This window comes from Haliotis rufescens, unplaced genomic scaffold (genome assembly GCF_023055435.1).
Source record: "Haliotis rufescens isolate VD_foot unplaced genomic scaffold, xgHalRufe1.0.p SCAF_6, whole genome shotgun sequence".
In the NCBI taxonomy this organism is placed as follows: domain Eukaryota; kingdom Metazoa; phylum Mollusca; class Gastropoda; order Lepetellida; family Haliotidae; genus Haliotis; species Haliotis rufescens.
Genome location: NW_025964334.1, coordinates 28449521 through 28590136, shown reverse-complemented (window position 1 = coordinate 28590136; position 140616 = coordinate 28449521). Strand labels below are relative to the sequence as shown.

At 41.5% G+C, this 140616-nt stretch overlaps 6 protein-coding genes across 6 annotated transcripts; 3 read left to right on the top strand and 3 right to left on the bottom strand.

Annotated features, from left to right (window-relative positions):
- The first annotated feature begins 28023 nt into the window (after positions 1–28023).
- Positions 28024–32804, top strand: LOC124141070 (transcription initiation factor TFIID subunit 8-like). Its single transcript, XM_046508964.2, has 6 exons — positions 28024–28267; positions 29734–29832; positions 30017–30079; positions 30558–30682; positions 30970–31117; positions 31497–32804. The coding sequence occupies exons 1-6, from the start codon at positions 28129–28131 to the stop codon at positions 31769–31771; spliced, it is 849 nt and encodes a 282-aa protein (XP_046364920.1). The 5' UTR covers positions 28024–28128; the 3' UTR covers positions 31772–32804.
- LOC124141069 (ATP-dependent RNA helicase DDX51-like) lies at positions 32397–52662 on the bottom strand. Its single transcript, XM_046508963.2, has 16 exons — positions 52447–52662; positions 46617–47217; positions 46065–46215; positions 45426–45571; positions 44200–44316; positions 43607–43668; positions 42450–42558; positions 41673–41812; positions 40445–40466; positions 39422–39584; positions 39013–39089; positions 36388–36503; positions 35978–36094; positions 35296–35461; positions 34356–34490; positions 32397–33735 (listed from the first exon to the last, which is right to left on the bottom strand). Exons 1-16 carry the CDS (start codon positions 52467–52469, stop codon positions 33703–33705), a joined length of 2178 nt encoding a protein of 725 aa, XP_046364919.2. The 5' UTR covers positions 52470–52662; the 3' UTR covers positions 32397–33702.
- Positions 52663–52878: 216 nt separating this feature from the next.
- LOC124141071 (protein adenylyltransferase FICD-like) lies at positions 52879–58348 on the top strand. The gene is made up of 2 exons (XM_046508965.2): positions 52879–53198; positions 55408–58348. The coding sequence occupies exons 1-2, from the start codon at positions 52910–52912 to the stop codon at positions 56556–56558; spliced, it is 1440 nt and encodes a 479-aa protein (XP_046364921.2). The 5' UTR covers positions 52879–52909; the 3' UTR covers positions 56559–58348.
- Positions 58349–64279: 5931 nt separating this feature from the next.
- LOC124141103 (putative ankyrin repeat protein RF_0381) lies at positions 64280–114907 on the bottom strand. The gene is made up of 20 exons (XM_048386633.1): positions 114713–114907; positions 90483–90644; positions 88940–89029; positions 88311–88406; positions 85893–85991; positions 85404–85466; positions 82812–82904; positions 80745–80843; positions 79388–79480; positions 78230–78349; positions 76560–76673; positions 75296–75403; positions 74135–74203; positions 73671–73757; positions 72409–72471; positions 71856–71942; positions 70698–70799; positions 68374–68487; positions 67178–67273; positions 64280–65507 (listed from the first exon to the last, which is right to left on the bottom strand). The coding sequence occupies exons 2-20, from the start codon at positions 90555–90557 to the stop codon at positions 65442–65444; spliced, it is 1734 nt and encodes a 577-aa protein (XP_048242590.1). The 5' UTR covers positions 90558–90644; positions 114713–114907; the 3' UTR covers positions 64280–65441.
- Positions 114908–120670: 5763 nt separating this feature from the next.
- LOC125374826 (PE-PGRS family protein PE_PGRS16-like) lies at positions 120671–122016 on the top strand. Its single transcript, XM_048386489.1, has 2 exons — positions 120671–120680; positions 121013–122016. The coding sequence occupies exons 1-2, from the start codon at positions 120671–120673 to the stop codon at positions 122014–122016; spliced, it is 1014 nt and encodes a 337-aa protein (XP_048242446.1).
- Positions 122017–125858: 3842 nt separating this feature from the next.
- LOC124141075 (procathepsin L-like) lies at positions 125859–133033 on the bottom strand. The gene is made up of 5 exons (XM_046508968.2): positions 132485–133033; positions 129850–130015; positions 129010–129218; positions 127148–127382; positions 125859–125971 (listed from the first exon to the last, which is right to left on the bottom strand). Exons 1-5 carry the CDS (start codon positions 132722–132724, stop codon positions 125883–125885), a joined length of 939 nt encoding a protein of 312 aa, XP_046364924.1. The 5' UTR covers positions 132725–133033; the 3' UTR covers positions 125859–125882.
- Positions 133034–140616: the final 7583 nt, after the last annotated feature.

Below are 140616 nucleotides of genomic sequence, written 5' to 3'. Positions count from 1 at the left end.
AATTTAACAACTGACAGTTATGTTGAATTTTATGTAGCTCGTTATTAAAATGCCAGGGGGCACGGGTGGCCCAGTCGTCTGAGGCTCCGCGATTCGCTGTGCAGAGTTGCGTCCCTTGGGCATGCCAGAAACCTATGATTGTGGGTTCGAATCCCGGTTCACCCGAATTATGTTTCTAGGTTTGTCAGCACCATACCCGTGCTCGTGGGTTTCACCGAAGTGGTAAACGTCTGAGACTTGCATCACTTCGGGCTTTCCTCCCGCATTAAGCTGACACGCCACGATAAAACTGGAATATTGTTAAAAGCGGCGTTAAACCCAACTCACTATTAAAATGCCAACGATATTTACCGTCTCCAGAGATGGACTCACACACTAACCCTACACTCGAGCTCCGGATATTTCTTAGGTCTTATTTAATGAATATACGACCAAACGTATCCCAACGGGTTGCAATCAAAGATGATGTTATTGTCTATAACGAACTCGGATGTGACGAAGGAGTCCCGTGACACCAGGAGTTGACCTCGAGTAAGATCCACGCTGGACTCGCTTCTGTGGTAGTCCTGCAATCGGGGACACGTTTCCTATCTCTGGTGGATCTTACAGTGGTATGTCCACCCACGTAAAGATATATGTAAAAGTTTTCTTTTGAGTACATAAAGTTATAATTACCAGGTGACCAGGTTAAAATAGTAACGAGGGAAACGGAATGACGTCACGTGTATCTGACGTCATGTGACAGTGGCTGTGTTTTGTAACATTTCAAGTCAATTTGTCATCGTTCAGCTACCCACCATGCATCTGAGTCATGCATATCCCATAATTGTCTATCCCAACTTTCTATATAATATTTAGTTCTTAATTAAACTCCATTATCATATGTGAGTGTTAAGACTGCAGGCGTGGGGACGGGTGGGCCCAGTCGTCTAAGGCAACCCAATACGCAGTAATGCGTCCATTGGGCACCCAGAAACCCATGATCGAATCCCGCTTCCCCCCTGATTTTGTTTCTAGGTTTGTCAGCACCAGACTCGTGCTCATGGGTTTCATCATAGTGGTAAACGTCTGAAACCTGCATCACTTCGAGCGTTCCTCCCACGTTAAGCTGCCATGCCGTGATTCAGCTGGAATACTGTTAAAGGCGGCGTTAAACCAAACTCACTCACTTACCTGTGTATGGATCACCATGACCGACTGCTTCAATGTCATCACTAACGCAGGTCCGCCTTTAAGGGTGAGTTAATAGTAGCGTCGGTCCAATAGCGATCACCTCCTCTGAGTTTTGTCATACCTTTATCGTGTACAAAATATAATGTGTCTATGCTATTCCATATATGTCTACATATAGATGGTACATCTTGCTTACCGACATGAATATGGTCGCATATATATTTGGAAGTGTCATGTACATTTGCAGATACCTGTATATTTGTCTTGAGGTCGCTTCAACGCACAGAATCTTAATAGTAGAACCGAGCAATATGTATCACAAGTACGTCTCACTGTAGTTCACAGGTGTTGTACATACAGACATATTTTACTTTTCTATTGCTATTTTGTAACAGACAGCTGTATATATCTGTCGGTGTTCGTGTTGTTTGCCTTGTGTTATGTAAATAAATATTGATGTCATTGGCATCGATTCAGTTTTGTTGTGATGTAAACATTTCTCTTTATCTGAATGCGAGGTCGGGTACAATATGAAACTTTCTGAAGTATTTAGGGACAAGATACCATTTATAATGTATGGAGAGATGAAATACTGAAAATACTTTATCTGAAAATATTAGATCGATATTTTATTGGGGTGAAATTATATGTGGCTTCGCTTGAGTGATATAACACTGTTTGCCGGAACTACTTTCATTCGTTACATAAAGTTGACATTCTCACTCGTGGCTGCACCGTAAATAATGTTTTTAAATTTTGTCAGAATTTTGACAAGAAAAGTCAAATATCCTATATTTATAACGTACTTAATGCTGAAATACTGTATTCATCCGCAAAAATAAAATCAATATCTCACTGCTGTGAAATAACATAAAAACACGAGTGAAATAACATTTCACTTGTGAGAAATAACACTCTGCCGGAAAAGAAATGCCAGACATACTCTCTGTATATCTGAATTGAAATCCATATTTCCCTCGAGAGGAATGACACTTCCTGACGAAACAACTCTCAGCCTGCCTCATTGACACTATTATTTTCGTCCCCCATGAATATAAAACTTTGTCAGGTCATTCCCGGATGAGAGGTAAACATGTTGAAAAGAAAACGTGAACTATCCTCTGTTTGTTATCCGTGTTTCAAGTCAAGAAAAAATCATTAGACGATTCACCTGATTTCACCATGTCGGGAATCGAACCCAGATCTTGTGCGTGACGAGCGAAAGCTTTAACCACTAGGCTACCCGACAGAACAGATATCCTTTATATCTGATACAGACATCCTATACATACGGTACAAACATGCTATACATCCAGTGCGGACATACTATACATCTGATACAGACATCATATACATCCAGAACAGACATCCTATACATCATATGCAGACATGCTATACGTCCAGTGCAGACATGCTATACATCTAGAACAGTCATCCTATACATCCGGTAAAACCATGCCATAAATCCAGTGCAGAATGCTATACATCTGATACAGACATCCAGAACAGACATCCTATACATCCGGTACAAACATGCTATACATCTGATAAAGACATGTTATACATCCAGAACAGAAATCCTATACATCGGGTACAAACATGTTATACATCCGGTACAGACATCCTATACATCTGATACACACATCCTTTACATCGGGTAAAACAATGCTATACATCCAGAACAGACATCCTATACATCGGGTACAAACATGTTATATATCTGATAGCGACATGTTATATATCCAGAACAGACATCCTATACATCCGGTACAAACATGCTATACATCTGATAGAGACATGTTATACATCCAGAACAGACATCCTATACATCTAATACAGACATCCTATACACCTAGAACAGACATCCTATACATCCACAAACAGACATGCTATACATCTGATACAGACATCCTATACATCTGTTACATACATGCTATGCATCAAGAACAGACATGCTATACATTTGATACAGACAGGTATACATAAAGTTCAGACATCCTATACATCCGGTGCAGACATGCTATACATCCAGTGCAGACATGCTATACATCCAGTGCGGACTTGCTATACATCTGATCCAGACATCCCATACATCTGTTACAGACATGCTATACGTCCAGAACATACAACCTATACACCTGATATAGACACCCTATACATCCAGTTCAGACATCCTATACATCCAGTGCAGACATACTATACACCCGGTACAAACACCCTATACAGACATGCTATCCATCTGATACAGACATTCTATACAGCCGGTACAACCTTCTATACATCAACAAACAGATATCCTATACATCTGATACAGACATGCTATACATCCAGTGCAGACATGCTATACATCCACAAACAGACATCCCTTACATCTGATACAGACATCCCATACATCCGATGCAACATCCTATACATCCAGTGCAGACATGCTATACATCCAGTGCAGACATACTATACTTCCGGTACAAACACTCTATACATCTGATACAGACATGCTATGCATCTCTTACAGACGTCAAATACATCCGGTACAAACATGCTATACATCCAATGAAGACATGTTATACATCTGATACAGACATGCTATTCATCTGTTACAGACGTCCAATACATCCGGTACAAACATGCTATACATCCAGTGCGGACATGCTATACATCCAGCGCGGACATGCTATGCATCCAGTGCAGACATGCTATACATCTGATACAGACCGGTATACAACCAGTTCAGACATCCTATACATCGGGTGCAGACATGCTATACATCCAGTGCAGACATCCTATACATCCAGTGCAGACATCCTATACATCCAGTGCGGACATGCTATGCATCCAGTGCAGACATCCTATACATCTGATACATACCGGTATACGTCCAGTTCAGACATGCTATACATCTGATACATACCGGTATACATCCAGTTCAGAATGCTATACATCCAGTGCAGACATCCTATACATCCAGTGCAGACATGCTATACTCCAGTGCAGATATGCTATACATCTGATACACACTGGTATACATCCAGTTTAGAATGCTATACATCCAGTGCAGACATCCTATACATCTGATATATACATCCTATACAGCCGATACAGACATGCTATACATCCAGTGCAGACATGCTATACATCCACAAACAGACATCCCTAACATCTGCTACAGACATGCTATACATCCAGTTCAGACATGCTATACATCAACAAACGGATATCCTATACATCTGATACATACATCCTATACATCCGATACAGACATGCTATATGTCTGATACAGACATCCTATACATCCGATACAGACATGCTATACATCCAGTGCAGACATCCTATACATCAACAAACAGATATCCTATACATCTGATACATACATCCTCTACATCCGATACAGACATGCTATACATCCAGTGCAGACATGCTATACATCCACAAACAGACATCCTTTACATCTGATACATACATCCTCTACATCCGATACAGACATGCTATACATCCAGTGAAGACATGTTATACATCTGATACAGACATGCTATTCGTTTGTTACAGACGTCAAATACCTCCGGTACAAACACTCTATACATCTGATACAGACATACTATGCATCTGTTACAGACGTCCAATACATCCGGTACAAACATGCTATACATCCAGTGAAGACATGTTATACATCTGATACAGACATGCTATCCATCTGTTACAGACGTCCAATACTTCCGGTACAAACACTCTATACATCTGATACAGACATGCTATGCTATGCATCTGTTACAGAGGTCCAATACATCCGGTACAAACATGCTATACATCCAGTGAAGACATGTTATACATCTGATACAGACATGCTCTCCATCTGTTACAGACGTCCAATACTTCCGGTACAAACACTCTATACATCTGATACAGACATGCTATCCATCTGTTACAGACGTCCAATACATCCGGTACAAACATGCTATACATCCAGTGCGGACATGCTATACATCCAGTGCGGACATGCTATGCATCCAGTGCAGACATGCTATACATCTGATACAGACCGGTATGCATCCAGTTCAGGCATCCTATACATCCGGTGCAGACATGCTATACATCCAGTGCAGACATGCTATACATCCAGTGCAGACATGCTATACATCTGATCCAGACATCCCATACATCTGTTACAGACATGCTATACATCCAGAACATACAACCTATACATCTGATACAGACACCCTATACATCCAGTTCAGATATGCTATACATCCATTGCAGACATACTATACACCCGGTACAAACACCCTATACAGACACCCTATACATCCAGTTCAGACATGCTATACATCCAGTGCAGACATCCTATACATCCAGTGTAGACATGCTATACATCTGATACAGACATCCCATACATCTGTTACAGACATCCTATACATCTGATACAGACATCCTATACATCTTATACACACATCCTATACATCTGATACAGACATCCTATACATCTGATACAGACATCCTATACATCTGATACAGACATGCAATACATCTGATACAGACATGCAATACATCCGGTACAGACATGCTATACATCCAGTGCAGACATGCTATACATCCACAAACAGACATACCTTAGATCTGATACATTCAGTTCAGACATCCTATACATCCAGTGTAGACATACTATACATCCAGTGTAGACATGCTATACATCCTATCCAGACATCCCATACATCTGTTACAGACATGCTATACATCCAGAACATACAACCTATACATCTGATACAGACACCCTATACATCCATTTCAGACATGCTATACATCCATTGCAGACATACTATACACCCGGTACAAACACCCTATACAGACATGCTATCCATCTGATACACACATCCTATACATCCTGTGCAGGCATGCTATACATCCAGTGAAGACATGCTATACATCCAAATACAGACATCCTATACAGCTGATACAGACACCCTATACATCCAGTTCAGACATCCTATACATCCAGTGCAGACATCCTATACATCCAGTGTAGACATGCTATACATCTGATACAGACATCCCATACATCTGTTACAGACATCCTATACATCTGATACAGACACCCTATACATCTTATACAGACACCCTATACATCTGATACAGACATGCAATACATCTGATACAGACATCCTAAACATCCGATACAGACATGCTATTCATCCAGTACAGAAATGCAAAACAATTTCTGGTAAACTACAACAATGCATCCCACATGTCGCAACAATACACCCAGTAAGCTAGAACAATGAACACATGCCACAACACCCCCAGTAAACTACAACAATGTATCCCACACGTCGCAACAATACACCCAGTAAGCTAGAACTGTGAACACATGCAATAACACTCCCCAGTAAACTACAACAATGCACCCCACACGTCGCAACAATACACCCAGTAAGCTAGAACAATGAACACATGCAATAACACTCCCCAGTAAACTACAACAATGCATCCCACACGTCGCAACAATACACCAAGTAAGCTAGAACAATGAACACATGCAATAACACTCCCCAGTAAACTACAACAATGCATCCCACACGTCGCAACAATACACCCAGTAAGCTAGAACCGTGAACAAATGCCATAACACTCCCAAGTAAACTACAACAATGTATCCCACACGTCGCGACAATACACCCAGTAAGCTAGAACAACGAACACATGCCATAACACCCCCAGCAAACTACAACAATGTATCCCACATGTCGCGACAATACACCCAGTAAGCTAGAACAATGAACACATGCCACAACACCCCCAGTAAACTACAACAATGTATCCCAGACGTCGCAACAATACAGCCAGTAAGGTAGAACAACGAACACATGCCATAACACCCCCCAATAAACTACAACAATGTATCCCACATGTTCGCAACAATACACCCAGTAAGCTAGAACAATGAACACATGCCATAACACCCCCAGTAAACTACAACAATGTATCCCACACGTCGCAACAATACACCCAGTAAGCTAGAGCAGTGAACACATGCCATAACACCCCAAGCTAACTACAACAATGCATCCCACACGTCGCAACAATACACCCAGTAAGCTAGAACTGTGAACTCATGCCATAACACTCTCCAGTAAGCTACGACAATGTATCCCACACCTCGCAACAATACACCCAGTAAGCTAGAACTGTGAACACATGCCATAACACTCTCCAGTAAGCTACGACAATGTATCCCACACGTCGCAACAATACACCCAGTAAGCTAGAACAATGAACACATGCCATAACACCCCCAGTAAACTACAACAATGTATCCCACACGTCGCAACAATACACCCAGTAAGCTAGAACAACGAACACATGCCATAACACCCCCAGCTAACTACAACAATGCATCCCACACGTCGCAACAATACACACAGTAAGCTAGAACAGTGAACACATGCTACAACACTCCCCAGTAAACTACAACAATGCATCCCACACCTCGCAACAATACACCCAGTAAGCTAGAACTGTGAACACATGCCATAACACCCTCAGTAAGCTACGACAATGTATCCCACACGTCGCAACAATACACCCAGTAAGCTAGAACAATGAACACATGCCACAACACCCCCAGTAAACTACAACAATGTATCCCACACGTCGCAACAATACACCCAGTAAGCTAGAACAACGAACACATGCCATAACACCCCAAGCTAACTACAACAATGCATCCCACACGTCGCAACAATACACCCTGTAAGCTAGAACAATGAACATATGCTATAACACTCCCCAGTAAACTACAACAATGCATCCCATTCGTCGCAACAATACACCCAGTAAGCTAGAACAATGAACACATGCCATAACACCCCCAGCAAATTACAACAATGCATCCCACACGTCGCAACAATACACCCAGTAAGCTAGAACAATGAACACATGCCATAACACTCCCAGTAAACCACAACAATGTATCCCACACGTCGCAACAATACACCCAGTAAGCTAGAACAATGGACACATGCCATAACACTCCCCAGTAAACTACAACAATGCATCCCACAAGTCGCAACAATACACCCAGTAAGCTAGAACAATGAACACATGCCACAACACCCCCAGTAAACTACAACAATGTATCCCAGACGTCGCAACAATACAGCCAGTAAGCTAGAACAACGAACACATGCCATAACACCCCCCAATAAACTACAACAATGCATCCCACAAGTCGCAACAATACACCCAGTAAGCTAGAACAATGGACACATGCTACGACACTCCCCAGTAAACTACAACAATGTATCCCACACGTCGCAACAATACATCCAGTAAGCTAGAAAAATGAACACATGCCATAACACTCCCCAGTAAACTACAACAATGTATCCCACACGTCGCAACAATACACCCAGTAAGCTAGAACAATGGACACATGCTATAACACTCCCCAGTAAACTACAACAATATATCCCACACGTCGCAACAATACACCCAGTAAGCTAGAACAATGAACACATGCCATAACACTCCCCAGTAAACTACAACAATGCATCCCACACGTCGCAACAATACACACAGTAAGCTAGAACTGTGAACACATGCCATAACACTCCCCAGTAAACTACAACAATGCATCCCACACGTCGCAACAATACACACAGTAAGCTAGAACTGTGAACACATGCTATAACACTCCCCAGTAAACTACAACAATGTATCCCACATGTCGCAACAATACACCCAGTAAGCTAGAACTGTGAACACATGCCACAACACCCCCAGGAAACTACAACAATGCATCCCACACGTCGCAACAATACACCCAGTAAGCTAGAACAACGAACACATGCTACGACACTCCCCAGTAAACTACAACAATGCATCCCACACGTCGCAACAATACACCCAGTAAGCTAGAACAATGAACACATGCAATAACACTCCCCAGTAAACTACAACAATGCATCCCACACGTCGCAACAATACACCCAGTAAGCTAGAACAATAAACATATGCCATAACACCCCCAGGAAACTACAAAAATGCATCCAACACGTCGCAACAATACACCCAGTAAGCTAGAACATTGAACACATGCCATAACACTCCCCAGTAAACTACAACAATGTATCTCACATGTCGCAACAATGCACCCAGTAAGCTAGAACTGTGAACACATGCTATAACACTCCCCAGTAAACTACAACAATGCATCCCACACGTCGCAACAATACACCCAGTAAGCTAGAACAATGAACACATGCCACAACATCCCCAGTAAACTAGAACAATGTATCCCACACGTCGCAACAATACACCCAGTAAGCTAGAACAATGAACACATGCCACAACACCCCCAGTAAACTACAACAATGTATCCCACACGTCGCAACAATACACCCAGTAAGCTAGAACAATGAACACATGCCACAACACCCCCAGTAAACTACAACAATGTATCCCACACGTCGCAACAATACACCCAGTAAGCTAGAACAATGAACACATGCCATAACACTCCCAAGTAAGCTACAACAATGTATCCCACACGTCGCAACAATACACCCAGTAAGCTAGAACAATGGACACATGCCATAACACTCCCAAGTAAGCTACAACAATGCACCCCACACGTCGCAACAATACACCCAGTAAGTCCCACACGCTACAAGAATCACTCCAGTAGGCTACAATAAATCATACAGTGGCCAGGAACACTATATACAGTGAATGAATGTTTCATGACGCCGCTGTCAGAAATATTCAAGCTCTACCACGAGGTCCTGTAAATAATCGAAACAATACATCAACAATCGACACCGTCCTGTCACAATGACACACAATCAACCAAGCAACCTTACCTGTAATCACATCTATTCGGCTGTTTTGAATGAGAGAAGGAGTAAGTTGGGTTTGTCTCCGATTTTAACCGTATTTCATCTCTATGGTAGAAGGGAAGCTCGTTGTAGGTCCTAGACGTTAACCGTTTTGGCGAAACACACGAGCACGGGTAATTAGAACATAATCAAGGCGAATCTGGATTCAAACCCGCGACTATAGATGTCTGGCAGGTCTAAGGGGCACAACTCTGTACAGCGAACTACTTCACCTTTGAGTTGGGTTTAACGCCGCCTTACAGTATTACAGTTATATCCCGTCGTGTCAGTTTAATGTGGGAGGAAATCCCGAAGTGATGCAGGTCTTAGGCGTTTACTACTTCGGTGAAACCCAAAAGCACTGGTATGGTGCTGACAAACCTAGAAACATAATCGGGGCGAACCGGGATTCGAACCCATAATCATAGGTTTCTCGCGTGCCCAAGGGACGCAACTCTGCACAGCGAATCGCGGACGAGGGGGCCACCCGTGCCCCCGCTTCACCTTAGAAGAGTCAACGATGGGGATCTAGATGTTCACTAACCCGGGTCCCCACATGGCTACAACATCATGTCTAATAGTCTGGAACAATACATGTTTCTCAAAGGCCTACCCGCCTGGACTACAGTATCTTCAATGGGCCAGTTCTACCTGGGATTCGATGGGGACTTTTTACAGCATCGACTGATTTCTTCAAAGGCCAGTCGTGTCGTGTTATCTAGGTGGTTTATAACTTGGCTTGTCATAATGTGCGAAAGAAGAGCAACTGCATCGGGAACACAAAGCATAATGTTATTAGTTAACGTGTCTTTAGTTTCCGTAATCGGTGCCATATTAGGTTAGGAGAAAAAATTTGGGCGAGGCGTGAACGCGGTTTCTTTAAAAAATGATGTCTTTGCACTTCACAATTAATGATATTAAAACACAAAACAGTGTCGAGTAACGAGTTTCTGTACCAGAATTTCCTTGTGATTTTGGAAGGTGGGTGTTGGAAAATAAAAAATGCCTGTTACTGACGGTATCCGGTCTCATCGTAGGCCAGAAACAACCGCTTTCACAGAACAAAAACTCGACCCACTTTGATAGCAAAGATTTCCAAGGCTCAGTCTGTAAAGCAATCTTCATAGCTATTTATGTTGTTGGCGTGGGGCGTTCCCACATATCAGTTACACACTGTCTTTCAAGGGAGAGATATTGTGTATCAATAGTGATAAAATAGTCCTAATTCATATGCCGAAAATTCGGATGTCCGAAAGCTAGAATTTAGATAATGGTCATATTGGTGAAGTCAAGCTGGAAATGGTCGTCGGCCAACAAAGAAACAATTGCTTTCCATGTTCCTGAAATGGAACTCCACCGGGAATGTATCTTCTACCATCATGAACCTATCTTCTACCAACTACAATACATCATCTACCACTTACACTATATCTTCTACCAACTACAATAGATTCGCTACCATCTACAATATATCCTGTACCTACAATAATATATGTTCTATCAACAACAATACATCATCTACCCATTACACTATATCTTCTACCAACTACAATAGATCCGCTACCATCTACAATATATCCTCTACCTACAATAATATATGTTCTACCAACTACAATATATCTTCTACCATCTACAATATATCTTCTACCTACAATAATATATGTTCTACCAACTACAATATATCTTCAACCATCTTCAATATATCCTTTACCTTATATAATATATGTTCTACCAACTACAATATATCTTCTACCATCTACAATATATCCTCTACCTACAATAATATATGTTCTACCAACTATTATATGTGTTCTATCATCTACAATATATCCTTTACCTTATATAATATATGTTCTACCAACTATAATATATCTTCTACCATCTCCAATATAGTTTCGTCCATAAACATTATATCTTCTACCACCGACAATATATCATCGACCAAAGACAATTATATCATCGACCAACGACAATATATCCTCTTAATATGAAAAAACTGTCTTGACCATCCGAAAAAGAAGTCCAACTGAGCACAAAAGGTTAAATGGTAGTAACAAATGGCCGTTGTAAGTCAGTGACAACACCAGGTGTTGGCGAGAAAAGGGTAAGCATGTCCTGCTCAACCGGCAGAACCCGCAATCGCCACCCAGCAGTTCGCCTGCCATACGACAATCTAGTGATGGGTCAAACAATCCAATCACACGCGGCGCTTTAGACGACTGGGCCACCCGTGCCCTCTCACCTTACTCCGCAACGTGTTCCTCATAATAAAGAAGTTGACATCCATAAATTCTCTAGAGATTCCTGTCTAGCATCCCCAGAAGCGAACAACACATCCAGGATTCCTATATCCAAGGCTTCACAGTTGACTAGTTAGAGCTTATTATAGACTGAAGATTTTGACTGGGCAAGGAAATTCTATACTTTCCCAAAATGCAAAGTACTTGAGTTGAGGAGTATCTTGACTCAAAATCAATAAAAAGGGTACTTTCTTGACCAAAAGGGTAACTTGAGTCCCAATAGTAAATAGGCACTTGACCTAAACTAGACAATCGCAGGAAAGTTGGTTATCCACGGATTACTAGAAAAACGGACTATGAAATATAAAACCTTCGCCAATACGTCTTAGCTCAATACCAGAGTAAGTCAGCAAAAGAGAGACTGCCCCATAATCACTTACTGATGATACCCTACTTTCGACCTGACCAAACCAGTAGCAAGACGACCCACAAACTGTCTAGCGATACCTGGGGGTGATGAGACAGGTTGTGGTTGATTTAAGTGTTTAAGAGGTCGCCTTTCTGCCTTAGCAGTTTTGGCTGATCTGTCCCTCTTTGTGTGAGAAGGGTAAAGATATCTATTTGAGTTTTAGTATTCTTAAATTTTCTGTTTTTGTATTGATAAGATTTCTATTTTCGCATATTGATATTTCATATTTTATCTTTGGCTGCTCTGTATATATACATTCGAGTAGCTGCCCATCTCTCAGAAAGAGAGTTAGTTTGACTTCGCTATTGAAGATGGGCACGCCTTGTCATAGTACTTTTTGTGACCGAGTCTGAGGAGTGAGATGGGTACTTCAAGTTGCCTTTCATTTCAGTATGTGTGTGGCTTTTGGTGGATCTTACCGATCTTACTTGCCACCTACTGGGTTTGACATTTTTAGGGTATAGAAGCTTTGATTCTGCTTTTTATCTCTTTTTGACTGAAGGGAATAGGCAGTATCTCGGCTTTATCTACAGCTAGCTTCGCCAGTTTGTCTGCTTTTTCATGAATATCTATGTAAAACGGGATCCCACACAGCTTCACCTGTTGCCCTTGGTCTGATAGTTTTGTATATTCGTGAGGAATATTATTGACTGTATTTTGGAGGATTTCGCGAGGTTTTTTTTCATACGGGACACGCTGACGTCAGAGAGAACAACCTCTCTAGGTCAGCTGTGGGAATGCTATATTCTGTCGAGGAGACCAAAGTGTGTTTTCAAATATGGGGAAAACCCGAATAGCACACTAACTACTAAACCAATACGGAAAATATAAGTACCAAAATAAAGCGCGGAACATATGCAACGGTACCACTTAACATTTACAGCCAGATATGTACAATTATTGAGGTGGCAAAAATGACCATAAATACAAGAGAAATATCTGCCAGTACAAGTACTGGTGCTACAGTGAGAAAATCAAAGTAACATGAACATTTTCAATACATGAATAAGTTTCCATACATATACGACAGCTAGAGAATAATATTTACAGGTCACCAATTCACTAACAATGAACGTACAGACACCGAAGTATGGCAACCGCCGGACTTTGCCGAACGGAGCCGACGCCGAGCAATTGCAAGAGAGAGGGAAGCAGTGCGTTCACATGAACTTGACTAGACTGGTTTACGACTCGGTGACAACCATCCATCCTGTAATCCACTGCCAGTTATTCGTAGAACAAACGGAAATGAAAATTCAGACCGTACATTTTGTCAGTTTGCAGTATTTAAGAGCATGAAACTCGAGGCCAGGCTTGAACTAATCATGTCGAGGATCTATGGAAATAGCATTAAGTCACTTCCTGCAAATCATTTTTTATGCTTGATTTGGAGTGGTAATCAAGTAAGATATGTTGCCTGACATTTATACCATATGCCGTATTTAGCCGAAACATCCTCTTGCTGTTTTAGGTCGACTTTCGGAGTCGTTTATTCGTCCACATCTAAAATGAACTGCGTTAAGGGACTGGTCATTTATTCTAGGGTGGGTCGGGGTGGGGGTGGGGAGGGTAAGTGGACGGGGTGGGGTCAGGGGGTTGGTAGAGGTGAGATGAACAGGGGTCATGAAAAAAATCTGAAAGGGGTATTTCTTTTTTTATTAGGGTTGGGGGTGGGGAGCATGACAACATGATACTTAAAATGGGTGGGGTTGGGTGGGGTGGGGCAAAATTTGATACAGTCCTTAGACTAATATCGCTCGGTGAGTATCCATCGAAATTCCCCTCGTTTCTTGAAAATGGTATTTTGCGTGTGCAGGACGGCTCTTCACCCTCAGCATGCCAGAAAAGGCACATCAGAAAAATGAACGAGAATTGTTCCGTTTCGACCTCTACCGATAAGATTACTCAGTGTTTTAGAATATTAAATTTCTTATCTCACGGTATCAAATTAACTGCAAATATTAAATCTGTTTGAAAAACCGACAAAGCTAAGTGTTGTCCGAGATATTGTTATGCGTTCAAAACAGAAAATTTCGCGATTTTTGTATCGCACATTGGTAAAGTACTGTGCGAGAGATTTGTTTTAAAAACATGTTTTAAGAAAACTATCGAAACGATTTGTAGGTTTATGTATAACTTCATACGTTCGGTACGAAAGATAGCTTGTCATGCATATATTAAGAAAATCGATTCTATGACGTCAAAAGACGACAACGATCCAGACAAACGCACGAAGAAAAGGGGGCACAACTCCAACAACTGCTTAGAAGTGGTCCATTGTAACTCGGATCACTTGGTGAGAATTTACTGTGGACAAGGACAATATATTTTCGTATTGTTTTGTTCGCGAGGAACAAGCCATTCCAACACAAACATCGATCTTGACACCGTAAACGTTTTGGTATTTTCAGGAACCATAAGACATGAATCAATCTTACTACATAAAAAGGAAGTAATAGCGAAATGGATGAAAGTAAAGTAGTCCTAAGATTTCCGGAATCACCTTATAGTGTAAGTGTAATTTGACAAGTATTGCATCATTATTAATGGAGTACTAGCCTCATCATCAAATGTAATGAATTACTGAAAATTCGACACCGCTTTGTTTGACGTCATGGCTTGTTTTTAGTATTTGGCGTCGTCGGAGAAAAACGACATTGTTGTATTGATTCATATATTTCTCGCCTAATTATCGTCCATCGTATGAACAATCTCGATTTTGTAAAACAGAATGTTTGGATTTTTAAACACAACATAAAATGAATAGGCTTTTTAGATAGGTTGGTCGCGCACCTGTTTGGTAGCAATTTTACATAAATCAACTACTGAAAAGAATGTTTCAAAAGAAACAAATCTATTTTTAATATTGGACATATATTTGTCCATTAATATAGGGCTGTTTGTCTTAACTTCTCCTCAGATTTATGCAATAAAAGATGCGAGAAAAGGCCCCTCTTGTATGGAATGATCAGAACACTCGTATACATTTCGACCAGCGGGGTACATGTTTTTTAATACAATTATTACCATTCTTGTAGAAATTAAATAATCACTTAAATATCCCGTGGTCACAATATTTATGAAAGGGTAAAGCAATTGATTATATTATACAAAACGAGGGGAGTAATTCCTGGATCGGTTTTGTGACTAAATATGCTCTTGTTTAATGGTAAGTCCTATCAATCAAACTTACAAAAACTATGTTTACAAATTACTCCTACAAATGTGTGTATTTATGTTTATTGGAAATATTATCCATTTTCTTAAAGTAACATATTCATTTTATGTTATGAGAGAAAATGAAATCGCTATTGATTGATCTGTTTCAATATTGAATATTAAATTGCAAAGGAAATACGTACATTTTACATTTCATCTTCTAACACTTGTCTAAAGGTAATAAATATGGTACATATGACAGCAAATTTGTGATATCCTAATGTAAATAATGTTCAAACAAACAGGACCTTATTAAATGTTAATAAATTGCCTAGATATATGTATAATATAGTATTGAATATTAATAAATAACCATAGTGTAATTAATTGCGTGAAAATATTCACAACACCTACATCTTGACGGAAACTGTAAGCAGCAGGATAGTATGATCGTGTGAACGTTTATTCATCCGTTTACGTGTGATATCACTACCGGTGACCGACTCGTACAAAGTGCGTCTTCACTCTCAACACTGCGGGATTTTCAGAGGAGGATTTTCGTTGATTCAGGGATCGTATATACATAAATGTGTCATGTAAGTAACAGTTCAGTTCTGTTCAGTTTTATTTCTCTGAAAAACCACCAACGGTGGTACAAGAGTATATATATATATATATATACATATGATATACAATGCAGATCAAGATGGTAACAAGCCTAAAATAAAAAAAATAAAAAAATAAAAATTAATCAAATATAATAATAATAATAATAATAATAATCATCATCATCATCATCATTATCATCATCATCATCATCATCATCATTATCAAAAGAAATAAAATGAGTTCAAATGTACGATGAATCTGGACAGATGTTTCAAAGTGGATATATTTTTAGGTGATAACGATTTACGCAATTTACACATATTTGGCCAGATATAACAATTCTGTGGGATGTAAAGAAGTCGTTGTTGGAGAAGTGCTTCAGACCTAAAAAGATAGTGAAATTCGTCTCCAACAGCAGATGAGTTGCATAGTGTGCAGACACAGTCTTCTCTCAGTAACCCTCTCCATCGGCCGGTTTCAATGGGCAAATGATGATAAGATGTACGAAATTTTAAAATTGGCAAGTAGATAGTTTTGGGAAGTAATATAATTTTTTTCGAATTTTGGTAATTCTTTTAAATGTTGGTAGTATAAACCTTTTGAACTTGATAAGATACATTCTCGCCACTGTTGAATAAATTGGTCTTTAAGAGTTCTCTCGACCTTTGAAACCAGCCATGAAGTAGAGCAAATAGACGGGTTTAGGAATATTTCTGACAGTCCGTCGTCATTTAGTATTTTTTTTACTGTAGCTATCCACTTAAACGATTTTGCGTTTGCATCATAGTCTTTTATCAAATAGTTATATAAAATGTTAGATAACTTTGTGGGTCCGTTATAATTCGTTTATGCCAGAAGGAAATCATCCGTTTAAATACTTTAATTTTGAGGGGTTCCCTGCCAAGTTCCCCATAAACCATAAAATTGGGTGTTGAATTCCTCAGACCAGTTACTATTCAAAAAAAATTCAATTGCATTTTCTCTATCATTTCTAAATTTTCAAAACCCCATATTTCGGAGCAGTACAGAAGGATTGGCACTACCATCACGACAAACGCCTTCAATAAACAATATAATGGTAGGTTAACATTTCGTGCTCTTTTTATTAGGCAGTACATTGCTTTTGTCGCTTTTGCTCTTAGTGATTTCATACAAAACACAAGTTGTCTATTTCTGTGAAGATTTATACCTAAATATGTGTAATTATCAACAATCTCCAGTATCTTTCCCCCAAAATGAAATGTTGATTTGGTTGATTTGGCTGAACCCCCTCCAAAGATTATTATTTTTGTTTTTGAGACATTTACGTTTAGCTTCCATTGTAAGCAATATTGGTTAAAGGAATCTAACGATTTTTGCAATCCAGATTGGGTATCGCTAAATATGACTGTATCGTCTGCGTAGAATAATACTAAAATATGTAACCAAACTGTGATGTCATTTCTTGATATACAATCAAATGAGATCCCTTGGCATCCTTGTTTTGTAAGATACGATTCAAGATCATTTAAAAATATTGAAAACAGTAGTGGTGATAGATTTTCGCCCTGTCTAACATCTGATTGACAAGAGAAGTACTCTGATTCTGCATTATTTGATTGTACCATTGATTTAATATTACTGTACATATTTTTAACTAAAGTTAGGAATCGGCCCTCAATTCCACTGTTTTGCATTTTAGACCACAATCCTACTCTCCAGACAGTATCAAATGCTTTTGTAAAATCTATGCACGCACAATAAAGGTTTTTTTTGACAGTTTCAAAATATGCATCAACGAATGGATAACGAATATATTATCAGCAGATCGAAATTGTTTCCTAAATCCCGACTGTGCCGGAGTTAGGATATTATTGGCATCTAGAAATTTTGTCAGTCGTTCGTTTAGGATACTGGTGAATAGTTTTCCGAGACAGCTTAATATCGTAATGGGTCTATACAAGTTTGAATCAGAGGGGTCGCCTTTATTTTTGAAGATAGGTTTTATAATTCCCGAGAGCCAAGTTTCAGGGATTACACCGCATGAGAGTACAAGATTAAAAAATTCCGAATATAGTGGGGCAAGTACTCCAATGCTATCTATTATATGATCATTCTCGACAAAATCTATCCCAGAAGCCTTATTTCTTTTAAGTTTCTTTGCAGCCTTTATAATTTCTTCAGTCGTTATATCATCGTTTAAGATTTTACAATCATACACCAGTGTTGCAGTTGCACATCTTTCTAATTCTGAGTCATCAATTTTGTTTTCATTTAAGTTTTTTTTTAAATTATAGAAGGAATTTATATCAGGAGCTTTCGGATTTGTTTCTTTCTTACATCCTGTTAGGATCTGCCAAAATTCTTTAGGCGAATGGTGAAGATTTTGGCGAAAAGTCTTATTTAATTTGTCTTTATATTTACGTATATTCCTATCCATACATTTCTTGTAAGCCTTTGCTTCTTGGTGATATGCCAATTTATTAAATACTGTTTTCGATTTTTTAAGACGCCGTTTTGCTTTTTTAAATTTCTTTCGGGATCGTCTGCATTCTATTCCGAACCAAGGTTTATCTTTTGTAACAATGACAATCTGACAATCTCGTAGAGTGTTTTTACGTTTTCCATTGTAGCGTTCGTGTTTTTCAATATTTTTATACAATCAATAGAAGGACCTCCTTTATATTCACAGAAAAAATATTAAAGTGGAATTACTACCGTGTGGATTTTTAAAACATAAAAAGATTTGCTTAAATGTTTGCTATTTCAGAAAAAAATAAGTACATTTTTGTCTAAACACTTTATGTTTCAACTTTGTACATCACTATCTCACACGATAAACTCAAATAAACTTCATTCTTTGATCCATGGGGCATTTGTCACTAAACGTGGTGAGATCAAGTTTTATCTCTATCTTAAAAGGTTGAGGACAATTTCTCAAAAATGAAAGCAAATGTCAACTTAAAAACCAATACATGAGATGCTGGTCTTCCTCATAGATAATTTCTATGCACATTCTAGAAATATATGAACGGTTCTCTGGATTTAACGTAAACACAGACCAAACTAGAATTCTAAGGATAGGGTCCAAAAAATGTTCAAGAATAGATATTTGTCCGCAATGGAAATTAGACTGGGAACAAGGGCCCTTTTCACTCTTAGGTGTACAATTTAGTTCAGACCTTGGTGAAATAACCGGCAGTTACTATGGTGATTAAACTTAAATCACGTGACAAACTCTGATGAGTATTTGGTCTGCCATTTTAAAATATATTATTTTACCGAAACTAAACCACCTGCTTTCTTCTACACCAGATCATGTCATTGATATTTTTGAAAATAAATGCTTTAAGTTTGTTTGAAGAAACAAGCCCGATAAGATAAAAAGGAAACAAATAATTTGTTGCACAAAAACGGGGGAGTGAGAGTCCCAAAAATCCAAGAAATAATTCCATCTCCCAAGTTGTAAAAAATAAGACGATATTACAAGAAAAGATCATAACGGTGTGCGATGTTTGAGAAAAATATACCATTGTTAAAATCGTTTAATATAATGGAACTAAACTGCAATCATTTGAAACCAAATATTCTCCCAAATATAAGAAGCATATTTTAATATGATCTTTTTTGAGCTTGGTTTGATTTCACTGAATGTATTCTTCCAATCCACAATGAGGACATTCTCGGTCAAATGATTTGGCATAACAACCACATCAGAATTGATAAGGAACGTATATTTGATTAAAGATGGAACATGAAGGGGTCCGGTTCATTAACGATTTAATAGATAAAAATGGCCATTTTCTTACCTTTCCGAAATTCAAAGAGATTTATGATGTCGATACCAATTTTCTCGAATTCTTCGGAATAATAAGTTTAGCATCAACATATTTCCAATCTGTGTCGAAACTTAAGATTGACAGAGGATAGAATTCTCCTCCTCTTCCATCCAATCTACTTCATCTAATAAAAGAAGATAAGGGGTCACGCTATTTTTACACAACATCAACAATGAAACATGTGGCATTTGTAAATTAGAATTAGAAACTATACCACATGTGTTTTGGGAATGTAGAAAAATTCGCCCACTCTGGAATACTTGAAAAGTTGGCTTTTTGAGAAAACAGATTTGAAAATGGTTCTTAACAAGGAAATATACTTCTTGGTTTCCCGGAAATAAATAATGACCCTTTAAACATAATAGTTATATTTGTTAAAAAACTCATTCACGAAAATGAACAGCAAAGAATGCCAACTATAACAAATATTCAACTTAAACTGTCAGAATACTTTAATGTAACAAAATGTGCAGCTGCTATGACCAGCAATATTGATAAATATTACAAGTTTTGGTCAACATGTCATATGCTTTTCATGTAATTATGAAAATGATTTACATGCAATAAAAATGCAAAGGAAAAAAGATAACTTCTATATGGCATGTGCGCGTAGAAGAGACAAGAAGTGGGCACCTATTGTGCATCCTTCCTGATCTGTTTCTTTATGCATATGGATTGGAATTTCTGCTCGTATTGGCAAAATAAAAACATAGGAATTCGGCCAAGAATTTTAACTTAGACTTCATGTTTATCGATGAGAGAGTGAGTGAGTTCGGTTTGAACAATATTGCAGTTATGTCATGGCGTGTCAGCTTGATGTGGGAAAAAAGCCTGAGGTGATACAGGTCACAGACGTTTACCACCTTGATGAAACCCACGAGCACGGGTATAGTGCTGACAAACCTAGAAACATAACCGCCACTTGAAACAGAATCACGAAATATGGTGTTATTTTGCCTACTTATAAGAAGGACGCTCCAATGATCCGGGAAACTATAGACCTATCACATTACTGGAAGTTGCAGGGAAAATATTTGCAAAACTAAACTGCTCTAGATTAACATTATGGGCTGATATTGAGAATAAAATGATAAAGGAACAGGCGGGTTTTCGGAAATGATTTCACACCTCAGATAATATTTTTATTTTGAATACTATAACTCATAAGTGTTTATCTCAGAAACGCGGCCGTTTCTATTGTGCATTTATAGATTTAAAGGCTGCATTTGACTATGAAATTAATTATTGTATAAAATTTGGTTTTCACTTAGGGCTTTCTTCCGAAATCGAGATGTCACGTCATGATCGAACAAACGTACTTTTCACGCATGTAGCTTTTTAAACGGTAAATACAAACTAGTCTGCAATCTCTTCACATTTTACTAATATCACTCACGAACAAATAACTTATCTTTTATGACTATGTGCTGTTACGGGATCTTTCTGTAGCATGTAGAAGCATGAGACGTTTGGCAGGTATCTTAATGATATGAGTGCCGGATAGCCGGTTGACTCGATCTTTTTAAAGGGTATCATTTTTGGTATCTCCGTGTGAATTTACCAGGGTAATATCATAAAAAAGTGTTACCTTTGTTCAAATCAAGTGCAATCCGTTCAAAACAGTGAAGTGACAGTGATTCACCGTTAGGTACAAAGCTGATTATACAACAACCACACCAACCGTACTAAGGGACACAACTCTGTCACAATCGTTGGATTGTCCATCTCTGAGGTGTTCAGACTCCGTGATTATCTCTCCGTATTTGCATTTGAAGTTTTGTCCATTTTGTAAGCCTTGATGTGGGTAGATGACAATGGCCGCGAAGCAGTTGTCTTTACAGATTCAATGGCAGCAACTGAAGCTATAGAGGCTGGTGCAAATGAATCCAGAGATGATATTGTTTCTGAGATTATAAACATAGGGTACGTATATTGCATATATTGCATGTGATATTGTTTGGGTTCCAGCACATGTTGGAATACATGGGAATGAGGACGCAGGTCATTTGGCCGAATCTGGATGACAAACTCTTGTAGTCGATGACTGTTTTCGGCCAAGCCCTAAAGATTTTGAAACTGTTTTATCGAAATCTATTTCAATTAGCTGGCAACTGAGTGGGATGCCGGCACAACCTGCAGACAAAGTTAGACAGTCCGTAAAATCTGGTCAACAACACTACTACTACTACTACTACTACTACTACTACTACTATAAATACTGACCCGTGCAGATCCGGGGTAGAATAGGTCTCCAGCAACCCCATGCTTGCCGTAAAAGGCGACTATGCTTGTTGTAAGAGTCGACTAACGGGATCGGGTGATCAGGCTCGCTGACTTGGTAAATGCATGTCATCGACCCCAATTGCGTGGATCGATGCTCATGATATCAGTCACTGGATTGTCTGGTCCCGACTCGATGATTATTTACAGACCGCCGTCATATAGCGGGAATGTTGCTGAGTGCGGCGTTAAACAACAAACAATCCAACCAACTACTACAACTAATATAAGACGAAATCTCAAGTGAAGTGCTTGAAGTTGATGATACATTTACTTTTGCTATAGTCTTGGGATCCAACATCATGTATGGCTCCGTGCAACGGGCACTGTTAGATTTTATCACTTCATTTGGAAAATACGATGTAAATCAGATAGGCTCTCAAATAGCATAAATCAAATCATAAATACTACCACGATGTCTATATTACCTACTATCACGATGTCTATATCACCCATTACCACGATGTCTATATCACCTACTACCACGATGTCTATATCACCTACTACCACGTTGTCTATATCACCTACTACCACGATGTCTATATCACCTACTACCACGTTGTCTATATCACCTACTACCACGATGTCTATATCACCTACTACCACGTTGTCTATATCACCCACTGCCACGATGTCTATATCACCTACTACCACGTTGTCTATATCACCTACTACCACGATGTCTATATCACCTACTACCACGTTGTCTATATCACCTACTACCACGATGTCTATATCACCTACTACCACGTTGTCTATATCACCCACTGCCACGATGTCTATATCACCCACTACCACGATGTCTATATCACCTACTACCACGATGTCTATATCACCCACTACCACGATGTCTATATCACCTACTACCACGTTGTCTATATCACCCACTGCCACGATGTCTATATCACCTACTACCACGATGTCTATATCACCCACTACAACGTTGTCTATATCACCTACTACCACGATGTCTATATCACCTACTACCACGATGTCTATATCACCCATTACCACGATGTCTATATCACCCACTACCACGATGTCTATATTACCTACTACCACGTTGTCTATATCACCTACTACCACGATGTCTATATCACCTACTACCACGATGTCTATATCACCTACTACCACGTTGTCTATATCACCTACTACCACGTTGTCTATATCACCTACTACCACGATGTCTATATTACCTACTACCACGTTGTCTATATCACCTACTACCACGATGTCTATATCACCTACTACCACGATGTCTATATCACCTACTACCACGTTGTCTATATCACCTACTACCACGTTGTCTATATCACCTACTACCACGATGTCTATATCACCCACTACAACGTTGTCTATATCACCTACTACCACGATGTCTATATCACCCATTACCACGATGTCTATATCACCCACTACCACGATGTCTATATTACCTACTACCACGTTGTCTATATCACCTACTACCACGATGTCTATATCACCTACTACCACGTTGTCTATATCACCAACTACCACGATGTCTATATTACCTACTATCACGATGTCTATATCACCCATTACCACGATGTCTATATCACCTTCTACCACGATGTCTATATCACCTACTACCACGTTGTCTATATCACCTACTACCACGATGTCTATATCACCTACTACCACGTTGTCTATATCACCTACTACCACGATGTCTATATCACCTACTACCACGTTGTCTATATCACCCACTGCCACGATGTCTATATCACCCACTACCACGATGTCTATATCACCTACTACCACGATGTCTATATCACCCACTACCACGATGTCTATATCACCTACTACCACGTTGTCTATATCACCCACTGCCACGATGTCTATATCACCTACTACCACGATGTCTATATCACCCACTACAACGTTGTCTATATCACCTACTACCACGATGTCTATATCACCTACTACCACGATGTCTATATCACCCATTACCACGATGTCTATATCACCCACTACCACGATGTCTATATTACCTACTACCACGTTGTCTATATCACCTACTACCACGATGTCTATATCACCTACTACCACGATGTCTATATCACCTACTACCACGTTGTCTATATCACCTACTACCACGATGTCTATATCACCCACTACAACGTTGTCTATATCACCTACTACCACGATGTCTATATCACCCACTACCACGATGTCTATATCACCCATTACCACGATGTCTATATCACCCACTACCACGATGTCTATATTACCTACTACCACGTTGTCTATATCACCTACTACCACGATGTCTATATCACCTACTACCACGTTGTCTATATCACCCACTACCACGATGTCTATATCACCCATTACCACGATGTCTATATCACCCACTACCACGATGTCTATATTACCTACTACCACGATGTCTATATCCCCTACTACCACGTTGTCTATATCATCTTCTACCACGATGTCTATATCACCTACTACCACGATGTCTATATCACCCATTACCACGATGTCTATATCCCCTACTACCACGATGTCTATATCCCCTACTACCACGATGTCTATATCACCTACTACCACGTTGTCTATATCACCTACTACCACGATGTCTATATCCCCTACTACCACGATGTCTATATTACCTACTACCACGATGTCTATATCCCCTACTACCACGATGTCTATATCCCCTACTACCACGATGTGTATATCACCTACTACCACGTTGTCTATATCACCTACTACCACGATGTCTATATCCCCTACTACCACGATGTCTATATCACCCACTACCACGTTGTCTATATTACCTACTACCACGATGTCTATATCACCTACTACCACGATGTCTATATCACCCACTACCACGATGTCTATATCACCTACTACCACGATGTCTATATCACCCATTACCACGTTGTCTAAATCACCTACTACCACGATGTCTATATCACCTACTACCACGATGTCTATATCACCCACTGCCACGATGTCTATATCACCTACTACCACGATGTCTATATCACCCACTACCACGATGTCTATATCACCCACTACCACGATGTCTATATCACCTACTACCACGATGTCTATATCACCCACTACCACGTTGTCTATATCACCTACTACCACGATGTCTATATCACCTACTACCACGATGTCTATATCACCTACTACCACGATGTCTATATCACCCACTACCACGATGTCTATATCACCTACTACCACGATGTCTATATCACCAACTACCACGATGTCTATATCACCCACTACAACGTTGTCTATATCACCCATTACCACGATGTCTATATCACCCATTACCACGTTGTCTATATTACCTACTACCACGTTGTCTATATCACCTACTACCACGATGTCTATATCACCTACTACCACGATGTCTATATCACCAACTACCACGATGTCTATATCACCCATTACCACGATGTCTATATCACCCACTACCACGATGTCTATATCACCCACTACCACGATGTCTATATCACCAACTACCACGATGTCTATATCACCTACTACCACGATGTCTATATCACCCACTACCACGATGTCTATATCACCTACTACCACGATGTATATATCACCCACTACAACGTTGTCTATATAACCCATTACCACGTTGTCTAAATCACCCATTACCACGATGTCTAAATCACCCATTACCACGATGTCTATATCACCTACTACCACGATGTCTATATCACCCACTACAACGTTGTCTATATCACCCATTACCACGATGTCTATATCACCCATTACCACGTTGTCTATATTACCTACTACCACGATGTCTATATCACCCATTACCACGATGTCTATATCACCTACTACCACGATGTCTATATCACCCATTACCACGATGTCTATATCACCTACTACCACGATGTCTATATCACCCACTACAACGTTGTCTATATCATCTACTACCACGTTGTCTATATCACCCACTACAACGTTGTCTATATCACCAACTACTATATTTTGATATATATATCACATACAGATACATCGTCTATATAAGGTACGGGCAGTGTGTAGGAGCGGGGAGGTCGGGGTCTGGTCTTAGCAAGGTCACCTTCCAAAACACTGACTGAGAAGCACTGGGTTCAAAGAAAACCATCACTATTTGCAAAATAAATGATGTGATACTCAAAATGGAACAGTACAATGTATTTGGTAATGACATGGATTTAGTACATACACATCGTGAATCTGCCGCAACTACAGACTAATCTAGGGATTTCATGTTAAATACTAATCTCAAACATAAATCATTCACACGCTGGCCATATGCTGCTCACTTCACACTATCCCGTATAGCAAGTTGTGTATATAGTAGTACTGTGACGGTGACAACAATTCCTGGGACAAAGTAGACACAGTTTGTGGATAACAACTTCTTTAATATTGTAAAAGGCGACGTTTCGGTATAGATCCTGATACCATTATCAAGAAGTTGTTATCCATAAATTGTGTCTACTTTGTCATCCGTCAACTTCTAAGTAATGACTATCAAACAAAACAAATAATTCCTGGGACATACATACTTCCTTTTAAAAATTGTAAATCTACCGATGTTTTAGTTTTTCCGTCAAATATTTCATTAATGTACATACACACATTAATATATTATTATCTTTAAAGATATTATCAGTTTTCAAGAACTGAAATATTATGTTTATGAATTAAATTACCATGAACTAATATATCTAACTTGGATGTTATTTGTTGTTTTTTAATTCTTTTAATAAAAATGTATGTTCCGGACACTTGTTATGCTCCTAGTTACAAAATCGGTGAAATCACCCATATATGTTGTCTATATCACATACAGCTACTATATCCCGAACTAATGTAAGTAGGTTATATATTTCATACACCGCTGATTGCAAATGTAGATAAGGTCTTCAGTTTCAAGTTATGTTATGTTTTTCTTTCAGTTTGGTATGGAGTTTCCTCGGGTTTCGCGTTGTTAGCAATGTGAGCAATGCGATTCGTGCTTTGGGAGACTTTTCATCAGTTTTCCGGAATCGGCAGAGTGTCGACGGAGAGCTTTGTGCCAAGGTACTGATTTCTGTAGACTGATATAGCACAGTTCTTTTTACACAGTCTGGTGTGCTCGAACCATCACATAGAAATAAGTGCGGAAGAGACGATGTACAGCTCTGTCGTTTCATCGATAAGCTAGATCATGGTAGATCTATGTGAAATTGTTACTGATAATTCAAAGTAAATATGTTTTAAGGATTTTTGTTGTTGTGAAGACAACACACGGGGATTCGAACAAATGTAAGGATGAGGGCCCCAAGCGGAGAGCCGCGATGGGATCTGACAGTCACGGCACTCTTGTGACGAAGCTATGGATTTAGAGTTACCTCCCTCCGAGGTACTGCCTGCAGGTGGCGTTGAGAACTGTAATGGCGGCTTTGGGGTTTGATCTCAGGATTCAACCATCTTAATTTGTCCCTTTCTTTCGTACAACAATTATATTTGTTCATTTCAAGATGGCATTGGAAGTTGACACTCATGCAAGCTCGCGGCGAAAAGCAGTTAAGGTTGCTGTCGCTGCGCTTTCTTACGAAGTTGGATTTGGAGAAGCTGAAGACATGGCTGTAGAAACTCTCCGAGAGATGTTACAGAGTTGTACGTCTTTTTATATACGTCAAAATGACAGTTTACGGGGGGCATCTATATGGCATTATGTGGCGGCCTATGGCTGATTCTTCCCTGACCTCACGTGTCTCTTGAAGTCATCAGAGCCGCTATTAAATATGTTCGCCACTGTTTTCATTCAAGGATCCAATCGCTAAGGATTGAGTTGGGAGTAACCTTCGCTATCCGTAACACAACTCATACTGCACGTGCAAATATTTATTTTTCTATACAAAATCTTGAGATATATCTATTTTTTTTATGATTCTATTGGGTAGCGAACATAATCTCACCAACTCCTATTAACTATCCCGACGGTTAGTTAGGCACCCTTTGCCGAAATAGCCCCCCTTTACCATTGTTTACTATCCTGAGGGTCAGTCACACCAGGACCACTGCATTTAACTTGGCGTACGTTTTTGGTTTTCATTTAGTACATTAAGTAGGATGGAACACGCATATGCCTGGTTGAAGCTAAGCAAACGAGACTACATGCTCGATCAGAAATAGTTCATGCTTGTTTACCAAGTGATCAGCGCCTTTTTGTTTACTTTGATGCACATACTCAGTTGCTATTTCTCAGTGAAACTCAAAACTTGATAAATAATGTACAGATTTTCATCAAATTATATCAGATTAATTTGTACCGAGAGATAGTTAACCCGTACTATAACTCACAACTAACGCAAGGGGTGCCCAACCCTAAAGATTGTGAGGGGGTGTTTGATCAGAGTGTACCAAACCCTAATGATTGTAAAGTAATGCTTGTATGGAGAGGGGATAGAGATGGGCGTTACCTACCTTAGCTCTAATACAACTAACTCTAAGGATTGAAGAGGCAGGTCAATGAAGCAAGAGCCACAGCCGGCATCCTGCGCCATTTAGCGCTATAAGCTACACCCAGTAAACTGCAGTTTTGCCAGCACCCCTTTACTATTCTCTTTGCAGAGTTGCATCGCTTTGGCATGCCTGAAACCTATGGTTATTGGTTCAAATCCTGGTTTGTCTGGTTTCTAGCTTTGTCAATTGTGCTTGTGCCATACCCATACTCGTGGGTTTCACCAAAGGGATAAATGTCTGTGACCTGCATCACTTCGGGATTACCTCCCACATCAAGTTGACATGCCGTGATATTACTGGAGTACTGTTTACCCCCGGCGTTTAACCCAACTCACTAACTTTACTAACGTCAAACAATCACCCCTTTCCAATCCTTGGGGGTAAGTTGTGAATTAAGGTGGATTATTGGCTAAAATAGACCCCCAGCAACCTATGCTAAGAGGTGACTCAATGGATGGGGTGACTTCGGCATTGATTGGAGGACCCTTACCTTATGACCAGTAACTTTCAATAGGGACTGAATGGTGTCTACATTGATTGATTTGCAATGTCAGTGATGTGTGTATTTTCCTGATTATCACGATTATATTAACACATCTATTTTTTTAAAAACAAAGTTTTGACAGAGGTTGGGCGCAGTGCAAGAGCATACACCGAACTGGCTGGGAGAACGGAGTCAATGCTCAGTGATGTTGTCATGGCCCTGGTTGACATGGGTAATTGTCTTTTCTTGGATGGATTGATATGGTTTGTCTGTTAACTGTGAAACTGAGTCTTAAGTATATATATTACCTTGATTTCAATTTATGTACTACTATTATCTATTTGGATATACATGATAGATTATAATGATTTCTGTTTATCATAATCAGATTTAAGATTGCTTTATTCTGTGTTCAGGTGTAAAAGTAGATGCAATTCCTGCCCATGCCAAGAGGTACAACAAATCCATCTTCATTCCACGTAAGTTATTTTCATAATCAAATTCCTATTAGAGTTTCCAGTAGAGGCGCAGGTGGCCCGGTCATCAAAGGCGATGCAAATCATTGTGCAGGGTTTCATCCGTTGGGCGGCTAGAATCATATGCTCATGGATTTATATTCTAGATTCAACAATATTATGATTCATGGTATATTGTTTCCTTACCCTTGATCATGGGTTTCACCAAAGTGGTAATCATCTAAGACCTGCATCACTTAGCGTTATCCTCCTAAATCAAGCAGGACTAGAACTAAACTCAAAAGTTTTACTAGCCCAGGTAAATATAAATTGGCCTTGTAATGTTAAAACAATGGTGAAATTGGGAAATTTGTACTAGCCCACAGGAATTTGCGCTGGCCCTGGGCTAAAGGGCTAGTGTTAATTTCTAACCCTGGAAATACTGGTTAAAGAAGTGTTAAACCAAACAGATTCACCCTTTGTTACTGATTTGTCCTTTCAGCAACACCAAGCACCCCTAGTCCTACACTACCCACTCTGCAGACTGGAGACAAGAAGGCACACCCCTCACACATACCAGACTTTCTGCCGCCCTTTCCGGATCCACATACATACATTAGAACTTTGGTAAAGACTGGAATGTGTTTTATGTCTTGTATTACAGAATATATGTGAAACCTAGGTGTGTATACCATGTATACCGGAACTGGAAATCCATAAAAAAATATGATGCTTTTCTGATTTTTTTCTCCACTTTAAATTTTTTATTTAAGGATCTGCAGAATCAGTAAACTGAATTGTGTGAAATATTTCGTTTTAGTTTCCTATCATTCATGGTTCCTGCAAAGTAAATCTCCTATTTCATATTCGAGAATGACTATAAACAACAAAAAATGCATGTTCTTTTGTTCTAGACACACAAACAGCCAAGCAATGAATACCAGTTGATCCGAGAGAAAGCAGCATCCCAGAAAAGAGATGTGGAGAGAGCGCTCACTCGCTTTATTGCCAAGACAGGAGAGACGCAGAGTTTATTTTCAGATGATATGGCAGCCTACCCATGTAAGTCTCCCATCCAGCCTGCCTGGCGTTAGTATAGGGAGGTCCTTGCCTCTTGATCATGTGGAGAGATTGCTGCTGTCTCAATCAAGAAACACCTTAAATTTGTATCTATTAAGACAAGGGTTATGACAATGACACCTGAACTTTCATGCTTCATTTCCAACACTGCTATTATGTCAGTCTTCAGTTTAGTCTGTTTGTCCGGAAGAGTAAGTCCCTGTTCACTCTGTTCCTTGTTTAATATCCATAGTTGATGTTTTCTAAGTAACCGTATTAAGTTTTGTATTTTGTAGATCTGCCAATAACGACTTATATAAAAGGAATGTTTTAATGATACTAAACAGTTGGGATTAAGACGATTCCTGTGTCTGTATTCTAGTGATTGCAGTGAAACCTTCCCCCCGTGCATATCTTAATGCTCTCCTCCCTAAGGATCAGGATTTGGATGCTCAGGAGCCAGTGGAGACACAACAAGCTGTGTCTAAACGCCAGAGAGAGGCTCGAGATGGTCAGTCTGGGTCTGACGCACAGACAGACACACCTGTAGAATCCACATCCTTCTCTCAGCTACTCTCACAAGATTCGGTTGACTCTGATACCATAGACAATCCATACCTTCGTCCAGTCAAATTTCCAAAGAAGAGGCGACGGTGATCTCAAAGTAGAAAGATCATGCTCAATGTCAAGATGTGAGAATAGAGGCTGGGTCACAGATTCTAGACTTCAGTGACTTCAGTGACTTCAGCAAGGTCAAGGACAGATTGGAGGATGGTTCACAAGATTCTTGATATCTTTTACCCAGATGAAATCATTTTGTTTTGAAGGTCTTGAATGTTAGTGGTTCTGCAACTCTGAGACACTGTTATCAGTTTTCCTGTTTGGCGCAAATGCTACTGTTTAGTGTTACATGTGAAGAAAATGACTCAGGGGGAAAACTTTTGATAAAATATTTGAGGTAAGCTGTGTTTCACTACCAATCAGCTCGACAGGGGCAAGTAACCAAGCACCCCAGACACCTGCTTGTGGTGCACATTATGATGGCTGAAAAAGGCCATCTGGGGCCAACACTTTGTCAGGCATCTGCATTACACTACAGATCAGTCCTTGTGTGTGTGCATTCATCCTGACACCTTGGTCACCTTGGATGATAATCAACATGATCACTGGCTGCTAGGGTGGCACAGGTGGCCCTGTCGTCTTAAGACGATGCAATTTGCTGTGTAGAGTTCATCTCTTTGGCATGCCAGAAACCTATGATTGTCGGTTCTGATTATGTTTCTGTGTCCATGGGTTTCACCAAACTGGTAAAGGTACTTCTCCTAGGTAAGGGTGAGTTATGTCTCATATTGAAAAAACAAATCACAAAATTTAATATGAAACAAAATACTGAAATATTATATATCTAATCAAGTAGGTTTCAAACACAACAAAAACATTATATTGCAAGCTATACCTTTTAATATTTATATGCAAATTGTTATGTACAAACGAAACAAGATATTTACATCAAATGTAGAAAACGATTTCGTACTTTGCATTTGTATAATGAGAGATGAAGGTTTATAATACAAACTCATTGTATTATGTACTACAGATTGAAATGCAGAGATGAAACTATATGAAGCTGCCATTTTAAATACAATCATGACAACCAATGTTTGTATGAACATAAAGACATGTTTTATAAGACTGTTTTTTGTTGAGTGTTTAGACTGACATTTCTGTCTTGGATGTGAACTTCCTTTTGTTTTAAGGGCAGAGATGTCTTCAGTTTTATACAATGGAGAGGAGATACATATCAATCCACCCGTGGTTAATGGTGTGCGCAGCCGACATGATATAAGCTCATCTAAGTCTCTCTGATCAGCAATTCCATTCCACTTACCGTAAGAAAGGTAGACAAATGGGAGGGCAGTGTTAAGTATCAGGACGCCTTAGTGAAACATGTTGAGGCAGTCCAATTAAGGAATTCAGTTTTATTTCCTACACCATTGTTCACTGAACTTTCAACTGCTTACAATTGAGTTGCCTATCCTTCAGGTTCTACTGGTAATCCAGGATAAGTTGAACCACCTCACAAAATGTATTGGAGATAAGTAGGCTGTGCACAGAATTTGGGCAAACATATTTGCTTTGTTGCAGGTAGGGAGGGTCTACGCATGTTGTGCACTTGCAAGTTATGACAGTGACATTGACTATGTTGGTCACAAGACAATTAAGAGGTCAGTGTCACAACTTGTTAGCCAAGACAGCACACTAACATATCCATCGAAATACTTGTTGCGGACCACCTGCTACCCCTTTCTTTACAATGGTATGCGCCAGCCGACATAATACAGTCATACAGGGTTAATTGTCAGATCACAACCCAACTTATCCTGGCATATCAGTAATTAGTAGTAAATATTTTTAAACATATGGTCTATCATGATGATGGTCTGATGTTTTTTGTGAAGACATTTAGTTTAGGTCCACATACTACTGTTAAACTATGTTCATGTCATGTGATTTATGTTATCAGTACATCATACTGTCATGACTGTGGCACAGGAAACTTGTCACCATTGATTTATTCTCAGTCTTGCTCAGCCTTTCTGTTTCTTCTTTCTTTTCTCTTCCTGAAATTAAAAACAAGGATGTTTATAATTGTGACACCACATCAAGTACATCAAATTAAGGATGCAAGTTGTAAAGTCAATACATCATCAACATTGATAAAAATGAGTGATGTTTCCGTGAGTTCACATTTCCCAATCAGTATAATGCATCTATATTATATCGTCTTTTCACTACTGAAGACCATTCTGCAAATATAACCCTTCAGTTATACAATACTTGATGCTCTCTCTTAGGATCATCAACTCTACTTAATGAGTGAGTGAGTGAGTATGGTTTTACGCTGCTTTTAGAACTATTCCAGCAATATCACGGCAGGGGACACCAGAAATGGGCTTCATACATTGTACCCATGTTAGGAATCGAACCCGGGTCTTCGACGTGACGAGCGCTACCTGACCGCCTACTGTCTACTGTCTTAATGAAGTGAGGTCAATGGTGAAATTTGAGTAAAACCATGTCGAACATGAAATGCCAAGAACAAATAAACATAATCCAGTTTACAGTCAAGAAAAGAAGTCCAGATTCTCTTTATGTTTCTCAATGCATCAGACCAACCTAACACTCCACCATTAAATACCTTACCATCAGTGAGAAAGCAGTCATAAAGCATCATTCCTACCATAAGAAGTTGTGGCAGTTGCTTCAACGCCACCTGGAATTGTGGAACCAGGGGTGATAATGCCTCTTTGTCTATCTCCATCTCCTTGATGCTGGTCTTTCCTGCTTCCTGCACCATCTTTTTGAAGTGATACACCTGCAGGCACACATCAGTGAGTGAGTGAGTTAAAATTTAACGTCACATCGGCAATATTTGAGGCATATCGTGACGAGAAGTTACACATTAATAATACATATATTTAGACTTTATAAAAACGAAGGACAGCACAATAACTAGAATAACACAGATTTTATTTAAACCTAGTTGAGGAACATTAAGAAGCAGAAAGAATGAGTTCACAACACAATATATAAATGGGCTAGTGATCGCCAGTAACTAAAGGGAGATCACCATACAGGGACCACAGGGACTTACAGGTTACACATCAGGCTTTTGTCAGACCATACAAAAACATGCAGCCAAAGGTTTCTTATTGCTCATGGCTAGATATACATCTTTTATTGGTTTCCATCATCTCAAAGTATGAAATTTGCTAAAGGGGCTCTAATCTACCCAGCTGTCTAACACTGCCAGCTAGGGTTCACTAGCTGCTGTGTGTCGATTTGCTCGCTAACTCAACTAAGTGTGACAAGGGACTGGGCTACCGTCTGTGAGGACAGCGTAAATAAAAGTTGAGGCAATATCCATGATATCTATACGCATTTCTAAACATTGATTGGGTACCCGTGATCTATGAAGATTTTGATATTACGAGCCTTTTCATTTGTAGGAGTGTATAGGTTACAGTCAATGTGTAAAATGTGATTCACTTATTTTGACAATTTATAAAATGTCTAAATATTTCAGTCATTTTACAAACTGACTGAAAAATCTAAAGACTAAAGCTACCCTTGCATCCTCAGTAGTGGTACATCCCTATTAAGCATCTAAGACCCCTTACCTCCTTATTCTCCAGGAAGGTCAAGGCTGTTCCCACTTTGCCGGCCCGAGCTGTCCGACCAACACGGTGGATGTATGTCTTGATGTGGGTCGTGGTGTCGTATGAGATGACATACTTGACATTCTCTACATCCATACCACGAGCCATCGCATCGGAGCAGATTAGTCTAAATGACACAAACAGTCTCATGTTGGAGATGGTCTTAGCATGTGTACGGTTTAATGCAGCTTCCTAGTGAGATGGACAAGACTGTTTTAGATTTGTTTTAGAACCAATCAGCTTGGGCTGGTACAATACACAAAATCAGGACACAATAAATAAATTGCAAGTGATACTTGATTGGCTAACCAAGCAATTTCTTTTGTGTTTCCATAAACTGAAAAATTTAGGCAATGCCCACTAACATACTTCTGTTTCCTGATTGGCTGATTATAGAATAGTAAAAACAGTTTGAACACTTGATGCACCGAAATTTAGTGCACAGCCACAACTTTGGTAACTTAACAAACCAACAGATATGTAACATATACTTTTGTATTGATAGGTTAACTGACGACAGTTGTATAGAAACTTGATGTACCATGATGCATCAATGGAAAGTTGTTTGAAGTATACTGGTATACAAAGTATACAGTGATCAAGTCCTGTGTATCTACACATCATGGTAGTGATGATGACTTACAGGTCCACCTTGTTGGCGGAGAAGTCATTGATCATCCTGTTCCTCTTGTTGGCAGAGAGACTGGAGGAGTATTCCTGTACCCGCACACCGCCAAACTCCTTCACCAGCAGGTACAACCTGATACACACAGCATAATCATTGCACTACCAGTTTAACCAGTTTTGGGACAAGCATAAGTATTTGGGTCCCTAATAACTTTTGACATTTGAAGTTGGGTATTTTTCTGATCAAATAAAATAGAGAGCAATCGTGCAAAGTAAATTATATTTGTTCTTAGTGTATTTTCTGATTGTGGCTCTTGGCGCCAGTCTTGTCAGTCAAAAACCTTGTTGCCTGATAAATACATTAAACAACTGCAGCCAAATTACTTGAGCTGTAGTTACAGTTGTTGAAGTTCCTATATGGCTTACCTGTGTGTGGCTTCCCGGGAGTTGGTGAAGCAGAGCACATGGCGGAACTTGAGCTGGTGTAGGAAGTGGAGGATGACAAGAGGCTTCTCTGCCCCTGACACACGCAGGTAATACTCCTGTAAACACAAGGTCAAGGTCAGCAGAAACCCAGGACTAACCCATCAACCCCGGATAACCCAGCAACCCAGGACTAACCCATCAACCCAGGATAACCCATCAACCCAGGACTACCCCAACAACCCAGGACTAACCTATGAACCCAGGATTACCCCAACAACCCAGGACTAACCCATGAACCCAGGACTAACCTATGAACCCAGGATTTCCCCAACAACCCAGGACTAACCCATCAACCCCGGATAACCCAGCAACCCAGGACTAACCCATGAACCCAGGATAACCCATGAACCCAGGATAACCCAGCAACCCAGGACTACCCCAACAACCCAGGACTAACCCTTCAACCCAGGACTAGCCCATGAACCCAGGACTTACCCAGGGCTAACCCATCAACCCAGGCTAACCCATCAACCCCGGATAACCCATCAACCCAGGACTAACCCATCAACCCAGGACTAACCTATGAACCCAGGATTACCCCAACAACCCAGGACTAACCCATCAACCCCGCATAACCCAGCAACCCAGGACTAACCCATCAACCCAGGATAACCCAGCAACCCAGGACTACCCCAACAACCCAGGACTAACCCTTCAACCCAGGACTAGCCCATGAACCCAGGACTTACCCAGGGCTAACCCATCAACCCAGGATAACCCATCAACCCAGGATAACCCATCAACCCAGGACTAACCCATCAACCCAGGACTAACTCAACAACCCAGGACTATCCCATCAACCCAGGACTAACCTATGAACCCAGGACTAACTCAACAACCCAGGACTAACCCATCAACCCAGGACTAACTCAACAACCCAGGACTATCCCATCAACCCAGGACTAACCTATCAACCCAGGATTACCCCAACAACCCAGGACTAACCCAACAACCCAGGACTAACCCATCAACCCAGGACTAACCCAACAACCCAACAACCCAGGACTAACCCATCAACCCAGGACTACCCCATCAACCCAGGACTAACCCAGCAACCCAGGACTAACCCAGCAACCCAGGACTAACCAATCAACCCTGGACTAACCCAGCAACCCCGGACTAACCCATCAACCCAGGATAACCCATCAACCCAGGATAACCCATCAACCCAGGACTACCCCAACAACCCAGGACTAACCCTTCAACCCAGGACTAACCCAGCAACCCAGGACTACCCCAACAACCCAGGACTAACCCAACAACCCAGGACTAACCCATCAACCCCGGACTAACCCAACAACCAAGAACTAAACCATCAACCCAGGACTAACCCATGAACCCAGGACTACCCCAACAACCCAGGACTAACCCAACAACCCAGGACTAACCCATCAACCCAGGACTAACCCATCAACCCAGGATAACCCAGCAACCCAGGATAACCCAGCAACCCAGGACTACCCCAACAACCCAGGACTACCCCTTCAACCCAGGACTAACCCATGAACCCAGGACTACCCCAACAACCCAGGACTAACCCAACAACCCAGGGCTAACCCATCAACCCCGGACTGACCCAACAACCAAGAACTAAACCATGAACCCAGGACTAACCCATGAACCCAGGACTACCCCAACAACCCAGGACTACCCTATCAACCCAGGACTAACCAAGCAACCCAGGGCTAACCCATCAACCCCGGATAACCCATCAACCCCAGACTAACCCAACAACCAAGAACTAAACCATCAACCCAGGACTAACCCATGAACCCAGGACTACCCCAACAACCCAGGACTACCCCATCAACCCAGGACTAACCCAGCAACCCCGGATAACCCATCAACCCAGGACTAACCCAGGACTAACCCATCAACCCAGGAGTAACCCAACAACCCAGGAGTAACCCATCAACCCAGGACTAACCCATCAACCCCGGATAACCCATCAACCCCGGATAACCCATCAACCCAGGACTAACCAATCAACCCAGGACTAACCCAGGACTAACCCATCAACCCAGGACTAACCCAACAACCAAGGAGTAACCCAACAACCCAGGAGTAACCCATCAACCCAGGACTAACCCATCAACCCCGGATAACCCATCAACCCCGGATAACCCATCAACCCAGGACTAACCCATCAACCCAGGACTAACCCAGGACTAACCCATCAACCCAGGACTAACCCAACAACCAAGGAGTAACCCAACAACCCAGGAGTAACCCATCAACCGAAGATTAACCCATGAACCCAGGACTAACCCAATAACCCAGGACTAACCCATCAACCAAGGACTAACCCATGAACCCAGGACTAGCCCATCAGCCCAGGACTAACCCATCAGCCCAGGACTATCTTCTGCAACACTGCCTCAAGGTGTGTACATCAACCAGAACAGCCCACCAGCCCAGTACTACTAATGTGGGCTTCACCAATAGATTCAAATGGGTGCTCAGTCCTTTGCATGATGTGAAATGAAATTTTAGTATAAAGATTGTGACAAAGTCCACTTGACTTTAATCCATATGTTCAGACACCAGTGTGTATAACAATCTTACTGTCAATCCCATGGGTGTGGTGAACTTGCCAATAAACTCTCCTCTGGGGGCTGCCATGTCTGAGGTCTCGTTCTCATCTATTGAAACAAAAGTATTGGAGATTCTGTATGTGATGTATTGCATACCAGGGAAAATAAATTGATCCAAAGATGAATTCTCACGAAAGACTATACCTTATCAATGTAACTGGGTTAAGATTTTGAATGTTTCATCACAAAATAATAATAATAATAATAAAAAAAAACTTCAGACAGATCAGAAAATTTCGTTTTAAAAACATGTATGGTCTTCTTATTGATGCACTGCACATACGGTATACATGATATATACCTTGTACAGTATAAGTATAAATTAAAACCTCAGACCAAAGATAGTCATTCCTGACCTGCTATCTGTTACTTACACCTACCTCTATCCTGTTCTCCACCCCCTGTAAGAGCTCGACCAACCCTCTTCTCCTCATCCAGTGTCACCTTGACAACAGAGGTAAACAATCGAGGCTGGAACAGTTTTAAGTGTTGCAGCTTCTCCGGGTTTTGGGACAACGTCGCGGAAAACAACAACTTCTGCAGCTGGAATATCAACAACAGAGGACGTTTAACAAGAGGGACGTGAAAATCCATGGTAGAATAGGTCTTCAGCAACCCATGCTTACCATAAAAAGCGACTATGCTTGTTGTAAAAGGTGGCTAACGGGATTGGGTGGTCAGGTTCGCTGACTTGGTTGATACTTGTCATCCTATCCCAATTGCATTGATTGATGCTTATGATGTCAATCACTGGATTGTCTGGTCCAGACTCGATTATTTTACAGACCGCCGTCATATAGCTGGAATATTGCTGAGTGCGGCGTTAAACAACAAACAAACAAACAAACTTGTCATCTGTGACAAACTGAGTCATTTTAAATTAAGGTTACTGATATCCAGTAATTCATGTAGTTGTATTTGTTATAGTTTGTACCTCATATGGGCCTGCCTTGTTCTGGAGCTTTTAATCAAATTTGCTAGATCAGCTACCGTAATTAGCCTAACCTTTGATCCACTTTAGCTATCTAAAGTTCGTTTGTTTGTTTGTTGTTTTACGCCGCACTCAGCAATATTCCAGCTATATGATGGCGGTCTGTAAATAATCGAGTCTGGACCAGACAATCCAGTGATTGACATCATGAGCATCAATCCGCGCAATTGGGATCAATGACATGTATCAACCAAGTCAGCAGCTATCTAAAGAGCAACCACTGCAGTTTGTAGAATCAGCATGATCATGGAGAACATAACAGGTGCAGTTTTTTCCTGATTGATCAAACTATGATTAAAATGGTTCTGTGCGCACCACAGTAACATATAAGATAAAAATTACGTAGATGAATATAATAAATATAACAGCTTCTGACAAAATGTAGAAACTGGCACTGCTGTCGTGTACTTACAGGAATCTGCAGTCTTGAACAACTGAAAAGAGATCAAAACAAAATAATTAATTCAACTTATTGATACTCCATGGTCAGAGTGAGTGACTGAATAGGGACACCACTGCAGAACTAGAAATTAATCATGTCATTGTTAAAGTCAGGTCACAAGCATATAAAAATGAGGGCCTACTGTGTCCTGGCCCTTGTTCTATGAAGCAATCTAGCTCTAAGGATATCGCAACTCCCATACTTCAACATAGGCTTGCGATCATTGTAACGCTAAGATCGCTTTGTGGAACAGTGCCCTGGACGTTGTTCCCTAAAGTGATCTTACCACTTTAACATAGTGTTTGAAGTTAAAAATATTGTCAGGCTTCCATTAAGACCCGCAGAATTTAATAGCTGCAGACCCTGACTAAACACTTCAGGCCCTCATTTAAAAAAAGGCAGCTTATTGTTACAAAGAAATGGACACATAAACTTCCTGCAGGCCATAAGGAACAATACACAATTCAAATTACAGGCCTGATACAAGATCAACCTGCCACGGGCCTACGAGCAGGCGCATATTTCGAACACTGGTTATAGCACTAATACTGCTGATGAACACAAAGCCAGTCGAATGTGCCATCATGAGTGAATAAGGTGAGGTGAGGTGAGGTGAGGTGAGGTGAGGTGAGGTGAAATGGGGTTTAACGTCGCGTCCAAGATTATTGCACTTAAATAGTGACGTGCATGCACGTGTGTGTGTGTGTGTGGCTGCTTGTACTAGTCCGGACTGATGCCAATTTATAGTGCAAGCTCACTGAGATACCATGCCGCAGTTTAACATGAATACCCCACTCAGACAAAGTATACTGACTCTGAGCCGACCAGTCCTTGTTTTAGCCCCTTAATGCAGAGTGCCAGACAGGGTAACAACAAGTACCATCTTTTAACGTCTTTTTGTATGACACGTTTGGGGATCGAACCCCCGGACCTTCCGGTCTCTGGGCGGACGCTCTACCATTAGACCACGGAGGCGGTCAATATACTGCTGATGAACACAATATTAGTTGAATGTGCCATCATGAGTGAATAAGGAGACACCACCTGTACACTGTGTTTTGTTCAGTGAATTACTACATGAGTTGACTATTTCCTACAAGTGTTTTCAAGATTAACATGAAACTAAACCCGTTACCCACATACTTAATAACATACTACACCATAGTATTAACTTTGATAATCATCTTGAAGTCCTTACTTTGCAACTGTCAGAGGTCCTGGGATTTCCCTGGAGCTAGAGCCTTGTTGACAGCCATCTTGGTGGTAGACAGCACCCTCTAGTATGCTTAACCAGTCCTGCTTTATTTCGTCCATCATTCGGTCAGCCTCATCTATAACCTATAATCAGGATAATACATGTGACAAGTTTTAAAAAGTGACAAAAAAAACCCCATTATTTTTATTACTATTGTTATCTACTAGTATTAATGTTCATTCACAAGCACGATAAAGCCACATCTGTTTTTCTAGCTAACCAAAAGCATGATGATGCTCCACAGTCTGGTGCCATGTTCCAGTCTTCGTCTATATATTGTAATTAGTGACGTGTGAAACTGAGACATTGCGTCTGTGCAGTTGTTACTAGGGTATTGACTGGGATATATCAGCATGGTTGATCAAAATTATGAAACTTGCTTTAACAGATAAAGACAAAGGTGTTTGAGTATCCTGAATCTAATCTTCTATGATTGGCAAATACCAGTAGTTGACCCAAGCCCCCTTTCGGGTAACTTTTAGAGCCTGTTTTGCAACCACTACCGGTAACTCCCCTGATAATGGTCCAAAAGCTCTGGAAATAGTGATAGGTCAAACTGTACCTTACCTAAGACAGGCTTATGTACTTACAAATATTAGGTAGCTATATTTGTCGGAATTGACCTACATTTTGGCTATTCTGCCGTGAAAACAATACTTTTGGGAACACACTTTACAGCCAAGGCTTGTTTGCAACTTAGGATTCATAAGTCCAACCTACCAAAAATCTCAGCTGAGAAAGATCAAAGCCTTCTGTGTTTGTGATGTGGTCCACAAGTCGTCCTGGTGTTGCCACGACGATATCCACTAAGCTTATGTGACCACGCAATCTGCATAGACATTTGGTGGAAAGTTATGAAATTGCAAGACATAGTACACAGAAAGAATATTTATGGAATAATTAACTACCTAATTTCACAACTAGTAAATGGCTAAATTACAATCAAGACGTTGCCTACATAGTTTCCTTTTTTATGTGCAGAAATTCATATCAGAAAAGTCAAGGCAACACCACACTGAACACATATTGAAGTTAATCAATCTGGCAAACATGCCCTGCTTCAAATCATTTTTAAAATTTGGGTTGTGGGAGTGGGTTGAATGTTGTGCCACTTTTGGCATTATTCAAGTCATACCAAGAGGGACACTTCAATGGGCTTCACACATTGTACCCAGGATTGGAATCAAACTTGGGTCTTCAGCATGAGGAGGGGAGCTTTAACTAACAGGCTACCCCACCACCCCATATTACTAAGTGAACTTATCACTGACTACTGGTATAAGTTGCATATCATAGGTGAATTCAGAGGGGACCCACCCCCTTTGAAAACCATATGCAGTATGTTGTAGGAAGTAAAATTATCTGAGAGAGGATATTTTGGACCTGTCCCTTTTAAAAATGCTGGATCCACTCTTGCATATTAGCAAGATTGGTTGGTTGGTTGGTTTTATGCCGCACTCAGCAATATTACAGCTATATGACGGTGGTCTGTAAATAATCAAGTCGGGACCAGACAATCAAGTGATTGATATCGTGAGCATCGATCCACGCAAATGGGATACGACGACATGCATCAACCAAGTCAGCGATCCTGACCACCCGATCCCGTTAGTTGCCTCTTACGACAAACATAGTCGCCTTTTACGGTAAGCATGGGATGCTGAAGACCTATTCTACACCGGATCTTCACGGGTCGCATATCAGCAAGAGGTAAACATGGTAAAATTCTTGAATACACAGAATATGAAGGTTCATACCAGTTGTTCAATTACAAATACAACTTATATTTTACAACTGTGAGCATGTTTGGAGTATGTTATGATGACACTAGAGGAGGGTGCTAACAATGTTAGCATTCACCGGCTCATTGTACTTACTTTTTCATGACAAGAGTCTGTTGTTCACTGACAAGAGTCTTCTGACCAACAGCTAGCCCCACCTGTCACAAACACTAGTGTTGTCATTACAACACTCAATTGGATAGATTCTGAGTGCTCAAAGGCTACATTTGTAGATGGTTCATGGTCATAAGCATATTTGATTGTACTATATAATATATTTGCCAATAAAGATAAAAACAATAGAAGATATATGGTTTGTCATCAATAGTCATGTCTCAAGCCTGTGTATGTGCTAAAAGATCCATTAACACACAGCTACTGTCATTATCAGCATGATCAAGTAATGAAGTATTTGAAACAGTACCGGGGTAATATCTACACTCCATCACTTTCACTGAATGCATTCATGGTAGGAAATGCAAGAACACCATTTTTCAAAATGACTTCATATTTTCATCATCTACTCAATAATATGTTTCATTTAATGACTATCAACAACAAGAATCCTTTAGACTTTTGGGGATATCCCTCTATGTTTTCTGCATTCCATTCCACTCTTGGCCAACACTTGTCCACCAGCACTGAAGTCGCCCCAGTGTAACCACAGCTGACATCTAGGTTCCCCCTACCTTGAGCTCTGTGCCATGGACATAGGCCAGGAACACCTTGTAGACCTGGACAGCCAGATCCTTCACCGGCAGCACCACCACAGCCCGTACTCTGCGGACCACTCTTGGTTTCAGGGCCTTCAATAAAGTTAGGGGTGTCACTGATTGGAACTTTTAGTATTGATATATTGACTCAAAAGTATCAATGATATATCAATTTTTAACAAAATTAGTTGTTCTATCTATAGATATCTATAGATAAAACTTTCCTATCTAGATCTGCCATTAGTGAACTTATTGTTAAATATGACCTAGACTTATCCTTTAAATGTTTAAAATTTAATTTCCTGCCTTTTTATTGTCCATTTTAACCATGGTATTCTTAAAAAATGTAAGTGTTTCTGTGGCAATGAATTATTAATTTAGTATTGATATTCATAAATATGTATCAATAAAGTATCAACATTAAAAACGTATTGAAACTTTGATATACCAGTTCTACTGATTACCAGTAACACTGCAGTTCCAGTTCAATCATACTTGCACACAGTTTTATCAAAATACATATTTATAGATGTGCTGTACAATTATAGTTTGTGTGTTTTGTTCTTTAATGTATGCCTCACTCAACAATATTCCGGCTATATGACAAAGGGAGTCTGGAGGAGACATTATGAGCAATGTCTCATTTCGTCAGGGTACGAACTAAGTCAGCAAAGTTGATCACAACATCCATTTGGTGCCTCTTATGACAGACAGACATAGGGTGTAATAATATATTGTTATACTTTCAGCAACTCTGTGTGAATCCCAATTCAGCATACCTCCCAAGTGACTCATATTTGTCTTGAGACACTATTAAAATGAGGAGGTCACTGAGATCAGGCTGTGTGACTCAGCAGAGATTGTTTGTCATCATACCCTGATGACTTAAGACGTTGATTATGCTATCAATCACTGGTTTCACTTGCCCAGGCAGCTGTAATGTAACTGTAAGAATGCTGGCCACAAGATACATTAAATGAAAAAAAAGTGCTAGCCAGAGGGTATAAAAGACTCAGATAATTGTTGGTCTGGAGAAATATTACTAAAAAAACCCTGCAGCTTATTGTGACAAATAAATCAACAGATAAATTTTCTGCAGGCCGAAAGGACCCATACAAATTTGAAACTGCAGGCCCAACACAGTATCTACCTGCCATGGGCCTATGGGCAAGCGCATTTTGAACTCTGAACAAAACACCTACCTGCACAATGGGGAGTACAAAAGCCAGTGTCTTCCCGCTTCCTGTTGGTGCTGACACACAAATGTCATTAGGTCGATATCCACCTGACCCAACCAGCCAGCCATGCTTGATGACCTTGAGGACTTGAGGAATGACCTGCATCTGCACTGAGTGAACAGAACAACTTTAAGTTTTTTTAGTTTTCTGATGGACTGATGTTGCAAATATTGAGAGATTTTATCAGTGTTCAACATGTGTTCAATACTTTCTTGAGAAATATAGAATGTGGGACACCAGGGTAGGTGGGCCACCTGTGATCCTATCATGCCTATAGAATCTGAATCAGTACATAGTACATGACATACGTCATCCAATTTGGTACTACTGATTATTTAGCAAAAATAAAGTAAACTGGAGAGTTAAAAAAATAAATACAAAAGTCCTGTCAGCCTTGGCTGCCAGATGTTTCACATTTTATGACTGAGGAAAACATGAACATGACAAAAAATCGATTCATGCTGGACCTCGAAATGATTGAAAGACATTTCCATCAGTGCTGCACACTCTCAAATTGTTTAAAAATCAAACTTTAGATTTAAGAATGCATATACATGTATGTGAATACAGAATAATAGAAGTTGTTTTTGTTTTTTTGATTACCTGGGAAGAAATGGGATATTTTGTTCTCAGCAAGCCTCTCCACCAGGAGTGGATCTAAGCCAACCATCTCGTTGATAGGAAGACGTTTGTGTCTCAAGTCTGCACTGATGACATCGGGACTAGCCAGCCAATCAGGCAATACTCGCAGTACCTGCAACCATGGTAACCAATATGTTATGTGTGGTAAAACCTGTGTGATCTGCTTGGAACATTACCTTCAATATCTTACACCATCTGTGTGGCCAAACACGATATATGCTTAGTATTCAATACATGTTTAAGTGAAACAGGAAATAGCAGTCAGTGCTAAAACCTTTGAGTCTGCCAGCCGAAAAGGGTTCTTAGAAGCATTTTCAGTAGATCTTAGTGTTGTTAGATAAAGCTGTATATGCTACTTATTTCTAAGTCAGTTTTATGCTTACTACCAATCTACATAGAAACAAAATATGTGTACAATGCCTAGACCTAGACTAAAAATAGGAAAACAGCCTAGTTCTTCTTTATATCAATGACCTGTGAAATATAAAACAAAAAAAACAAAAATGAACTAACTTGCTCTTTCTCTTTCTTCTTGAAATCTCCAAGTACAGTGAATCCTCCAATTTCCTGCCCTCCTTCCCCCAATGTCACCATGGTAACAGGATCAGCTTCCATCTTGTCTTGCTCCTCATCTTCTCCATCTGTAGCCGCTGCCTCCTCCTCAACTGTAGTCTTATCCTTATTTGTTTCACCCTCTAGATTACTCACTGACACATCAGAATCACTACCCTTCTCTTCCTTACTCGATCTTTTCCTTTTCTTTTTGTGTTTCCTTGTTATGTGTAGCTTGTCATCATTGTCATCATCTGATAATTCTTTACTTTTCTTCTTTTTCTTTTTATGTTTTGATGTTGAGTCTGTTTCATCAAGAATATCATGCTCAGAATGATCCGTATCTTTATCCCTTTTCTTCTTCTTCTTTTTTTTCACCACATCGTCTTCTTGTTGTGTTTCACTATCTCTGTGTTTCCGTTTTCCCTTAGCACTGACATTGTCATCCTCTAATGCTTTATTCCGCTGTCTTGCCTCTGCCTGTGCCTGGAGTCGGGCTAGAATGTCCTGGGCTTTGTCTGTTGTTTCATGTTCTTCTTCATCACCTTCATCTCCCATGAACCTGAAACATTCAGTGACGGTATCAGACAAAAGTTAAATCATAATATTAGCGACAATGTGAAGCCATGATTACATGATTTTGACCTCACGAAAAGTAAACAGGGTGGTATCGGGGTTGGGGGAAAGATTACAGTAGATATCACAATAATTACAGAGAAATGAGACAGGCATGTGTCAGTATGGTATTGTCTGAGATATAAGGTCTTCAATAGCTATTCTTCAAGTGTTTTACTGTGACAGGTGATAACTTGAGTTTTTTTTATTTTCAGGAATTGTCAAGTATTGTCTGATATAATTTCAAAAATGGACATGAATAGTATGTATCATAGATAATCTATGACCTTTTTTATGTCCCAGGAAAGTATTAAAAGGTGTGTGTGTGTGTGTGTGTGTGTGTGTGTGTGTGTGTGTGTGTGTGTGTGTTCTGTTAGTACAATAAATGCAGGTCTCTCATAAGTTCAATTAGATATATTTACAGATAGGGCCGTTAAGCTGAGACAAAAATATATTCAAACTCTTTGCCAAAGTCACCATGTCACGTTTTACCAGTTCCACATGTCTGTCATAAGAGCTGACCAATGTGGATCGAGTTATTTTAATTTGTCACCTGACTGATTATCATGATTATATGTCATCATACCTCATGCTATCTTGTTTGTTTGTTGTTTACCACCACACTCAGCAATATTCCAGCAATATGATGGCGGTCTGTTAAAAATCGTGTCTGGACCAGCTAATCCAGTGACTGATATCATGAGCATCGATCCATGCAATTGGGATATATGATGACATGCATCAACCAAGTCAGCAAGTCTGACAACCCGATCCCGTTAGTTGCCTCTTATGACAAACATGGATTGCTGAAGACAAATCCTAACCCAGATCTTCATTAGGGGTCGGACAATACACCAACTGTGCGATCCGATACGTATCACGATACCTTACTCAGGATTCGATATGTATCACGATACTTGCATGTGCTTTTAGCTGTGGTGTCACTGTGTAAGCCATCTTTTTCAAGTGTGAAGTATGGCACAACAAATGAAAATATGTATGCTTGCACTACTGATAAGTATTTAGTGGAACAGTTATTAAAGCAAACATTTAAGGTCAGAATCAGTATTTTTTACTCAGTGTATGACTGTGATCGATACTTTTGTATCGAGAAGTACAAAATCGCGATCCACTGATACATCGGTGTATCGTCCCTCCACTAATCTTCATGGATGATCATGACTGGTTACAGACTGTTTAGATTCAGGTTAAATTTTGTGGAGTGTGATGTGAAACAACATTTACTTTCTGCCCCACATTAGCAGCTTTAAGCCCAATATTACCTCTCACTTACTACCATCTTTGGCTCATATGGTTGTTGTCCACAAAAGATCATACTGGTTCATACTACAATGTTTTATGTATACCTAGCTGCAGTTACTGCATCCGCTCATGCTTTCCTCATATAACAACCAGGAATGTGAGCAGGTTTCCCCCAAAAAGTGGAATATTTTAAACATTTGATTGCATTTTAAGCAATATTGTGCAGTTTGGACAATATTCACACCAAGAAATGTAACAACTCAATGGCAAAAGTCAACAAGTATTTGTCACAGAGTGACGAAATATCCCCCGCCATATACACCATAGTACCAAATATGAAGACAATCCAGCGATTAGTTCTTGAGATATTGTGGCAACACCGTTTTCCATCTCCAAAAACAGATTTGCCTGCTGTGACCTTGAAAATGGGGTCAAGGTCACCAAATCTGACAGGTGTATGCGGTGTCTGTATATACACTATAGTTCCAAATATGAAGACAATCCAGCGATTAGTTCTTGAGATATCGCGGCAACACCGTTTTCTAACTCCAAAAGCAGATTTGCCTGCTGTGACTTTGAAAATGGGGTCAAGGTCACCAAAACCGACTGGTGTCTGCGGTGTCTGTATATACACCATAGTTCCAAATATGAAGACAATCGAGAGGTTTAGTTCTTGAGATATCGCGGCAACACCGTTTTCCAACTCTAAAAGCAGATTTGCCTGCTGTGACCTTGAAAATGGGATCAAGGTCACCAAAACCGACTGGTGTCTGCGGAGTCTGTATATACACTATAGTTCCAAATATGAAGACAATCCAGTGTTTAGTTCTTGAGATATCGCGGCAACACCGTTTTCCAACTCCAAAAGCAGATTTGCCTGCTGTGACCTTGAAAATGGGGTCAAGGTCACCAAAACCGACTGGTGTCTGCGGTGTCTGTATATACACCATAGTTCCAAATATGAAGACAATCCAGTGTTTAGTTCTTGAGATATCGCGGCAACACCGTTTTCCAACTCTAAAAGCAGATTTGTCTGCTGTGACCTTGAAAATGGGATCAAGGTCACCAAAACCGACTGGTGTCTGCGGAGTCTGTATATACACCATAGTTCCAAATATGAAGACAATCCAGTGTTTAGTTCTTGAGATATCGCGGCAACAAACAGGTGGGACGTACGGACGGACGGACGGACGGACGGACGGACGGACGGTCGTGAATACTATATCCCCCGCTTCGCGCTTTCGCGCGGCGGGGGATAATTAGTCAAATAAACAATGATGGCAGATGCAGTAAATTTTTAAAGTTAAATCAGGCATAGCTTCCACCCACCCCCCGGGTCTGGGAGCAGTACTGCCATAAACTTCAGCCCCCATCCCCAGACACAAGGACAACAGTTCTTTTTCTGTTTAATCAAGTGAAATTTTAATTAGGACTCCGGATAAAAAACAAAAACCTGGAAAAAAGATGGCACCTCCTCGAAAAAACAAAAATGGTGTTTGTTTTTAATTTGGAATCCTAATTCAAAGTTTGCTTTTGATTTAATAAAGCTTCCATATTTGGAGATAAGTGATTAAACATGTTAAAGAAGAGCATGGTATGTTGATTTAAAAAAGAAAATGTGTGATTGTGTGACGAGGACCAGATGATGGGATATGGTTACCTCAGGTACATGTATATCCAAACCAGGTACATTCTAGTATCCTCATGTACTGTGTTTTTCAAACCCCTGAGAAGTATTTTTGTTTTTGTAATGACGTCTTACCTTTGAGAACAATTATTTCTGTAAACACTTGGATGGTCAAATGACCAAGTCTTGTTAATTTTAGAGCAATAATGCCTCACCAAAGCAAAACAAGTCGATCAGGCGCCATCTTGTTACTGTCACATGATTTCAGTTCCCTCCGTTACAGTCAAGTTATAAATAGATGCACAACATGAAGAGTCATGTGACATTACCATTATTACAGACACAAAGTTTACAAAAAGCAGCCAGTACATCATCGGTGCCTACAATTGCTCTGATGTAAAATTATCAACAGATCAAGTTTTATTAAAATTACATTTGTGACAAACAAAGTTTTGAGGTATGTTTTCATTAGTTACTGAATATTATACCTCGTGTAGCTTAATTCATAACATAACTTCAGCCACAAGCGGCGAACATTTTGGAGTCTTCAGTCGGCTTTGAAGCATCCAGAGGCGATGTAGGGATATACGATAAGCTACTGAAGGGTTATAGCAAAAACGGCACCTCAGCAAACGGTCACCGAGTGAAAATGGCATCGATTAGCGAAAATGACACCTCACCAAAAGTGAAAACAGTTACTATTGCATGGCGAAAATGGCACTTTATTTTTTTTACCTTGGTATTACAATAAATGAAATTAAACTAGTCACATGATCACTTGCAAACTCAAATAATTGTGAAATGTTAAACGCCTTTAAGACAAGTTTACGTTAGAAATTAGCTTTAACTTCAATTTACTCAGAAACTCTGATTGGGAAAATAACTAAAATTGTTGTAAAAACCATACATGCTTTGAAGTTTTAAGTACCTTTACTCAAATTAACTCAATGTCAAGCTAAAACTGGGAAAATGTCAAGAAATGACTACAGGTATACTATATACGTGTATTTAATGTTTTAGCTTGACAGTGAGTTAATTTGAGTAAAGGTAATCATGGTAATTAAAAGTTCAAACTTCTAATGTAAACTTATTTTAAATTTCACAATTATTTGTATTTGCAAGTGACCATTTTTGCCAGAGAAATCGTTAACGTTTTAGCCTGTACTCTGGAATTACTGGGGAATAAAGTAGACACAATTTATGGTTAACAACTTCTGAAATACTGTAAAGGTGATGTTTTGGTATAGATCCTTATACCTTTGTCAAGCAAAACTGAATGAGGAACATTGTACAGAATCAAAGAGAACAAAACCTCAACCATCAAATTAGACAGTTAATCAGCCATCTAGGACCATATGAGCATCTACCCCAAATCACAACATCAACTGGGAAAACGTTCAAATCCTCTCCAAACTTCACTAAAAGAAAACCAACAGAAGCAGTCTACATTCGCAGCCACAAGCCACCAATCAACAGAGATCAAGGCTATTTCCGCCTAGCTACTATGAACTAATTAAGCAATAATCACCACACCTATGTGAATTAAACAAATTGGCTTCATATGTCTCATTGGGTTCCACCTATGTGTTCTCTGTCCATCATGTTGTGACAGCATTATCCTTCTGTTGTCATAACCTACTCATATTATCCCACTCAAGTATACCATTGTAGTTACTGTTAACCCTTCACCTACTATATATATTCTGAACAAACATCCTTCATTGTCCTTATTCAGTCTTGCTTGACAATGGTATAAGGATATAAGAATCTATACTGAATATTAAAGCAGTTGTTATCCATAATTTGTGTCTACTTTGTCATCTGGCAACTTCGAAGTAATGCCTATCAAAAAATGGAACTGGGGTAATGCCCCCCCCCCCCCCCCCCCCAAAAAAAAATAATAATTTGTAATCGTTTAAAACAAGGCTACCTCTGCATGAAATTAGAAGCAGTCTATCGACTCGTGCCTGTGCGTGATTTTGTGGAAACCGGAGACTAGCCGAGAGCCGTGAAGATGCCCAAACAGTCAAGACAGGGTCGAGCTGTGAGAGTGTGTCATGTCTTGATTGTTGGACCCCTCGCGGCTCGCGGCTCTACTGAGTAGTACTGTAGATTGTGGATGCATGTATGTTCTGTGAATGACAGCAGGCGACTTATTAACTACACTGTCATACCAAGGCAGAAAATCGAAACATATAAAATGTGTGTACAGTTCGCCATATGAATGAACTCATAAGTTCAGTTGTAAATAAAACTGTAAAATATCGGGAAACTATGTAATCTTACCTGCTGACAGCGAAGAGAGACATGGTGTTGTCTTCTTGTTTCAAAATGCCTCGGGAAAATAGTATAATTTCACTCAAAACTCAATAACATGGTTTGTAACGTGGGTATTTGTCGTCTGCTCGTTATCAGTTTCCAAAATTCCGCATGCCCTCATGGGCGCAGACATCTTGCATGACGTATTGTGGGAATCTGTCGTCCAATCATATTTCGACAAATAGCCTGGGAAGATCTAAAACTAAAAGAAGTCTTTGAAATGCGAAAAATATTGTTATTACTTTATTCTTTAATCAACAAATATAATAACTTGTCATTACAAACACTATAGGTGATAAGAAAGTTGAAAAAAACCCAGGAAACTGATTCACGAATAATAATAAACATGTGATATATTTCATTTCCGTGGTTTTCTATGATTGCTTCTTTTAGAAGCAGCTTGACGTATTGAATCACTTCCGGTTTCAACATGGCAGAATGGCTGTCAAGTTGCGCCGAGAAACAATTTTCCACCCATTATAAACATCTAAAGAAGATGTATTCATCGGGACTGATGTCCAAGACTGTTATTATATTTCTTCTACTGTCCGGGGTTGGTGTCGCTTACCTTGTCACCAATATACCCCGTCTGATGACTATTTTCATTCTCATCAGAAAGCAGCTGTCAACTTCTCAGATGCGATCACCTTCCATCTCCTTCATGCCACCTGAAACATCGCTAGTTATACGACCGAAAAACAAATTGACGATTAGCCCAGGTAAATTACATGTGTTTTGAAAAATAAGTCCACTTTCTCACACTGGTTAATTCTGTTGACATGGTTGATGTTTGTGAAAGTTACATTTTCTTCGACTAATTTCAAAAGAAAATGAAAATGAAAGTGAAACTACCGGTTCCAATTATTGCAGTGAATCAGGATTATTCATATCGCATGGCTGGCTTGAAACATGGGGGCTAATGAGTTAACAATGGTTATTTAGCCAAAATGTTTACCAGGAATTGCTGCTACTTACTGGTTATTACTATTAGTATACTCGGACACCGTGGTACCGCGGCATTCATCGTATCGCGGCTTTTGTGATTTCTTGTAGTTCACGCGAGACATGCCTCTTAGCAGCTGTCTGTTAATGCAAATCAGTAACCAGGAAGTGTTCACTTCGTAAACAATTTCAATTTCCACGGAATGTTCCGTATGCTGTAAGTAAGGAGTTATTAAAAAATGCGTTGATACATACTTGTGTGATCTTTTTTAATATTGCCTTACCCCCATCTATCAATGGACAACGATGTAACCCGCAGTTCCCCAAGTAAACTTTCTCTATCGACCTGAACAAGATCATCTGCATATTCATGGCAACTAATAAGGTAACGGAAGTTACGTAGTCCGCACATTTCTTCCCGCTCTGTGCCAAGAATCTATTGGGAGATCATAAGGGCCATAATGCCAAACTTAGAAATACGTACATACTTTGGGCATACTAGGAGTGCTTTTTATATATTTATTGTTGACGTTAAACATTTTTCCTTTTTGTGACAAATTATTGTCATCCAATTTGTTTATAAAGAATCTTAGAATATCATTTCTGATATTTTGTTGTTGATTTTTAAAATATTTTTCTCTTACTTTTCGCTAAATATGCATTGAATACCTATTACTGATAACACATTTAGAATTTTACTTGTGCTGTCTTTGCACTTGTCTGGACAAATCACTGATGTCTGGCATGATCATACCAAGTGGTTGGTAAAATTATGTCCTCTTTTTATCCAATTCGGACCTCCATACACAACTTTTCTCTGTACCGTGTTACAATGGAGTTCTCTCCCTTGGCAAACAAAGCGCGAGGCCCGGCTTTTACTCGGAGTTACTAATGCTTTTATCAGTAAAATATGCATTGTTAGATAAAATAAATGACATCTGATATAGAGAACACGAATAATCATAAAGGTTAGTGAGTGCATTTTGTTCCGTTTAGCGTACATGACAAGTATCGCGATACCCAGAGGTTGCAGGCTACCTGCTCATCTCGTGATCAACACCTGGTTAAGTACCTGCAACAAATGTCAACAATCATATGTATGCAGTATCTGGGCTAGTCACTCTTCATATTTTTCAAACACACTCCCTTCTAGCGTCAATAAGTTTTATAAGAAAATTGATTTCATTTGATTACCTTGGGAACATCTGCTTATATAGACATGATGGAGATGATATGGCTAAGTAATTCAAACTGAACTACAACTAATCCTATGCTTAGGATTGTAAAACAGTAAGGTATGAACAATGAAACTGGTACCTATGGTTAAAGACTGTACCAGCTGGCATGGCAGGAATGAGGTTACCTGCCTTAACCTTACTATTACTAAGTAGCATGCCATGCTTGCCGTAAAAGGTTACTCTGCTTGTCGTAAAAGGCGACTAACTGGATCGGGTGGTCAGGCGCGCTGACTTGGTTGATGCATGTCATGGATCCCAATTGTATGGATCGATGCTCATGATATTAATCACTGGATTGTCTGGTCCAGACTCGATTATTTACAGAACCGCCGTCATATAGCTGGAATATTGCAGAGTGCGGCTTTAAACAACAAACAAACAAATATTACTAAGTACTGTAACAAAAAGTACTGTAAAGGAGAACAAACTCAGTAAGCTATTGCGATTTAATCAAAGATAGATACGGCCGTATGTCTGTTAGTCAGATAATAGTGAAAACATGGAGGGATTAGTTGTTTCCTCACCATGCTCTCAGATCTATTAATGAAAGTACTAAATGATCTGTGGGTTAGTTGGATAAGAACAATAGTGTCTACCCATGTAAGTAAGTATCCAGACCGGACTAGTGCATAAGTAACTGCCTGGAAAACGGCAGCCTTGCCATAAGCTAGATAATTAATATTTTTGGTTTTGCTCATGTTACTTGGATGTATTTGTCATGTTTATTGTATTATTTATGTTTTCCCAGAGGTCCAAAAGGAGGCTGTGGCAGCACTGACAGTGGCCCTGGATCTTCAGTCACAAGGGAAAACTGAAAAGGCCATAAAAGTCTTTCAACATGCTCTTGCTCTGGACCCTTTACACGCTGACATCCTAACAGCCTATGGAGAGTTCATTGAACAACATGAAAATGATGTAGTTAAAGCTGACCATTTATACCGAAAAGCTCTCCATGCCCATCCAGAACATGAAAAAGCTTTGGAAAACCGACGCAGAACACAACCAGTTGTAGAAGAAATAGACCAAAGAACTTTCAACAGAATCGATCAGAAACGGGATAAACTGTATCGTGTACCTCCAAATCATCCAGGTTTGCGGCGAGCTAAAAAAGAGTCCTATTTCTATCATATATTTCATTCTAATGCTATTGAAGGAAATACTCTGACATTAGCACAGACTAGGTCAATTATAGAGACGCGAATTGCTGTGGGAGGAAAGAGTTTGGCGGAGCAGAATGAGGTCTTGGGTCTCGATGCTGCTCTAAGTTACATAAACAGTACTCTACTGGGTCGTGTAGGGCAGTTGTGTTTAGAGGACTTGTTAGACATTCATCGTCGAGTCCTAGGATATGTTGATCCCACGGAAGCAGGGAGAATCCGAAAAACTCAGGTGTTTGTGGGAGATTTTCAACCCCCTCCACCTCAAGATGTGCCAATGTTAATGAACCAATTTGTTGATTGGTTGAATGCAGAGGAAGCATTAGAACTCCATCCAATAGAATTTGCTGCTCTTGCGCATTACAAACTTGTGATAATTCACCCATTTTATGATGGCAATGGGAGGACTTCAAGGCTGTTGATGAATCTGATTCTGATGCAGGCAGGATTTCCGCCTGTGACGGTGAAGGTTGAGGACCGTCTGAGATACTATGAGACAATTCAGATGGGAAATGAGGGTGATATTCATCCTTTCATTCGTTTTATGGCTGAAAGTACGGAGAGAACTTTGGATGAGTTTTTATTATCTGCAATAGAGAATCCAGTTTCTCATTCTCATCAAATAAATCAGACCAGTAATAAAGGTCGTGTCATTGACATGGATGAAGAAGAAGAAGAAGATGAGGAATACGATGATGAGGAAGATTATGGAAGTGATGAGCAGGAGGAAACTGGGGATTGAAAGACTACAAATATGTTCATCAGATATGATCAGATGATGATTATCATGACTATTGTTTTGGAAGTTGTTTTATTCCAATTACGGTATTCGACGTAATAAGCGCCCCGCTCTAATAAGCGCCCACGGCGGTATTTGCTAATATATTAGCTAGTGAACAATCCCAATTAGCACCCCTTCCGATTGATCAAGACTTATTTATTCGTGTATAATACGCACGGTGTTATATGCACCATTAATTATGGGCAATTAAATTCTGTCGTATATAAACATTTCAAGTTGTCAGCATAAACCCTGAAATTTAAATTCTTTTAACTCTGTTTTCTTCACCAAAATAATATTCTAATAAGAGTCCTTTATTTCTAATTTTGAGAGCACCCTGGGAGCTTATTACGTCAAATACGGTAATAGATATACAAAATCTGAACCAAAAGTGATGAAACATGATAGTGGTAAAAGATAGAGCTATTGGCTTGATGGTGTGTTTTTTTTCACTTTGAAATATTAATATGATATTAGGAATAATACATGAAGCTGAAACAAGTCCCTGGAAAGTCAAGGGGTATTTGTGAAAATCCTATATTGTTTCATCAAGATCAAGACTTTGGTGTATTGTTTGTAGTAACCATGCTGAAAAGTAATGTGTGTCAGGACAGAATTCTATTTAGGTTAACAAAATCAACTTGGTTTCGGGTAGACATGGTCTGTCTGACCATTCATCTCATGTACAGCCATGATATTTTCATCACATTGGTCTCTTGTCAGAAAAGTTATGAAACATTATGCTAATATTAAAAATAAATAATTTCTTGTTTACATATCTGATGAGGATGGTGACCACGGTTACCTGAGGACATTTATGTTTACCTTGCAATTCTTCTCTGCATGTTTTGTTTACCAGTCAGGAAACATACAAACAGTCTCCACACCCCTGTCTTAATGATATGATTATTGGCTACCTGTTGGTTCAAGACTTAGCATGATGCATTTTGTTGGTTTTGTAATATCCATCTGGAGTAATGGTGTTTACTCCATATATATTTATCTCTGTGTAGTCAGTGACAAGTGCTATTGTATATGTGTGTATGTGACATATCAGCCACTGAGCTGTGACAATGTTATGAACATGATGAACGTGTGGCGGAGTTTCTGAACGTGTTCACTTTATCAATGTTTATGTGATATGTTCAGGTGAACCTGTTAGCTATGCTGTGATTGAATGTATACTTATTTCTTAGCTCTATTGTGATAAGAATTCAGAAAGAAAAAGTAATTGATTGGAAAGTTTAGTAGCGACATGACTCAAAGCATCACAATATATATCAATTAATAACAAATGAGTTATTTTGTATGTTTGTAGAAAAAACATTTCTATCGAGACCTGCAATTATTCAACTTCTTGCTAAATAATAACTAGGCTGATCCATAAAATGTTTACGATTGAATGGTTTGCCTTCATATTGTCCATCTTGTCCATGGTAATCTTGCCTTTCTTTGGCAGTGAATTAATAATGTGGTATCAGTATTCATAAATTTTTTATCAATGCACGTTAACGATACATTGATGTTGTGATCTACGATGAATTCCCTAAAGAAAACCCATAGTCTTATCATGCTTATAATCAAAATAATCATAATAATACAAGAATATTTGTGTATCTACTTTACTTTTTTTATTAGTGTAACTGGGGGCACAGGTGGCCCAGTCGTCTAAGGCGCTGCGATTCGCTGTGCAGAGTTGCGTCCCTTGGGCATGCTAGAAACCTATGATTGTGGGTTTGAATCCCAGTTCGCCCTGATTATGTTTCTAGGTTTGTCATCACCATACCCATGCTCATGGATTTCACCGAAGTGGTAAACGTCTGAGACCTGCATCACTTTGGGCTTTCCTCCCACATTAAGCTGACACGCCCTGATATAACTGGAATAATGTTAAAAGCGGCGTTAACTCACTCACTCACTCACTCACTCACTCACTCACTCACCCACCCACCCACCCACCCACCCACTCACTCACTCACTCACTCACTCACTCACTCACTCACTCACTAATAGCTAGCGGAACTGTTTAGTTTATAACCAACCTCGGAAAACTCAACATATGTTTTAGGGTGCCCAGGAATTTGAGTAAACAAGGTTTGTCGATATGTATTTTTGCCAAAAACTGATATTGGACTACATATGGTTTTCAATGCTTATTGATAATGTACATGATGTATGTTATGTTGAAGGTATCTGATATTTCACCTTTGTGTTCATAGAGTAAAGATCTATTGCACTGCAATGTAGGATGTGGGGTCAAAGGTTAACAAACGTGTACATAAACGACATACAAGGTTAAAGGTGAATATTGACTTATAGATTTGGGCATAGGATTATGATGGTTATGATTGTTTGAAGTGTTGTGTGACAGTGTCAGCTGGGTATGCAGAGTTTAGAATCAATGATGTGGAGAAGACTTGGTGTGAATGTTTCTCTGCTTCCTTTGTTTGGTAATTAATTTTATTCATTTAAGGGCAGATTATTATTTTCAGATTTCTAAGATCAAATTCTTATAAGAACTGGGGTATATTTCACATAAATATTAATTTGTATTCTTGGATGGTTGCTCTTCATCAGCAGTCATAACTCCCTGTGCAGAGTTGCATCCCTTATATGTGCCAGGATCCAGTCATCGTTGGTTTGAATCCAAAATTCCCCCTGCTTTTGAACCTAGATTTGTCGGGACAATTGCCCTGCTAAAACCTGTATCACTTTTGGCTTCTTTACTTCATTCTGACAGGCTGTGATATAAACATGATATTGTCCATATCTCCTTAATTACATTGTTTATTGTGAGCTTTGGCTCCATCTGTGTGACGTGACCCTGAAATGATAATACACTCCAATATGTCCAGATACAAATGTGTCAATTTATTAATGTCAGCAAGGAATACTCACATCTGTCGCATTTATTTCATGCTCACATTAATATCATGATTTACAGTAGATTGTAGAATACTGGTTGATGAACTGAGAGCCTTAGACTAGGGAACAGATCCTATCATGCCTGCAGGATGGTAAATATGTTGAAAATGGTATGTACGTTATTCAAGTCATTGTGTGCAAATATGTGTTTTGAATGTTCAAAATGTACAAAATGGAAAGCTGTTACCGATGATTGACAGGTAAAACTGATCACCTGTCTGTAAACAAATCTACAAACAGATATATGAAACCAATCTCAGATCCTTGGTCCTGAAATCCACGAAATCCAGTGCCTTGTTTACTGTGGCAGAGATAACATTCTTTTATGTTGTCTGATACCTGCTCTGTTGGGGAGCTAATGTTGTCTGATACTTGCTCTGTTGGGGAGCTAATGTTGTCTGATACTTGCTCTGTTGGGGAGCTGATGTTGTCTGATACTTGCTCTGTTGGGGAGCTGATGTTGTCTGATAATTGCTCTGTTGGGGAGCTGATATTGTGTGATACTTGCTCTGTTGGGAGCTGATGAGTCTGCTGTGTTGTGTGTTGTACATGAACAAGTGTAATACAAGAGTACAGTATTGCAATACACAGTGTAAGACTAATTGGCATCCTCATCATGAATCAACTACAGGGGACTACATAGATGTTTCATTAGGCCAGAAACTATTTACTCGTGTTTAATGAACTCCACTGACCCATCACTTGAATTGTTACCCCAACATTTTTATCATGTCTGTGACAAGTTATCAAGAAAATGAATACCTGTGAACATGTGTTTGCCTACACCGACCCAGTGCATGTTTTGTGAAACGCAGGTATTTGTTTTTCTGTCGTATCAATATTGGGGAGCTGAATAAGAATGGCATCATGAGGACATTCAGAGTTCAAGGTTTTTGACGTTATTAACACGGTCAAGCTTGTAGACAAGTCAGATACCAGTGTCTTTGGATTTATAAAGCGAAATGCCCATGGTGGACAAATAGGGGAAATAACCTTTTTGTGTCTCAAATAGGAAGGTCGTAAATTAAGAGGGCTTTTCACACCAATGTAACAATATAGAACTTGGTACTAAAGCTTTATTTCTCTTTTCCGATCCTGTTATCAGTCATAGTGCCAAGTGTAAATTTCACTCAAGAGTTATTGTCCTGGTTGTTTTAAAATAGGTTTCACATGCAGTTAACTATTTCAGTTTAAGTTAAACTCTTGGAAACAAAAGTTAAAAGTTACGTCAGAAATTTCATTTAACACAGACTATGTTTGTTATCTTACTTCCTCTTTTTTTTAACCAAATTTAGAAAGATATTTGTAAAACATGCAAAACGCAATTATTTGGCTTAATGTAGGTTGATTATTAGATGCTTCCTGGTATACAATGGAAGATACATAGGATGACTACTGTGTCTCCTTGTGTGGTGGTACAAGGCATGAGGTATCACTTATTAATACCTCTGTGAAGTGTGTGTATGTACTGTCTGTGATGAATGACTGGGGACTGTATGCTGCTACAATTGGTCTGACTATCCTGTGATCTACAAAAGTTATTTATTTAATGAAGTATATTTTGTGGTTTACATGTTGTTCTTGTTGTATTTCCCCATGGGCATTCAGGGACAGAATGGGTCCCCTGTTCAGAAGAGGGGATTAACATGACGATCAGGTGGTCATAATGTGTGACCTGGCAGATTGGGCGACAGACCGCACCAACCAAGTCTCATTTACAGACTGCCCTGATACAGCTGGGATACTGCTGACTGTGGAGTAAAACAACAACGACTCCCTTGGGTCTATCCCTGTTAGGATTGCATCTTGTTGTGATTGCAGATAAACTGAGAAATTGGTGGCCACAATATCTACACATGGACCAGTTGGTGACACTGTACAACCAGGGCCCCATTTTACAAAATGATTGTAATGCTAAGACCATTGTAACTTCTATTCTTTGACACCTACGGCAGTTGAAGTGCTTAGATTGCTTTGTGAAATGGATCTCTGGGGTGGTATTCATCATAAAACAAGGTTTTTCCAGAAAAGTACTTTTATGAATACTGACCCTGGTTGATAAAGTACTGAGGCACCTGTTAGCATGATGCCATGCTTGTCGCAAGAGGCAGCTAACGGCAGGTCAGGCTTGTTGACATATACATATGACCAACCATGTGGATCGATGCTCATGACTCTAATCTCTGGATTGTCTGGTCCAGACTTGATTATTTACAGACCATCATGTATACTGCTCTGAAAAAGAAACTGCATGGTTTCTTTTGGTGCTTGGTAAAGCAGGAATATTGCTGTATGCAACAAACAAACAAAATCTGTGGCTTACAGGTTTAATCACTGGATTGTCTGGTCATGGTAAGCAGTGACTAAATTGGATTTGATTGTCAGGATTGGTGATCATGATTTTGTCCATTGCACTATTGACGTCAACAACTGGTTTGTCAACCTCTTGATTAATGACTTACCACCATGAATTACCTGGCTCATCACTGACTGGGCCGTGAAACAAGATCCACTCACCCATTTTCTGGTCCAGATCACCTGAGGCTGTGATGATACAATAGTGATGATTTCTCTGTATTATTCACCCACAGTCTGCAATTTGGCTCCTTGTTAGCTGCCATGGCTATGCAATAGTTTTACTATCCCACTTGTACAGGTTGAGGCTTTAAATCTTAGATGTTGCATAGCAAAAGGGAACGGTACACAGCTAGTTGATTGAGTGTCGTGCTCACACTTTCAACCATTTGTTTGCTAGTTCAAAGCCTACGATACACAGGTCCTTGTAATGTAGATGTTTTACTGCTAACCAAAAAATATAACTACAATTTGAATTGCACAATTCGAATGTGCTATATTTTATTCAGTAAGAAATGTATACATTTGAAATATATATTTTTTATGAAAATGTGTAGAAAAATAAATACATGTACATTGTGGACAAATCACAGTCAAAAGTTGCAGAAGGACGCACAGGCGATACTCAATAGTATGTACAGTAAGAACAAAGGAAAACTCGTCCCCGAATGAAGTGTCGTAAAATCACAAGCAATGCGACGATAAACATCTCGCGTAATCGACTGGTTATTTAATAGAGCCTTCTTACTTATTTTTGTGTTTCTCGTCTCCAAGGGGTTTTCTCTGAGAGGGGAGGTCGGAAAATGATAACAAAAGAATTCTTTTTGCAGAATACCTCATTCAAGGCTTTGACGATGTATACCAAATATTTGACAATTTAAACATGTCTGGTCCCAAAACCGAAATTTATACACATTGTGGAAAAGGATCGAAGAAGGGACATGTAGATAAAAAAAATCCATCGCCATAAAGTCATATGGTAATTCTTACCATTGACCTATTTCGAGTCATAAAACTAATATTAAACACAGGTTCGAATCAGTTCCAAAATCACTTTAATTTTAAAACAAATATGTACCTTCTCACACCCAGTCTCCGGCAAAATGGTACCGGATAAAATATTGTAAAATATTGTAAAATAAAGGAAAGACTTTTTACACAGGTTTAGATCTAGATAGTATCTTAAATATGTTATTTATTAAATTAGAATGACAGATGGATCTGACCGGTCTACAATCTGCGAGGTTACCACCGACCCCCCACCCCCCAACACACCATATTATTTCACGATCTGGTTAAATCTGACAGTGCCAGTTGCTAAGAGACGGTGTATAAATTTCACATCGCACTACTTCAACCCAGACTCATTGTTGGAACCCCGCATTTTACGCCGCTTTAAGCTATAATCCAGGCATTTCATGGCTTGTATCCATGTAGGGAATCGAACTCGTGTCTACGGCTGACGAGCAAACGCTTTAACGACTAGGCTACCCCACCACTCCTGCACGAAGACATGAGCCGGGCATACAAAAGTAGAGTCAATATATAGACCCCAGTTCAGTAGGAGTGTTATAGTAGACATGTGCGAGACATGTCAGGCAAAATGCCTGAATTCATCTTATATATTTAGGATACATGTAGGACTCCGAATTATGACATCACTAATCTGTGCCAGATTGTCTTATTCGTCATTATATGCAGCAAGTATCAGCATGAATTTGTATATGCAGTAAGTATGGCGCATGCCGAACGACAAATGTTAACTTTGGGGTATTTGAATCTTGATCCTGCTCATTTTCTGTGCACGATGGGCCCTGTTATGACCAATGAACTATATTGAAATATTCATGCCGTTTGATTGCATCGAAACCTCTTATTTATCATGTTTATATTTGCTAATTTTTGCTCAACCTTTTCATTATGACCTTCATGATCTCAGGCAAATCCAGGTATGCTATCGTGGGGGGTCACACAAGTATCCTTAAATTGCATAATTTAAAATATATATTTTCAAAATATACTGATGGAAACGAATAAGGGGACACTAAGTTTTAGATAGAGTAAAATGATATGCTATCATTGGTTCCCAACCTTGTCTACCAAACACATCTTAACATTTAATTCTAACATGAGTTGAATTTGTATCCGTGCTATTTCAAATATAGTGGACCGCCTCCGTGGTCTAGTGGTAGAAAGTCCGCCCGGAGAACCGAAGGTCCGGGGTCCTACCAAAAGACGTTAAAAGATGGTACTTGTTGTTACCCTGTCTGGCGTTCGGCATAAAGGGGCAAAAACAAGGACTGGTCGGCTCGGAGTAAACTGTGGCTGAGTGGGGTATGCATGTTAAACTGCGGCATGGTATCTCAGTGAGCTAGCTCTATAAATCGGCATTAGTCCGGACTAGTACAAGCAGTCACACACACACACACACACACACACACACACACACACACACACACACACACACATGCACGTCGCTATGTAAGTGCAATAATCTTGGACGCGACGTTAAACCCAATTTCACCTCACTTTATTCCCCATATTTTACATTGTTCCCGTCTTCGTTTCCAACAGTATATATATTCCAAATCCGATGACTCAATTCTGTACAATGTCAGTAAAGTTTTCTGTAATACTGGCTCAAAGCGGGCATGAACAGTTTTCACTAGTTGCCATCAGTTATCGAATAGCTCCATTGTCAATCTCAGTCGAAACCGACGTCGAAGTATTGACACAGGATGAGCTTAAAATATGAAATTATTTGAATTCCAATTTCTCAATCGAGACGCACATCAGGCTTCTTACACGTGGACGTGGTGCTGGTTGTAAGGAGCCGGCTATACATATTGAACATTAATAGCAGCACTTTGTAGGGTCAAAGACTCAACACAAGTGAATGGGGAATATTAACTGAGTAAACATTAACCAAAGGCTCTTGAAACATTGAAAGGAGAAAGCCACACGTTTTTTTCTGACTTGGTAGATAACGAAATTGTGTATCAATATAAGAAGTTAGCTGTGTGCTTTTCAAGGAGAACCTCAACCTTTGGCGTATTATTGTTAATTTCTTGATTTATGCATCCACTAACCTAACAATCAGGTACGAGGAAAATAATCCATTAAGCTATTTTAACGCTGCCAAGCTTGATAATTAAAAAATGTCTGACTCAGATATGCTATACATGCTCAATGACCCGTAACTGTTTGCTCAAATACTTTACATAGCTTCACCGGAACTCAAATCGGTGCATGTTTGTTTTCACGGGGATCCCCCACTCCGCCAACCCCCACCCCACCACCATTTTGAAAACCAAACGTAGTATTAACATACCTGTCATCTTTCACAATAATGCCAAATGAAAAAATAGAGAAATGGAAAATTAATATTTTTTCATCCTACCGACTCTATTTTGTTAAAGATTAAAGTAAGTTTTGTTCATATTATACCGGAAAACAAATAACAAACGAGCCAGAGAGAATTACAGGCCTGGTAGAACGAGTGCCCCGCTATTACGTTGCCGCACCGTATATGCCCGATCAAGTGACGTAGTACATGATGTTCCCCTACTCTTCTTGCAGCGGGGGTGACGTTTCGGACCCCGGGGGCCACTCCCCTAGATGAAGTCCTCTCTGTAACAGAAAGAATGTTTCTTGTACAGAAACCTGTATACCAGGTTACCAATAAGGCTGAAGAAAAGATATTTCGAACTGGACATGATCAAACATTACTGTCTGTTTCGGCCGTGAAAACAGCATTGTATGTTCCCCGTGAAACGGTGCTGACGGGGTTAAAGCATCTTCCCGAGGCAAGATAGTTAACTGACTTAAACAGTCCAGTTTCCACCCTTGCCGAACTAGACTGATATTATGGAGTTACATTTTGGCTGGACTAACGAGTCTATGCATAGTCCAATCAAAATCGTGGAACGAAATCTAAAACCGGTTTGTAAACTGTCGTGCAGATTTCGGTCGATTTCAGGATTTGCAAAGCATGTGCACCGCCAACTCGTTGTCAACATATATTTTCCCAATCAAGGAAGACTTGACTTTTAAAGTCAGTTAACTCCCTTGCCTCGGGAAGATTGGGTTACTAGATAACCCCAGCAAGCTTGTTTCGACTTTTTCAAACCCATTCTGTTTGCCCGTTAGTAACAATCTCAGTTTCTTGGACTCACATGTTATTTTAGTTAACCTGAGGCCAAATGATATTTTGTTTTATAAATTGTTGTTGCAAATCTTTGTTTCACCCCAAATATAAAATCATCGGTCCATAAGCCTAAACGTGTCACTCAGCCCGACTCTTTCCAATAGGACCTCGGCCTATACTTTTAGGAATCCATATTGGGACTAGTTTCGTGTACTGACATTCGTCACCACTCGCATGTTTCCGTAACCCACAACAAGGTTTACATTCGGCTTGTCCCGAACGGGACAAGTTGGTCACGTATGGTGTTCTGACTGTCCTATGGCACAGCAAGAGCTTCTTGTTGTCCTTAACTTCATATATCTGTTCAAATTTATCAAATTTATCATTATTATTATTATATTTACTTTTGTCTTCAAATCAAAGTGCATACTTATTTTCTGTTAAACACAGAATAACGTCTGTAACTATGTGCGGCGGGATCAGGTGTTACACGGTTTGCAGTGCAATCATGCAATATCACTACGCCACTGCTGCCTGCATTCGTAACCAACTCGTGTTAATCCGGGACAAGCCGAATAGCGACTCGTGCCCCTCTCGTGGTCATTTTTGCGACCGGGTTCCGTCTTAGCGCAAACGGGTATACCTAAAACAATTGTCAACTTGTTGCGTAATTGCGTAATGGTTCACATATATTTCCTCATATATTATATATATTTCAGGCATACATCTGGACATGCGGAATTATACAGTATGATTGGACACCTTTAACTGTGTTTTTGGTATATTTTAAGATGCAAGACATATGTAAAATCAAAAATTATTTCTGAGGGATTCTTTAACGATGAACTTGAAATCATATGCGCATTCTGATTGCTTTGTCGTATTCGAGAGGGGGACGAGTCTTCTTGCAGGTTTACGGAAAGGGGCGAGTGATGACGAATGTGCTGCCCGAGGTATTATGTACGTAGCGAAATAAGCCGAGTCGACCCGAGTGGTGGTGTACGTGGGTCAGCAAGTAAGGATGGTGCCACCCAGACACAATGTTACCACTGCACTATGACACTTGTTATACATATTCTTGATCACAGTAGGAATGGACTCCAGACGTTGGCCTGTATGGTAGGACCCCCTAAGGCCCAGGCTAAAGACTGACCTGTCCGTGAGCGTCCAGCGTTCTGGCATCGTAGAGCATCCACCGGACTTCCTCCGTCCCCCGCAGGTTCTTGTAGTCCACAGGGAACCGCCCGTCCTGAAACACACGTCAAGCAACTTAAACAGTTAGAACACTCGGGAAACATTGATAGAAATGTTACGTTCGTCGCCACTCAGCCCTTTCCGTAACCTGAATTACGCGAGTGGTCACGACACTGCCACTCGGTCCCAGAGGCGCCTCGGGTGTTCAGCTTCGGTGACTCGGTTTGTACCCCTTACCCCGACGGCATGGATAAAGATAATAATAACGATAAGAATGTGCATATTTATAACCAAATTCACACCCTAAATCATGCTCAAGGCGCTACATTATTACCCCTGTCAATGGATCGGTGTCCACCCGATTTCATTCTCAGCTCCCTGGGGAGTAAACCACCAAAGCTGCCGGTAAAGCGTTAGAACGTCAGTCACATTACCACGCCATCCTACCACGACATCTTGCTACCTAGAACTTGTTTGCCGACTGAATATTGCTGACGCCTAAAACAACATTCACACCTTGTGAGCAGTCATCTTCCCGAGGCAAGTGAGTTAACTGACTATAAAAGTCCAGTTTCCACCCTTGCCGAACTAGGCTGGTATTATGGAGTTACATTTTGGCTGGACTAACGAGTCAATGCATAGTCCAATCAAAATCGCGCACCGAAATCGAAATCCGGTTCGTAAAGTGTCATGCAGATTTCGGTCGACTGCAGGATTTGCAAAGCATGTGCACCGCTAACTCGTTGTCAACAGATATTTTCTAAATCTTTTCATGTTTTTAATCAAGGTGCTCACGTGATTTGATGCACTTCGCGTTGTAAGACTCGTTTTATCACAATATAGATCTTCATTATCGATCGGACCGTCTTGACTGGGCGCCACCGTTTTGTTTGAAGCAAATGCAAGTGATACGAGAGGTTGAATCTGATTGGTCAATAGGAGAGGCATAGAAAGGACATAACTCGTAATAGCCACTGGTGGCAGCTACGTTCGAGCCCAGGAATTCCAGCCTAGTTCGGCAAGGGTGGAAACTGGACTTTTAAAGTCAGTTAACTCTCTTGCCTCGGGAAGATGGTTAGCAGTATGCACCTAATGTATAATTTATTAAAGGGAATGAATCAGATTTGAAAAAAAAATCCGTTTTATCCGTTTTACCTTGTCGACACGAGATTCAATCTCTTCAGGGTTCCGATCCAACAAGATACGCGCGAAGGTCTTCAGCTGTTCATCTGGCAGTGCGCATGCGTAGTGGAGTGGATACCGGTTACACTGCAAACACCGTATACAAGTTCAAGTGACGTCTAGACCTAAACTGGTTATCGCAACGTTTAGTCGTAGACTGGTATTCACAACGTATAGACCTAAACTGGTTATCACCACGTCTAGACCTAAACTGGTTACCACCATGTCTAAACATAAACTGGTTACCACCATGTCTAAACATAAACTGGTTATCACAACGTCTAGACCTAAACTGGTTACCACCATGTCTAAACATAAGCTGGTTACCACCATGTCTAAACTTAAACTGGTTATCTCAACGTCTAGACCTAAACTTGTTACCACCATGTCTAAACATAAACTGGTTACCACCATGTCTAAAAATAAACTGGTAACATATCTAAACATAAACTGGTTACCACCATGTCTAAACATAAACTGGTTACCACCATGTCTTAACTTAAACTGGTTATCACAACGTCTAGACCTAAACTGGTTACCACCATGTCTAGACCTAAACTGGTTACCACCATGTCTAAACATAAACTGGTTACCACCATGTCTAAAAATAAACTGGTAACATATCTAAACATAAACTGGTTACCACCATTTCTAAACATAAACTGGTTACCACCATGTCTTAACTTAAACTGGTTATCACAACGTCTAGACCTAAACTGGTTACCACCATGTCTAGACCTAAACTGGTTACCACCATGTCTAAACATAAACTGGTTACCACCATGTCTAAACATAAACTGGTAACCATATCTAAACATAAACTGGTTACCACCGTCTAAACATAAACTGGTTACCACCATGTCTAAACATAAACTGGTTACCACCATGTCTAAAAATAAACTGGTAACCATATCTAAACATAAACTGGTTACCACCATGTCTAAACATAAACTGGTTACCACCATGTCTAAACATAAACTGGTTATCACAACGTCTAGACATAAACTGGTTACCACCATGTCTAGACCTAAACTGGTTACCACCATGTCTAAACATAAACTGGTTACCACCATGGCTAAAGATAAACTGGTAACCATATCTAAACATAAACTGGTTACCACCGTCTAAACATAAACTGGTTACCACCATGTCTAAACATAAACTGGTTACCACCATGTCTAAACATAAACTGGTTACCACCATGTCTAAACATATACTGGTTACCACCATGTCTAAACATAAACTGGTTACCACGTGTCTAAACATAAACTGGTTACCACCATGTCTAAACATAAACTGGTTATCACCATGTCTAAACATAAACTGGTTACCACGTGTCTAAACATAAACGGGTTACCACCATGTCTAAACATAAACTGGTTACCACGTGTCTAAACATAAACTGGTTACCACCATGTCTAAACATAAACTGGTTATCAAAAGGACGTGGATCACCGTCATCCAGTGATCTGTCATTTGTGTTAAATGCGCGACGTCAGATTTGCAGTTTGTGGCCTCATATTATAGTGTTATCTGGTATATCTATTTCCTTACAGTACTATCTTGATCCGCCCGACAACGTTACGACTGTTGCCAAGGACGCGCTAATGTGGGCATTTTCTCACACAGCTGTGGTTCTTGCGTTGCGTCACCAGCATGATGTGTAGATACTAACCATATTCACGATCCATTCTAACAAATGTCTCTACTTGGTTTTCATGTTCATTAATGTCAGATATCTTGATATAAAGCAGGCTTTCAAAAGTTCTAAAATAATGTTTGAAAATTCGTTTTCACTTTTCAAACGGAACTGAAGCATATTAAGACAAAAGAAGTATAGGCATTCAAAAGTGGTCAAATAATATTTGAAAATCCGTTGACATAAAGATAACATCCGAAAATTTCGGAGAAAATATCACAGGAAAATAGCTGACAGTATGTCCTTAACACAGGAAGTATCGATTTGAATTGATATTTGACCACTGGATATATCGCATCGGAAAGTAATACGATGCATAGCTTTTTAAAAGAAAATACTTATTGGATAACTGAGCTTTTATCTGTGAAAATTAGGGGTCACTTGTCTGAAATATTGGCGCAGAGACCCCGTATTGCTCTGTACGGATAGCCATTTGTCTTTACAGAGGTCAAGTGTAACATCACAGCTCTAAACTGGATCGTATAACAAATAGGAGACAGTTATCCCTCACGCAGAGGACACTTAGTTACACGTGGAAGGGCCCACTTCCTTGAAATATCTAGCAGTATCTGTAAAATGCGGGTATGGATCGACTAACGTTGTCTGCGATAGACTTCAGTTCAGGTCTGGATGTACAGAGATACTTCGTCACTTCAGGTTGGGCGAACACTATTGCTCGTGTTAATGCTGTGAAGCCATTCTGAAAAATAAATGAAGAAAGGTTGTATCCGTGTATCAACAATAAGACGAAGTCACGATGTCGTGTTGTCTGTTCATGTTGTTAAGACATTTATTTTTATATCACGTCCGCGAAATGGCATCGCCATGGCATCGTGACACAGAGCCAATGTTCGAGAGTTACAGTGAGCTTCGAGTTGGTTGATCGTCTGCCAGACCCAACCACAATTATCGTAGCAGCTCCAGAGAAGAAGCGTAATTTTATCACGGAAAAGGTGTGCAATTTGTTGAAATATGTTTTGGGGAAACGCAACTGGTACCTCCATTCTTAACCCAGGTACAACACGGATGGCAGCAAAACAATATACAAACAGAACTGTATTGAGTTTACACAATTTTTTACTATTATCTAGTCAATGAAATAAAAACAGACAACAAAGTTGTTAGCGTATACCAATACCATTATCTTTATAAAATATGATATAAAGTAGTCCAGAGACTTCATTGTCAGACTGAAACTGCCGTTATCTAGACTTACAACTATCATAGACTTGCCTGGGCTGTACTACAGACTAATACAATTACGGACAACTAGCTTTCAACCCAGAGAATGTAAATCTAGAAAGAAGTTACATTAATCTACGGTTATAACGAACACGTTTGTAACGAACTGATAGATATAACGAACTCATTTTTTAGTCCCGGCCATTTGTTGTACATATGCTGTATATATGCTTATAACGAACTACGGTTATAACGAACCAAGATTAGTGGTCCCTTTGAGTTCGTTATAACCGTAGTTTACTGTACTTGGGCGTGGAAATGTGAACATTTTGTTAGAGTTCCATATCCCTGCAAACAAGTTACTGTAAAGTGTCGATAGTTTTAGTTTCGACAAACATTCAGCCATCTCCTCGGAAGTTTTAGTGTATATGTACGCGACTGTTTAAACACTGGGGTATGCTATATCTGTGTACATTCACTATAGAATCTACCTCCTCGGCTGTTTATTAGCAAAATATTCCATAGAACGTACAAATGAAAATACGATTGAATGAACGACTGCATCTAATCCTACCTTGTCTTGATAACTTGCTTCATTAAGTATCTGAACCTGCCTGAGGTCTCCTCGGGCCGCAGCCTCGAACATCGCCAACCCGCGGGCCTGTCAACACAGAGGTGAAGGTCAGCATTCACAAGGGTACCATTCAAATTCAACTTCTTTTCATTTCTATTAAAGGGGGTGTGGGCCTCCGGGCCCCCCTTTTAGTCGGCCTGTACATAATCAAGTCTAGACCAGGCAATACAGTGACTGGGTCACGCCCACGCCATCCGGTACGACGACCCGCAATCAACTCATAGAGCGACCATCCGATCCCTATTTTAGCCGACTGTTGCGACAAGTAGGAGACACTGTGGCCCATTGTGACTCGGAATCACCCGAGTTCAGATACACAGACGACATAATCAGGACCCTGTTCCACAAGCGATCTTAGCGCTACGATTGTCGTAAGTTAGTGTTAAAGAATGGGAGCTACGATCGACTTAGCGCTAAGATCACTTTGTGACACGGGGCCCAGGACATCTAAGCCCAGGAACATCATACACGCTCAAGCAGTCAATGTAGTCACCTCTATACTTTGAATGGTGTTTCTAATGCCGTTCTCTCCCGCTTCACCCGTGGACTTAGTTCCCTGCAAATAAAGACGATACCCAGTTTACTCCTAGCGCAATAGATAATGAGGTACTTATCAACTTTTACAAAGAGCGCGTCCGCCTTTGCCCTGTTACATTCAACGGGGATACGAGTGGTTCTGCAATTCGCTGTGTAGAGTTGCGCCCCTTTAGCCTCCCAGAAACCTTTGTTCGGGGTTCAAAGCCCAGATTCACACTGACCATGTTTCTAGGTTTGTCAGCATCATGCCTAGTCTGTCTTACAGACCCTGATACAAATATATATCAAATACAGCCCATGCAAGTCTATAATGTTTGGCAAGTCTAGATTACTGCAGTATGAAGAGAGTCACTGGGCTCCCTTTTATTATATTTTTATTAAGATAACTGAACAACTGTTTTTTCTGTACGATATGGTCATTTCAGAGACTAGATGTTAGTCTACATCATGCCCGGTCCGGTGGATTTCACCAAAGTTGTAAACGTCTAATATATTCTTCATTTTGGGCTGTCCTCCCACATCAAAAAGACACGCATGATATAACTGAAATAGCTGTTCAAAGTAGCGTTAAACCAATCCCATTCACTTGCCCCAGTTAAATGTGTGTAAAATACCATCAACGCGCACTGGCGTATTGTAACAGAGCGACACTTGTCTATCAAGCCTGTGAAAGTGATATTTCAATGAAGCGTCACAAAAATATTCTTTTTATGATATTACTGCGACAGTAAAGCCAAGAGAGGTAAGGTCAAATGAGGTTGAACGTCGCGTTCAAAATTATTGCACTTACACGTGCATGTGTGTGTTCGCGCGCGTGCGCGTGCGTGAGTGTGTGTATGCGTGCGTAGCTGCTTGTTCTAGCCCAGACTAATGTCAGTTTTATAGTGCTAGACCACGGAGAAACAATGCCGCAGTTGAACATGAACACCCCACTCAGATACTGTACACTGACTCCGAGCCGACCAGTCATTGTTTTAACCCCTCAGGAAGGGAAACATCCAGGCGCCATATTTAAGCGTCATAACGAATTGCCCCTTCGGCAGATCAGTGCAGCGTCTTGCTTGAACGCACCTCGCAAAACTAATCATTATTTGAGTAAACATTGTATAGTGCTCTGTGTTTTTGTAACACAGAGCGTACACCCAAGCCGTTTATGAAATGACAGATCCATGGCTGCCTATAAACCCAAACGAGGCGGATACAGTAGGAGAGACTTACTAGTTGCGTTATATTGAGGTTCTCCTCGCTATAGAAATGGACGGGAAGGTACAGGAGACAGAACTTCATGCTCTGCTGCTCCACGAACTGAAAGAGAAACGGAGCCAACGAGTGAATGTTGTTTTACGCGACAGTCCTCAATATTCCAGCTATTCCACGGCCGCATGAAAATGTGAGTTTGAAAATTGGCCAGTCAAACCAGTGGTTGATATCATGAGAAACGATCTATGATAGTAAGGTAAGGTAGCACACAATGAGCCCTTAGGCGACTGTGCCACGACTTATTATTCGAATCTGGACCAGACAAACCAGCGATAGATATTATGAGCAACGCTCATCAGCCAACTCACAGAGACTGGCCACCTGATTAACTGTCGACTTATTCAATGGGCAGACCAGCCCTGGGAGCCTCATCTAACCCGGGTCCCCACGGGGACGGGAACGACTGTAGAGTTAGGACTTACCCTGTCTATTGTATACACGACGTCGGCCCTCCCCTTCTGTGTGGCGAGCTCCCGGGGCGTCACTCCGTGCTGCAACAAACACACTTTACTACATCCATTACGCACAGTCTACGTCCATCTTGTACAGCTAAGTAACTTGTACCGTGGCTATTTCAAGGCTATTGTGTAGCATTGTTACTGGTACCGTGGCTATTTCAAGGCTATTGTGTAGCATTGTTACTGGTACCGTGGCTATTTCAAGGCTATTGTGTAGCATTGTTACTGGTACCGTGGCTATTTCAAGGCTATTGTGTAGCATTGTTACTGGTACCGTGGCTATTTCAAGGCTATTGTGTAGCATTGTTACTGGTACCGTGGCTATTTCAAGGCTATTGTGTAGCATTGTTACTGGTACCGTGGCTATTTCAAGGCTATTGTGTAGCATTGTTACTGGTACCGTGGCTATTTCAAGGCTATTGTGTAGCATTGTTACTGGTACCGTGGCTATTTCAAGGCTATTGTGTAGCATTGTCACTGGTACCGTGGCTATTTCAAGGCTATTGTGTAGCATTGTTACTGGTACCGTGGCTATTTCAAGGCTATTGTGTAGCATTGTTACTGGTACCGTGGCTATTTCAAGGCTATTGTGTAGCATTGTTACTGGTACCGTGGCTATTTCAAGGCTATTGTGTAGCATTGTTACTGGTACCGTGGCTATTTCAAGGCTATTGTGTAGCATTGTTACTGGTACCGTGGCTATTTCAAGGCTATTGTGTAGCATTGTTACTGGTACCGTGGCTATTTCAAGGCTATTGTGTAGCATTGTTACTGGTACCGTGGCTATCTACAAGGCAAATGTCTAGGCCATTGTACAGCCTCCCCACACACACACACCCTTGCTCCTTTGTTCTTTCATGATCTTAAAGAGCGTCATACGACTTTGTCCGAAGTTACTTGATCAGGGTTACACCATTCTAGGCCTGAGTAAAGCTTTCAAAAACTTGTGTGGCAGGCATGTGGAGGCCACTTTCTAATGTGACGCATCTGTTGCAATAATAATGCAATTCCCTGTTTTGACTTGTAACAACTTTCCATCTCTCTGATATAGCAGACATCGCAGAATTATTCATCGATCTTGATTTTCCCTTTCAACATGAGCACTGTGACAAGCGCGTAGCTCACCTGGTTCCGATGTGTGAGACAAGTCCCCTTCTGTGCCTCTATAAGCCAATGTATCAGGTCCTCTGATAACCCCATCTCTATTGCCCGGAGTATTGCTGTGTTACCACTCTGGAAAGATAAAGTGGGACTTTTTTTCAGGGTCGGTAGGGGTAACGTTTAAGAAGAAGAGCCAGAACGACATACCTTTCACGCTATAACATAGACTTACGGTCATTAATCAGTTAGTACATGAAATTGTTTGGCCCCTGCTTCCATTCCTTAAACATCTCAAAACACACTCAAACCGCCCCCCCCTCCCTAATGCACCACGTATACATGGTTGTTTGTTTGCCGCACTCAGCACTATTCCAGCTATATAACAGCGGTCTGTAAATAATAGAGTCTGGACCAGACAATCCAGTGACTGATATCATGATCATCTACGCAGTTGGGATCGATGACATGCATCAACCAACTCAGCGAGCCTGACCATCCATACCGTATGTCGTCTCTTACGACAAGCATAGTCACCTCTTACGCTGGTTTGTTGGTTTGTTGTTTATCGCAGCACTCAGAAATATTCCAGCTATATGACGGCGATCTGTAAATAATCGAGTCTGGACCAGACAATCCAGTGATTGATATCATGAACATCGATCCATGCAATTGGGATCGATGACATTTATCAACCAAGTCAGCGAGCCTGACCACCCGATCCCGTTAGTCGCCTTTTACGACAAGCATAGTCACCTTTTACGGCAAGTATGGGTTGCTGAAGACCTATTCTACCTCGGAATCTTCACGGGTCGTCACCTCTTACGACAAGCAAGGGTTGCTAAAGACCCATACTAACCCGGATCTTCACGGTACGTATACATGAACTCTACTGCAGTGAATATTGCACAGCAGCGCTTAGTCTGTTTATTGTAAGTTAGCCATGTATATTGCTATCTCCTTCCAACATCATTTAACGCAGAATTAGTTTTGAAATAGGCCTTCTCATAAATATAAAAGTACCTAACAGACTGGGATCAAGTGTGTAAAATATATCAATACCTAATAAAACTATCAATACCCAATGTGAATAATAACATTTTAGTAAACACTGAATGGCTCAGAAAGTATTTAGAGCACTTAGTCTCTTACAGCGATACTCGTCAAAAACTGATATCATTTTTTGTTGCTTCGTCAATGTCATCACGGAAGAAACATTATCTCTCTTTGACATACTTTTGGTTTTTTTATGAATGGATAAAAAAATAATTTTCTATGACTCTTTACTCACACTATCTTTCTCCGTCCTTTCCGTGTAATCTTGGACTTGAAAGATGTACTGGGCCATTCCCTGGCTGACACCCTTCTGAAGAGCTTTGTGGAATAGCGGAATCGTTGTCGTCACCTGGGAGACGCCACATTTACAGTTAGATACAGCGCAACAGAAACATAACAATATCTTCTTTGAGAGACATTTGGAAGATGGCATGATGAACAAAGACTAACAATAATGGCTAAACGACTTCTTTATATCAAGGATAACCAACAGTAACTGGACATTCGGTACAAATTATTTTTTGTATCAAGATACGCGTGCGTTATCCGACTTAAAATACAGCATCAAATTTAGTAAATACGGTGAGACTTCCGCCCGCTTCCCCCCTTAAAAATTGTTGATTAAAAGGATTGAGCAGCAATGCATGTATAACGTTTGGAAGGGGATACGGGCAGAAGTCTTTCCCCAAATCATGAGTAATCTGATATAGAATAAGCCTGAAAGTTAAAATAAATCAATAGATAAATGAAAATAAATACAATGGTAACATACTGCACGGGAATTTGATGCAGTACGTTCAGCTTCGAAATCCATTCTGCATTTGAACAAGCGCGCATATTCGTAATGCACGTGGAATTTATGCAGTTTGATCGTTGTGGCCAGTGCAGTCGTCATGGACGTGCAGTGCATGAGCATAAATTTGCATTGCAAAAAGTAGGTGAGTAAAATGATAATTTGTCACTGATAATCTACTGTTGAAACAACAGAATGACGTCATTGGTGTATTTTAATACACATTGTGGCAACGTATCGGTTTAGATTCTCGCACCTTTATCCAGCAAGTTCAGCATGATTCACTGAACGCTTCTTCTCTAATGATTATGTGGAGGCGTTAAGTCGAATGACCTGTTTAATATAGACCGACACGAGGGTTCGAAGTAAGAAACGTTATCGTGATAATAAGGCTGTCAAAAAGACCAGTACACACCACACGAGAAATATGAGCTGGAGAAAAAAGATGTTTTCGATGTTACTGAGAATTACAACAGTCTCTCTGTTGCGGATATGGTTGGTATGAGATCGATTTGCTGGAGAAAGAACTTGCTGGGCCGTTCTTTCTCTCGCAGTAACACTGGACACGTCTTAAAAAACAATTGATTCAATTATTGGAAAGAGCCCTTAGATTGGCATCGCAAGTAGGCGTGAAAACGGATGACGTCATAGGTGTTTCTTTGGTCCTATTAAGTTCAAATCTTACATGTTACAGTCAAATTCACGTGTTGCATGAACGTGAGTTTACCACACAGTCGTGTGAAATGCCGTGCCTGCATCACAACCTTATAAACAGTCGGTACGATGGTAACATAGTAACTGACAAATGTCAGTGAGAAACCTTTTGGACTTGTTTAGAATTTCTGTTTTCTGCGCATCAACACAATAACTGTACTCACACACACACACACGCTCTCTATATCACATACACACGCTCTCTCTCTCTCTCCCACACACACGTATTCTCTCTCTCTCTCCCACACACACCCCTCCCTCTCTCTCTCACACACACACACCCTCCATCTCTCTCTCACACACACGCACGCACGCACGCACGCACGCACGCACGCACGCACGCACGCACACACACACACACACACACACACACACACAAAACAGCTGCATCAACTCACCGTGTCATGTTCTCTGAGTCGGATTCTGTTGACCCTGCTTCCCCCTTCAACCAGCAACCGCGCTATGTCGAGGTTATTACTCTCTATAGCGTGAGACAATAGGGTTGGTCCGAGGCGATCCTGTCGAGAAAGAGCAGCATCTATCATTATTTATCATTTCACACGCTGGTGGTCTGGTTGGTCTGACTGTCACTTCACCTCCGTCTAAGCCTCCGACACATGTCCACATATCAACTGAAGAAGGTGAACATGAAAAATGTATTCTCAGATGTGACGTACAGTATTCTCAGATGTGATGTACAAGATGATGTGACGTATAATGTTGCCAGATGTGGCGTACAGTGTTTAGATGATGTGATGTACAGTTTTCTCAGATGTGACGACGAATAGTGGTCCTCCGATGTGACGTAAAATATTAAGATGATGTGACGAACAGTGTTCTCAGATGTGACGTACAATATTTAGATGATGTGATGTACAGTGTTCTCAGATGTGACGTACAATATTTAGATGATGTGATGTACAGTGTTTTAAGATGTGGCATACACTATTTAGATGATGTGATGTACAGTGTTTTCAGATGTGGCATACAATATTTAGATGATGTGATGTACAGTGTTTTCAGATGTGGCATACAATATTTAGATGATGCGATGTACAGTGTTTTCAGATGTGGCATACAATATTTAGATGAACTGATGTACAGTTTTTTCAGATGTGACGTACAATATTTAGATGATGTGATGTACAGTGTTTTCAGGCGTGGCATACAGTATTTAGATGATGTGACGCACAGTGTTCTCAGGCGTGGCAACAGTATTTAGATTGCTTGACGTACAATGTTCACAGATGTGACGTACAATATTTAGATGATGTGACGTACAGTGTTCTCAGACGTGGCATACAATATTTAGATTATGTGACGTACAGTGTTCTCAGACGTGGCATACAATATTTAGATTATGTGATGTACAATGTTCGCTGTTTTGACGAACTGTGTTTCTAAGGTGTGGCGTACAATATCTAGATAATGTGACGTACGGTGTTATCGTATCACCCAATGTAATATATACGCGAACGTACAAATTCCTACACGTGACGAGCTATTTCCTTATTTGGCTTCCAGTGTAATTGCCCCGCCCCTCACCCATGACGTACCCTCCATCTTATGTTGACCAAACATCCTTTCCCCGTCGATAGCATCTCCTTGAGGAGGTCAACGTCCTCACTGAGCACCGCGTGGATCAGATCCTGTGTGAGGCAAAGAAAAGAAACTAGACATAACTCAAAACCAGAGTGAACCATGTTTCTAGCTCGACACAGGCACCGAAATCATCTCCCGATCTAAAGATAGGGGAACTCGCAAGCATAATGCAGTACGTCTGCGTCATGACACAACCCAACGCCCCCTTAAAATAAGTCTTTAATGTTTCAACGAAATAATAAGTTATAACAAAGGACATAAGTCTTTATTGTTTAACGTACACGAATTCAACAAATGCATTTCTATAATGGCAAACTGAACAACATTAATATTGTATTTTTGACTATTAATTTCAAAGAGACTTGTTTAAATCTCCTCGATCTGGGCCTTTGTTTTGACTGCAAGTCACAGGTGGCATTTTGTGTCGTCTGCAAGTTTTCTTTGTCGTAATATCATTAACCACCTGCTACATCAGAGACCAAGTTCGTGGAGCTGCCTGCAGTACATTTCACGGGAATGTGTGTTTCACGTGCATTCCATGCAAACTTAAGTAAGAGACATTACGGGGAAGTTCAAAAGTAAAATGTAGGATTAATAACCAACTTCCTTAAGTTTTCAGACAACTTCCCTCAAAAAAGTAATTGTGAAAATGTTGAAATCCTCGAAGATTCTTTCATCAAGCGAATTCTATTAGCCATGGTTCCGAGTGTATCAAGTTCGCAGTTTTTTCATCCAACTCGCGTTGTATACCCTTGATGCCGATCCTGTTCATTTTGTGCAAAAAAATATTTCCACTAGAGCTGTATGTATTGACATAAAATACAAGTCCCCCGAAAATCAGACTGTAGCGGATTAACGCAAATTGTGCATACCGTTTTTTAATGTTTTATACCCATAAACGCAAATAGATATTGAAATCAATTCTTATAAATGAACACGTCAACAACAACAACTCCACAATATTCTTTTTTAATGATCAGCACTGCAGACAACAATGAGAAACCAGTGACATCTTTCAGAGAATTAATGTCATACAAGCCCCGCCCATTCTATTGTCATTCAACCAATAGTTCTTTAGTGGGCGTGGCCTAATTCATTTTGGTTTATGGAAACTTAAACGCAAAAATAATTTCTTGGATAGGCAATCAAATGCCGCTGAATTGCTTACAGTGTATTGATTCTGACTTGAAACCAAAGGTTTTTATCGTTTATTTCAAACACTCTTGTTAAGTGTTAATGGCAGTATTAGTACGTTAGGCCTTTAAAAACACACTCACTCACTTAGCCACTAACACTCACTCACTCACTTACACTGGTAGTCTTGTACTCGTGAAGTATCCTGGAACAGTTGGTGACCTTGGGATCGCTCTCTGCCCGCGACATCGCCAGCTGCAGCAAATTCTTGCCTTCCTGAAAAGGACAAACCCATTAAGTTAGGATCTACGTGTTCATAAAGAACAGTCTTTCCATAAGCGAGACAGGTGACTCACCACATTTACATAAAACAATATAATCATTGATTTTACCAGTAGAGTCATAAATATAACACGTCAACACTAGACAATAACCAGTCTCGATTATCTACCGAAATTGATTCCATTGGGCGTAAAAGGCAAACTAGCGACGGACATGATGTGAATGGATCACTGAGAATAAGTCATGTGTTGACAACAGGTGTTTGCGAAGTGTTCTGAATAAGAAATTATTATAATGTTCGTTTTTCACACTCTGAAAAGGGGTTCATTTCTGATTTCGAAGACGACAAAGGCGGCATCTTTTGCGTATATTCATATAACGAGGAGACATTCAATAAAATCCTCTATGTCGGTCTCAAGAAGGAATTCCTCGGTTTTGCTCAAGTTTAATAAAGATTAACATATGATAGTAAATGATAGCACAATGCGCCCAGATTCGGACTGTGTACAGTTGTGGGCAGGATCCGCTTGTTTTGGGTTCGAATGATCAAGCTGACACGACGTGAAAAGACTTAATACTGTCCAAAGCAGCGAAAAACCAAACTCACTCACTCACTCACAGATGCCTATCATTGCTGTTTTCACAAATAAATCTAAATTGTGTCGTGTTTTGTTTGTTTGTTTTGGTTTTTTTGAACGCCGCACTCAGCAATATTCCAACTATATGACGGCGGTCTGTAAATAATCATGTCTGGACCAGGCAAACCAGTGATTGACATCATGAGCATCGATCCAATTGGGATCGATGACATGTAAACGTGTCGTGAATTTGATGAATTGGCCATCGGTCTAAGTAAAACATTACAAAGATATCAAATAAACAGCGACCGTATAGTGTTATCACGGAATGTGTGATATACACTAGATGCAGAGATTCTGGTAAATACGGCATCGTACAAAAACCAGTTGGGACGTGTCAAGAATTCAACCCCTTAAATGGAACGTGAGAGTACCACCACTTCACCGGGTGCCATTTCTTCAGGCCCTGTTTCACTCGCCAAGCTATTCACGACAGACCGAAGAAACTCACTTAGTTTCATCTAAATTAGGAACCTTATTTGGTTACACATAGATTTCGGTTAAATCCCGTTTCACAAAATTACCTGATTTCATCGCAATCACCTTATTTTGAAAAAACCCAAACCGAACTCGTTCAATCACGAAAGTTTTTTGTTGGGAATAGAGGCGTGCGTATTAGCCAAGTTTCTCTATAATTGAATTATGTGTGTCAAGTAGTATTAATAAACTGCCGGGCAAAAGAAAGTTTACACCCATGTTTGGGGGTGGCTACAAATGAAACAAACAAAAAATGGTTATTCGATGGTTTGATACGGGCATTATAGTTGTATTTTGGACCTTAAGTTTGCTGTGTTTCGGCGACTGTTTTCAGATTGGTAACGTTTTGATAACGTTTGTAATTTTTTGGTCAAATTCATTTTAAAGGGGACACTTTCTTTTGCCCGGGAGCTTACGTCGTGGGGTTGTTTTTCATGGGAAATGCATTTCAGAAAGTCCAATTCCTATATTGTATAACGTAAATGTACAAGTTTTACTTTCTGAAGACGTTACTTCTGTTCCAGATTTTCGTTCAATGTAAAGTTGTAAATGTGGTAGTGCTGGGAATGGGTTGAACTTGGCAGAGTAGTGTCATATTCTTGTCTGAGCGCCGACACAAACAGAGAGGTGTGGCCACAGTTATGTAACCTGGCTGTATTGGTAGCTAGGTGTTATTACTATCAACCATTGGTTTGCTTGTTTCAGACTAGATTGCTCACGGGATGCCGATAGACAGTCCAGCGTTAGAATCTATCGAACATGTCGCTTGTCTTTAGTGTAGTCTCAGTAGGATTAATAACGCCACCCTGATGATTTGTTACGTTACCTTGACGACTGATTACGTTACCTTGACGACGGATCCAACGCTGCACCACGTGTGTTTGCAGAGCCGATCTAGAGCCTGGGATTTCCCCTGCATCACAGCCTGGACTACCCCGGGCTGAACATCAGTAATGATTATTACAATATTTATATTCGTACAAAACTCACACACAGTATAATGAAACGATTTTTATTTGATTTTTATTTCTTTTGTCTGTTTTGGAGTTCTACCACCGTTTTATAACACAAACCGGTTGCCTCGAATTACGGATATTTATTCGAGAGCCACGTTCCACCCAGCGCTACGTAAGTAAATGTAAATGCTGGTATATGCAATATGAACAACAATATATTAGCAAGGGCTTGTTTTTGCATTCGGAACTCCTCGATAATGTTTGTTTTCGTGATACGGAGATCAGTTATGCTTGTCTGAATGTTTCACTCGCTCGTACGGAGAATTTAAAAGTACAGGTATCTGTTGTAATGCTCCGCCTAGATACACCTGTAGGTGCGTTTCTAATGAAACTCGTAATTACATTCTGGAGAATTCCACGACTTAATGTGACATAAATGTTTTGCGTGATGACAGAAATCAGATATTACGGCGCAAAAACACATCTCGTCTACAACCAATCTCATTAAAATCAGATCTTAGTTCTCGGTACCAATAAAGAAAATATGAGGACATTCCGTGACAGGTCACGTCAGACCGACCTTTCACGAGCTTTGTCCGACCATTGAAACAAGAAGTCGACATTAGCCAATCAGAAAGCAACTTTCTAGAGCTTTACGGTGTTTGTTTCGAACTGACGATTTCCATTCCTGGCAACGCTTTGAACGATATCGATTCAAAATTTGAAAACTGAACTACAGAAAATTCGGGAATATCTAACAGATGGCCTAGATTGTATGGCAGGACTTCCCATGGGTTATGGACTGTCTCTTCCGTTTCAAATGTTTAACCCATTAAAGCGCGCGCGAGAGAGAGAGACGATGATTTTGACGGAATCCGCCGAACAGCCCGTAATACCCCTTCCTAATTTTTCGAGGTTGCATGATTAGATAACGCATTCCGACTGTCACTTTCTTGATCTGGTAAGCGACGCACTGATTGGTCGGATGAAAGGTCTTTCTGGCACGACCCGTCGTGGGATATCCTCAGATCTTCTTTTCTGATTTTAATGAGATTGGTTGACAACAGACTTCAGCATGGCTGGTAACTTTCGGAGTCATCATGTATGCAGGTTTTCAAAAAAAACATATTCCAAATAATAAACGTAATTGGCAAACTTCGCATTTTCAATGAAAACCTCTGTAATACAAGTATGCTAATGACTGCGATCGTAGTTTTTGAGAAAACCTGCAAAATGTCGATCCATTATATTCCTTCGAGATTACTGAACACCGTCGTTCGCCTTTGCTAGGCCCATGTTCGTGACGTCTCCCCGTTTTCCTCACGTTTGACGTACTTAAGGCAAGACGCTCGATGCCCTATGCACACAGTCCAAGTACACAAGTATTTGTGTGTGTGACTTCCAAATGAACATGAATTTGGGCACAATGTCAAATTCAGATAGCAATTTATTATGAAAGCTCAGCAAAGAAAATGTAGACTTATTCCCGCACCTCCTTGAAGTAAAAAGATATTGTTATTGGCCGCAGCAGAGCTTGTCATTCCACTGCAGGAATTGTTTTTGTTATAGTCTACTATATCTGATTTTATTCAGCATCACGTGTTAAAATTAAAGTCGATAATTGCATTTTTGAAGTATACCCTATGATGATAATTTTCATAGTTATAGTTAATGAACTATTTGAAAACAATGAGAATAAAGCATACGAGCAATTCATGGAACGAGTCAGTGACCGTTGTTACGGCAACATCCCATCTATATCAGGACGGCCAGTACATGTAGGACTCAAATGGGGATCATGTTACCGACTTATTGTGGGTCATTTTACCCCATGACGTGGATTCAAAGCCACAACTGTTCCGCCATCAAACTATATCGTGTTTTATCAAACATTGATATTGATAGGATTCTTTTGTTACAGGGGTGGTCAGGTAGCCTAGTGGTTAAAGCGGTCGCTCGTCACGCCGAAGACCCGACTCGATTCCCGACATGGGTACAATGTGTGAAACCCATTTGTGGTGTCCCCCGCCGTGATATTGCTGGAATAGTGCTAAAGGCGGCGTAAAATCATACTCACTCACTTTTGTTACAAGATTGGATCTGTCATGAGCATGCCACACAGCTCCCACTTCTGGTGCCCCCCCCCCCCCCCCCCGTCATATTGCTGGAATATTGCTAAAAGCGGCGTAAAACCATACTCACTCACTTAACGCTTGAATATTGTCTCGCGTCCTCGCGATCTCTACCTTTGGCTACCAGCTAGAGGCGCAAAAGATACGAGATCGCGATAATTGGCAAAAACATCGACTACTCGCGATGGCACACAGTACATTTGCTCATAAGTCCAGAACGCGAGAGTACAACATTTAGACATATTGTCAAATCTTTCAATTTTGTACTGTCGTTTAGTCAAATCAGATCAAAACAGCACGAAACCGCGAGACGATGACATACATAGGTCATAGTGCAGATGAAACACCCACCTGGTATCTTAGCAACAAGTCTCTGATGGCCCCCTCTGCAATGTCCAGCGGCGTTTGACCCAGCTACAAGGACGAGTCAAACGAAGTTATCATACCAGACAAACATCAGAGTATGTACAGTATGCCTAATGCACGAAACTGAGAACTTGGAATAAATTACAGGTTTAAAAACAAAATTAACTGTTAACTATTAAATCGCAATTCCGTTTGTTGTATTGTCATCAAACATACGAGAAAATACTTATGAACACGAATTTCATGAGAACTTCATGCGGACTTAAATATCGTATTTCGTACAACAGTAATGCTCAAAATATTGTGACGTCAACGAAGAAGAATTATCGAGAAAAACAAAACCAGAGGTTTTAATCTATTCGGAACACATCAGTGAAGAGGCAAAAATATACTTCCATTTTTTCATCTAATATAAAGAAATTATATTCCGCAGTATGATAAAACGAACATCAATGACGTCATAGTGTAGCTCACCTTATTCCTGCTGCCGAGATCAGCGCTGCACTGTAGCAAGGCTTGAGTCATGCCGTAGTTACCTGCCCTTACAGATATGTGCAGTGCACTATCGCCATCCTGAAATTGCAGAAGACAATGCAAAGGTAAGTGTACAGTTGGACAGAGGCCTCCCTTTGAAGTGCCCATTCCAAGCGTACGTATATCAATTAGTGAGAGTGATTTTAGTTGATACGCCGGTTTGAACAACATTTCAGTTACATCACTGCGTGTCAGTTGAATATGTGGACCAGGCATACCAGTGGTTGACAGTATGGGCAACCATCCACGCCATCGGAGCACCATTACATGCGTTGTGGCCAGCTTATCCTAGCGACTCCCTTACCAAACATTCGTCAACAAGTACCATCTTTTAACATCTTTTGGTATGACGCGGCCAGGGATCGAACCCCGGACCTTCCGCTCACTGGGCGACGCTCTACCACTAGACCACGGAGGCGGTCTTTTGCTCCAAGGAGGGCTAAATGGGGATCGGGTGGTCAAAATGCGCGACCGGATTGGTTGTATGCCATTGTATTCCAGCTGGAACCGCTGTTCATGCTCAACCACATATTTGACAGATCAAGTATTGATTCCTATTCGACTCAATTAAAATGTAATTTTGTTAATCGCAACACAAAACAATAATCGCTGACACACTCATCAAATCACGATCCAGATGTCAAGCATACAAAACCCTGTTTAATAAGGACCTAATCACGAGCATATGTTGCACAATGACGTGTCAGAGAAGCAATTAAAATCAAATTCAATTTAACAAAAATAAAACGACTCGATTCGGTCGCCATGTGTCAATATTACTCCTACTTTTATACCCAACCGAAACATTACAAGGTTGTTATTGCGACATCCCACGTGTTTGTTTAACCTGTTACGAACATTTGACGCAAAACACTTTACATGCTTGAGAAGATAAACAAACACCATTGCCGCTCTGGTCCACGAGAGTACATTTATACCACTCAACGTCACCCGACACCAAACCCTTTGGTTTGAGAGTAACTAAACAAGCTCTCAAAATGGCTATTTTTTATGACGCAGACGATAAAATCTTTCAAGTACTTAAAATTCTGAAACAAATTAAGAAACCCCATTCCATCATTTAAAATTCATCCAACGCTTCCAACATGTCGGGCACTCGACGCCATTAGGTAGTCGAAACATTGTGCAAGAGTATTTAACAATGAAACGAGAATGGCTTCTCCGTGTTGACGATCCTTAAAGTTCCGCGTGGCATTAATGGATTTAAACATCTCACAGCACTCCCGGTTTATGTGCGAGGCAGGATTCTTTTGCATTGGCCTGGACATGCGCAGTGTCGTTAAAAAAAGGGGATGGCGTTTTGGTGAGTGAGTGAGTTGGGTTTAACGCCGCTTTTAACATTATTTCAGTTATATCACGGCGTGTCAGCTTAATGTGGGAGGAAAGCCCGAAGTTATGTAGGTCTAAGACGTTACCACCTCGGTGAAACCCACGAGCACGAGTATGGTGCTGACAAACCTAGAAACATAATTGGGGCGAACCGGGATTCGATCCCACAATCATACGTTTCTGGCGTGCCCAAGGGACGCAACTCTGCACAGCGATTCGCGGCGCCTTAGACGCCTGGGCCTGCCGTGCCCCCGAATGGCGTTTTGGGGTTTCCATGTTTCCATGATATAAGTAAAAACATCCACTCCAGAGAATAATCACTTTTGATTATCTGTCGAAACTGATTCCTCTGGGTCTAAAAAGGAAAATAGTGGTGAGAGTTATATAAATAGATCACTGTAAATCAGTGATGACACCAGGTGCTCAACACACACCCAGGGGTAATGGGTTGGTCTTGCGACAAGGGGTCTCATTGTATTGAAGCCACCGTGGTTGTGGTCATGCAGGTCTGTGTCCACACTGGTCAGTTGTTTATGTGATTTCTCATTGGTCAGCATTGTCTGAGGGGCCGGTCATTATGCACCTATTTTGTTTCTTTTTTTGTTTGTTTTCGAAAAGAATTACCCGTCCCGGAAAACCCTTAATATCTTAAGCCGTAAACCGGTGAAATATTAGACGTCCCTTATCTCATATGAAATAAAAACCGGTCTGTGTCTCTTGAAGAAAATCATTTTGTAAAATATTGAATTAATGTCTCGTTAACAGGACAGACTTGCATATTGCCTCAAAACGAGGCAGTCAACTGCAACAAAATGCTCTTCTGCAATCGATGGCTTTATAACGAGGCGGTACTGCTTTAACCCAACTCTTAGCTTCATGTATAAAGCCATGATCAAACCGGACCGTCATTATGCCCGGATGTCAGATTACGAGAGCGTCAGGGCAGCGAGTGGACCTGCGTGAAACAAATAGCCCTGTGTGTCGAGGATGATCCCCGTCTGTACTCACACTATTCTGGACGTTGACAGGCACGCCTCCCTGTGCCAACACGTATACGTATACTACAGGTCGGCTCAAGCAGTGGTGGAGGAGAGTGGCGCCATTCTGTTGCAACACATACAGCATGCAATTTTAAAACGTGTCATTAAGAAAATGTATACAATTTCAGATTATGTACATGTAAACGTATCTCCAATAAATTGTTATAGCAAGGTCCTAAAATGCTGCAGCCATACCATACCACTACTTAGTATTCATAACGTATATGGCCATGGCAAGGACTAAGCTGTAATGGATATATTGGATACATAAATCAGTTTTAAAAGGTTTTGTGTAGAATTAATGCATTAATGCATTAATGATTGTAATATTAAGGTACTGCGTGCATAAAACAGCTGCTTACAACGCTACTGTGTAGTAAATCTTGATATTTACTATGCTTTCTGACTTTGTTTAATTAAAAGCAACAAAAATCATTCCCATTATCAGAAAAAATGTCAACTAAGAGTCCAGATTGTCCGGATTTCCGAAATAAAACCATATCATGTCTATATAACATCAAGGTGTGTGAAATTTGGTTTTCCTATCGACAGACTTTTCTGTGGGGAATGAAGATCTCCTATATTATGAAAACGAACCTTGTAAAAGAATCTCGTTCCAAGTTTCTGGAGTAGTCTCCGCGCATGCTCAGCTCCACTACATCTCTGTCCGGGGGTCACTTCCGGTGCCTGAAATGTGCAGCATGGGGTTTGTAATGATAAAGAAGACTACGACTGAGCTCTGGTGACCGAAACCCTTTTGTATTGCCTTACCGGTTAATATGCGAGTCCTTAATAAAGTCTTCAAGAATGTTTGCATATTTTCATCTTAGAGTGAGTGAGTGAGTGAGTATGGTTTTACGCCGCTTTTAGCAATATTCCAGCAATATCACGGCGGGGGACACCAGAAATGGGCTTCACACATTGTACCCATGTCGGGAATCGAACCCGGGTCTTCGGCGTGACGAGCGAACGCTTTAACCACTAGGCTACCCGACCGCCCCTTTTATCTTAGAACTATGAGCCTAAATTTGTATATAAAAAACATCTGCAACAATGTATCTACGTCACAAACAATTTTTTCAACAGTCTGAAGCACTGGTTGAGAATATACTTTGTCAAAAGTTATGAACCTGTAAACACGAAGGATTCGAATTTACTGCCTCGGTTGCCGAGTTTACAAATGTGTAGTACCATGTCAAAGTCTCTGCCAAGAAAGATAAATATAAAAAGTATAAAATCAATGTTAATTAATCACTGATATTCCGTCGGTTGTACTGTTTACATCCACCGTGAAAACACATCACACACATTGAATTCAATTTCAAATGAAATACTTGGTTGAAGCATGTCATCGATCCCAATTGCGTGGATCGATGTTCATGATGTCAATCACTAGATTGTCTGGTCCAGACTTGATTATTTACTGACCGCCGTCATATAGCTGAAATATTGCTGAGTGCGGCGTAAAACAAAAAAAACAGCCAAACCAATCAAATGAAATACTTCGTCCTTTTAAACACACATTGGTAAATTGATTTGAAAAAAAACTAAATAACTAATTTTCATAATGATAATTTTGATAATGATATACTACTATATTGCTGCCCATGGTTTTGAGAGTGTGAGTTTATTTTATGCATGTGACCAGGCATGTGATGACAGGCACAGTGACTAGGGTAGACAACCCCACCGTCCCCATACTAGTAATGATGATGATGATGATAGTAAGGACTTATAGAGTGCGTTAAGTTTATAGTAACTATAAATCTCTTTCTTAATATATCGGCTTAATTTGGGAGGAAAGCCCAATTTGTGTGATGTAGGTCGCACATCTTATGTGAAACCCACGGTCATGGATATGGTGCTTTGATCTGTGATTTAAACAAAACGATCATCGGATCCTAGTATGTCAAAGGGACGAAACTCCACACAAGTTGCAGCGCCATCGACCACCGAGTCACTCGTGTCCCTCTCATGTAGATAAGTAAGCTATGATTAATGACACTTTGCAACTCAGACAACTTAACCATCCGTGCCTCTGATAATGTGATCGGAAAGGCATAATGACTCATTATGGGTTAGTTCTTACAATGGCGTTGCAATCAGACAATTAAAATGATAAAATGATAATTTCACTTACAACATCCTGTTTAGTTTCACGTTGAGAGAGTACCCCTTTGTCTGCATCCGGGTTGCTGCCAATGTTGTTTTCCATATTGTCAGGTGAAGTGGCCGTCAAGGACGTTCACGACAGTACCGATGACACATAGATCTGTCCGCTCCTCCAGGTGAGACCCGCTACCTGTAAAGGTGAGATGAAATAGGGTTATAACCTAGCGTTCAAAATGATACTTATATAGTGACGTACATTCACGTGTGTGTGTGGCTGCTTGTACTAGCCCGGACTAGATGCCGGCTTTATGCCACTGAGATACCATGACGTAGTTTATCATGGATACATCACTACACATTATCCTGATTCCGAGCCGACCAGTCCTTGTTTCATCTCCTTAATACCGAGAACCAGGCTGGTAAACAACAAGCGCCATCTTTAACGTCACCCGTGAACATCCGGGTAGAGAATAGGTCTTCAGCAACCCATGCCTGTAGTGAGCAACCCATGCCTGTAGTGAGCAACCCATGCCTGTAGTGAGCAACCCATGCTTGTAGTGAGCAACCCATGCCTGTAGTAAACAACCCATGCTTGTAGTGAGCAACCCATGTCTGTAGCGAGCAACCCATGCTTGTAGTGAGCAACCCATGCTTGTAGTGAGCAACCCATGCCTGTAGTGAGCAACCCATGCCTGTAGTGAGCAACCCATGCTTGTAGTGAGCAACCCATGCCTGTAGTGAGCAACCCATGCCTGTAGTGAGCAACCCATGCTTGTAGTGAGCAACCCATGCTTGTAGTGAGCAACCCATGCCTGTAGTGAGCAACCCATGCCTGTAGTGAGCAACCCATGCTTGTAGTGAGCAACCCATGCTTGTAGTGAGCAACCCATGTCTGTAGCGAGCAACCCATGCTTGTAGTGAGCAACCCATGCTTGTAGTAAGCAACCCATGTCTGTAGTGAGCAACCCATGTCTGTAGTAAGCAACCCATGCCTGTAGTGAGCAACCCATGCCTGTAGTGAGCAACCCATGCCTGTAGTGAGCAACCCATGCTTGTAGTGAGCAACCCATGCCTGTAGTGAGCAACCCATGCTTGTAGTAAGCAACCCATGTCTGTAGTGAGCAACCCATGCCTGTAGTGAGCAACCCATGCCTGTAGTGAGCAATCCATGCCTGTAGTGAACAACCCATGTCTGTAGTGAGCAACCCATGCCTGTAGTGAGCAACCCATGCCTGTAGTGAGCAACCCATGCTTGTAGTAAGCAACCCATGCCTGTAGTGAGCAACCCATGCCTGTAGTGAGCAACCCATGCCTGTAGTGAGCAACCCATGCCTGTAGTAAGCAACCCATGCCTGTAGTGAGCAACCCATGCTTGTAGTAAGCAACCCATGTCTGTAGTGAGCAACCCATGCCTGTAGTGAGCAACCCATGCCTGTAGTAAGCAACCCATGCTTGTAGTAAGAGACGACTAACGGTTGGTCAGGCTCGCTGACTTGGTTAATGCATGTCATCGTATTCCATTTGCGGAGATCGACGCTCATTGTGTCAATCACAGGATTGTCTGGTCTAGACTAGATTATTTACAAACCTCGGTCATTTTGGTGGATGTTTGCTGAGTGCGACGTTAAACAACAAACAAAACAAAACATGTTTAACGTCTTTTGGTATGACGCGTCCGGGGATTGAACCACCAACCTTTCGCTCCCCGGGGAGGCGCTCTATCCACTACACCACGGAGATGGTCCGTTACTTGTAATTAAATGTGGCATGAGTGAGTGAGTTAATCTAGCTTTAAAGGGGGCTTGTACTCCAACGTCTGGAACCATATGGAGACTTTGTAATCAGTGGACGACATTTGTGTATCCTTGGGAGGGGCTGTGGGGTTGTTGTTTTGAAAACAGAATTGTTCCAGAAACACTGGAAAAACAATTGTTCTCATGTTTGACCAAACATATAATGATTTTTGAAGCAATGACCGAAAAAACATTCTGTCTGTATTTGTTTCTTTCTTGTTTAACGCCGCACTCAGCACTATTCCAGTTAGACAGCGGCGATCTGTAAATAATGGGAGTCTGGACCAGACAATCAAGTGATTGACATCATATGCATCAGAAGTAGAAAAACAACTTATTTGCGTGTCGCATGTTTCATTACAGAAAAATAAAATTAAATCAAGCATGAATGTAATACACCAGCATCCCTGTTGAGTTTATCCTCAATTTGATATTAATACACAGAGATCAGATCAGAAAGCGCAGATGCATCGGGACATAAGCCATATCCGAAACTGAAATATAACATTTGATATAATCATATCTGGTTTAGTAGACAACGTGTTTTACACAAATTGAATCAATTTGCAACGGCTGCCATTTTGGACGAACCAAATGCCTCCTCTACACGCATCAGTTATATATTTTCGATTGGAAGGGTCTTGTTAAAGGGGACGACCCTCGGGCAATGGCTAAGACCCGGCGATATCGAATCAAGTTGTTCAAACACCACTTTGTTACGCAAACGCCACCTTTCATTTAATGTCTAACGGGTTCAGTTGTTGGGTTTATAAGTCGATGTAATATATACCCTTCTTCCCGAGGCAAAGGAGTTAACTGACTATAAAAGTCCAGTTTCCACCCTTGCCAAACTAGGCTGGAATTATGCAGTTATATTTTGGCTGGACTAACGAGTCTATGCATAGTCCAATCAAAATCGCCATTCGGTGGTTAACGCCACACACAGCAATAGTCCAGCTGCGGTCTTGAAGTCATCGGGTCTGGACCAGACAATCCAGTGACTGACATGGTCAGCATCTATCTACGTAATTGGGATACGATCACATGCATCGATATTCGGGTGGTCAGATTCCTTACTTAAGTCAGCGTGTCAACGTACCCTGACAGCGTGATATCGTTGCTCATATTATCAATCACTGGATCGTCTGGTCCATACTTGATTACTTACAAGCCGGCGTCATATATAGGTGGAATACTGTTGATGTACTACAGAACGATTCCATTTCGAAATGTGCATTATGAATTAAGGTACAGAATATCTTTAGCACAAATATCAGAAAATGTCGTCATCCATGTTTTATTATCGGGTGATGACCAAACAACGCTTTTCTGAATCTTAGAAACCGTACGCTATGCAATAACTGTTTTCACCCAGTTTACCGTAGAGCACAGTGGGAGTGTTGAATAAACACACAATTAACAGTTTTACAATCTCACAAGGCTATTTACAGCCACGTAACCCTCGTTAAGACGATTGCCAGACAAGGGACAGAGTGTATCGGGAACTTTGGAGGTATGCATTCAGTCCGCGAGACAATCGCGGCGATCAACGAGGACGTTGCAGAGAGATCCGGGAACCAGTTTACATACAGCAACAGTAAACTGGTTCCGCTGTTGGTTCGCGCAAGCTTGGAGATTTTAGCCGATTACTCATTTAGGTAGAGAGGAGCACAGTCAACAACAGCAGTTGCTGACGGTCCAAGTATCAAGATACGTGCCTGTCTCTTGAGGTGCAGCTCATGAACTGAGCGACCCGGAAACATATTGAGGAGATTGACAAGGGTAGGGCTTAACAGCTTTATCGGCTGTGCTGATAGATTATTGAGAGTTGAGGGGTTGCTAGTTGTCACTGTGAATGTACTATAAGTCAGAATAGGTGAGATGACGTGAAATTGGGTTTAACGCCGCGTTCAAGATCATTGCACTTATATAGCGACATTGCGTGTGTCCGTCCCACCCACCAGTACTTGTTTATCCCCTTGATGCCGAGCGCCGGACAAGAAAAAAAACCAAGTACCGTTTTTTGATAAGACGCGGTCGGGGGTCGAACCAACGACCTTCCTCTCTTCTGGCAGACGTTACGAAACATTCAGGAATATTCCAACCATAGCATCACGTCAGGTTGACAACATAGCACCGATCCTCGCCGTCAGGACTCCATTGAGTGACGTAGTGTGGTATACAAACCCATGAAGTATTAACGATGCTTGTTTGTCAGGGAAAGGACAAGGGATCTACTTACCTCGAAATCCCCACGAGGAACATAATTCCAGAAAAAAAAAACAACTTCCATCCATATTCGGACTTTGTTTGAATTTCATTTTTCTACAGTGGTGACAGGTTCGTGAATGTGGCTTAACGACGTACTTTAGCAATAAATATCGGGGGGGGAGGGGGGGGCAGCACAATTAAGTTTCTGGTACAGAGTTGTGTCCCCTACCTGACAGGATCCGCTTGTCGTGGGTTTAATCGACACAGGCCCAGGATGAGGATTTTCTGTCCATGTCAGCAACATACCCGTGTCCGTGGGTCTAAGATCTGCACCACTTCGGGATTTCCACTCACTTAACGCTGGCTGACATGCCCCACCTCCACCCCCACCCCCACCCCCACACACCCTTACACCAAAACACACCCACCCTTTGACCTATCATGGTGTCCACATGCACCACTCATGCATCCTCCCGTATCTTTTGTCTAAAAACACCAGAAATTGACAAACGGATGCGTTTTAAAAAATGTCCATGCAGGTGCTACGCTTTATTGTTAATCACTTTATATGACATCAAATCTGAACTTCAGAAGCACTTTCCGTTCTACAACTAAAAAAACCCAGTAACCAGACTCTAAACAGATGACAAAATCTTTATATCAAAATACGCTGGGGATCAAGAATATTTTAGGGGATATGTTGATAAATTTTGTGTGACAGTCTTCGCTACAAAAAATATCCCCAAAAATATTCATAATCATGGACTTTTTGTTCAGTATACAGCAAGCGTTGTCATTGTCATACTCAATAAAAAGTCACGACCATTTTTAACAATAATAATCAAGTCTTTTTTTACAAAGAATGGGAATGGTAACGTTAAAATCTACCACACCTTAAGAAACATTCAAAGGAGATATACGCAGATCGATGAAATCAATGACCACAATGTCAGAGCGTCGCCTACCTGTAATTAACAATGCAGCGATTGTTTCCAATTCACGACCCAAGACAATAAACACACATGTCACATCAAAAAAGCAGAGTCGGCCGCGGTGCTTATTTCAATAGCAGTGATTGATCTCCAACGTGAACGCTATTGGCAAGGACCCGTGATCGCGAGGTGTAACAGAATAGGTGACTTGATTAAGTCTGACATCCAAATCACTGGCAAGAGCCACGAGGTTATTGAGAGTGACATGCATAGCAAAGCTAACAGCCCGAGGTCCGAGAAAGTGTAGCAGAAAATAAGATTAAAGACCCACACTATCCAGTCCGCGAGTGGGTTCACACCAAATTAAGCTTTCATTGACATACCTGAAATAAGAATCAATGCCGGGTTATCGACTAGTATTGACTATCACTCAATCACGGTTGACGAACAGTGATTACCAGTTAGAGACACGGTAAAGCTTGCCGTTATTAAACTCATAGCTGCACCTCTCGATAAATTATATCCGGGCTCTTTGAACAACCCTATAAAAGGCAGCGATATGTCATTTTATTGCACAGGGGATTAAAGCTCATATCGCCCGTGTTATTAAATATGGTAAACAGCGTTAAAGGTTGTAAGACAGGACTGTCATACCCGATAAGGTTTTCATTACACCGCCGTTCAGTCTGAAGTTGACATCATGAACGTGTATCGTTTTGCCCCGACACCCATTTGACTATTGATGGTTGTATATATTAGGATTGACGTGAATGTCATGAATCATTATACTGTACCGGCTAGAGTGTAGAGAGGGCACAGGTGGTCTTGTGGCCAAAGGTGCTGCCACTCGCTGTGCAGAGTTCCGTCCCCTAGTTGAATCCGGATCCCCTGATTGTGTTTTTTTTAAATCCAAAATTCGTCCAATGTTATTAAATTTAAGTGTTTTATTACGATGCGACACCCCTCTGAGAAGACCTGAGTAAACATCTGAATCATTTTTCGACACATATTTCAATCTACCAAAATATGTACATGTGGGATTCCTCAACATGTTGGTCCGCCCGGAGAGCGGAAGGTCCGGGGTTCGATCCCCGGCCGCGTCATACCAAAATACGTTAAAAGATGGTACTTGTTGTTACCCTGTCTGGCACTCGACATTAAGGGGCTAAAACAAGGACTGGTCGGCTCGGAGTCAGTATACTGTGTCTGAGTGGGGTATTCATGTTAAACTGCGGCATGGTATCTCAGTGAGCTAGCACTATAAATCGGCATCAGTCCGGACTAGTACAAGCAGCCACACACACACACGTGCATGCACGTCGCTATATAAGTGCAATAATCTTGGACGCGACGTTAAACCCAATTTCACCTCACCTCACCTCACCTCACCTCAACATGTTGAGGCCTGATTCGTTCTTTGTAAGCAAACACGACAAAAATATGTCCATAATCAGAGGAACTATCTGCTGAAGGCAGAGTCCGACATGTGTCTATGAATCTCTATCAATGCGTGATGAAAGCAGGTGTTCACGAAAAGATGAGCGTATCCTGCCCCACCGGAAGCACCCGCCACAAAGACATGCAAAGGCAAGTCAAGTGTCCAAATGAACAAACACGGGAACATTTGATACAAACCAAAATAGGGAATTACACAGGACATCAGTTTAGTCACTGGTGCGTCAGACTTGAAAATGTCCTCTACGCGTGAAATGTTTTGAAAGCTTTACAAAAGGCCTTGAATGTTGTAATCCTGATCAAACGACCTTTAAGCATGAGTGGTTTGACGCTCTTTGAAATTTTCGTAGAAAGAGCATGCTCGAGTGGACGTTAAACGTTGTGAAATGTGGTCACCAAAGGCTGGAGCTGCTGTAATATTGCTCGACATGAAGGGAACGTTCAAGTCATTCCTCTTGTCACACATCGAATATGTACTCTATAAGTAATACGGGGCGGTCGGGTAGCCTTGTGGTTAAAGCGTTCGCTCGTCACGCCGAAGACCCGGGTTCGAATCCCGACATGGGTACAATGTGTGAAGCTCATTTCTGGTGTTCCCCGCCGTGATATTGCAGGAATATTGCAAAAAGCGGCGTAAAACCAAACTCACTCACTCACTATTAGTAATACCGCACTTGCACCCTCATTCTGTCAGTTTGCTGCCAGATTTATTGTTTGTTTGTTTGTTTCTTTGTTGTTTGACGCCGCACACAGCGGTCTATTTATAATCAAATCTGGACCAGACCGTCCAGAAACCGAGCATCCGCCCAAAGTCAGACCACCCAAACCCGTTAGTCGCCCGTTGCGACAAGCATGGGTTGTTAACCCGAATATTCACAGAAAATAGTTCTTCGGGTGCCGTTACAAAACATGCCATACATACACACAGGATTCTCTCTCCCAAAATAATGAAAATAACATTTTGTCATTTTGAAACACTAATAATTTTGCACACGACCGACCGACCTTCAACCACCTCTCATTGTGAGGAAGAATATTACGCGCAATGTTCTGGTGAGCGATTCGGATCGACCTTTCACCCGTTTTCTGGAACGAGATTCAGACGTGACATGAGAGATCTTATCGAGATACTACGTTAACAATGAACACTTTGTTCGTCCCCCAAATGTATTCATCGATTTACAGAACGCTTCATTCCATAGCTCTGACCACCGTTGACACGCAACCAGGACTTTGTTCTTGCGCCTTGAGAACCTATTGGGTACATTCCATCAGAGACATACACGGTAATCTAGGGGATTAGATAAATGATTTTCATATACTATATCATAAACCATGATTGGATATTATCCTGGCAAACTGAGTAAATTAGTTGTGATGATGGTGGACGGGGAGGGTCTCTCGTGGCAGTAATTTGAGCATTTGAATTGAATTGAATGATTGGACCTCAATCTTAGAGATCTTACTGGTTAAGCTCTGCATAACGCTCTGCTGTTTCGGAATGGCATTTTGGAAATAGATTTGGCAGACTCGTGGGAGTTTGAAATGGGATGAGATGGGGCAATGTCGGATAGAATGGTGTCTTGTTTTTATAAAAGCAAACGTTATACAAAATGTCATAGAAAATACGGTGAAATCCCATCAGAATGAGCACCAGGATACCGGAGTGTTATTGATTGTTTGTTGATTGTTTAACGCCGCTCTCAGAATGGAGTGAGTGAGTAAACATTTAGCGTCGCGTAGGCATTATTTCAGCCATATAGCGACCCTCTCTCAGAAATATTCCAGTAAATAATCGAGTCTGAACCAGACAATCCAGTGGCAATACGATGACATGCATCTGGTAAGCGAGCCTGACCTACCCTGTCCCGTTAGTCGCCTCTTGCGACAAGCATGGGTTGCCGAAGACCAATTCTAACCCGGAATCTTTATGGGGGGTTGGTGTTGGTGGAGATCGGTTACTGTTTGGAGAGTTAAAGTATTTCAGCATATTGCGAACATTTACTAAGTTTAGATCATACATAAACCTGTCAACAAAGGACAGTAAAACGTCCAGTACATATCACAGCTTTTCATTTCAAAGGCGGTCCGGTGGTCTAGTGGATAGAGCGCCTGCCCGAATAGCGGAAGAACGGTGATTCGATCACCGGTCGCGTCATACCAAAAGACGTTAAAAGGTGGCGCTGGCATTAAGGGGATAAAAAAGACTGATCGTCTCAGAGTCATGTGGCCTCAGTGGACTAGCACTATCAAACCGGCATCCGGACTGGAACAAACAGCCACCCCCACCCCTATCCCCACGACTGCAGCCCACCCCACCCACCCTTGAGGACCATGGGGGATTACTGTACCCTGCTACCTAGCTGACATCCCAGCTGGATTTACACATGATATACATCACTTACGCAGTAGCAACATTTAATTGGGGTTTTTTCCCCGGACGATTTCACTTGGAACTAAACGGTTCTGTTTATTAAGGTGTCACTCTTTATACATCACGTCAGAAAATATTTATTTTAAAAACTTGTCAATCAAAACTGCTGACAAGCCCCCACCACTAACAACACGTCGCCAAAGATCCATTACTACTGAATGGCTCATCTTCGTATGAGGGGTTCACTTCATCTCGGTACCCCTTGTACCTCTTGAATTCTGTTTACTGAAAAGTACCCAAAACATAATGGAAATATAAAAATGTACCCGAGTTTGGCATTGGCCCGCGCGGTCGCGTCCATTTCACAATGCGCGAATGCACATTAAAACTTATGATGTTACAGTCACAACTACGAGCGGTGGGGTAGCCTAGTGGTTACAGCCTTCGCTCATCATGGGTTCGATGCCCCACATGGTTACAATCTGCAAAGCCCATTTCTGTGTTCGCTGTGAAATTGCAAAAATATGTTCTAGTTGCGGTGTAAAACTATACTCACTCAAACACGCTCGCCAGAATTTGTATGCTTTCGCTTTCGAGAAGAAGGCGCGTAACAAAGAAATTACCATGCCTTTAACCTCGTTTTAAAATGCGATCAGAGAATTCGATTGCCACATACATGTATTCTACCCTTTAACATGACCTTACATTGAGACGGGGGCACGGGTGGCCCAGTCGTATTAGGCGCCGCGATTCGCTGTGTAGAGTTGCGTCCCTTGGGCACGACAGAAACCTATGATTGTGGGTTCGAATCCCGGTTTGTCCAGATTATGTTTCTAGGTTTGTCAGCACCATACCCGTGCTCGTGGGTTTCACCGAAGTAGTAAACCTCTGAGACCTGCATCACTTCGAGCTTTCCTTCCACATTAAGCTGACACGCCGCGATATAACTGGAATACTCTTAAAAGCGGCGTTAAACCCAAATCACTCACTCACTCACTTACATGGAGACAGACTGAGTGCTACCCACATGTCGTGAAGCGGAGTCACTAGGCGTCCTGTGGATTATGACATGTGAAGTTCACCCAATTCTTGCTAATGCCCTTAATGCACTTATATAAACGTTTTGTCACCCACATCTTGGGGCCACGCAGTGTATGACTTATGCTCAGATGATCTCCTTCTTATAGCGGATTACGAGGATTAACGCCATATGGCTATGTATGCACTGATTTAACAAACCTTAGGGGGATTTCTGTGGTTTATTTAAGAACTGACGTTAATGGGTTTTTGCGTTTATGGACTTATTAATGTAAAAAGCGGCGTGCATTCTGTAAATCCACGGATTTACGCAAAGTGTTCGCACTGGTTTTAAGTTTATAACAAGGAAATATGGAAGTCATTTCTTATAAATAAATATGTCAAAAATAATAACTTCACAAACGGCATACTTAATCATTAACACACAAAACTGTTGACAACAGTCAGCAATCGGTGACGTCTTCCAGGGGCGCAATAACGCAACAAAAGCCTGTTCTATTATCAGCCAATCAAGAAACAGTATCCGTTAGCGATGTAGAGCAACTGGACGTCAACGGGATCTCATCACGGCTAGGGACACCAGAAATGGGCTTCATACATTGTACCCATGTGGGAAATCGAACCCGGGTCTTTGGCGTGACGAACGAACGCTTAAACCACTAGGCTACCCCACTGCCCCGAAGAGCACCTTGACGTCGAGGGAATCTTAGCCCCTCGATGTAGATCAACTGAACGTCGACAGAATCATACGTTTAGATCATCGGGACATTACCACGGGATGAATACAGGATCGTCGAAACTGTCAGGTCTTCCGGGACGTCCATCTTGTCAAAACAGTCGGGTTCGAGGACTGGGGCGTCACCGTGATCAAAGGTCCAAATGGTAGCGTACCGGCACGTCGACAGACGTAGTTAGTTGAGACTGACACATTCATGTCGCCTTAACGGCCGAGAGGCTCCAGCTGACAGTTCCATTCGTTCTTGTCGCAAAATGTATTGACTTAGCATCGCTATGGTGCAGATATTTTGTCGTAGTCCATAATAGTATGACCTTATTTCGCCTTGAAGCCTGAATTCATTCCCGATTATGAATATGATGTACAATATAATGTTCATACTTATGTATTAGACGCCATTGTGCACCTAAGGCAAATAAACACACGAATAAATCACTGAAATCAGTGATGACACCATATGCCCCGATAAGGACAAGCACGTCCTACCCGACCGGCAGAACCCGCCATACGCACAACTTGCACAAAAAGGAAAGTGCCCGCCTGTTCCCGACACTGCACAACAGTCAGTTCTTCTACCATACCATGGCGGTCTGGAAAGAATCGAGTCTCGACCAGACAACCCAGTGACACGATAGCAGGTTTGCTGATTTATTTAAATCTGAAAGGGGTGTTAATGAAAACAAAAATGACAATGATTTTTTCTGATGACAAACACACGTCTCATTTTTACTTCTTTCCGATCTTTTCCACAATATATTTATATCATATACTATTATCATATAGTTTCTTTTCTCTTAACCGAAGGTGCCTTTCAGATAATATTCCACATTCTGGTACAACCATGACCATCACCCTTGACCAACGTAACCTGGCGTTTATTAGGGACCCCATATGCAGGACACGTCAACCCCTCAGGATTAGCCTCGCTCTGAAATCTTCAATCAGCCCTAAAGCTTCAGAGGATAGCGCTATCAGAAATGCCAATGGTTCAGAGAAGTGCGAGGTTTTGCAGGTGGCTCGGTATTTTTAGCTTTCATTGAATACCTATATAAGACTCTTCGGTCAAAGAGGTGAAATGAAATCCGGCGTTAAGCCAGATACTTTGTCGTAAAGATTAGGTATAAGTACTTGAATACATATCTTGTCACTTGACAGTATTACAAAGCACTTCAAAATTGTTGTCGAGATTGTCTTTGGGGTTGTTGTTTAGAAACCTTTTTGTAGACAAAGGCCAAGGGGAAGGAATTAAGCATGTATTTGTTGCAACGATTTGTATAGTACCATGATTGTTTGAGAATACATTTGTATTTGTATATATTTTCGGTAAATCTAATCAACAAACTCTGACGACGACATATCGGCAATTTTAACGCCCTTCACTGAAGCAGAGCTACACAGCGCGTCGGCATAAAAAAGATATCACGTCAGTGTTTTTTCATCAGCAACCCATATTAACACAGCGCATTGCAGAGATAACAGAGATCGGACAGCAATCGGCGGGGTATATTTTTTCCAGTTGTTCACCGCCATAGCGGGGTTCATTAGCATTTATCATAACGTCATTCAATAACCAATTAAAATTAAGTACTATAGCTTCGTTTTGAGACCGATTCGAATGAAGCGTGGCTACTATAGCCTTCTGAAAACATTACGCTGATATGCGAGCGGGATTCTGTAAAATGTGAGTCAGGTCGTGACGTCACCTCCCATACGAAGCTATGGTCGTGAATAGGTCCAAGGTATTTATCATAATAGCGTGGAAATGTAATGGAAAATCGAGGATGGAACCTAACCAATCAGTCTGACGTCATACAACACAGATTCCTCCTCCGAACATTAGTCCATTTAAAAGTATTCTGGATAAAAAAATATATTTCTTTTAGAATGACAACTGATACCGATCCTGAAATAGCCAAAACTCCCAAGCAAGTCTACAATACTTTGGCAAGTCTATATGCCTTTGGTTGCAATATGAAGAGATTGTCTCGGCTCCTTTCTATTATATTAAAGGACAACTGAACACAAATAGTCTTAAAATATGTTTTTTTTCTAGGCTACTTCTTTATTTAATTTAGAACCTCAAATTGCAGACACATACAGTAATTACTTATCTCTCTTTCCCTCTTCACATTTCAAACATTAATTTAGACCTCCTTATCCGGAAACCCAGATCCCAAATTTGCAATTACCCTACTTTCGAAAATATATAACTACCATTTAAATTACGTTTAGGGTTAACATGTAAAAAACACAATATTGATAATATCTCGAGCTAATATCACCTTAATCACCGTGCTTCGAAGTGACCCTCGCAAAATAAGCTTAGATGTTCACTATTCATAGAATACGCCCATGGACCGCCAGTTTTCAAGCGAGTTCTGGATCGAAATTTCAAATCAGCGTCGTTAACTCTCTAATCAATCATCTTAAATATACGTTGTTTGGTTAAAGTCCCATCACGAATAATTGGCGTTTCTTTCAAGTTGGAACGCCTCAAGCAAACAATTTGTTCTGACTAATTGATTTTAGTTCGCTAGAGAAAACCTTTGTAATTTACAACGTTACTTGTTAATTTCTACAGCAACTGGATACCCCGGCTAATTAAAGGTGGTTATCGCTTTTCGAGTGGTCACTGAAAATAATTCCCAGACACCGCCTGAACATCGGAATCAGACCGAGAAGACAATCTCGGCCTTAAATTCAAAACGTCAATGCCAGCGAACAATCAATCTCGATCGAGAGACTTGGTTTGACGGTCGGGCGCCGATTTCCATTTTCAGTCTGGAAATTAGGGGCCTGTCATTTACCAAAGGGGTTATCAGGCCGGCCATTTCTCTCCTAAAGTCAGGAATCAAGATGGGCCTTCAACATGTGTGCTGTAATTTTCGACCTTCCTAATGCATTTATTCATTCAATTCACGACCCTGAAGAAATTCCAAAGACAAGGTGACGTTTAATTGTATTAATTCTAAATTGTAGCCATCATCAAAACAAACACACACACACGAGTGCGTACGCACGAACGCACGCACGACGCACGCGCGCGCGCAACGATGTAGTATTGATGTATTGGCGATGATACTATGAGTGAGTATAATTTTACCCCGCTTTTAGAATCACTTCAGTTTTATCAGCTGGAACACAAAAAATGGTCTTAAAAATGCACATGTACCAATGTTGGGAATCGAACCCGGGTTTATGGTGTGGCGAGCGAACGCAATAAAAGACTACGCCACCTCCCCTTGATGATGATAACGTATCATATAAAACATTGTTTACGACATAATTCAAACTTGCAAGTAATAATATTTTTCACAGAAGACTAGACTTTTTACATAACCTTTTACAGACACCCCGCCCGACCAAATACCAGCACGACGTGTAGGCCACGCCCTAAACAAAAGCTCACCTGTCTACCCTGGTATTCACAGCGCGTGAATCAGACTTTATTGAACAGACAGTCACTCTATGAATAAAGTATTAACCCAGATTTAACAATCCAGTTTGATATACTGTGGAAATCAATACTGCGGTAGGTTTTAATCCGGAGTTTACACACCAACACAAGGCGCTATGTAACACGACCAACGGAAGGGACATTACTATTCAATGTCCATACACCATATCTGTCTGAGCGCTACGTACTCTAACTACAGGATACACACTCCCCTTGTTGAAGGGCATAAATCGATAATTCAAATGGTTTTAATCAATGTTTACAACTCACGACATAGTCTCGCCCCCATAGAAATAACGAAACGGGACAGGACGGGATTACAATGATCTTACGCAAAGCGGTGTACGTCTGGTTGGAACAATTATACATGTATCCTATGAATTATATTCATGCTGTCGTGCATGTTATATTTGCAATGCACTTTATATTAAGGGAAAATAATACTGATTAAATATGATCTGGGAAAGAAGCACTTACACAAGAAACGTTCCATATTCATAAGAGGAAATGCGAACACGACCAATGATTTATTGAATCCAGCACTTGATTAGAGTAGCATGTCGTATATATGTTTTATTTGTTTTTTCACAAACGCGATTCAGCTTTTGTGGGGACGTTATAAGGACGGCTGGTTTAGTCATACACTCGCGTCTACATGTGACAATGATTTGATAGATACGATCTATCTTTAAGCTGTAATGCCGTTGGTATGCAATGTATATTTACAGCCGAAGGACAACTAAGGTCGTGAAAAGTCTTTCTGGGTGGTAATTTTTTAACAGACTTCAAACAAAAAGACAAAAATGTTAGCTCATTAATACCAGCTATATACGAGCTGTCGTGAGCCACTATGCAAGGACCGCCTTCGTGGGCTAGTGGATTGAGCGTCTGCTCGGAGAGTACAAGGTCGGTGGTTCCATTCACGGACGCGTATTACCAAAAGGGGCTGGGATTTTATATATATATATTGTCCCGAGAACTCTTGAAAAAAATAATTTTTGCTTCAGACTGTTGAATAAAAAAGAAATTGCCTGCAACTAAAATTACATTGTTGCAAGGTGATTTCGTTTTTAAAAAATCAGGCTCAGAGTATTAAAATATAAAATATATCTGGTTCTGTAGCTAACTCAATATCTATCCTCGATACAAAAGCACTCCCGGAACACGCTAAGGCAAAATATTCATGGCCGGTCTGCTTCTAAGCTGACAGTATTTTTAGCACTGTTAAGAAACGATTTATTGTTGCTCCGGATTCCGACTTTTTGCACACACCATGCCAGTGTGTAGGAATCACAGAGAAATGTAACAGTGGGCATCGCATCCTAGCCTCGGACCCATCACTCCTCGCCCCTTTCCGTAACCTGCAAGAAGACTCGTCCCCCTATAGATGAATGTTATGTGAGAATATACGACAACCAATCAAAATGCGCGTATGACTTCAAGTACTTCGGTCAAAGAATCCCTCAGGAAAAAAATGATTTTACATATGTCTTCCATCTAAAAATATACACAAGATACAGTTAAATGTGGTGTTCAATCATACTTTATTATGTCATAATATGTGTTTTCAATAGCATCTGGAATATATATGATATATGGGGGAAATATACGTGAACCATTACGCAACGAATTGACAATTCTTTACGTTATGCCCGTTTGCGCATAGACTGTTTCCAGTCGCCAAAATTGACCACGAGAGAGGCACGAGTCGCTATTCGGCTTGTCTAAAATGACAGGAATTGGTCACGAATGGGCACGAATGGGAGACAGAGCGACCAAAAGATGAAGTGGTACACTGGAAATTTGTCTTTACATGTATTTCATATTACTAAAGAAATACAAAATAAAATGCCCTCTTCCTACCCAGTAAATTTTGAATTTGTTTGATTTTTTACTGGCCTAAACATAATTTCTTTAATAAAAATAAAATGCGTTTTCAACAGATTTGTTACCCCAAACAACAAGATGAGTTTGTCCAGTACAAGGTTTGTGGGATACGACAGGGTAACCCACCTAGACCCCCCTTTATTGCAAATCCCCAACACTTCTCAATGAATAATAAATAACGGCTTTGTGTCCCGTTAGACCTGACACCTATATGGTAATAGCAGTCAAAGGCAAGGTCATTGTGTCGGGCTAATTCGACACCACTTGAATGGATGCATTATTAAAAGGATCGTAAAACATCCTTTGTCGCGGCGGAGGTAGCCCTGACTACCGTTAGATACCGATTGTAAGCTTTATTTGTTTGCTGTTATTTGATAAGTGGCACTGGTCCCCATAAATTTTGTCTGACTTTGATTTAGCATTCGACTGTCTGAGATACATACACACGGTCATTGCTGTATATTATTTGACAAGCGGCATAAAATCTTGTCGGATCTATGCAGGTCGTAAGAGATGACGTTTCGGATCGGGTCAGACTCGGTGACTTGGCTGATGGCGTGTCAATATACCCCGATGGCGTGGACTGTTGCTCATAATATCAATCACTGAATTGTTTGCTACAGAATCAATTATTTACAGCCCGCTGCATATATTTTGAAGATTGCCGAGTGCGGCGTTAAACAACAAACAAAGAAACAAAATCATTGGCCGGAGTTCTCGATCTGGGCGAAATAAAGCGTTGTTCAGTTTTGTTCCGAAACTAAAAAACACACATGCCACACACTGGTTTTTCAAAATATCGAACATGTCTGACATGCCAAACTATGACAAAAGACATCAAGAAAGACAGAACTGGAGGAAAATTGGATTCTATCTGACATTCATGATGAAATAACAGGAAAAAGGGCCATGAATTCATTATCTCGTAATGGAACCTGTAGAAGCTACTTTCCATTATCGAGTCTTGTTGGGCCATGGAAATCAATAACACAAGAATGTCGTTACTGACAAAGTGGTTTGTTCTTCGACAAAAAAATGTGGTGACATGCAAACTGTTTGCTTTTTTCATCCTCCAGCGGGAATCTGGTCGAAAACTGATGTAAACTTAGGCCGGTAGTTAGCATCATTAAACTCGCATAAAACAAAAAAAAGAATTCCTCAATTCATCACCGACTTGTAAACTTGCAAAGGTTATTGAGGCGGCTGTGCTTAGAGAAGGTGGCTTGCTGAGGAAGTTATGTTTTAGAGATATTTTTTTTAGCGCAGCGAACTAAAGTTACTTTTCGCCTCACTCAGCTATATCGTGGGTGCCAACTTCCCTTTTCGTGCTCCGGATGCCGAGCCCTGTTAAGTGGTATTCTGGATGCCGAGCCCTGCTAAGTGGTATTCTGGATGCCGAGCCCTGTTAAGTGGTATTCTGGATGCCAAGCCCTGTTAAGTGGTATTCTGAATGCCGAGCCCTGCTAAGTGGTATTCCGGATGTCGAGCCCTGTTAAGTGGTATTCCGGATGCCGGGCCTTGTTAAGTGGTATTCCGGATGCCGAGCCCTGTTAAGTGGTATTCCAGATGCCGAGCCCTGTTAAGTGATATTCCGGATGCCGGGCCCTCATAAGTGATATTCCGGATGCCGGGCCCTGTTGAGTGGTATTCCGGATGCCGGGCCCTGTTGAGTGCTATTCCGGATGCCGAGCCCTGCTAAGTGGTATTCTGGATGCCGAGCCCTGTTAAGTGGTATTCTGGATGCCAAGCCCTGTTAAGTGGTATTCTGGATGCCGAGCCCTGTTAAGTGGTATTCCGGATGCCGAGCCCTGTTAAGTGGTATTCCGGATGCCGGGCCTTGTTAAGTGGTATTCCGGATGCCAAGCCCTGTTAAGTGGTATTCCAGATGCCGAGCCCTGTTAAGTGATATTCCGGATGCCGGGCCCTCATAAGTGATATTCCGGATGCCGGGCCCTGTTGATTGGTTTTCCGGATGCCGGGCCCTGTTGAGTGGTATTCCAGATGCCGAGCCCTGTTAAGTGATATTCCGGATGCCGGGCCCTCATAAGTGATATTCCGGATGCCGGGCCCTGTTGAGTGGTATTCCGGATGCCGGGCCCTGTTGAGTGGTATTCTGGATGCCGGGCCCTGTTGAGTGGTATTCTGGATGCCGGGCCCTGTTGAGAGGTATTCCGGATGCCGGGCCCTGTTAAGTTGTATTTCGGATGCCGGGCCCTGTTAAGTTGTATTCCGGATGCCAAGCCCTGATAAGTGGTATTCCGGATGCCGGGCCCTGTTAAGTGGTATTTCGGATGCCGGGCCCTGTTAAGTTGTATTCCGGATGCCAAGCCCTGTTGAGTGCTATTCCGGATGCCGAGCCCTGCTAAGTGGTATTCTGGATGCCGAGCCCTGTTAAGTGGTATTCCGGGTGCCAAGCCCTGTTAAGTGGTATTCCGGATGCCAAGCCCTGTTAAGTGGTATTCCGGATGCCAAGCCCTGTTAAGTGGTATTCCGGATGCCAAGCAATGTTAAGTGGTATTCCGGATGCCAAGCCCTGCTGAGTGGTATTCCGGATGCCGAGCCCTGTTAAATGGTATTCCGGATGCCGGGCCGTGTTAAGTGGTATTCCGGATGGCGAGCTCTGTTAAGTGGTATTTCGGATGCCAATATTTAATGTTGAAATTGTTTTCAGTAATTTATATAGCCCTAAGCGTATGAGCACGCACTGTAGTGCATTCTATGTGATTATCCAAACCTTATGTACATACACTCAGTGTACACTGATATGACTGAAAAGATGCTAGATTGGATGCCAAGACAAATTACGTGGCAATAGGGGTAGGCTGGGTAGGGGTCGCATCCACAAATATCAGCTCTATCACGGTCTGTAAATGATCGAGTCTAGGCCAAACTAGTGGTTCACAGTGCGTAAAACGTCCGAGACTGGGGTACGATGAGGTCACAGGTCACGACCACCCGATCCCCATTTGGACGTCACCTACGGCAAAGATGAGGTTCTGGGTCCTAACCTAGCCATGGCAATAACTAACTACAGTAAACTACGGTTATAACGAACACGCTTATAACGAACTGACTGATATAAGGAACTTATTTTTAGTCCCGGCCATTTGTTGTATATATGTTATATATGCTTATAACGAACTACGGTTATAACGAACTAAAATTAGTGGTCCCTTTGAGTTCGTTATAACCGTAGTTTACTCACGTAAATATAACCTTTTCAATCCGGACACTATGCATTGTACAACAAATCAAAATATCAAGGGCTTCAGGTACACTACACGGCACAATCTAGTAATAGTGACGTTTCACAATCATGACAATGACCAATTACATGCAAATGTATCTTGCCAACGTGGACATTCACCTTTGTACCAGAGAATAAACTGCGGGCAAAAGATATTATACACCAATGTTTGATGATGGCTAAAAATGAAACAAACATGAACTGATCAGACGATGATGTATATGATACGTGTTTCACAGTTGTGTTTTAGGCCTTGGGGGTGCAGTGTTTTGGCGACGGTTTTCAGCCTAGTAAAGTTTGGATAACTTTTGTAATTGACTTTTATAAAATCCAATTTTAAGCGTATACTTTTCCTTGCCCGGCAGTTTATGTACAGTCATGGTGAATACCTGTTTAATCTTATTCTTGTACCAGAAGCTCTCCACAATCATAGCAACCTGGGGGCACGGGTGGCCCAGTCGTCTAAGGCGCCGCGATTCGCTGTGCAGAGTTGCGTCCCTTGGGTACGCCAGAAACCCATGATTGTGGGTTCGAATCCCGGTTCGCCCCGATTATGTTTCTAGGTTTGTCAGCACCATACCCGTGCTCGTGGGTTTCATCGAAGTGGTAAACGTCAGAGACCTGCATCACTTCGGGCTTTCCTCCCACAATAAGCTGACACGCCGTGATATAACTGGAATACTGTTAAAAGCGGCGTTAAACCCAACTCACTCACTCACTCACTCATAGCAACCTCCTTTGGGTTCCCGGGTTTGTAGCGGAACTCAAGCAACCTTTGCTTGTCGTACGGGCGACTCGGATGATCGGGTGATGATGCTTGACACCTTTGCGGACTGCGTGTTCACGTAGCTCGGGTCCTTGCACATACATGTAATATCAATCACTGGACTGCCTGGTCCTGATTCGATTATTTACAGGCCGCCGTCATACAGCTAGATTAACGCTAAGTGCGGCGTTAAACAACAAACAAACAGAGCACCGATAAACTATATCCAATTTAATTTTAATCTACATCTGTGTCTTTTGCTAGCATACCTACACAATCATGGCATTGGTGTGCCTAATACAGTCATGACGTGTTAATCCGGATAGTGATTGAGTATGGTTTTACGCCGCTTTTGGTATATCACGGCAGGGGACACCAGAATTGGGTTTCACACATTTTGATGAATCGAACCCGGGCCTTCGGCGTGACGAGCTGTAACCACTCGGCTACACCACCGCCCCTATCCGGATAGCCCTACCAGAAGAGTGAGTGAGTGAGTATGGTTTTACGCCGCTTTTAGCAATATTCCAGCAATATCACGGCGGGGGACACCAGAAATGGGCTTCACATATTGTGCCCCTGTATGGAATAGAACCCGGGCCTTCGGCGTGACGAGCGAACGCTTTAACCACTAGGCTACCCGACCGCCCCTCCTACCAGAAGAACAGTATGAGCTTGAGGCTCTGCAGACAGTACAAAAGTCCGGATTTGGGGGGTTTCGCATTTAAGAGTCATACGGTAAATCGTCTGCTTCTAAGTCCAGTCAACGGTAGTATCATTATTCCAGTGTCCGGACTAACGACATTCCGGTGTAGCAAATGATCTTGTAATAACATTAATAGGTTTTCTGAAACACTCAGTGCTTAGTTTCAAGCATCAGTTTCTTAAACTCATTTAGAATGCATTTCAGGGTTAGATTGCATGAGGTCTTGATTAGGAGTGGGGTCCACCAAAAATCGATTTCAGTATTTGAATTTTTAACTCCTTTATGAGAAGAGGGTGCCTGCTTCAAGTTGGATGGTGCTGTTGGTTGACGCGGCGCAATCATGCCGGATCAGAGGCCTCTCCATTATCAGACCGGAGATTGTGCTTTGCCGAGAAAATTATTTTTGTGAAAATGAGAATTTCTTTCCATGCTTGGTCATGAATATCAGAAACGGAAAACTGCATTGTGGTCGATGGCGCTGAAAACTTTTGGACCATTCATCACAGGAAATAAAGCGTCAGCTGCGTCCATTAACACCGTAGGTCCTGAGTCGCGCACGCTTTCCTGGCTGAAGAAATGTGAAGAAATAGCCCTCAAAGTACCGGCGAGATAGACCTCAAATGTCACCTAAAACGACAGGTTATACGTCATTGGTTTAGCTGTCGAAAGTTACTTTTAAGATTTTGAGTAACTTGTGTTTTCCTAATGTTCGAGGTATTGATTTTTGGTGTTATTAAGGTTGTGTGGTTATTCAAGTACATGTTGGTTTTCATTCTCTAAATACAAATAAGGCGTGTCAAGTCCAGTACCAAGGAGAGAGGTACACGTGTGCGTGGAGCCATGTGAACCTGTATGGAGCCACGTTGTACGGAGCCATGTTATGAAGCTCTACGGAGCCATGTCAAGCTGTACTTATTCTACTCTTATCACTACAAATACTACGACTATGTTGTCCCGCTGACAGTGAGTTTCATACAGAAGGCCCGTGTTGTTCCTTTAGACTTCGTAAAGGACGTTGTCCCGCTCACCGTGAGTTTCATACGGGCTGCCCGTGTTGTTCCTTTAGACCTAGTTGTTCCTTTAGACTTCGTAAAGGACGTTGTCCCGCTCACCGTGAGTTTCATACAGGAGGCCCGTGTTGTTCCTTTAGACCGTGTTGTTCCTTTAGACTTCGTAAATGACGTTGTGCCGCTGACAGTGAGTTTCATACAGAAGGCCCGTGTTATTCCTTTAGACTTCGTAAAGGGCGTTGTCCCGCTCGCCGTGAGTTTCAAACAGGAGGTCCGTGTTGTTCCTGTAGACCTAGTTGTTCCTTTAGACTTCGTAAAGGACGTTGTCCCGCTCACCGTGAGTTTCATACAGGAGGCCCGTGTTGTTCCTGTAGACCGCGTTATTCCTGTAGACTATGGCTAAGGTATAACTATAGCATTTGCCGCAACGCTAAGATCTCATTGTGGAGCAGGCCCCAGCCAGTTAACAGATTTCAGTGATATTAAAGAAATCCACTGATACAACATATTTCAGATATAAAAATTAAACAGATGATGGTTCAAGTGTAATGAGTTGCATGAAACAGTGTAAATGAACCAGATTATGTGTGCGAACCTTAGCAAAAATATGACGTCAAGATTTGTGGAGCACGCCAGTAGGGCTCGGCATACGCAGTGATACATTAAAAACATAATTTTATTATAATGTATTTATTTTTTCTATTTTTTTTTATATACTTTGAGGTCGGAAATAAATTTGTTCGAGTCTGTTAACAAAATTATTTTCTGACACCATAAGAAAAACACAACTACATGTAGGCAAAGGAAAATGTATGCAAATGATACGCAAATATTTTGACTCTTGTCATGCCCTGAAAACAACGTTTAGAGGAGTACGACTGAAGAAACAAATATTGAATAATGAAGAATATTCAAGATCAAACTCATCTCTGGCGCTTCTCAAGTGAGTATATGTTTTGACGCCGCTTTTAGCAAAATTCCAGCATTATCACGGCTTCACACATTGTACTCAAGTTGGGAATCGAACCTAGATCTTCAGCGAGACGAGCGCTTCAACCACTAGCCTATCCCACTCATCAGTGCACCTCCAAATACAAACATGGTTAAAATGGATTATTACAAAGTCAATTTCCAGAACAGAACAAGGAATATCCTGGAACCTGTACTCGTGCGTGTTGTGTCACCGTGAAAAGGGCTTATGTAAACACAAGAATAACTAGCAGGCCATGTTCTGCATGAAAGTATTTACTTAACACAGAAATCGCTTTATCATTGATGTTTTCTAATGTGTAGGGGACCCGGCCATTGCTAGTTCCGTAATATGTTCAGTCAACACATCGGGCGATCGACTCTGATTGTTCAATACCGAGGGTCTATAAAACACGCGTGTCTCAGTGGGGAGTTATCGCCTTACACCGACATGGGCGGTGTGTGAGGACTTGTAGCGAGCGGAGCTTGCAGACGAAGCCGTGTATATGAATAAGTGTAGTGCAGATATAATGGGTTGTTGTAAACAACGGTCTGGGTCAGCGGTGGGCCGGTATGTGGAGTGAGGAATGGCGTGTAGGATGACCGGCACATCGAACAGGCAGATCATGGGGGTAGAGGGGGTAGAGGGACCATAGGAGAGAGAGAGAGAGAGAGAGAGAGAGAGAGGGGGGGGGGGGGGGGGGGGGGGGAGGGGAGAGTGAAAAAGAAGGAGGGTGAATGGAAGAGAGAGAAAGCTGGAGAGAGGGAGAGGGAGAAAGAAGGAGAGAGAGCAGGAAAGAGTGTGAAAGAGAGAGAAAGCAGGGGAGAGAAATCAGGAGAGAGTGAGAGAGACAGCAGGAGAGAGAGAGAGCGAGAAAGAGAACAGGAGGAAGAGAAAGAGAGCAGGAGAGTGAATAAGAAGGAGGGAGAATGGGAGAGAGAGAAAGCTGGAGAGAGTGAGAGGGAGAAAGGAGAGAGAGGGAGCGAGAACAACCAGAAGGAGGAGGCCACAAACACACAAACGGACAGAGAGTCCAAATTGCAAGAGAGTGATTGTGTGGCATATACACAAACTGAAGCAGACAATCAGATACACAGACAGACAATATAAAGCCCAACAGAGAGATAGACGGGCATGGACAACCAGAGATATTGGAGCACAGACAGACATACGGTGGGAAGACAGAGAGGACAGACAGACAGTGAGAAAAGAGAATGAAAGCATGTAGATACGAAGAGCAGAATGCAGAACAAGAGTAGAGATAGGTTGATGTGCAGAACCGCAGGTAAATACACAGACGCAACAGACAGGCATACAGTTTAGACACAATACAGTATACAATATATACAACTACGATATACTGAAGCTAAATATATTACTCAAAAGAAGTTAAGGATCAACCGTGTCTTTCATATTAATATAGTTAATATGTCATGCCTTGACTGATTAACTGTAGTAATAGGAAAAAATAGTATGTCCTTAACTTCTTTTGGGTAGTATACATGTATAGAACCAAAGAAGCATGTACGAAAAATAAGTTTAAGTTCAGCGTTCCGCGGTTTGACTTTAACCTACAGGTGCTCGAAATATGATACGAACACAAAACACAAAACACAAAACACGACTGACAGCGCTAGTCGCAGTCGTAATCTACAAGATAGGGCAATATATCTTACCTCAGGAATGACATAACGTTAGTCCAGGTAATTGGGTTGACTTGACGACTTTACGGGTGAGATAAATCCAAGAGATCGTCCTTTCTACTGACCAGCCTATACCAGACTACACGGTACAATGACGGTGATCATCGGGGGATATACACCCGGTACGAGCGCTCGGTCAGATTGCCATAGCGCGCTGTAAACAAACCATCGACCTCGATATACCGCCGCGCTGGGTGGACATCAACTATTGTATTGAGAATAATTATCTGTTGTGGTGGGCATTATCAAATAACATATTGGCCGGGAGGACTCTTGGCGTGGGGTAAGGCACGTGTTCCTCGAAGGGGTTAATCTGTATTATCCGAACAGGAAATGTAGTGGCATTTTAGTGTGATTTATATATCAATAAATAACATTTTTATCCCAGTGTATGCAAGACAAAGAATGCTTGGTCACTCTGATAGATCACAGACGCGGTTATCTTGAAGTTTGTTGGCACCCGTTTCAACAATTCGAGTTGTCAGCACATTCCATGTATGTAACATATTTCAAAATCTGTAATCATCGATTGCCAATTTTGTAAACCGTCGACCTGGATGTCTCGAAGTTTTAGGATCCATTTTAATATTTCGAGATATTGATGCATTCGAGGTATACATTAAATGTTGACACATGTCTAACTATAAAAGAAGGACACAACCTATGTAAGTGAAATATGGAATCATGATTGTAATATAATAATTCGAGATATCGGCACATTCGAGATATCTATAACCGTCTGTTGAAACCAACTTTGGGGAAATGTGATTAAATCAAGTGTTAGTGAAGCGAGAATTCTGGATGTATCCAAGTTGTAAGTATACAATGAAACACTTCGAGTAATCTGCACATTCCTGTTATACATATCCTTTTGTAAAATATCTCTTCCTATATCTACATCTTACTGGGATTCTGGGATTCTGGATTTGTCGGAGTTGGATCTAATTAATATTTCGTGATGTCAGCACAAATATAGATAGACGGCTATTTGCAAACATGAGCAGTCGTACGTGTTCGTATGCAGTTTTTGTACTCCTTCGAACTATAGGGGATTTCTACGTCTAAGTATTATTGTGAACGTCCTGACTGACCTTGATCAGTATTACAATCGTATCGACACCAAAACTGGGTTATTCACATTACTTTGAGAGGAATCGAACCCGGACCTTCGGCAGGCCAAGGTTTTAACCACCAGGCCACCTACCGCTCCTGTATACGTGGGACTGTTAAACACCGATTTGCGTCTTGGAATGGCTATCCTAATATGTCACAGTGTCCCTATTATGTAGTTCGATCCCCATGACACAAGTTAAAGGTTTGTCTGCACCAGCCCGTGCTATACACTCCTATCAAGGCATCGGTCTTTGGGAGACACGGGTGTCGTATTCATCTAAGGCGCCGCAACTGTTTGCAGAAAACCTGTGCCGATTTGGTACACCACAAACCATTGATTATGGGTTTGAATCCCAGATTCGTCCTGACTATGTTTCTAGGTTTGTAAGCACCATACCCGTGCTCGTGGGTTTAACAAAATAGTTAACGCCTAAGAACTGCATCACGAAATTTCTTCCCACGAACTCTAACTGATTACAGTTCAAATCGGCGTTAAACCCAACTGCTTTACTCACGAACTCAACGTGGTACAGAAGAAGGAAAGCTTACGCCTCACCAAAATTAATTAACCTTCTCCTTGTGTTTCTGAGTGCAAACTTCTCTTTGTATAGGTCTTTGTCCTCGCTCTTACTAAAGAAATACTTCACTAAGATACAATCTGCGCTCTTTGATTTCTACAGAATCTTGAAAGATGTGTTTTTCCTCTATGCAGTAAACATCAATCGAAACTGGGCATGTTACAATAGGGACGCCAGCAATATGAGATTGATTATGCCATTTCAATTCCATGATTAGTTTTGAATGCAAATGTATGTCACTTCACACAACCATACTGACGGACGTAATAAACACATCACTCGGGAAACATGACAATCAATTGAGACGGAAAGCCATGGTGGATGAATTGTTTGTTCCATTTGGAGTCTGGGTAGTTCTGAGGGATGATCCCTCTCGCGTGTCTCTCTCGCACAGTCTACTTAGTTATTAAACGTAATATAATACATTGCTTTTAAATTAATAATTATACAGGATAATATATGGTTAGCGGTAGGGTTATTGTATTTCAACCTTATTTCTGGAAGTTTCGATCCAGTCGCGATACTTGGGAAACATAAGTCCTCGGAATGTATGGAAACAATTATTGATTGATTGATTGATTGATTGCTTGATTGCTTGAGTGAGTGAGTGAGTGAGTGAGTGAGTGAGTGAGTGAGTGAGTGAGTGAGAGTGAGAGTGAGAGTGAGTGAGTGAGTGAGTGAGTGAGAGTGAGTGAGTGAGTGAGTGAGTGAGTGAGTGAGTGAGTGAGAGTGAGTGAGTGAGTGAGTGAGTGAGTGAGTGAGTGAGTGAGTGAGTGAGTGAGTGAGAGTGAGTGAGTGAGTGAGTGAGTGAGTGAGTGAGTGAGTGAGTGAGTGAGTGAGAGTGAGTGAGTGAGTGAGTGAGTGAGTGAGTGAGTGAGTGAGTTGGGTTTAACGCCGCTTTTAACAGTATTCCAGTTATATCGCGGCGTGTAAGCTTAATGTGGGCGGAATGCCTGAAGTGATGCAGGTCTAAGGCGTTTACCACTTCGGTGAAACCCACGAGCACGGATATGGTGCTGACAAACCTAGAAACATAATCGGGGTGAAGCGGGATTCGAACCCACAATCACAGGTTTCTGGCGTGCCCAAGGAACGCAAGTCTGCACAGCGAATCGCTGCGGCTTAGACGACTGGGACACCCGTGCCCCCTTAAGGGAGCTGAACTGGCGCAGCTTCAAAGACATTTCGGCTATCTCACCAACCGTGGTGATAACGACACACGCCCATGTGAAGATCCAGGTTAGAATTGATGTGCAGCAACCCATGCTTGTCGTGAGAGGACTCCTGACTTCATTGTAAATCTGCTGTATGGGCTTGATATCTTCTTTGACTCGGCTCCGTAGATTACTCATGAGGCGTAAGGTTTTGTCGTCTTCAAAAACTTCGTGGTTGTGAGGGGATGAATTTCGAACAAATTCACAAACTGTGCCAAGACACACTTCCAGTGAGTTGCAGTCTGTCGGCGGTTGTTCAGGCGATACCTGAAGCCTCCAAACAAGACTTGCTGACCTCCAGCCTGAGAAGTGATGAACTCAACTTTCAGTAACGCAGCCATCATAACACTGTCACCAAAGTTTTACACACACCTTTTATACTATTTCAGGGTTTTTAGAATAAAATACTCTTTGAAATAAAGTATTAGGTTAACAATGTGAGTAAAAGTGTGAATAGGATTAACTAATAAAAACAAACAAAGTAGATAAGTAAGTGTTTGATCTCTGAGTTAATTGGTTAATCCTTCTAACTGAGAAGGCATTGAAACTTAATAAAGTATTTTAATAACTAACCAAAACAAACAAAGAAACATTGGCATGTCTCACATTAACCTTTAAATTATTTTGTGTCTGAAAGGCCGTGCGGCCGATGTTGATTTTTAATCTACTGTTGATACCACATTTATGTCAAGCAACAACTTATTCTAAACTGTGAAATTGTAGACAATTTCATTTATATAGCAACATCTTCCTTTTCTCTCGCTGTTACATTGTGGACCATTCCATTTTTCACCAGGTAAGATAGCATTTCACTACTCCCAGTCTGCCTACACTGATTACTAATTTATACTCAGTCTGCCTACAAAAAAAGTGTGGGCAGATTGAGATGTAGGCAGACTGAGAAGTTACCATGTCATCTTACCCCTTTTGCGTGGATAGATGCTGATAATATAAATCACTGGATTGACTGGCCCAGACTCGATAATTTCCAGACCGCCGTCATTTGGTGCGACGTTAAACAACAAACAAAGACACACAATGAACCTCGTTACCTCGAAATCCTTGGAACCATGAGAAGTATAACAAGTTATCCGGAGTTTGAAACAAGCGGCGTTTCCACACAAACACAAACCACCCAACAAAGACAATCAGGTTGAAATGGTAGTCGGAATCGTAAAATCAATTGATGGAAGTAGAGTAGTAGTGAAACCCCGTTAACCTCGGCGGTGCCGTTCATGGTGACATCGTCGTCCAGATCAAGAAGGACGACCAAGTACGCCCATTCTGCGAGGATTTCAAAGGTTGTCATGCGACTCTTGCTCAAAAGTTGTTTGATCAGTGTTACACTATTAAAGGCCACAGTGATGCTTTCAAAATGTTTTATGGTAGACATGTGGAGGACATTTCCAAATCCAACCTCATTAAAATCAGATCTTAGTTCTCGCTTTCGCTAAACAAAGATCTGAGGACATCCCATTGCGGGTCACGTCAGCACGACCTTTCATCCGACCAATCAAAGTGTCGCTTACCAGATCATGAAAGTGACAGTCGGAATATGTTTTCTAATCATGCAACCTCGAAAACGTTAACAGGGTGTATTCCGAACGACAGTTACGGCCCGTACGACTGAATCTGTCAAAATTATCGTCTATCTCTCGCTTCCGTGGGATAAACAATTGAACGGAGGAGGCGTTGCACAGTACGTGGGAAGCACTGCCATGCAACCTCAACCATATATTAGACATTCCGAAATGTTCGTTCAATTTTAATCGACTATGTTAAACTGTGTTAAAGTATTTTTCAAGCGAAGTCTGAAATGGAAGTCGCCAGGTTGAAACGAGTGCCGTAAAGCTCGAGAAAGCTGCTTTCTTATTAGCTGATGTCTACTTCTTGTTGGTCATTTCAGTAGTCTGTCAAAAGGTCGTTCTGACGTGACCCGCTATGGAATGTCCTCAGATCTTTGTTTAGCGGCAACGAGAACTTAGATCTGATTTTAATGAGATTGTTCCAAGTCAGACGGATCAGTGACCAAAATTATGTCCTATGCAATTCATTATTTTGACTTGTACAATATGTTCCCCTAGTCTTTTAGGTGAACAATTGATTTGCCTTTGTAAGTTTTTGTGACCTGCCACCGGTGGGATAGGTACGCAAACCTTTTCGCGAACACCTGGTGTCATCACTAATTAATGGCGGTTCATTACCACAAGCCCATGATATTGTTGGAGTCGTGCAATGGACGCTGCTTCTAGAATTATTATTCCAACAGTGATCGCCCGAAAAGAGGGCAATACAGATTAACAGGGTCCGGACCGTTGGGGTTTAACTGTACAAAGTGTTTGAGATAGAGAGGGTTTGTCGCACATGTTTTCTCGTGTCCATACACACACAGTATAGAGGATGTGAGAAGAGGGGTTTCTGAAACAACATAGCAGCAGCTGACTGTCAATCTGTTTTTATGTTGGCAAGCAAACTGCCGAAGAGGGTATTGTGTAATTGATACAACACATGATATGTAACAAGTTTCGTATGATATAAAATATGTTAACATGAATAAATAAAAGTAGCCATTTCCTAAATCTTTCTGAAAAGGCTCATTTAGGAGTTGAACTAGTTGACTTTACGTTATAGAACTACAGGTACTGTAGAACCGATCAGCAATACTTTCATTTGAAACGGTTTAAACCGATAAAAATGTTCTGTTGTTTGTTTCTTTTGACAACTTTATTGCCGATTCTATATATATATATACGGTCAGAGTTGCGTCCCTTAGCTGTGGCTAATCATTGGGTCGAACCCAAGGTTCACATTGTCTGTGCGTGTCCGTGTTTGCGGTTTTACCTTAGTGGTAGACGTCTAAGACCCGAGTCAGTGATTTGCTCACCCCAACATTACTCGCTCCAAACAATACGCTGTGACATAACTGAAATACTGTTCAAAGTATCCTTAAACCTAACTCACTCACTTCAAGAAATGAGGACACGCCTTATCACCACGCAGCGATAACCTCGCTATGAAAGACCTCCATGGAAATCAGTAAGTGTGCTGTGGTTGACTGGTGATGACTCCACTCTAGTGTCAGTTTTTAACTCACTGATTGCATGTTTCTTCTTCGCCCAAGTGTTAGATGGAACGAAAGCGTCAGCGGAAGCGAGGGAAACACATGAATCAGGTAAAATAGATGTAACGCACGCACTCATTAATTATTATTCACATCACTTTGAAGCATGTAGAACTGCGCAGCGTTTCTTTCTGTGAAGTGAAATGTGGAATGAGTATGGTCGCATTTGTTCAAGTTCAGTGTATCTTCTGGTGATGGGCTTTGCTTCAATACAACACTGTACCCTTGTCGTCACTGGCGGATCCAGGCGGGAGGGGTGATCCAGGCGGGAGGGGTGGTACAGGCGGGAGGGGTGATCCAGGCGGGAGGGGTGGTACAGGCGGGAGGGGTGATCCAGGCGGGAGGGGTGGTACAGGCGGGAGGGGTGGTCTAGGCGGGAGGGGTGGTACAGGCGGGAGGGGTGGTCCAGGCGGGAGGGGTGGTACAGGCGGGAGGGGTGGTACAGGCGGGAGGGGTGGTCTAGGCGGGAGGGGTGGTACAGGCGGGAGGGGTGGTCCAGGCGGGAGGGGTGGTACAGGCGGGAGGGGTGATCCAGGCGGGAGGGGTGGTACAGGCGGGAGGGGTGATCCAGGCGGGAGGGGTGGTACAGGCGGGAGGGGTGGTACAGGCGGGAGGGGTGGTACAGGCGGGAGGGGTGGTACAGGCGGGAGGGGTGATCCAGGCGGGAGGGGTGGTACAGGCGGGAGGGGTGGTCTAGGCGGGAGGGGTGGTACAGGCGGGAGGGGTGGTCCAGGCGGGAGGGGTGGTACAGGCGGGAGGGGTGATCCAGGCGGGAGGGGTGGTACAGGCGGGAGGGGTGATCCAGGCGGGAGGGGTGGTACAGGCGGGAGGGGTGGTCTAGGCGGGAGGGGTGGTCTAGGCGGGAGGGATGGTACAGGCGGGAGGGGTGGTACAGGCGGGAGGGGTGATCCAGGCGGGAGATGTGGTCTAGGCGGGAGGGGTGGTACAGGCGGGAGGGGTGGTCCAGGCGGGAGGGGTGGTCCAGGCGGGAGGGGTGATCCAGGCGGGAGGGGTGGTACAGGCGGGAGGGGTGATCCAGGCGGGAGGGGTGGTACAGGCGGGAGGGGTGGTCTAGGCGGGAGGGGTGGTCTAGGCGGGAGGGATGGTACAGGCGGGAGGTATGGTCAAGACGGGAGGGGTGGTCCAGGCGGGAGGGATGGTACAGGCGGGAGGGGCGGTCCAGGCGGGAGGGGTGGTACAGGCGGGAGGGGTGGTCCAGGTGGGAGTGGGTGGTCCAGACGGGAGGGGTGATCCAGGCGGGAGGGGTGGTACAGGCGGGAGGGGAGGTCTAGGCGGGAGGGGTGGTCTAGGTGGGAGTGGGTGGTCCAGGCGGGAAGGGTGGTCCGAGCGGGAGGTGGTAGTCCGAGCAGGAGGGGCTGGTCCCCTTGCAGTCACCTCACATGTTAACTGCGCCCTTGGTCATGTTAATTCGTGACCTGGGTAGTATGTGCACCCACCATTTGCATAAACCTGCTGTCACTTTGTCTATTGTGTTGTGGGCATCTTGCTATCGTGTCATAGTACCCTGTGTAGTACTATTTTCAAGTGAGACCTGCTGAGAGGTTTTACATTTGAATTGTAAGACCTGCTTGGAGGTTTTACATTTGAATTGTAAGACCTGTTGGATGTTTTACATTTGACTTGTAAGACCTACTGAGAGGTTTTACATTTGAATTTTAAGACATGCTTGGAGGTTTTACATTTGAAATGTAAGACCTGATGGAGGTTTTACATTTGAATTACCTGCTTGGAGGTTTATATTTGAATTACCTCCTTGGAGGTTTCATATTTGTAACCCACTCTTTTTCCACTAAACCACCGGTGCATTTGATGAGAAGATGTTCAATCTTACATGTCATGACTTCAGTTGTCTGCTTGCTGCACGTGGTCTTCTGCTTTTGGGCTTTTCCCTCGCTAGAGGTTTTGAAAATTTCCATCACAACCTCATGTTTGAACTATTACTTTACAGTTCTAGATCTGCTTATCATTTCCTTGAAAGTAGTCTTAATTAAGTGTTATCACCCTCAAGTGGGATTTCTTAAATACGCGTTTGAGAAAGGATTTGGCAATTACAAGCATGAGGGAATATAGACACAATTGGGCATCAGTCTCGATTCACAATTTCCTTCACGGTTTTTTTCATGACTGGGTGTAATGCATCATTATTATATGACGTCATCGTGGTGAGTCATTGCGATACGTCACGATGACGTAAAGTATAATTTATTCATATCTATCGATATCTTTCGACTACGATTGGGGGATATTTACCAAGTATGACCTGATATAGTGTTCTCGAATTCTCGTTTTGAAAGTAATGTAACAGGCAGAACAATATCTACCTCAACTCCTGGTGAGTTCTGATGCTTCTCTCGAGATTGGTGTACTCAACATTGATATTGTTAACCCAATATCCCCAAAGCACAGTGCCTAAATTGGGGACATCACTGCAAAAACTCAGGTATTCTCATGGGACGTTCACTGAGAAAAAAACCCTAATCGTCTCGTAATGATTCGGGGCATGTTTAGATCATGAGCACGTGCAGATTGTAAATAAGTGTTACAGGGAGGTTCATCTTGTATAGATCTGTGGTGTGAGGTTCACCTTGTATACATCTGTGGTGTGAGGTTCACCTTGTATACATCTGTGGTGTGAGGTTCACCTTGTATACATCTGTGGTGTGAGGTTCACTTTGTATACATCTGTGGTGTGAGGTTTACCTTGTATACATCTGTGGTGTGAGGTTCACCTTGTATACATCTGTGGTGTGAGTTTCACCTTGTATACATCTGTGGTGTGAGGTTCACCTTGTATATATCTGCGGTGTGAGGTTCACCTTGTATACATCTGTGGTGTGAGGTTCACCTTGTATACATCTGTGGTGTGAGGTTCACCTTGTATAGATCTGTGGTGTGAGGTTCACCTTGTATACATCTGTGGTGTGAGGTTCACCTTGTATATATCTGTGGTGTGAGGTTCACCTTGTATAGATCTGTGGTGTGAGGTTCACCTTGTATACATCTGTGGTGTGAGGTTCACCTTGTATAGATCTGTGGTGTGAGGTTCACCTTGTATACATCTGTGGTGTGAGGTTCACCTTGTATACATCTGTGGTGTGAGGTTCACCTTGTATAGATTTGTGGTGTGAGGTTCACCTTGTATACATCTGTGGTGTGAGGTTCACCTTGTATACATCTGTGGTGTGAGGTTCACCTTGTATACATCTGTGGTGTGAGTTTCACCTTGTATACATCTGTGGTGTGAGGTTCACCTTGTATACATCTGTGGTGTGAGGCTCACCTTGTATACATCTTTGGTATAAGGTTCATCTTGAATATATCTGTGGTATAAGGTTCGCCTTGTATACATCTGTGGTATATGGTTCACCTTGCATACATCTGTGGTATGAGGTTCACCTTGTATAGATATGTGATGTAAGGTTCACCCTGTATAGACCCGTGGTGTGAGGCTCACCTTGTATAGACCCGTGGTTTGAGGTTTACCTTATATAGGTCTGTGATGTGAAATTCACCCTGTATAGATCCGTGGTGAGCGGGCCACCTATTTCATAGCTCTGTGGCATGAAGTCCGCAATCATAAATCCTCACCAAACGACATCAGCAAAAAATAAAACGCCGATTAATCCCTATCTTTTGATTTATTGTGAGGACATTATGTAGAGACCCCTAGAGAAGACGGCCGAAGTATTCCTAACCTCTGCTTCCTGCCATCCTGATCAGAGGTATCAATATCCAACCAGTCTCTGGTCTTATTACCCTGTCTCCTAAACACCATGCCTTCAAGAGCGCGAAATATCCCATTCTGACAAATGCGTCTGCAGGGTCGTATAAGCACTCAAGTATACCGAATTAACATTCCAAACCAAATTCCAAACTCCATATATTTGTCTAGCTCAAGACATTCGGCAAGAGACGAACACTATATCAAGTGTTCGCATGATAACACAGCCGTATAAACCCATCTCCCGGGATCATATCTCCAGCCTTGAGTAATGTGTGTATTCTAACGGCGTCTAGGAGACTGGGATTGGAGATCACTGGCGATTCCAAGTTCATCCACGTCATACTAAAGCATTATATGTAGAAGTGCAATCTTTTTTGCTGCGCAACGTAATTTCGAGAGTCCAGAAACAACTTTCCCAACAACTGTGTCCCTAATAAACTGCATCGGATGAGATGATGATCGGTTGGTCAAAATGAGTACTGGTTGTTGGTAGAACTTGGCTTGGGGAAAAGAAATCTTAAGCGGAAGTTTGGTCTTACTGTTGATCGGATGACCAGAATGGTAGTAAAATTAGGAATGCAGTTTTTGAGAATTCAAAAGTTATAGTGCTAATAATTTAAGACCTTTTAAATTTAAAACAATTTTCGGTCATATATTCAGTTGCCTTTACCGACTTCATTACCGAAAATTTGGAAATTAAAATGTTAACTATGCTAGAAAATGGATACCATTATTTAACGCTTCGCCGCGCCACAGGGTAGTTGTTGGTGTGCTAAAGTTGACGTGGGTATGCTATTCTCAAAAGTCTGCTGCCCGTTTTCAGTAAGGGTCTGGGCGTTGCAGTTAGTGCCCTATGTGAAACGGAGACATTGTCATTATGCCATGTTTTATCTAAGGATGTATAATGACGTCCAGATTCATTGAGGGCCATGATTCTAGGTGCAGAGAAAGGAAAGCAATCATTCAGTCACCGTAGAACTCGGGTGTTCGACTGATAATTAAACATGACAAAAACTGATTCTAAGGACATGAAATGTTTCTTATCAGAAGCTTATTTTTCAAATGACCATGGTCACGGGCTTTTTTTCATTTCCTATTTTTCTCATTTGGCAAAATTAAATCTGTTAGCAACCCAAGCGGCATAGCTTAGACAGAAATGATAACTCTGTCGTTAAAATCCGGACAATATTTCCTTAAAGGAATTCACATTAAATTAAATTTGACTCGCACGACGATGAGAAATATTTTCATTTTTTTCTGAAGCCCAGCGGTGATGTATATCTGTAAGATGTGTAAGCCTGTGGTCTGATTTAACAAGTCATTTCACACAATAGACAAACACAACGTGTAATGATTCAAGGTATCTTTAGTTTCAGTAAGGGTATTTGGCATCTTCTGCGATCCCACATCTGTTGACCCCTCGTTGGATGTTGACATAGCCTCCCATCCCCCAGGCCTCACCTGCAACAAAACAGCTGGCGGTTAGGCCGTCGGTTACATCATGTCCGGTTGAATACCGAGAATAAAGTTGTCTGATCGGTACCTAAGTGCAATCCTTTCCAATCACTGAATGAATGATTGGTGACCAAATGTACATACATTTTTGTATATATTGTACTTTTTCTTTTAATACCTTTATCCCCTATAAAAAATATATATTTACACCAAATATACAACTGAACAATTTTAACAATTTTTTTAACAAATATCACAACTTATTTTTCTTTTTTTTATCTATAAATTAGCAATTCCCCTTCGGCAAAATACCTTATTTGCGCGTCCGACGTTAAACAAATTAAATATGAATGGGTGGTTATTGGCGACCTTGACTCAGATTCAGTTGCATTTCTTCCATTTTCCAGAGGTTTTGTTTGTTTGTTTGTTTGTTGTTTAACGACGTACCCAGCAATATTACAGCTATATGACGGCGGTCTGTAAATAATCGAGTCTGGAACAGACAATCAAGCGATTGACATCATGAGCATCGATCCACGCAATTGGGATACGATGACATGCATCAACCATGTCAGCGAGCCTGACCACCCGATCCCGTTAGTCGCCTCTTATGACAAGCATAGTCGCCTTTTACGGCAAACATTGGTTGCTAAAGACCTATTCTACCCCGGATGTTAACAGGTTGTCCAGAGGTAACAGATATCCACATCATGGCGTGTGGAAATAAACTGTAAGTATGAAGTCCTGTAAACTTCAAGATGCTAATTAAACTATTCACTTGTTGCCTGTTCGACCGAAGGGGAATACATCAGGCCAAAGGTTTTTAAATAACCTATATTACATTATCTTCAGGACATCCACCATTTCCAGTGAACGATTGACTATTTTTCTTCAGCAATAGCCGGCCAAGTATCAAGTGGGTAGCCTCAATAACAGTATTATGGTAAAGAAATGAACCCAAAAATGTAGAATGATTTCAAATACTTCACGTACACCGTTAATCAACAAAATGTATGGTACGTCACATGCATTGTACGTCAAGTGCAAAATACGTCACAAACACAAACATTGGGTACACAAATACACGTTTACGTGTCAGTAGTCGTTCCCAATGCAAATACATGACACCCTAAATCAAAATAAAAAAATCTGAAGCTCTTCCCGTAACGTCACCCAGCTCACCCCAGCTATTCCTGCAGATCCAGTAGGGGTTACCCTCCTCATCAGTGCCGTACCCCACCAGCTGCAACACGTGGTCCAGGAAGCGACCGGTGCATTGTGGGTCCGAGTACACTCCAGATTTGTACAACAGGAAGGACTGTGGGCTGGCGTTGATCGTCACAAACACCGGGACGGTCAGGAGGGCCTCTAGAAGGGCCCCCTCGTTGTTAGCCGGGACAAACTTAGTGCCCTGTGTCTGACAGAGAACAAAAAAGTCGTGGATATATGGACAATCAAACTGAGTATGGTTTTACGCCGCTTTTAGCATCTGTCCGGCAATATCACGAAGGAGGATGCCAAGAAGTGGCTGCACAATATGTAAATGGTAGGCATCGAAGCCAAGTCTTGGAAGGCGAGTGAGTGAGTGAGTTTGGTTTAACGCCGCTTTTAACATTATTCCCGTTTTATCACGTGTCAGATTAAATGTTGAAGGAAAGCCCGAAGTGATGCAGGTCTCGGACGTTTACCACTTCGGTGAACCCCATGAGCACGGGTATGTGGTTGACAAACCTAGAAACATAATTTGGGAGAACCTGGATTTGAACCTACAAAAATAAGTTTCTGGCGTACCCAAGGGACACAACTCTGCATAGCGAATTGCAGTGTCTAGACGACTGTGCCCCCTGTGCCCCCTGGGCCCCCTGAGGAAGGCGAGTGCTGTCTGCTAGTCTGCCTATGCTGGGTCAATATGGATCGTTGGGAGTCGATATGGTAGTGCATGATTATGTTGATACTGTATTCCTAGAAGGACCGTCTACCATAGTGGGGCTATTGAACAACTGTGGAAATAATGATTGCCAAAAAATAATCAATCGCTAACAAAAATGTATTCGCGTCAGATGTGACGCAGCAGGTTTGATTTCAAGAGCCATAAAATGAGATTGCGTCAGATACGCTGGAGTCCTGCGTCAGGGAACATCTGGTCAGACAGACGCGCCCCTCCTTGTTAAGGTAATAGAGCTCACCTTGTGAATGGTCTAACAAAGCATCTGATCGTACCCTGCATGTTTGAACATCTAAATTTTGTTTGTTTGTCCTTTAACGGCGTAAGCAGCAATATTCCAGCCTTATGACGTAGGTCTGTAAATAATCGAGTCAGGACCAGACAATCCAGTGATTGACATCATGAGCATCGGTCTACGTAATTGGGATACGATGACATGCATCAACCAAGTCAGCGAGCCTGAGCATCCGATCCCGTTAGTCGCCTCTTATACGCATCAGTCGGAAAGCGCACGTTAAATCTCCAAAGTAAGTAAGTAAGTAAGAAGATCAGTTCTAACCCGGGTCTTCACGGGTTTAGACATCTAACTGGTACAGGCGAGTGAGTGAATGTTTTTTAATGTCGCCGTCTTCCTATTAAACAGCTGCCCGTAAATAATCGAGTATGAATGGGCCAGACAAACCAGTGACTGAAGACATGACGATTGTTTTACGCCGTCGTGGCACGACTCACACATTGGATACTGGGGACTAGTTTGGTCCCGGAATCCTAACTTACCAAAGAGATATAGTTGCTTCATGAAGCAACACGAAAAAAGAACCTCATGTTATGTCATGAGACGTGTACATAACAAGATCGACCACAGGTATTTCACGAAGGTCAGTGGTCGATATTGGGGCCACCAATCCAAGCTTTCGGGAACCGATGGCAAACAAAATTGGCCAAGTGACATCTCCCGCTGCGACCATGAAGCCACCGTGGACATCTGTTCTCCATTTGGGTGGTCTATTGGGACATGTATGTGTAACCTCGGACCAATTCTGCCCTGACTGACCGACCAAACATGACTGAAGGCGTGGATGTAGGTCGAACCACTTACTTGGGCCACAGGTTCGCATGACGTATTGGAACATTTTGATGTAGGCTTGTATGAAGCGTCTGTGCAGAGGCCCCCGATTTTGTGGATGCAGCCAAACACGTCTTCGTCGATGGGGAGCTGTAGCGATGCCTGACAGCAAGCCGCAACCTCCGCGGCACTGAGGTCAAACAGCTTGCCCGTCTGGATTGCGTGCAGGCTCTCCACACACTCTGAAACACAGGGGGCATTCATATAGTGTATGAAGCAAGTGATGAATGAATGAATGAATGAATGAATGAATGAATGAATGAATGAACATTATTTTAAATCAGCAGCATCTCTGCAATGTATGATGAAATCTGGAGCAGACAAGCCGGTCGCAGACTAAAGTCGGAAGTCAGTGTAAATTAGAGATTATAAAGACTATTGTTCAATAAATAATCCTTTAGGTGAAACACATATCTTTAAATATAATTCAATTCCTTCTGTGGTGAATTATCAGTTTGATGGCAGATATTCTCATAATTAATGTCTTATAGATGACCCCAAACTGTTACTCTTGACCGGTAACAAATTAATGAGTTTCTTTTTTATTTAATACCGCACTCAGCAGTATTCCAGCTATATGACGACGGCCTTTGAAAAATCGAGTCTGGACAAGTCAGTCCAGTCATTGACACCATGAGCATCGATCCACGCAACTGGGATACGATGACATGCATCAACAAAGTCAGCGAGTCTGACGATACGATCCTGTCATTCGCCTTTTACGACCAGCCTTGGTTGCCGAAGACCCATTCTACCCCGGGTCTTCACGGGTAAAATTCCCAGGAGCCCTGAGGACAGGGCGTGTGCACTTGCCTGCAGCCACATACGCCTCCACATATCCCATCTCCCCCTGGTTTTTGACAGCACCAACCACACCCTTCTTCCTCCAGTCGAATTGTTTGGGGGCGGACATATCCTTCACTAAAATCTCCTCGTGAACGGCTCCCTCGTGCTCTGGGTCAATGGCGGCTGCGGAGAGCTGTGGACAGAGACGTGGGCGTGTGAATACGCCTGCAGGTACAAGGATGACTTGTGGCGAGTATAATATATACAGATATTACGTTCTGGGGTAGATGAGTGAGTGGGTTGTATTCTACCCCGCATGGAGGCCACTCCCTAACCCTGGCCCAGGGAAACCAGTCGTTGATAGCATGAGCTACGGTATCGGCGTTGAGGGTGTGATGTTACACTTAGTCATGCCGTGGTAACTATAGTAACGCCCATTCAAAACTCTACATGATCTCATTCCTTGTACCGGAAAGTTGGTGGTACGAATCCCGGCTGCGTCATACCAAAATATGGTAAGAGATGGTACTTGTTGTTACCCTGCCTGGCGCGCGGCGTTAAGGGGTTAAATGAAGGACTGGTCGACTCGGACTCATCACTATAAAGTCGGCACAGGTCCGAACTAGTACAAGCATCCCTCTCCACACACAATAACCTTGAACGCGACCTTAAACCCCATTTTACCTCACCTCGGCTTACCCACTCACTCAGAAATCAACTTCAGATTGAAAATCATACTGTTGAATTACTCACAAGTTACGACATAGAAAACCATTGATTCACTTGTTATTATTTTGCATTGGTGTATCATTAATCTACTGGTATGAATGTGTAGTTTGTTCTATGGAACCAATTGATGAGACTCAGTGTTCAAATACACAATGGTGAAAAACTCAATCTCATTAAAATCAGATCTTAGTTTTCGCTACCGCTCACAAAGATCTGAGGACATCCCATTACGTGTCACGTCAGAACGACCTTTCGCGAATTTTGACCGACCAATGAAATGACTGACATGAAATCGACATTAGCCAATCAGAAGGCAGCCATCTCGACACTAGTTTCAAACGCTTCGAAACATATTTTGACGTATTCTCGATTAAAACAATTAAAACTGATGAGAACATTCTGGAATGGCTTATAGATTGTATGGATATAATCATAAAGCCCTAAATGTCATTCGGAATACCCCGTGTTAAATATTTCGTGGTTGCATGATTAGAAAACACATTCCGACTGTCACTTTCATGATCTGGTAAGCGACGCTCTGATTGGTTGGATGAAAGGTCGTTCTGACGTGACCCTTAATGGGATGGGGGAAAACTACAATTGGTATTGCTGTGAGTCAGATAACAATACTGCAATCTTCATTATTGTAGATATATAGTAAATATGTCAGAAGTAACATACAAAAAATGTACATGTATCCCGTCAATAAAACTTGCAATGAAGTAACGACATAAACACATTGCGTCATTACACGTTATCCTTAGTATGTTTTAATACCAACTAAGTGGTCCCCCGTCACGTTTTATCTCCTGCTTATGTAATGGCGAATACCTTAAAATTTCATTTTCGTGATGATGAAATGAGTGAGTTAGAGAGTATGAATTACACCGCTTGTAGCAATATTCCAGCAAATATCACGACAGAGAACACCAGAAATGGGCTTCACAAATTGTACCCTATGGGGAATCGAGCCCAAGTCTTCGGCGTGACGAGTGAACGCTTTAACCACTAGACTACCCGATCGCCCCTGATGACGAAGTGAAGAAATCGGATATTATACCGTTAATATTGAACAACTGCTTGTTAGCATATAACTGTTAACAACTAATAACAGAACACACACACACACACACGCTCACACACTCACACACGCACGCACGCACGCACGCACGCACGCATGCACGCACACACACACTGTTGAAATAATGGTTGACAACGGTTAAACAGTGACTTAGGCTTTGAGATAATCAGCTCAGGGCTGATCTTTAACCATATTCAAAATTGTACAATGTCATATTTGTGGCAGGTAAATTCCCCTTTTTTCAATAGTCTGAAGCATAATTATTATTTTCAATAAATTTCGGAGATTATTTTCGAATACATCATAGTTCCGCTCGAAGTGTCACCCCAATATGCCCGTCAAGTGGCTCTTCAACAAACTTTCATCCGATACCACGGATTAGCATTTAAACCAGCATATGTAAAAAACCGCTATGATGAGGTATAGCCTTGACACTATACCAAGATGTTATATATACAATAAAGGCCCAAGTGGTTTTTAGTTACCGCCTACGAGGTAACTAAATACCCGAGGGAATTTAACATTTAATATACATAAGCAATAAAATACAAGGGGCGGTCCCTCAAACCCTAACCTTGTCACACAGCCAAACAAAAGTAAACATAGGTGAATCGCTTATGTCGCAATGTTTTGTTGTTATGTTTTTCAAACTCGAATATACAGATGACTCGATGTTATTTTAATTAAGGTTGAATCGTGTGAGTCATATCCTTTTCTCCCCATTATTACGAACGAAATGGTGTTTCCTTTTAAACTTTGTGACGCCCTTTTAACTTCTTTCTCGAATATTCGTTGTTTTGACGGTGACAGTTGTTATCCACAGAGCTGAGGCAGCCGAACAACAAATCTCACCTCGTCGGCAAATTTGTTGAGTTCCAGTTTGAAGGTGGCGTCGTTGCGGTCGTTGTGGGCGTTCACGTAGTCGTAGTTCTCCAGCCACACGTTCCTCCTGTCTTCATCCTCCTCATCCGTGGGGTAGCTCTTCCCATACCTGGCCTTCCACTCCTGCCACTCCTCCTCCTCGGTGGCTGGGTTGATGCCGAGGGAGGAACTCAGAACGGCAAAACTGAGCCACAACACCAACAGCTTCATTGTAAGTCGACAGCACGTGGAGTAAGACGCTGACTTATAACAATAAATGTAACACTGGCGTTGCGCAATGACTAACCACACACGTGATTTAACTATCACAAATGTCACCGAATGAAGATTAACGGAGATTGCGTTTCACAGTGCTAACGAATGGGGAAGGACTCTTAAAGGCGCGCGTTGCTGGGTTTTTTCGTCTAGGATGTTGGTACGTCTCTGGCGCGTGGAACAACAGGTGTAAGGTACAGGGACTGGTACGAGCAGAATGACAACGTGCTGGGTATGTCACTGTACGTGACTCCGGGACCCGAGTGATAGGCAGATATAACGTGCTGATACCACACGGCCAGGAGATATCTCGGATAACGCGGATATCATTGTTGTTATCGCTATGACAAACATATACAGGTACTGCGCTGTACAATTCGATCAGTGGGGTTGCAAGTGCATGACCTTATGACAGACACGTGTGGAGTTACTTCCCTTATTTGTGCGAAGATCCGCTGAGGATGGGTTCAAATTTTAGATTCGATCGGATTATGATCATTGGTTTGTCAGCCCCATACCCGTGTTTCTGGGCTTTTAACATCATGAAATAAAATAGACCTGGGCCCACCTGCACAAAGCGATCATAGCGCTGAGATTATCGTAACTCCCATACTTAAACATAGGCTTACAATAGTCTTAGCGCTAAGAACGTTTTGAGCAAGTGGGCCCTGGGTACCATGCTCTGTGGATATGTTTTTGTTTCGTTTATGTAGTTATAAACGCAAAGACTGGTGTGCAAACTTTGCGTAAACCCGCTCCGCACACCGTTTACAGCCATAAACGCAAAAAAAATATTGTAGTAAAGTTTTAAATATCCCGAACATATGACATACATATGACACTGACCTCATAAGTGTTAAACATACCACGCCATACCTGCTGTAAAGTTGGTATTGGAACACTGAATGTTCCTCCAGATAGTTGCGGATGGATTATATCCATTGTTGCGAGGCAGCGATAGTCCTGCACCATGACTGTGGAATTTATATTTTTTAGGTATTTATTTTAACTAAAAGCCTAGGCAAGTCTAGATCAAACTAACCACGTCCAGTATGCTTGATTGGCACCATCACTGTGGAATTTATATTTTTTAGGTATTTGTTTTACTAAAAGCCTAGGCAAGACTAGATCCAACTAACAAAGTCTGGTTTGCTTGATTAGCACAGTGACTGTGGAATTTACGACTTTTAGGTATTTTTTTACTAAACGTCTAGGCAAGTCTAGATCAAACTATGAAAGCCTAGTTTGCTTGTTTTCATATGAAAACAGCAGAAGAGGAAAGGTTTTTTCGAAGAAAAAATATATTTTAAAGACATGTTTTCATTGACTAAGTGTTAGTCTAATCAACCGAGCAAAATAAATTATTGATAAACTGAAAACGTCTTATCCACAAACTGCTTCTAAGTTGTATGACATTCATGGATCGGAGACCACAAAACGTCTTTTGAATGAAACTGAAACTGATACGCATAAACAGTCTCGGAGAAAGACCTTGTTTCCCGATGTCGGACAACACAACGTTTCGGACAACACCTCATCATCATCATCTTGTGAAGCTGTGAAGAAGAAAGACAGTTTTGCTTTAGTGAGTGAATGCATAAAAAATAACAAATATTACAGTAAAATATCATCAAGATATGTTAAACAATCACCTAATAGTCACTGTTCCACATGAAAACAGCAGAAGAGGAAAGATTCTTTTGAAGAAGAAAAAATATTTAAGGACATGTTTTCATTGACTAAGTGTGAGTCTAAGTATCATAGGCAAGATTTGCAGGACAGGCTCTATATTAAGAAACATCAATCAGTGACATTACTCACACCCTCCCCCTTCGTCTCCCCCTTCGTCTCCCCCTTGGCAAAGTACCTTGGGGGGGATGCACCTTGAACTACCGGTGACATGGCTAGAATACGCATGTTAGCCACGGAGGGACGTCTAAATAAGGGGTGAGGGAAGTCAGGTATATTCCTAGAACTCAGGGATATTATTAGAATGCAAGTCCAAAAAGAAGATATCCTGATGGTCACTGCATTGACAACATGGGGGATTGCAGACGAGGTGCTACTGGTCAGAAGGAATAACCTTATTAGGAACATTGTCAGGAATGTGAGATATGTGGAGGAAAGATATATATGATTGTAAACCAGCCGAGCTGGGCAGTTGAGACTGAGAGTTAGAGCTAACGGTTGTAACTGTCTCAATAAAGTTGTTGTGGACCCTCAGACGGACTTGTGTTGTATATCGAAGGAGACAAGAAGAAGTATCCCCTAGAACACAATCTTCTACGGCGGATATATTGGTGGAGATGCGGGGTATCGGCTCAGTCCCGCAATAAATTCCACTGGGTATTCTCCCTATTTCATGTTGTTTGGGCGAGAACCCCGTATGCCCATAGACAACATATTACAGCCAATCCCTGGAAACTTACCTCCTAAAACACGGACTGACCTCAGGGAACTGTTAGATAATCTGGAAATGGCGCGAAACATAGCCACACAGAATGTCCACGCAGCCCAAGAATCATACAAAGCTAGATATGACAAGAAGGCCCAAATTCCCACTTTCACAGTTGGGCAGAAAGTATGGTTAAAGAAAGGAAACCTGAAAGCCCACCTCAGCCGCAAACTGCAACGCCAGTGGGATGGGCCATACTATATTGTCTTTGCGTACGAAACGCCCAATTACTTATTGAGACAATGTTTAACCAACAAACCCCTGAAAGCGCCTATCCACGCAAATCGCTTAAGGCCCTACGTGGGAGAGGACAGCCGGCCGCAACCGCCCCCACTTGACCTTGCGAACCCTACCGATACCATGGGTGCCAATAACACTGACACAGATAACCCTACGAGTACTCAAAGTGACAATGACAATACGCCACACATTACACTACCAACTTCCCAGCAAGGCCGCAAACAGCTAGCCACACCCACATCTAACTCGGCATCCAACTCCCACGATAACAGTTGGGATCCCGAGGATGATGTCCCACTGGCCATACTCCAAAAGAGATGGAATACGACTAATCAATCCACATCTAACACTGACACTGTAGAGGAAGCACCTTTCATTGAACAGGTGTTATCGTCAAAACGCATCGGCGGCATTCAACACTTCAAGGTGAAATACGTTGAACGTCCTACTCCACAGTGGGTCCCTCAGTCACAAATACCCACCTTTATCGTAGAAGACTACTATGCAAGATGCACTCTAAAGAGTAAACAAAAACAACAAAAACAAAAGAAAGCTGACAGCAAACCTATACTGTAACCAATTCTCCAGAATCCAACATCTTAGCATATCTTATGCTCAACAAAGGTGACACAGGCATACCTGAGGCATTTTATGTCTTATACGTCAGTGTCATTACACCCTACATCCTCGGTCGCAATCAATTACATAATACGAATAACATTCATACACACTATAGTAGTGGTGCAAGTATACACGACACGGCTGACTGATTGACACGGCGGACGCAATATAAATATACACACCTCATTTTTTTTTTCTCTCAATAATTCGGTCATCCCCTTTGTTGGTGATATATCTTATATTCATGTATGAATGGTTGGAGGGATGAAAGGAGTGCACAGTCAGTGTTTTGTATAGGTGTCAACTGTAAGTAAACAGGTACAGGACAAACCACAGACAAAAGAGCCATCACGCCATTGTCTGTGGCCCTGGAGTGACACCAGGTGTTATAATGAAGGAAGAGTAGTATAGTGAAGAAGAGATGAGATGGAGAGGTGTCAACTGTAGATAAACAGGTACAGGACAACCCGCAGACAAAAGAGCCATCACGCCATTGTCTGGGGCCCTGGAGAGACACCAGGTGTCATGTCGCTATGCGGCAGGGTGGCTGATGGATTCCACCGTCTGTCTGTCCCTTGATCACGGACAGACACACAGGCGTGTTCGATACCCATCGGAGGGGGATAGAGCAATCATCCTCCCTCCTACAAGTCCCGGTAGTAGTTAAAGGGCCAGCCAACCCGAGGGGAACAATGTGAAGTTATTGCGGACCCGGGATGTTGATGTCATGAGAATATATGTACTGTAATTGTGGAGAACGAAAGTATTTGCGCAGCAGAAAGAGGTATGAATGTTTCATGATTAAGTTATTGATTTTGTTTATGACATACCAATCAATGGTAAACAAAGTCTTTCATACTAGAGATGATAATAAGTAGGGTATCAATAGGTTTACAAAACAACCTTTATCTTTACACAGGGTGATGACCGACTTACTTCTCTGTTCCTGGTTGTTTCTGGTCATTATGACCAGTAAAGCATACGCACAGGACCATGACCGCCTACACTACGGTGTACTCTTCTCAGAGAGAGGGAAACTGACAGCGTTCGACGAGTCATGGACACACACATTCGCCTTAACCCTACCACAGCCTTACTTGAGAAATCTGTCATATGAATTACCAGCCTGTATGTCTCATCTTAATACCACCTGCAGAAACACACACTTTCATGTCAGCACAATACTCAATTTTGTAAATACAATCCATACACGCGCCAACACTGACCTAGAAAACACAATAAAATTAATCAGAGACCTAATTCCTGACACCCCTGAAATAACATCGAGAACACGAAAAACGCGTAGTTTATTACCTTGGCTAGGTCAACTCGCCAAGGGAGCCTTTGGACTGGCCACAGAACGTGACCTAAAAATAGTAACTGACCACATAAGACTCATAGCAGAAAAAATGCACACACGTGACATAGGATTCAACACGTCCCAACATCAAATGGCCTCATACATGACACAAACAAACGCCAGGTTTGACGGCATCGTCAAACTTATTGAAAGCAACCATAAACAAATAGTACAAACAGGTGCATTTTCTCTCCAAGAGATCAAGTGGTATGAGAAGTTCTTCTCCACACTTCTACTTATGGTGGGTCGAGAAAACCAACTTGCAGCCATCGTGCAGTCCCAATCCCAGTCTCTCCTGGCAGGCATCTTTCAACTCTTAAGAGGTCGCTTGTCCCCCAACAATGTACCATTACACACACTATTACCAACAATAACATCCATACAAGAAAACCTGGCTCATAACTACCCTGAATTCAAACTCCGATACACGGACGCCACAATGTATTACACAGACGTCGACGTCCATTTGGCCCGCCATAACAACATAATGTTTGTTACCCTCTTAATACCCTTAGTGTCTGACAGTACTGTGATGCGAGTATACCGGACATCTACGTTCTCCCTACCGACTCACGTGGCTTCCCCACACGCTACGATAATACGGAATGTGGCTCCATACATTGCCATATCCATGGACAGCAGAAAGTATGTGGAGCTTCAGACTGAGCAGTATGAAGCGTGTAATGGACACTCACATATACACTGCAATATACTGCCACCAGAGTCCACGTTTGGATCACCGACTTGTACACTAGCTTTATTTCTTAACGACATCGACTTGGTACACGAATTATGTAACTTTCATTTCCTACCAAATGGCACTAAAGCGGATATGTTTGAACTCAGGTCAGGTAAAGTTGTTTTACAAAATGTACCTGATATCACGTATAGGTGTGGAAGGAAGGTTAAGGTTCATAAGGGATGTAGTCTGTGTCTTGCCCCTATGTATTGTTCATGCTCACTACATGCTTGCATTAAAACCATTCCCCCACGTCTTAATGATTGCAGTATCCACAACAATGCCACTCGTATCGAATATCCGGTAAACATTGGGTTTTTGCGTCATTTCTTCGATACAGACCAAATCAAAAACACCATTCAAACATTGTTAGCACAGGAACCGGTTCACTACAGAACCGCACCCCTCCGTTTGGCAAATGCTACTTTCAACAAACTAATAAAAACCGACAAAGAACTGAGTGTTAACCTTAAACATGTGGTGGCACAAGCAAAGGCAGATCAGATTATATATACTGATCCCTCTGATCCGTTGTTTATAAATTCCCTGACCGGAGAGTCCGATACATTCGGTTGGACTAACCCGTTTACTTATCTAAACATGGCAATGTGGGGAATATTGATTATCTTTGGATTCATACTATTTACCATGAATCGTAGAATTGGCCTCTTGCGGGTCCAACTACTTGCCCGAGGTATTACCGCGGCGAAAGTGTCAACAACGCCTGACATATTAGTTTGGACTCCCTCCACACCTGGCACTGCAGCCAACTCTACCCCGTCCATACTTACTCGTATTCAAGAGTATCTCAAACTGGAAATAATCCTGCTAATGCTCATGTTCCTGATTGTCCTCATGTTAAGCCTTTACATATATAAACTCAAAACAAGAGTGGTGTCCACACTCCACATTAGCTTTTCATCCGGTACCGAGTCTGTTTGTCTGAAAATTGCCGAGATCTGTGCCCCACCTCTGGTTCTATTCCTCTCTGACCAGGATTATTCACCTTCATTGGTGGTCATCAATGACAGTCACCGGTTGTTCTCTGACCAACTTACAATTACATGGCCAGGGAACAACTTGTCAGTCATTAACCTAATCTCACAAACGCGCCTTGTCCTCCCTCCCAACCTCACTGTATCAAAACTAGTGGCAAGAAAATTGAAACGGCTACTTAAGTCACATTATATAACTAGCCTGTACTTGGTCCACGCCAATGTCCATTACTTGGTCAAGGCAGTTGAAAAACCAAACCAACCAGGCCCACCACCCAGTTATACCCATCGCTTGTACCCCTCTCTGCAAACATAAATATTTACCTGATGACTTTGTACCATTGTAATTACGAGCTACGGCAGTAGCATATGTACAAATGTAAATGATTTCTTTGTTCTCATTGGTATATTGTAACGTTGGCACATTTTGTCTATACTGTGCCGACGAAACCGATGATTATATTCTAATTTGTAAATTATACATGTATAAGTATTGCAAAATTTTAAATCAACGTCATGTCAACGATATTGTCCATCACTACCATTCGTACCAATTGTCAACGTTTATGTATGCTGTCATCACTGCCGTCATTTTGTTTATGCCATTGTACATCATATAGTCATGTGTATTTTATCTATGTACGTATAGATAGAAAAATATAAAACGTGGTCCACACGCACTTGATTGTATATCATTTTTAAAAGTAAAAAAAACCCAAAATGTTTTAAATTGTGTCCATTTGAAAACATGTTAACATATCATTTATAATTTTAGTTTCTCTTTTACCTGAATGGTTATAATTACCTTGACCACCGTACCTCATTTGCAATCCTGAGTTAGGACGCGTGGACGCGTCCTTAAACATAGAGGGGCCGTATATCATAGGCAAGATTTGCAGGACAGGCTCTATATTAAGAAACATCAATCAGTGACATTACTCACACCCTCCCCCTTCGTCTCCCCCTTCGTCTCCCCCTTGGCAAAGTACCTTGGGGGGGATGCACCTTGAACTACCGGTGACATGGCTAGAATACGCATGTTAGCCACGGAGGGACGTCTAAATAAGGGGTGAGGGAAGTCAGGTATATTCCTAGAACTCAGGGATATTATTAGAATGCAAGTCCAAAAAGAAGATATCCTGATGGTCACTGCATTGACAACATGGGGGATTGCAGACGAGGTGCTACTGGTCAGAAGGTATAACCTTATTAGGAACATTGTCAGGAATGTGAGATATGTGGAGGAAAGATATATATGATTGTAAACCAGCCGAGCTGGGCAGTTGAGACTGAGAGTTAGAGCTAACGGTTGTAACTGTCTCAATAAAGTTGTTGTGGACCCTCAGACGGACTTGTGTTGTATATCGAAGGAGACAAGAAGAAGTATCCCCTAGAACACAATCTTCTACGGCGGATATAAGGCAGCGATTGAAACGA

What these genes read in the sequence shown, in the direction of transcription:
- LOC124141103 (XM_048386633.1), bottom strand. Translation starts at nt 90,557, where the DNA reads ATGGAAAACAACATTGGCAGCAACCCGGATGCAGACAAAGGGGTACTC. An exon ending in ACTTGTTGCTAAGATACCAG is followed by an intron (nt 82,905 to 85,403) that starts GTGGGTGTTTCA and finishes ACTGATGTTCAG; the next exon opens with CCCGGGGTAGTCCAGGCTGT. An exon ending in ACACCATTCAAAGTATAGAG is followed by an intron (nt 71,943 to 72,408) that starts GTGACTACATTG and finishes CTGTGTTGACAG; the next exon opens with GCCCGCGGGTTGGCGATGTT.
- LOC124141070 (XM_046508964.2), top strand. Translation starts at nt 28,129, where the DNA reads ATGGCATTGGAAGTTGACACTCATGCAAGCTCGCGGCGAAAAGCAGTT. An exon ending in CCGAGAGATGTTACAGAGTT is followed by an intron (nt 28,268 to 29,733) that starts GTACGTCTTTTT and finishes TTAAAAACAAAG; the next exon opens with TTTTGACAGAGGTTGGGCGC. An exon ending in TGATATGGCAGCCTACCCAT is followed by an intron (nt 31,118 to 31,496) that starts GTAAGTCTCCCA and finishes TCTGTATTCTAG; the next exon opens with TGATTGCAGTGAAACCTTCC.
- LOC124141075 (XM_046508968.2), bottom strand. Translation starts at nt 132,724, where the DNA reads ATGAAGCTGTTGGTGTTGTGGCTCAGTTTTGCCGTTCTGAGTTCCTCC. An exon ending in TCAACAAATTTGCCGACGAG is followed by an intron (nt 130,016 to 132,484) that starts GTGAGATTTGTT and finishes CTCTGTCCACAG; the next exon opens with CTCTCCGCAGCCGCCATTGA. An exon ending in GGAGGCGTATGTGGCTGCAG is followed by an intron (nt 129,219 to 129,849) that starts GCAAGTGCACAC and finishes CCTGTGTTTCAG; the next exon opens with AGTGTGTGGAGAGCCTGCAC.
- LOC124141071 (XM_046508965.2), top strand. Translation starts at nt 52,910, where the DNA reads ATGGCAGAATGGCTGTCAAGTTGCGCCGAGAAACAATTTTCCACCCAT. An exon ending in CAAATTGACGATTAGCCCAG is followed by an intron (nt 53,199 to 55,407) that starts GTAAATTACATG and finishes ATGTTTTCCCAG; the next exon opens with AGGTCCAAAAGGAGGCTGTG.
- LOC124141069 (XM_046508963.2), bottom strand. Translation starts at nt 52,469, where the DNA reads ATGTCTCTCTTCGCTGTCAGCAG. An exon ending in TCCCGGGAAGCCACACACAG is followed by an intron (nt 36,095 to 36,387) that starts GTAAGCCATATA and finishes TGTGTGTATCAG; the next exon opens with GTTGTACCTGCTGGTGAAGG. An exon ending in CCTTCCTGGAGAATAAGGAG is followed by an intron (nt 34,491 to 35,295) that starts GTAAGGGGTCTT and finishes GTGTGCCTGCAG; the next exon opens with GTGTATCACTTCAAAAAGAT.